Source organism: Diadema antillarum, unplaced genomic scaffold (genome assembly GCF_040938485.1).
Source record: "Diadema antillarum isolate AM-2024a unplaced genomic scaffold, OU_Dant_1.0 seq00000782_RagTag, whole genome shotgun sequence".
NCBI lineage: Eukaryota > Metazoa > Echinodermata > Echinoidea > Diadematoida > Diadematidae > Diadema > Diadema antillarum.
Genome location: NW_027271670.1, coordinates 283,671 through 427,849, shown reverse-complemented (window position 1 = coordinate 427,849; position 144,179 = coordinate 283,671). Strand labels below are relative to the sequence as shown.

The 144,179-nt window shown below is 39.1% G+C and overlaps 1 protein-coding gene across 2 annotated transcripts; it reads right to left on the bottom strand.

Moving 5' to 3' along the window:
* Window positions 1-23,087: 23,087 nt before the first annotated feature.
* LOC139739072 (coatomer subunit zeta-1-like) lies at window positions 23,088-142,148 on the bottom strand. 2 transcript variants are annotated; one of them, XM_071649683.1, is made up of 8 exons: window positions 142,072-142,148; window positions 120,193-120,261; window positions 118,992-119,073; window positions 105,741-105,888; window positions 43,148-43,225; window positions 40,588-40,678; window positions 35,427-35,447; window positions 23,088-26,586 (listed from the first exon to the last, which is right to left on the bottom strand). In XM_071649683.1, the coding sequence occupies exons 1-8, from the start codon at window positions 142,087-142,089 to the stop codon at window positions 26,539-26,541; spliced, it is 555 nt and encodes a 184-aa protein (XP_071505784.1). In that variant the 5' UTR covers window positions 142,090-142,148; the 3' UTR covers window positions 23,088-26,538. The 2 variants fall into 2 exon arrangements, with proteins under 2 accessions (XP_071505784.1, XP_071505785.1); XM_071649684.1 differs by lacking the exon at window positions 35,427-35,447.
* Between the last annotated feature and the right edge of the window lie 2,031 nt (window positions 142,149-144,179).

The window sequence follows — 144,179 nt, the reverse complement described above, 5'->3', positions numbered from 1 at the left end:
ATGTATGTTTTGCAATCAAATATAACGGATCTTAAAGGACAAGTCCACCTTCATGTACATGTGGATTGAGTGAAAGAAACAATATCAGTAGAGCACATCAGTGAAATTTTGGGAAAATCGGACAGTCCGTTCAAAAGTTGTGAATTTTTAAAGTATCTGCGCAGTCACTGCTGGATGAGAAGACTACTGCAGTATATGATGTCACATGCGTACAACGATATAAGGAAAATAAAAAGAGAATTTCACAAATCTTTACTTTTTGAATAAAGTACACATCTCTTAGACTTGTCACTGATATACGTTATGGGTAATATTATTCCGCCTGCCTTCTGAAAGAGAGAAGTTGAGTGTTCTTTTGTTATGGGAGAAAAGTGAAAATATGTTGAATTTTCTTTATTCTTTCTTTATATCGTTGTACTCATGTGACATCACAAGCTATAGTAGTCTTCTCATCCAGCCGTGACTGAGCAGAAACTTCAAAAATTTATAACTTTTTAACGGATTGTCCGATTTTCCTCAAACTCTCACTGATGTGTTCTACTAATATATCTGCATTCACTCAACCCACATGTCTATGAAGGTGAGCTTGTCCTTTAATTTGTTATTTACGTAATTTAGATTTTATTTTTGGGTAACATGTCAGTTACTGTTGAGTATATCCTTGTATTATGTAAAAGCATATTCAGATATCATTTGTTAACATATTTTTACGATACTGTGACACAAGTCTGTTATTCTTTTTTTTTTAATCTGTGCCTTGCGCCTCCTGCTTATTCCAGGCAACAGCCTACGGGTATTGCAAGTTACATTATTTAATTGACATAAAAAAGATTGTTGAATATTATGTATATATATATATATATATATATTCAAAAAAAGTATATAATATACACTCACTCCACTGACACCACATACAGCAGGTATACCCCCAACGCCTTAAATAAGTTCTTGAAAGAGACCGATAACTTGGTCGAAAGCTCGGAAGGATTAAAGGCAAAGTGAACGTAGCAACGTCTGCCAGCAGTCATTCCTCCGTCACACCTATATATATAAATAATGCAGCACCCATCACGTACGAGACCAAGCCCACTTCACCTTATATATATATATATATATATATATATATATGTATATATATATATATATATATATATATATATATATATATATATATACTAGTATATATATATACAATTATATAAATATATATATATATATATAACACTTCATGTGTGAGTGTACGTTTGACGTTAATATATGAATGATAATGATAATGTTGAGTGTTTGCAAAATGATGCATACCAATTCCATGACTAAGGATTCGTATTAAACGTCAATTGCCTTGAAATTTCATCAATTCCTTTAATCTTTAAGTTTATGTATTGTAATGTACTGTTAAGCAAAATTTCAGCGTCTCCTATTAAATCTACCTGACTGCTCATTTTATGTCAAGTTGATAAATGATAATGGATTGACTTGGATGAATTTAACAGAGAGGGGGATGCGACGGTAACATCTTGGGCTGAGTGCTGCAGGCAATTCGTCATCCGCGTTTGAATCACCAAATCGTCCCGTTTTGGTGGTGGTGGGGGGGGGGGGGGGGATCCGTGCCCCAAGCCTCCTCGACCCATGGCCCTCAGACTCCGTAGAGCGAAGTTCGCTTCACCCATCATCTTCACCGTGTATGACACTCGTGGTCGGCGACCGTGGTGCAGTGTTTTCGCAGACCCGTGGCGGAGTGTGGGCAAGGACGCTTCATGCGTTTCGCCGCAAACCAGGAGAGCTTTTGGAGTGTTTGCACGGGGCGACACCGCCGCGTCGCACCGTGTAATAGGCCATCGACGACACGCGCGAGGGGAACATTTTTGAAGTATTCAATTAAACGTCGAAGGGGATAAAATCAGATTGTAGTCCATTGGCATTTCAAAGTGCCTTCACAGCAAAGTACCCAGAAGCAGGGTCAGATCGAAAAGTAATTAATGTCATTTCATTATTAATATTAAGGTCGCAGAAAAGGGCTTTGGTCTGGTCTTAAATTACCCACTTGTTTGCGCGCACCAACTGTCGCTGACTATGACGCATTACTGCTGTTTTTGAACATCAAGCATCTACGGAATTTATCTAGACATCTATAAAGATATGTCTATTGAGCTATTTAGTTATCAATGAATGTTTCCATGTACAATATTCTTAACAACATAATGAAAAGGGAGTTCGACATCTGTAACTTGCCTTGCAGTGATTCGTAGGCAAGAATTTACCAGTTTGCAAGACTTCTTTTTTTTTTTTTGCTGTAATGTTTAAATCTGAAGAATAGATACATAGATAAAATTTAGTAATTTTCTAGGATCTGCACATCGATATGAATTCGAATGAAGAGGAAAATAGGAAGTTGTTGTTGTTGTTTTTATTTCCGTCTTCAGATAAGAATATACACAAGTTGTATATACATTGCATAAACGTACAGTATGAAGAAACTGGGGATTGCCCGTTCAGCCATATCTGCAAAAAAAATAAAGACTTTTCTTCCACAGGGTCCCGAAGTCATGTTTGCATGATTTGTAATTACTCTGAAAAAAAAAGGAGTTGCAAGAATGTTTTACACCTCAAATTACACCACAATGTGATGTTTATTATAAGATAACCAATAGTTTGCTTTATTGTATGTATGCATGACTAAATGCATTATAATTAAATCCTATAGTAGGGTGGGAATACCACTCGAGTATGTATGCCCACGATTTTGATGATCGGCATTACTCAAAACGCTGAACAATCGGAGTGTATTTACGTTGATGAAGGGCAAATGTCAATCAGTTGCGAAAAAAAAAAAAACAACCCTACGCAAGAACTTTTAATTTGAATCAATAGGCAGTGTCGGCTGCTGTAAGGGACTGGAATCATCACTGACTATCGAGCGGAAGCCCTGTGGACATGACGCCTGTGTAGCAATCATGAGGTCATGGGTTCGAATCCCACCCGAGTATGCATTCCCATGATTTTTATCATGACTATTACTCAAATGCTGTGATGTGTGTTTACGTCGATGAAGAGCAATTTGTCAATCAGCCGCACAAAAAAAAAATGAAAAAGAGAAGCTCGACGCAAGAATCATTCATGTATAAGCATGAAGTTCTCTGCATACTGATACGCCCTTTTCGATGGGCTTGATAATATAGGTTTTCCCGGCCAATCTCGCACTTTTGTCAGTCCATTTGATAAAAGGTTCGTTCAATTTAGCGAAAATCCTCGTCACTGCACATTCTGTCATTCAAAATTGCAAGTTGTTCGTTCAATTTAGCATTTCGATCAATAAAATTCGCACAATTCGTAAAACGGGCATTCAAATTGGCACGTGCTCTTCAGTCATTCAAATTCGCCAGCACTGGTGGAAAATGGCATTTCAGTCATTCAATTTCGCGTATGGGCATTTAAAAAAAAACATGTTCATTCAAATTGGCGTAATGTTATTTCTATTTTGAGAAGGTGAGAACCGTGATTTATACGTATTCAAATGTGAATTTTTGTTTCATCCACACACTATTAAGCATAATTTATAGTTAAGGTATCTTTGACCCTAAATACTCAAGTTTGTTGCTCTGTAACGCCCCTATTCTTTCATACATGTTATCAGAACTATACATGCACCAGTAACATAGATTCACTTCACTTTCTTATGTCATCATATGTCCAGTCATGGCAGCACAAGTTAGATACAGGCGTATCTCTCAAGAAGACAGGGAAAGAATCATAGAAGCATTTGAGGGTAATAGCCTTGACAAGTTGATGGCTAGAGCTGATCCAAGAACTTTATTCGTAATGATGATTGACGCAATACAGCACCCACCAAATGAAAATAATGAAACATGCAGATGAAAGAAATAATCACGATGTAAATTGAAACTTCCTTCTCCCAATTAATGTCAAAACAAATTTAGGATTAATGTACCTGTGAATGAAATAATGCTATCGATCATTATAAACACATGTACACATATTTTGCAAGTACTGGTGCAAAGATGATATCAGAATAAAGAATGAATACGAAAATATGAAATGTTATGATTCTTGCAAACAATACCTATGATGAACGAAAATGGAAAAAAAAAGAATAAGAGCATAAACGTGTCTGCTAAATTGACTGCAGTAAATGCGAAATTGGATGCCTAAGAATGAATTCGAATGAACGAGCGCAACGTATACGTGATCACGTGACTATATCATACTAAATTGAATGAACGATTTACGAAAAGGTGCTTGTCTTACGAATTTGAACGGAAAAAGTGCTGATTCGAATGAGGTTAAAGGTAATTTGAATGCTCCGAAATGAATTTGAATGAAAAGATTATAAAATTGAAATACCGAACATGCCATGTAGGCTAAATTGTGCTATATGAATGAAGCAATTAGGAATTGGACTGAAAAAAGTGCGAAATTGGCCGGGAAAATAAATTTACCTTGTGTTCACATTTCCATCATTGTTTCTGAGAAGTAATAATAAGCAGAGTATGATTTAGGGACATGCGTCATATCACACGCTCACACACACACACACACACACACACACACACACACACACAGACACTCGCAGTGGGCGATATCCTCTTCATGATTGTGAAATTATCTGAATGTGTTTGATCCACGACGCGAGTGTGGACAAGCGTTTAACACTGTAGATGCCAGATCTCCCACGTCCTCATCTCATACCTATACATGAAAAGTTTGGTTTTCATCTACTTGCGTGGCGCCCTACACCTAGATCACGTGTTACTTGGAGTGAATACATAATATGGCATCCCTCACACCTATACTTTCTACCTGTATAAGATTGACGGGAGGAGGAAAGAAGAAACGGTCACTTACACGCTACTAAGTTATTATTTACTACTACTACTACTACTACATAATACACACACCTAGTAGGTGTTTCAAAAAACATTTTCCACTTTTGATCATTAATAGTTCAAAAACTATTCATCCAATAAAACTATCATTGATATGAGTGATAGCTGAATAGTGTACAATTTTGTTAGAGGTGATTTGAATGTGAAAGCATAAATCAGTTTCATTAAATCTAAGATTGATTTTGAAGTAATGTTTCAGATTTTGGTCAAATTTTAACCCTCTGTACAAAAATTGAACTTTACACAGGAACCAATGATGTGTATGTGAATGTGTGCTGACAATGGCCCTGAACAATGGACATGCCTGAACCACCTGTTGACTAGTCTCGTGCTCCCAGGCACATGAATGCTTAATCAATAATTCATGTGGCTTGCCCTGGGCACTGCTAGTCTGAATTCATGCACGGTAAAGGGTAATACACTGTATGCATGTACATGGAAAAAGTAAGCACATGTTTCCATGTGCTTGCAAACACCACATTTCATTCCAGCTGGTAGAGTAAAATATCCCGTTTGCGGCAGTTTAAGCATTGTTAAGGGTTTTTCCAACTTGTAAACAAATCAGGCAAATTATTTTCAACCATTTCATATATCATAGACAATATTATTCATTAACGCAATTGTTTTCATGAAAGAAATTTACCATTGACCGACGCAGTTTTCATGATTTACCAGGGCAAAACCCGGCACAATTTTCGCCGATAAGGGCGATATGCGACGTAGTATTTCTGCTTGCGGCACGATGTACAATCCCTATGCAATGCGCGCGTGCTCCGCGATCTTCAGCTGAATGCCTTCACATGTCTCGCGAACATTGCGTAAGCGCTAATACCCATTGCGAAAGCACGTGAAAATAGCGGGCGCACATGCATTGGCCGCAAACAAGATCGCAATTCTGGCGGTGTTGTTGATGTCTTTCTCGTGTTTTTCTGAATTTTTTCGATGGTAACATCCACTTTCCGAACAAAAATGGCGGCCCACATCAGCTCGCGAAAGTTCTATTTTATGTGAGGATATGTTTTCAAAATCCATGAGCATCGGGAAAACGACAAAAAATCAAGTTTCTTGGACCATTATTTCTTAATTGTTATGTTAAGAAGTACCGAAAATTTTATTTTTGGTGCGATATGTTGTCATTTAGGTGAGAAAATTTCACTTTCGTCAGAGATCGTGCCCATTTTACCGGTTGGTTTTTGTTGATTGCTAGTGTGTTAGTATATGTGTAGTGTGCATGTAACAGTGCAATGCTGTGTTTAGCTGTATATTACCGTGTATGTTGTACCTGCCGCGCACGGCTGCACGGCCGCTTACTGACGCAGTTACTCTAATCATTTTCAAATTTTGCTTCACATATTACTAAATTTGGGATATGAATAAGCATAAATGATCTAAGGTTCTTCATTTTAATACAACTGTCTACTAATAGTCTGACAAATTTGTCGCTTTTTCGATAAAAAGAGATCATTTTTGGTAAAGAGTAAAGTAGCATTTTTCATTGGGGCGATTTGTTTCACAGTAGATTTATTCAAGGTTTCATATACACAAGTTTATACTTTAATTGATTTCCTTTGCTTCCTGTCACCATGTTTACGACAGAACAGAAGGTATTCATTGTAATTTCGTTTTTCAGAGGTAGGGAGAGAACTGTCGCGACTCAACGACAGTATCGGCAGGCGTTTGGCCAATACCCCTCACGAAGGAGCATCAGAAACATCATCAACAAATTTACACAACATGAGACTATTCTGAACAGGTGGAAAAATTATTCGGGTCGCAACAGGACAGCACGGAACAATGATACACAGAGACAAATTCAGACAATTTTGGATGAAGGCAGAGTATCCTCTCTTAGGGATATGGTATATCAATTGTGTGATATTTCATAAAGCTCAGTTAGGAGAATCCTTAAGCAGGATATTCATGCCAGGCCCTATCATCTTCAGTTCCTCCATCATCTAACACCAGATGATTTGCTTAGAAGGGTTGCATTATGCCGTCAGCTTTTAGCGTTTGTTATACTCCTGGTAATCTGCCTCATTTCACCATGTCTGATGAAAGTCGATTCCATCTGGATGGGCATGTTGCGACCCATAATGCCATCATCTGGGCAACACCCGACAACAAACCACAACACCATCATACTAACCGGAGGGCCAAACCCCAAAAAGTCGCTTACTTAACGAGTGAGTTGCACTCTCTCTACAAACTAAGTAGACCATGCTTATTTTCAAGTTTTTATTGTAGCAAACAACATTCCACTGGTCTACCTCAAAAAATTTGTTGCGAAAGCCTCCAAATCCAAGATGGCGTCCAAGATGGCCGCCATATTTACTGAATTTGTTATTTGAAAGATAGAATTTGATTGAAAAATCAGATTTCAAAAAATTTGATGTCATGTGAAAGAGAATAAAATTTTCTACAAGTTGATACCATTTTTGTGGGTTATTGTGATAATTGGATTGAGATCTTAAGGAAAAAAACATTCATTTTTGATATTTTTCTGAAAAAAGGAAAATCATGAAAATGCTTGATTCAGCATAAATCAAAGAAAGACTGAAGGATTATCTTGAAACGTTTCAAGAATTTTGTTTGACATATGATTAATATTTGAAGAAAATTAGGAGTCAGTGCCGTTTTCGGTTCAGGAGTTATAATGTCTCAAACTTGAAAACTCACTATGTAAAAATGGCCACTTTAGTTGTGACAAGACCTTGTTGGTCGTAAAAAAAGCCTGCGCGCGCCAAGACTACTACACGCACCACTGACACTGGCGCTTGTAGCAGTGCCAGTGGTGCGTGTAGTAGTCTTGGCAAACGCAGACTTTTTCTTTGACAAACAAGGGTTTGTGCCTGCAAACTAACTTTTCATACCAAGTGGTAGCTCAGGTGACGCTGATTGCTATTATTTCAAGTAGATTGTTCTGAATCAGATGAGATGAAGCAAAACATATCTTTCAAATAGAGGTAGAAGCTTGAAACAACCTTGCTGTAGAAAGTTTAAAACAAAAGTTGGATCAATCACTCAAAAAATTCAAGATTGCAGGCCATCAAAGCTGACATAGTGTATTGCGCCAAAGTAAATATATCATTTCGATTTTGATACAATTTTGTCTGTTTTGCTGTCTATTCATATGGTTTTTATATATTCTGAACATTTTAATGCCATTCCATTCCGTTCAGTTCTGCTGACAGCCAGCAGACCTGCTTTTCAAGGAAGCCCTGTATACGATAATACAATGCATACATAAACTTACAGGTAAAAACAAACAGTAGGTGACCTACCCAAAAACAAACAAACAAACAAACGAATTATATACAGTATTTAGAAGTACATTCACAAGTACATTTTTTATGTCAACAGTTATCATGGTTATGGTTTCTTGAAAAGAAATGGTGATATCTCCGTATGTTTTAGGCTTTATTATATTTTTTTTACATGGTAGAATGTTTTGGTAATACAACTAACCTGCACATATAAATCGAATGTGATATCTCTCCCAATGGTAAACAATACCTTTAGTGTGTTGCGGCAAAGTTATCTCAACTTATAACTTATAATTTGATATGTTTTTTTAATCTTCTTATATTGCTGTCTATTACATGTTTCTGTACATCCGAACGATATAATAATTGTACTAGTGTAAACCATATTGAGGGTCTTTTTTTTTTGGGGGGGGGGGGTGGAGCTCATTCCAGTGTTTGGGTAAGGCCCAATCTTTGATAAAAAAGAAATGCTTCTGTATCAAAGATATGCTTCTTTACTTGTATGTTACTCTGCTGTTGTAGAAACGCCTGAATGATGATGGTATATGTCTAATAATGTCTGATCCGTAGATGTCCTTGAAAGCCCTTCTGATCCGGTCCCCCCCCCCCCCCCCCAAAAAAAAAAAAAAAAAATCCAACATGGCGGCAATTTCTCAACTTTGCTCTTAAATGTGTTGTGCGAAATTACTTTTCAGTATATTGTTCGAATAAAATTGTCCAAATTGATTATTCGTGCTGTATATTCACATGTACAAATAATCATGCTGAAACTGTATTTTCCGTTATCAGATTTTTCTTACATTGTTTTTAGGCTGATTTCATGTGGGTTATAGCGTCACAATTGATCTGAACTTATGCCATTGGTAGATGCTTTCCTATATTAGATATCAGGATCACTCGAGAGTGAAAATGTTCATTTTCATTCATTTTAGAGTGACCTCGGGGATCACTCGAAGAGTGACGAGTGATCCCTAAGGACGGGCTCGACACTAACGGTGGTCCGGTGGCCCGGGGCCACAAAAAACGCACGTCGGGCCACCAAAATGTCAGAAATGAAGAATTTGGTGGCCTGATTGGGCCACCAAAAAAGGTCGGGTATTTGCCTTTGGGCCACCAAAAATAAAAGTTAGTGTGGAGCTCTGCGTAAGGTCACTCTAAAATGAGTGAAAAAGAACATTTTCACTCAAAAGTCACTCCAATTTCACTCTAAATTCACCGTTTTCTGTTATTCACTCCTCACATCAAAAGTAAAAACTTCCACTCGATTTGTTTTTTCTTTTTCGGAGAGTAGAATATCACTGGTTTAAAAAATGTGTCCATAAAAACTTAAGACGGTTTAAGATAGCTAAACAGACAAATTTGTATCAAAAACGAAATAATACATTTAATTTGGCGCAATACACTATGTCAACTTTGATGGCTGTCATCTTGATTTTTTTTTTTTTTTTTTTAGCGGTTGATCTAATTTCTGTCTTAAACTATCTATAACAAGATTGGTGCCAAGTTTCAAGCTACTACATCTATTTGAATTTTTTTTTTTTGCTTCATCTCATTTGCTTCAGAACAATCTACTTTGAAATAATAGCGATCAGTATCACCTGAACTACCACTTGGTATGAAAAGTTAGTTTGCAGGCACAAACCCTTGTTTGCCAAAGAAAAAGTCTGCATTTATCAAGACTACTACACGCACCACTGGCACTGCTACAAGCGCCAGTGTCAGTGGTGCGTGTAGTAGTCTTGGCGCGCGCAGACTTTTTTACGACCAACAAGGTCTTGGTCACAACTAAAGTGGCCATTTTTACGTAGTGAGTTTTCAAGTTTGAGACATTATAACTCCTGAACCGAAAATGGTATCCTGACCCTTAATTTTCTCCAAATATTAATTATATGTCAAACAAAATTCTTGAAACGTTTCAAGATAATCCTTCGGTCTTTCACTGATTTATGCTGAATCAAGCATTTTCATGATTTTCCTTTTTTCAAAAAAATATCAAAAAATGAGTGTTTTTTCCATAAAATCTCAATCTAATTATCACAATAACCCACAAAAATGGTATTAACTAGTAGAAAATTTTATTCTCTTTCATATGACATCACATTTGTTGAAATATGATGTTTCTATCGAATTCTATCATTTAGATAACAAATTCAGTAAATATGGCGGCCATTTTGGACGCCATCTTGGATTTGGAGGCTTTCGCAACAAATTTTTTTGAGGTAGACCAGTGGAATGTTGTTTGTTACAATAAAAACTTGAAAATAAGCATGGTCTACTTAGTTTGTAGAGAGAGTGCAACTCGACCTCTGTTTTTAGCTTTTGGCCCCCCGGTTATACTCAGACAATGTTAAATCCTCCCTCAGTAGTTGTGTGGTGTGCAATATCTGCCTCTATGCTGATAGGTCCGTCTTTCTTTGACGGGAATGTGAATGGAGAAACATATCTCCAAATGCTGCAAGACCAATTTCTCCCAGAACTCCAAGCTTTGATGGGAGAAGATATCGCGCATGCTGTTTTCATGCAAGATGGAGCAACACCACACCGTACTCGCGCAGTTAGGGCTTGGTTGCAGGAGACATTCCCGGAGAGAACTGTTGGTCTCCAGCTCCATAGAGAATGGCCCCCAAGAAGTGCAGACCTCACAGTTGGTGACTTCTTCTAGTAGGGATATCTAAAGGAGTTGTTGTATGTTCGACGGCCATTCCAGGACCTTGATGAATTGCGTCAAGCAATTGTTGATGTTTGTGATGGTTGTCCTGACTTCATGCAGAAGTCTTCCTCTGCTTTCAGAGCATTTCGCCACAGACTTCAATAGTGTATTGATATTGGGGGAAGACAAGTGGAGAGTGGGAGGTTTTAGATGTTAGTGCACTTAAACCAGTTCATAGCAAATTTATTTTTACCATTTTGAATTTTGTTTCAGTTGCATATTAGCGTTATAAAGCCACTTAGTTCCAAGATAGGAAGATATATGTAGGCCTGCTATACCCGTAACCTGTAAATTCTTTAATCTAATTCCAAGATAGGAAAATGTAAATACACAATCAACTGTCAATTCTTTAAATTAATTCCAAGAAGGGAAAATGTAAATACAGTTAATTTATTTTCTAATTCATAATACTGAGATAGGAAAGAGTAGATACAGTAACGTTGTTTAATTGTCATTTCTTCATTACAAAGCAAATAGCCTGAGGATATTGTGGTTATCTTAAGAATGCCAGTGAGTTTAAATATTCATAAAAAATTTTCATTGATTTCATTTAATGCCTTTTTCCCACTGCAACATACTGGGGCAACATCATCATTATCATCACTGCCAATATCAACATCGGCGTTGTTATCATTATTATCATCATCATCGTCACTGTCACTGTCATGATTATCATTATCATTAGCAGCAGCAGCATTATCTCACCGTCTTTATTTCTCATCATCAACATCATTGTTATAATTATCATTATTATCGTTATCATCATAATCATTACTATCATTTACATCATCATTATCACTATCATTGTCATTATCATCATAATCAAGGACAACATCAATATTCCTATCCCTTGAATGACTTAAATCACTTCGCGATACTTTGATTGCTTCAAAATCCATTAGAATGACAGCTCAGTGAAGTGACTTTACACAGATACTGCCAGAGGCTGAATAAAGACTAGGTGTGATAGTGGAATTTCTTAAGAATAAATAATGAAGCATTCAAACCCTGGCCATTGTTCAGGGCAATTGTCAGGGTGTTAACCACACACTCCCATACACACCCATTGACCTCTGTGCAAAGTGATAGTTGTGTACAGAGGGTTGAATATAGAGCAAAATCTGGAACCTAACTATGAAATTAAGCATGAATTTCATGAAACTGATTTATGCTTTCATATTTAAACCACCTTCAACAAAATTGTACACTATTCAGCTATTACTCATATTAATGACAGTTTTATCAGATGAATAGTTTTTGAACTATTAATGATTAAAAGTGGGAAATGTTTTTTGAAACACCTAGTACAACTCGATGGTGTCAGCAGATTTAGAAGTGCTAATTGTGTTTTGCGTATATTTTTGGGGTTCTACTTTCTCTATCAAAGGGAGGTAATGGTGAACAATATTCCCGAAATTCTCTTCAGTATTTATTTCTTTTTGTGTGTGTAATCTAACACCAATCAATTCATGTCTGATCTGTTTGTGTAGAGGTCATTTTACTGGAAACCATTATAGTGAGAGTCGTGTGCGAGCGTCGTCGTGTGCCGGTCGTGACATGAGTTGCGTGACATCACGAAAAGCCAGCATTTCTGCAAAGCACCTTCAGATTTCAGCGTCCCACCACAGACGTTGAAATCCTTGAAATGTCTACCAATGTTCACATGATTTCTCGAAACAAAAGAATAAGGATTTGTGCGCGCACACACCCAAACACTTCAAGAGTGATCCAAGGAGCGTTGCTATCCACCGTAGTAACACTTTCTGGGTTTGGACTGTTCTCTGTTTGAACCATTTTGTCTCCCTCTTCCTCTCTTCATATTTCCCATTTGATATAAGGATCCCCTTTTATCGTTTCTATCACGATATTCTTCCCACTCCCTGCCTTCTTCTTTTAGTTTCTGTATATTTCAGGACAAATAGAGAAAACCTCGGGGAAGGACAGACTCGCTATATTTGATCTATTTACTCCGCTCCATCCATTATGTGATGAAAGATTTAGAACTGACCGTGCGAGGGCGGGAGAAATCAAATCTGGATGTTCGCGACGAGGAAGGCAAAAAACGCCACCTCATGTTGGGCAGCAAATCAAGCACAATCAGGCTTTCAGAATCGATGAATAATTGGTACACTCGGCCCCTCTCCTGGGCTGATTAATTATTGCAATAATTCGGCGAGAAAACATCAAATTTAAACATCGTCTCATTCATTTCCCGTGCCTCTTCTATATTCTTCTTGTCACCGGCGGTGAAAAGGTCCCGAATGAGCCATTTCACGCCCTGACGGGTTTCTGATCAACTTTAGATGTAACTGTTGTGCAGTGCTGGGTTTTTAACCCCACCCCCTCTTTCCTCCATCCAGTGAATGCATATAGCAAGGGTGTTTCATCTTTTCGATGAAGAATGGAAAATTTCGTCGAACTTTTGCGAACTATAAGACGGTAGCAGAGATTCGTAATGATTTGTCGCTTTGGCGGCTGTAAGAGCAACCATCCCTTGGTAAATTGAGAAAATGTTACATACATGAACAAAGTATGTTGTTGATATAATGATATATATATATAAATATATATATATATATATATATATATATATATATATATATATGCATAAGTGAGAAAAAAAGACATAAGACCCATATAAGGGGTGGCAGACAGCTTGTTAAGCAGTAACAAAACGTTACGTTACCCGAGTGTAAGGAGAGATGAAGCCTAGGCCTTCAGAGGCTTTTTGAAGCTGGACATTTTCCATGCATTCATCTCGGACAACCTTCGCAGCATCATCGGCAAGAACGGCAACATGATATCATAGCGAGGTTAGTGTTACAAAAGAGATACTATGGGCGGGACGTACCTCCTTGCGTGGTGTTGCGTCATAGATTTAGACGCAGGATGCCATTTTTCAATACAATATGTTCATATCGAAGCACAAAATAACTTTCGAAATAAAGAGTACAAGAGCACCTAACATTAAAAGAAAAGAGTGAGAGAACCAGGAAAAATAACGCCGGATTTTACCGACAGGAGAGTTTAGTTGTAGCTTCTTATGCCCCGGGGAGCAATTATACAAACATTAAAAAAGCAAATAAATATACAAATGTAAATCATACATGAACGAATGAGTCACTTTCGACTATTGATAACGTATGTTTTGTTAAAGGTCGTAATCTGAGGTTTCAATGTGTGATTAATATAATTGATAATCTGTGCGATGAGTGAAATCTGTATGACCACCAGCTCACAGCCAAAGTACTAGTACTTGTCACGCACAAGAAACAACTGGAGCCATAAATCTGTGAGTATACTTTGGAATATATTCAGGACTACACATACGAAACACAATGACAAATACAACAATAAATTAGAAAATATGTCGCTATGGCGACTGGTATGCATCCGCCATGTCAAATTATTCTCCCAATGGGTTTGCAGTATAGGCCTATTATACATATTGCCCATGTGAGATGACAATTTAAGTTGATAAATTATTGAAAAATCATCATCTAATGTATACACCAATTTTCATGACAATACTTGAGCCAATTGATGCAATTTTAGCGTTGATTTTTTTTTTTTGCGACATCATGGTCCAAAACTTTCCCTCCATAATTCACTGTGCAGTAATGCATTTACTGTATATATTTACCAGGCTTAATTACACTGTTTCTGTATGCATACATTCAGTCATTTCAGGGGTACGGAGAAAAGAGTGCAATTTCAGCAAAATACAATAGTGAAACTTCAGCATTTTAACCTGACCTTTGACCATTGACCTTTGACCTCTTCATCCAAGATTTCCAAAGCGAATCAATGTCAGGCAATATATGCATATCCAGGTCTATAAATTCATGGACCTTGAGCCATTTCCGAGATAATGATAGAGGAAAAATTAAAATTTCATTTCATTTCATTTCATTTCATTTATTAGGTTTCCACACAAATCATACAGTGTTGTGTTTACAACATCCGTCCATGACAATGTAAAGTGACACATAGATCAAGTTATAAGTTCAGTATCATGTACAAAAGCATTTACATAGTACAAAATAAATTGAAATTATTCTCAAGGGTACATTCATGACGGATAAATAAAAGTGTGTTTGGAGGGAACCTACATACAAGCAGATGCTTGTAGGAGTAGGTTCCCCGAAAGAAAATCAACACAGCACTCACACACACACACACTGCACGCACGCAAGTACACCTGGACAAGCGTGCGTGCACTCACACGCACACACTCACGCAAATCTTGTGCATTTTCACTTGACCCTTGATCTTATGACCCAAAACCTCTTCCAGAGAAACTTAATCTATTAATAGACGTATACACTAAGTTTTATGAAATTACATTCAGACATTGCAAAGATATGGGGAAAATGCTGATATTTTAGCATTATATTGATCTTGACCTTTGACCTTGAGTCAGTGCGGTCAAAGGTTGATAGGCACAGTTTCGTCCACTGATACATACATATGCCCAGTTTCATTGGGATACTATAGATGGTTCCGTTTGATTAAGATTGGTTGCGGACGGACGAACCGACGGACAACCCGAAAACATAATGCCTCCGGCGGCACTTCGTTACGGAGGCATAGAAAAATCTTTGTTGTTGTTGTTGCTGTTGTTGTTGTTGTTGGTCATTCTTGAAATTCAACAGAACTATCATGTGCGTGTGATAAAGTGATTTTATGTCTGATTCTAAGCTTCACATCATTGCTAGCTTAGTACAGTATCTCATTTAAGGAAGGAAAATGCAGTAGAATTAAGTATCATGAACCGCATCAAAATCTGCCGAGAGGAGTATTGAAAATCACCAGGTGAGCCTAAATAAGCTGAAGATGAAATTTGGGGGAAGATTTATTCATCCTGGTATGGCAATGTCCGTGTTTACTGTCTCGAGATTAATCTCAAGATAATAAACATTACGATAACTGCCTAACGTCGAGAATGAAAGCTTCTAAATAATGCAAAAGGGATAAGGCGCAATACCGTGAAATCAACTGATGCCGCCGTAAATTGATCTCAGGATTTACGGCTGGAAAAAGTTGCTGGCCTAAAATAACCAACGAGACGGTGCCCATCCTCATAGTGCTGTCAACTCAGGACAAATAGCATTTGAACGCAAAGATATGACGATGGAAGATAATCAGCAATGGGACAAAATTGTCCCCGATTTGCATTTTTAAACCACGCATTCTGGTTTTGTGTCTGCTCCGCGTAATCATTGGTCCCACATGCCTGCGAAAAACCAGGAATTGTTACGATTACTTACGTACATAGCGCATCGCTTTACACGCACCAACCCAAGCGTGCATCATTATAGAAGTAAAAATATGGCGAAAAAAAGACCCCCCCAAAAAAAAAAAAAAAAAAAAATGAGCCTGATTTCCTGTAGCTCATCACACGGTTCCCTGATGATGGAGATGAAATGTTGGCTCTTCCCCTGTAAAGACATGATTTGTGGCGTCTATTTCGGACTTTATGATACACACTTGGGAAGATTAAATAATAATTGCTTATACTCCATATAGCGTTGTAATTGAACGGAACTTCAATAATGATTTTATGATAAAGGCAGGATGTTAACAATACAGATGCCATGCTCTGTCTCCCTTTTTGTCTCTCCGACCATTGTACGAAGACATATTGCTTTTCTTTTTACATTTCTACCGTTAATCATGTGATTTAAAGGAAACCAAAGCGCATTAAGTAATGACGTCATGTACTGCAGCAGTCTCCTTTAATATCCCACGGCACCGATAAAATTCATAACTTTTGAATCGATCCTCAAATTTTCTTCAAACTTCCGCTCATGTGCTCTGCTAACATTGCCGCTTTTACTCAATCCACGTTTAAATATTAGGGCTTTGGCATCCTTATTAGCAAATGTGTGAATTCGTCATTATTATGTGAGGAATCTGTGTCGTATTTCACACTTTCTCACGTGATCAGCAAAATGTTTGATTAGATCAGAATAATTTTGCCGACAGTTAATGGTTCAGTCTGGGAAGCGTGTAAAGTTTGTCTACAAACTAAACGTTTAACAAATATTAATATATATCAAAGGTAAGTCGGACATAACGTATAGCACACTAGGTAAAATGATTTATCAAATCCTTCGTGTATAATATATTCAGGCGCGGTTCTCAATAGAGCCTGAATTTTGTAGCATCCACTCAAAACCGCTTGTGATATGCCAACCAAAGACAATTAAATTTTTGTCTGGGTCAAGGTTGAAGATTGCATTAGCGAGTTTATTTTCTCCCTCGTATGTGTAAAATCAGCCTTCCCCGATTAAATTATTCATGGACTTGTTCCCAGTATACTTAGATTGCGACTAAAGGTGTATACTTGCGGCATAACGAAATCAAATCTTTGATGGGAGGAGATGAGATTTTGTTCGTTTGTTTGTTTGTTTGTTTGTTTGCTTTTGTGGGGGTGGGGTGGGGTGGTGGGAATGGGGATAAAGTCTATAGGGTGTAAAGCTGGCATTACCCAGGAACTGCAACCAGTAACGCCTGAAATACATACTGGAATCGGATGTACAATGTACATGACTAGTAGACATCTTGCAAATTTAACTGGTCCCTTTTATGCATATAGTTTTTTATTTAATCTATCCATTCAATGACTCATTCATCTGCATAATTGTCATTCTATTCATGAATTACCCTTTCGCATAGGCCTATACCAATAAAGGTAAACAGTCAGAACAACATTTCAGAGAAAACGTACATGTTGTTCCGTCACTGTCCAGTACAATATGTAGTTAAGAACATTAGAAAGAGTGAGATAGATAGATAGACAGATAGATAGATAGACGGATAGATTGGGAGAGAAGAAAAGGATTAATGCGTACTTTCAATCTTCTTCATGCCTTAGCACTGTATAAATGCACATTCTTAAACTGTTATTCCACATCACATAGAAACACCACCAAAAAACAAACAAACAAACAAACAAACACAAAACCCGAAAGTGCAGAAACTGTTCGACAGAGCCTCGCCTCTCCCTGCGCTGTCTGTTAAAGCGAGTTAAGACTCTCGCTAGTCGACATCACCCCCTCCCCATATTTAGGGAAGACAAACCCTACGAGAAACGTCTGCACGTCAATCTTTCGTTGAGGACATCACGATACATTCAATGCATACACTTCCGAACGCCCTAGGAACCAGTAAACCTTGCTACGGTGATAATAATTGATAACTTCCTTGCATTGGCCATGTTATTTTGACCCATTTCGTTCATCGGTAATGTCATTACGTTTGCAATGAAAAAAAAAGTGAAAAAGGCACTGTTGCTATCGCCATAGTTTAATAACCCCTCGAATTCTGCACGTGCAAAGTTATTGCAAACCCTTACTTCTCGACCATAAAGTGTGGCGTCACATCTCTGACTAACACGAGTCCCTACAGACCCACATAAAAAAGCTTTACATATACAAATACATAATAATATGTATATAATCACACACACACAAACACACACACACACACACACACACACACACACACACACACACACACATATATATATATATATATATATATATATATATATATATATATCTTAAACATGAAGTATGATGATTACAGTCATAATATAGCCAATTTAATGCTATCTAGGTCAGCATAATATAATTACTCGGATACTACTAGTAACAATTGAATATAATATTCTATACAACTTCAGAATAATTATGCCTACGTTAGGATCAGGTACTCGTGGTAACAATGTTGATATTGTGTGAAATTACCTGGGGCATAGTGGCTGCGCTGTTGGATATCTTGCATCACAGCAGTGTGCACATAATGTACAACTCATAATCTGTCAACAAAAAATGTTTACAATGTAATGCTGAATCGTCATTACTGTTGTTCTTTATACAATCGAACATAATCCTCAAAATCATATTACATTATTTGGTTTTCAATTAGCAGTAAAACAATGTTCATAATCAATCATTAGTCATGAACATGATAACGATCATATAATCAGATTGAATCATAACTCATCAATAATGACGTTTTGATTACCTATGCCTGTATGGTCATACAGTAGTAAATCAGTAGAACAGCTGAGGTCTCGTCTTATCAAACGGTTGCAATGTATCTTAACTATAAACTTGAGTGTGTTTACCTGCATTCGGCTACCTCTCTTGTGTAGTCAAGGGGCTCTGTGTCTCTCTACAAGTCTGGAGTCAAAGTGAAGAGGATTTTCTTTCTTTTTTTTTCTTTCTTTGTTTTGAATGGGGGTCTACCAACTGGCAATTTTCCCCACTAAAGGCGTATTCTTCTTAGTAACTATGTATTGTTGTCAATAATTATGGATTATTAATGAGGATGGGTGGATTGTTTAATGGAATGGGGGATGTTGTGAAATAAGTAAAATGTTGAGATCATATCATAATATATTCGTATTCTGAAAATCACTGGCTTTCTTTGTAAATAGAATTGGCACCAAAGCCATGAAGAGGATTTGGGAAGCGACCGTGTTGTTATAGGGTTCATTAGTCAACATTGATATCATTGGGGGTCAGTGTTTTCAGGTTCTTTATCCAGAAGAATTTTCAGTGCAGCTAGGGTCTCTGTGGAGGATCATTTAACGAGATTTCGTCCCGATTGTCTCGATGCCGGTAATCTTTACATTGTCAATTGAGTGGTCGGGCTGGTTGAAATGCACTGTGTAGGGGAGCGTTTTCCGCTTGTTGGGTGTATTGTTATTGAGTATCTCTGATCAAGTGTTGCTGAATCGGGTATACAGAGATATTCCGGTCTTCCCAAAGTACTGTTTGTTGCATTTTGTTCAGGATATCACATAAATGAGCATATCTGATTTGCAGTGTATTTTGGATGTAAGTGGGAATTCTTCCCTCGTGACACTGCTCTTGATCTTTTTGCCTTCTTTTACACAAAGCCATGAAGCACGCAGCGTTTGGCTTCACATTTTGACAAAGCCAATTGTGTTGGATTCGTTTCAGCTGGTCAGCTTTGGGACGGAGAGTGCGAGGGTGTCGGTATGCAACCAAGGGGAGGGGAGGGGGGTCCGAAAGTATCTTGGATGTTGAGTCTGATTCGTCCAAGTTTTTTTTTTTTTTTTTGTAATTGTTTTTTTTTTTTTTGTCCCTGTTTGAGAATTTTCGGTGGCGAAGGTAAAAGTCAAGGAGTCTTGAAATTTGCACCGTGGGGCATGCACAGCCTGAGACGATAGGGCGTCCTGGGTTGTTGGGTTTGTGGATTATAGGGAGAAGTACATATTGGTGTGTCGCGAGTCCTGAGCATTACTACTCTCTAAAAAAAAATCGAGTGAAAATATTCACTCTTGAAGAAGTGAATACAAAAAAGAGTGAATTTAGAGTGAAATTGGAGTGAATTTTGAGCGAAAATGTTCATTTTCACTCGTTTTAGAGTGACCGCAGGGATCACTCTAAAATCTTCGAGTGATCCCTGAGGTCACTCCAAAATGAGTGAAAATGAAAATTTTCACTCAAAACTCACTCCAATTCACTCTAAATTCACTCTTTTTTGTATTCACTCCTTCAAGAGTGAATATTTTCACTCGATTTTTTTTTAGAGATTAGGTTTTTTTTTTTCTTTAATTCGGAGTTCACATTGAGTTTTTTTTTTTACAGCTGCTTTTACCTTTTGTAGGTATTGGGGTAGGGTCATGATCCAGAGGTTTGCAAGTCTTTGTGTCTTTTAGTTGTCATTAGTTAGACTTGTAGAGAGGCACACAGTCCTTGACTACACGAGAAAAATAACTGAATGCAGGTAAACACACTCGTTTATACAAATAGTTCAGATACACTGCACCCGTTTTATTAGATGAGACACATTATACCATCTAGACAATTATTGTAATGTGTTTTCTCTTGGTAAATCCTGATGAAGGCCATGACAGGCCGAAAGCTTGATAAAAGGGAAAATTAGTGAGCCATGTCCGCCTCAAATTTGATTTCTTCCACATATATGCTTCACAATGAGACAACACGTACAAAGCACGTTTCAGTCAGGATCAATCTCTCGCATATTAAGCACACTTGCAAATTTACGTACATGACAAGTGGTCAATTTTAACCAAAGGACCCTAGTGCACGTAAGTCATTTCAGTTGATTAGGAGTCATTTCATTCATTTCACACATGCATGTTCACATGCATGTTTTTTTATTTTCATTTCCAATCAAACACAGGTAATACACTTTGACATGATTACATATAATGGAACATAATAATACATATTGGTTCTTAAAAGAACTTCATGGAAATGGAAATTGAGGGGCTGCTAAAAAGCGAACTTGTAGATTGCAGTCCCCTCACTTACGTTACATTACTACAATACATTAATTATATATGACTTTATAACACAATACAACGATACATGTACCGTACAAGCTAATCATTGAAAGTATACAGTTTTCATTCAATCAAATCGGATGGTTACATGAAGTACAGTGTATACGCTTTCACATGTATACACATACACATAGACATAGACATACACATATACATACACATACACACACACATACACATACACATACACACAAGCACACACACGTACCCACATACACATACGCACACACACGCACGTACACACACATGTATGCATCCACATACATTGTGCACACACAGAAGAGAGTAGGGAAAGAGAGGGCGGGAGGGGGAGAGGGGGAGAGGGGGAGTAGAGAGAGCGAAGGGCAGGTCAACATTCTCGATACAGGGTGAAGAAAAAAGAACAACAATTCCAAACAGTCAAACTAATCATGGGGTACATATGAGCTAATCAAATATTTCTTTAAATTACTAGAGAATGATTTCAAACTAATGGAATCTTTTTATATTTTTCTCAAGGGAATTCCAAAATTTTGGGCCACTGTAGATAAACGTGGATTTTGTAAATAGAGTTCGGGTAAGGGGCAAATGATATTCATCTGTTTGACGAGTGGGGTATTTATGAATATTTTCATTCTTATTAAACATATTTTCAAAAACTGAAGGAAGTGACTTATTATACAAACTGTACATAAATTGACCAAGGTAATAATAATACAAATCCCTTACTTTTAAAACCTTATTCTCCACAAATGATCCGTCAGTATGGGAATATTTGGAGGTATTACATATTACTCGAAGTGCTTTTTTTTGTAACAAAAATAATCTATCCAAATAAGTTGAATGTGTATTTCCCCATACTATAATTCCATACGTTAAATAAGGTAAAATTAACGTTGAATATAACATTAGCAACTTTTTAACAGAAAAACAAAACTTTACTTTATTAATTACACCTATGTTACTGGAAATAGTGCGGCATATACAATCTATATGCTGTTTCCAAGTCATGGGCTTGCAGCAAAAGCTCTTACAATCTGTAAATCTGTTTATTGTCTATCTAACTAAGATGTGAAAATGTTGTACAGCATGCAGTGTATATAGTAGAGAAAACATATGTATACATATAAATGCCATTTCCAGCCATAAGGGGAAATGCGGAATAAATGATATTTTTGGAGAATTTTTGATAAAAAGCATGAAAATATTCAGAAAAATGCAAATATTGCCCTTTTTGAAAAATTATGAATTAATAAGGGTTAAATGCAGAATTGAACTGACAAGAGCACAAAATGCATCTTATACCACTAAATTCTGTATGTTAATGAGAAAATACAACTCTTTTGTTAGAAAAAGCAGATATATCTAAATTCCCTCATGACCTGTTTCTATGCACATCCAATATATACATCCATTTTTTTGCATCCCTGCCAATCTCCCCTAAATTGTACTGATGGTACAGTCCTCAATCTATACACACTATGTCATCTGTGCCCTACTGTGGAGTAGTCCTGAGGCCCTAGATCAATGATAAGGCTTTGAAAAACATTGTCAAAAGCTTAAGGGGAATCAAAAATTTCCCCTTTGGAATGAATTCCCCTTAAGATACCTAATTTTCAGACGTATATTCCTCCTATAGGCGCTTTTATACTTATATTATATATATATATATATATATATATATATATATACACATATATATATATATATATATTATATATATAAATTATATGTATATATAACTTATACCGAGTCACACATCTGTCATAACCATGCATGTGCAAGTGGGGAAACCGAGAAACACACACATCCACCTGAACTCATTCACAACATACAGAATACCCATGGTATTGAAAGAAAAACAAATATGCTTTGTGACATCGATGCCATAAGACTAGCTCTCCTTAGTACTGCCACAATCATCGTAATACATTGCTATGATGTCATCATAAAATAGGAAGAGGGAAAACTCTCACACTACGTCACATCGTCTTTCACCTGTAAACTTTCACTATTCATGACCATTGTGACTATAATGAAATTTTGGCTGGATCGGCACAATTTCTTGGATAGAACAAGTATGTATTTACACTTCTAATGACATTACTTTTCAAATGATCACACACTAAGCTTTCATATAGAACAATCTAAAGAATAATAATAGTCACACACACACACACACACACACACACGCATACACACAAACAAACAGAAACAAACATGTCGACATCACAGCATTTATCATGATGCAGACTCAAATTTATGATTACTCAAAATTATTTTTCTCCGTTTGTTTTACTATCACTGAAAGGGCAATTATCACAAATGTTAGTTTACACAAACCAACATGATTGTGAAAGACCAGGGACCACTGTAAGCATACAAGCAAAGTACATATGAACACACAAAGCAGACCCACGAGCAATTATATTCCAATTTCAAGAGCCTGTATAACAGATAACACAAAGGCAGAAAAATAAACAAACAAAAGAGATCATTACAGCTGTTCGGTCATAATGTTAGAATGGTCCTCTTTTATTTCAATATCAACCTTTAAATACTATAGTACAGCATCCGTCATCCAAGAGCCTTTTATTAAGACTATAATGTTCTTTACAGATGTCTTGACTGATGAGCATATACTTATAACTTCCTCTATGAAACAAACAAACAAACATTTCTGGATGTTCATTTGTACCACTACAAAACAAATTCTGATAAAAACAGAAAAGTTCATACTTCACATACAAAAAGGACAAGAATGTTGAGTGTGGTGAATCGTTCAAAAGATAAGAGGAATGCACTTTATTGATTTTGAATCCACAGGTATGGAGGCATCAAGAAAATGGGTATCTGTGGATTTAAAAAAAAAAAAAGATAGTTGGTTTGATGAGAAAACCTGTATTTATGTCTAGCCTTGTCATGATACAATGGAAACATGCTTTACATTTAACTTTCATTCCGGCAATAAAAAAAAAGAAAAAAAAAGAGATACACATCCGAAACATTGTGAGAAAATTATTCAATAGAATGTACCAGCATATGGTGATTAAAAGTCAACTTCAGGTTGACTCTTAACGAGAGAATGAAAGCCTCAACAAAACAACAATAAGGACTACACTGCACATCCTTCATTTGCTCCCTAACTGAGACCAGATGTTGCCAGAGGGAGGTGTTGGTAACTAGGTGAAGACCTCACCTACATGTATCCTGGTAACCGATAGACAATAGTATCTCTAAAGACAGCCGAATGACGTACCAAACCACGTTTGTATTCTTCCTCCATCTTTGTAAATTGACACTTTCTGCCTGACGGTTCACTTTCTCTCACACACCTACATTGTAGTATGTAACATGACTAGAATATGACTTTTCTTTCAAGAGCAAATTGGATACCTAGCATTTGAAAGGAATCGACTACAAATTTTCGTCTCGCATGAACTTGCTCGTAGGAATGAAACCGGGGTAACCCGGGCATATTGTATAGAACAAAAGACGTGCCCCATAAAGGAAATGGTTCAGAGTGATTTGTGTCGTACTGTATCTACACCTTTACGTCATTTCACTCTTCAATAACACGATCAATAATTTCCCAGGCGAGATACGTTGATGATGTAGAGTTGCTGGCCTGACCAATAGGTATATATGAGCGCCATGCTGGTCAAGCAATCAAAGAAAATATCAGATAAAAATAGATATGCATGGAATTAATCTCCAAAAGCCAAAGTTGTGTGGGTTTTGGTGCCAAGGGAAGGCTCATTGTTTGCTACCAATGCGTCAATACAAGTGATCATCGCTCCAATTCCAATGGCTCTACTACGGAGAATGGGCAGGGAGGGGTGGGGGAGTTTTAGGGGGTGTTGGAACTATGTCTGCAGTTCTCTGCTTTCGCATTCAGTCCACAGCTATGAATATCGTCATCACCTTTCATGGGATTCATAGAGCCATCTTTGCACTGCAGAATTACTGTGAGACACAAGGGGCTTGTGACTACATCCCATCAATCACATAAAATGAATACATGATGCAAACAAAATGGGGGTCTGTAAAGAATATGAATAATATAGACATTATTGTCAGAAAGAGGGTAAACTCTACACCATACAAATAAAAAGCTCACGATCCATTTCTTTTTCTACATCAATAGGGGTCAATGGGATATGAATACAATCGTCATGTAATCACAATTGCAAATCTAGTGGCAATAGATGGATGACATCAAACTTCATTTGAAAAAAAAATCATTTTATGCTCCATTCACAATCTTAATATCTGGCTGTAGATTTCCTCTTCGGGTGAGAAACATTCTGAAAAGAAATCACTTGAAGGGTGACAAAAAGAAAAAGAAATACCTGAAAAGAGACTTTTCTGACCAGTATCAGTTCTTGGGAAAACATTAAAAGAAAATGATTCAGCATTTTCAGAGCATAATAGAATATCATGAATTTGTCATACACATAGCCTAGTTCTTTTCAGATAATATCAGAAGAGGTCAATGGCAAACAGAGAGAAATCTACTGGAATCAAGCACTTACAAAAAACAAAAAACAAAACAAATCATGTTTAAATTTGAATTCCTTTTTCAATGCAGTCATAATGGCTCATGAATGAAACATGTGCTGAGGAGGTACACATGCAGAACATAAGAGTTACTGATGGCTGGTCATTTCAGAACTTGCTACGACCTCCTTAAGTAATATATCAAACCAACAGAAAATTACTGGAAATGCCATTTGACTCAAAAGTGATCTATTTTCATTTTCACACTAAATGTTCAGTGTAGTCAGGGTTTTAATAATAACTTTCTCATTTAGCAACTTTTCAGAGGAAATCGTAAACTGCTATAACCTGAATTTCATGACTGATTTTCAGGCACTGGATCCATGAAAGTTTAGACAAAACTCCTTTTTTTTTTAAACAAAAACAAACAAACAAACAAACAAACCCCAAAACATAAACATATGCACAGCTTTTTCATTCAAAATCTATAATTATTATGCTCTCACTATTATGTTCCTGACATTGGAAAATAATGAGAATCCAATTCCATTGTAAAGGTTTCACTCTCTGGGACAATTACAATAGGACAGTCAAAGAAGGAAAAGTGAAGCAAAGGTTTGATGTAAATGTAGTATAAAATATGGGGATTCTCACAAAAGGTCCCTTCTAATGTGTGATTAAACTCCTCTAGACACTGACATAAACATTAAAATTTACATTTGTACAGTTCCTTTCTCTTTCTAGTCAACCTGATCGTACATGATACAAAAACAAGCATCTGTACAATGCTAATGTATGCGTCGCCGGACATCACGTTTGGCCAGCTGACCCCTACTTGAGTAGTGACCACTTCAGCTGGTCTCGCGCTGACTGGAGAACCTGGATAGAGAGGGATAGGAATGGGGAAGAACGGAAACAGGAAATAGAGATTGATCTATGAAGGCACATTTTGAGTTATTAACATTATATAGAGGGTGCCATCGTAAAGCAGTTAGTAAAGTCATGGACCTACTACACATGGACTTTCATCACTCGTTAATTAATTTGTGCACCTGTTTCTGTCATAAGTGGCACAAAAGCATTTTAAACATGCTTTCCTGCTTTGATCTTATCATCACCGCCAACAGGCAGCCTGGATAAAAACATGACGACGCTTTGAGAAATGTAAAAACTACATGCGTAGAAGACAGTAATTCTCTTAAATCAAGAAAAATGCATGTGCAGTTGTACTGTACATTGGGAAATTATAGCTCAAGTAATTTCACTTGCGAAATGCACGTACTTTACAAGAGAAAGCAATTATTTTGGTAGGTTGATTGTGATTTGTAATTTAATTTTTCCCATTTCTCACACACTGTTCCAGAGTAAACATGGACAGTAACCGTAGATGGCATGTATGTCCTATCATTAAGCCATGTTACATGCTTGTCCACAAGGTGTCCACTTCAGTAATTTGAAATTTTGTGACAGGAAAACTGTCATGTTTCGGGTTTGCTGCTCCCTTTCATTGGTGTTTATACAAAGGCAGTTGAGTCTGAAAAGGCACCTCAGCAAAATAAGACTGCAATGAGGGAAACGATTCTTTTGTCAGTGTGATGCACGGTTGCACAATCGTCATATTGTCTGAACATCTGAATGTACTCATTAACCCATTCTATACGGGAACCTCGTGACCTGTGTATTACGTCTATGGGGATTTCAGAATTTAGTATGGAACGGGTTAAGATGCACATAATCAGGTGGCGGTGGTGATGATGGGATCAAAGAAAGACCCTTGTTTTGTTTCTAGTCCATGTGTAGTAGTAGGTCCATGGAAAGTGAATGTGCTTACCCTGTATATTTATCTTTAAAAAAAAAAAAAAAATAGATAAATAAATATACATATCCAAGGAAAGTCTACTCACTTTACCAACCCAACATGAGAAAATTAAGAAGACAAATTCAAAATTATCTTTGGCTCCAACTGATTGGAAAGTACAAGTGTAAAACTGAATTTCTGTCAAGGTCTTAGAAACAAAATTAACATGATGACACACATACTTTTCTCAATTTCTTATTTTTTAACATAATCTCCCACATTGTCATCTGTGAAAGTCTTGTTTTACCAAACATCAAAAATTGGTACTTTCTATATTTACAAATAATCATTACAAAAGTGTACAGATAATAAGAGAAAACATTTTCTCCTCAGATGATCATAGATATTTCCTAGCAGACAGATAAACTTGTATGCAGTCTAAAAAGTTGATTTTAGTACAAAACTTTATGCCTCTGACACCCTTCAGGGCAACGACATGGACAGGTGAGTGTGAGGATGGTCAGAAGGTTATGCATTGCTTTCTGTGACACAGCAGGAGTCATGCATAACCCTCAAGAATGGCAAAGCTGTTAAGGAAAAGTTTGATGGTTAGACAAGCAGTACAGCATATCATTCTAGCATTTTACTGGTGCAGCATACTTTTTCATCAAACCAGACAGACAGTGGAACCCAGAACTAAGCAGTATCTCAGTAGCACACTTTTTCCCCTACAGGTACACAGCACACCCCTTTACTAGACAAAGTGAATCTCACTGATAAGGCATTATGGAGGATGAAAGACAGTTCAAAATTTTGGATATTTTGTTAGCTTAAAGAAAAAAATAAACAATCTTTCAATCAAAGGTATAAAGGGATATATACATTCATATGAATTTATTTAAAAAATACTTCTGTTTTCTTATATCAGCAATGAAAGAAATGTGAGATTAATCATTATCCTGAATAGACATTTTGGTTCTAAGTTTGTTTTCATCAACGTTTTGGTGCAAGGATATAACGCCAAGGTCTGGACAACATTCTGCAGCTATGCTTAATACTGAGTCACCATGAAAAATTGAATAATAATAATAACCATGATAATAATAATGATGATAATAATAATAATGCCTTATTTACCCAGGGTAGCGTCTTCAGTATTACCACTGCTCTACCAGAGGGCTCTGCAATTATTATTACCCTAGCGTTGCCAGGTACCCATTTATACACCTGGGTCGAGAGGGACATGGTAGGTAAAAGCATCTTGTCCAAGGACGTAAGCACTGGGCGGGATTCAAACTCGGGTCCTCCAATCGGGAGTCGGGAGTCTTATCCACTATGCCACAGCGCCCCCATCAAAATCAATCAAGAAATGGTCAAACTGAAAGTTCAAATCCCATATTCAGATTTGGCCTTACAATTGAGATGTTATTCCATCTTAAAAAATGATATCAATTTAAAGATGTTCAGTATCTACATGAGAATTTCTTAAAGAATGTCATCACCCTTGGGCAACTGGGAATCAGAAAACATATCAAGCAGTTGGTAAAGGCACAGTTCTTCTGTTGCAAGGCAGGACCACAGGCAAACACAAGCTAAGGGGTAGGATGGAGGGGGAGGGTGGGATGGAGGGAAGGGTGGGATGGAGGGGGAGGGTAGGATTGAGGGGGAGGGTGGGATGGAGGGGAAGGGTGAGCTGGAGGGGATGGGTGGGAATAAGAGGGGAGGGGTGGGAATAAGGGGGAGGGTGGGATGGAGGGGAGGGATGTGAATAAGAGTGGAGGGGTGGGAATAAGGGGGAGGGTGGGATGGAGGGGAAGGGTGAGATGGAGGGGATGGGTGGGAATAAGAGGGGAGGGGTGGGAATAAGGGGGAGGGTGAGATGGAGGGGAGGGGTGGGAATAAGAGGGGAGGGGTGGGAATAAGGGGGAGGGTGGGATGGAGGAGAGGGTGGGATGGAGGGGAAGGGTGAGATGGAGGGGAGGGGTGGGAATAAGAGGGGAGGGGTGGGAATAAGGGGGAGGGTGGGATGGAGGGGAGGGGTGGGATGGAGGGGAAGGGTGAGATGGAGGGGAGGGGTGGGAATAAGAGGGGAGGGGTGGGAATAAGGGGGAGGGTGGGATGGAGGGGAGGGGTGGGATGGAGGGGATGGGTGGGAATAAGAGGGGAGGGGTAGGAATAAGGGGGAGGGTGGGATGGAGGGGAAGGGTGAGATGGAGGGGATGGGTGGGAATAAGAGGGGAGGGGTGGGAATAAGGGGGAGGGTGGGATGGAGGGGAGGGGTGGAATGGAGGGGAAGGGTGAGATGGAGGGGAGGGGTGGGAATAAGGGGGAGGGTGGGATGGAGGGGAGGGGTGGGATGGAGGGGAAGGGTGAGATGGAGGGGAGGGGTGGGAATAAGGGGGAGGGTGGGATGGAGGGGAGGGGTGGGATGGAGGGGAAGGGTGAGATGGAGGGGAGGGGTGGGAATAAGAGGGATGGGGTAGGAATAAGGGGGAGGGTGGGATGGAGGGGAGGGGTGGGATGGAGGGGAAGGGTGAGATGGAGGGGAGGGGTGGGAATAAGAGGGGAGGGGTGGGAATAAGGGGGAGGGTGGGATGGAGGGGAGGGGTGGGAATAAGAGGGGAGGGGTGGGAATAAGGGGGAGGGTGGGATGGAGGAGAGGGGTGGGATGGAGGAGAAGGGTGAGATGGAGGGGAGGGATGGGAATAAGAGGGGAGGGGTGGGAATAAGGGGGAGGGTGGGATGGAGGGGAGGGGTGGGATGGAGGGGATGGGTGGGAATAAGAGGGGAGGGGTGGGAATAAGGGGGAGGGTGGGATGGAGGGGAAGGGTGGGAATAAGAGGGGAGGGGTGGGAATAAGGGGGAGGGTGGGATGGAGGGGAGGGGTGGGATGGAGGGGAAGGGTGAGACGGAGGGGAGGGGTGGGAATAAGAGGGGAGGGGTGGGAACGAGGGGGAGGGTGGGATGGAGGGGAAGGGTAAAGTTGAGGGAGGTGTGAGATGTGAGATGGAAGGGGGATAAAATGGAAAGGGAGGGGTGGTGGGTGGATAGAAGGGATTGTTGGTAAAGAGGAAGATTGGTGGAACGGAGGGGAGGGATGGAGAGGAAGGGGAGGGATGAGGGAGAGGGGTGAGATGAAGGGAGAGGGGTTATTGCTTGGGAAACATGTAGTGAATAGTAGTCGGGGATGGACTAGTTCCTCTTCAAAATATAATCAGAGCTAAGCGAGAATGGATTTGCTACTATGCTGTCACTTGATTAGGGAGAGACAACACAGATTGGCTGGCAGAAAAAACCTCAAGATTTTCCCATGATAACCAAGCATTGGACTTCTACTCAACAGCAAGACAGATAGCAAAACTTTGTAGATACATGTTATTCTTTTCTGTAAATATTCTTCATTTACATAATTATGACAAGGAAAGCAAAGCCAGGAATGAAGAGTAATAATAACCACAGCTGGATGATTTTTATTTGAATAGTCTGCATGGTTGCAGTGTTGTACGTTGATGTGCATACATATATAATATCTTGAGGTTAGGTATATTGATGTTAGTTTCAAATTCTCTAACATTATGATACAGCAGTACCCTTAACCCGTTGAGGTCGGTTTCATTATGCTACAACACCATTCCCCATAGACGCTTGCCCAAGTATACTCGGGACTCGTCCTCAGTGGGTTAAAGTCCAAATTGTATATAATTGATAGGCTGCATTTCATCCACATGTCTTCATTATTGTTACATCTCATAACCACAATGTTGCACACTAATTGTTACAGCACTGCCAGTTATAACTTGTTATCACTCATTTGCTAGCACAAGCATTAATTACACCATTTACTATTACAATCAACAGCAAAATCAACAGACACCTGCAGGGTAAGTAAAATGGTCACAATAATTTTTTGGATTGTTAAAATTACTGGACATTCCTGATGATAGTTACATATGGTTATCAGACCAATGAAAGTGATGGGTTTCTGATGAAATTCCTTACATAAGTAAGACAATAAAATAAAATCACACAATAAAACAAAATACAAACATTTAACAAGAGCAGGAAAATCAAACTGCTTCAGTAGCAGAAAGTTCAATGACAGCTAGACATAATGTAATGTGAAGAAAAAAGAATTGAAAGCAATTCGTAAGTCTTTCTGAAAGCTTAGTTTTTACCCTTTTTAGATAATCTGGGGCCTGTTACAGAAAATGTTTAACCCGAGAAAAACTCTGGTTGAAAGTGAAAACTCAGGTTAGTGTGATGCTGCCATTGACTTTAACACAGGAAAAAAATCTGTTAAGTATCAACCTGAGATTTTCACAGGTAAAAAGTTTTATGCAAAAGGCCCCACATTTTCACACCTGCTATCACACATAGTGGACCTCAAATATTGGAGAGGACTGTAAACCATTTTGACATTGTTATCAAATCTCAATTCTTATATTCTCCTCACCCAATAACCTTATTTGCCCATTTGCGCAGTTTTTGTAGGGTGTAACGCTCTTGAACATGGCAATCTGGGGACAGGTCACATATGATCTGTCCCTCACAATCTCATCGTGCGTTCATCATTCAATTCCAAATACACTCCAGTCACAGAGATCAATCAATAACCTGGGACATCTCAACTGGTGGGCAAATTCATGCAGCACTTCTCAGTAACTCTCTTTCTGGGATATGTCTTGAATTTTTATGAGGGAGGGACTACTGTAAAAGTGGATATTTTCATGCGAGTAATTTTTCACGCTCAGCCAGGTAACATGAATATCGTGTGTTTTTAATTCCGTGGAATCAGGACATTAACTACTGGAACATATGTCATACAAAAAAATTCATGTACTTTTATTTTCGCACTAGCTTCTGGTTACTCGAAATGTGCAAAAATTTCCACACTAAGAAAATTTCCACTTTTACAGTATAAGAAGTATTTCTACAACTGATAGTGTCATGAGTTTCTTCTATCTCCCTGACTCTGTTACTACCATCACTGTCCTAATCAAATGAATCCTCAACACCAAACTTCGTCTAATTGCACATCATTGTCAGAATTGGACATTTTAATGGTTTGCCAGAGAAAGCTGCAGCAAAGAAACACAGTGCAGATATCACACCTCTCACATAGTTATACAGGCGTAACGACCGACTGCGCTGCACTTGTGTAGAGATTTGAGCTCACAGAGTGATGTCACTATTTCCGGCTTGCCAAACATACTATGCTCGGGGCAAAAAAAATCTGCTAATAAAATCAGTCAGTTCTGACTTGTGATTCCTTCATGGCGTGAAAATTATATTCATAACCTGTCTTAGGAGACAATTCCCTTCGCTCTGATATTCAATTTCTTCTGATCTTTATCAGTTTTGTTTCTCGTTGCAATTCCTTTAAACGTTTGAAACATTGACAATGATGCTGTCCAAGCGATGAAGTCACGCTACATGCCTTCAATATTTAAGGCATGATCGTCAGCTCATCGTTTATTATGTGCCACTAAACGATTAGACACCCATCTTGCCTTAGTCACGTTCTGACACAGCACTGTAGTGACTGTCTTGACACTTTTTCAAGGGGCAACCTGAGAAATGCAGATATCATCGCAGAGAGTTCCAATGCATAATCAATGTCAGAATTATAGCTTTTTAAAAATATTCTTCTGAGAGATACTGGACAACATCGTTCTGTGTATGCAATTTCCCTCACACATTCTCCATGATGGAAATCATCATAACTGCCACATTATTGCAAAAAAAAAAAAGTGTTAAAGACTGTATGATAGAGTTTCAACAGGTACCTGTACCTACAGAGTTGTGAAGGGACTATTTAAAACGTTCTGAAACATCAAAATTACATTCACTGAACTAACATCATATCAAATCAATTTCAGCACTCAACTATTTTTTTTCTACTCTTCTTTGATGTAAGGAAGAAAGCAGTATCTAACTGCATTAGTATGCTGCTCTGTCTAATGGATTTTGAAAATCACACTTGTGCCGAAATACAGATTTGTAGGCACACCATTAGGCATCATCCTTGTCTGATATTTAAGTCTAGTGTGGAATGTTACTTTTACACAAGGCCCTTTTGGTGATAGAGATTGTGTTTGTTTTTAACTACATGGATGCCACTTAGAATTGATATGAAAGCCTGAGAAAAAAAGTCAACTAGAATGAGCCATTTTGTTTTAATCAAAAAAAAAAATGTTTTCTATGGCCTGAAAAACAAGTTAGACCTGTGTTCAGGCTTTAACCTGAACAATGACATCCCTGTAACTATGATGAGGATTTTAGTTATAGATCACCCTCTTACTCAAAGAACTTTACACTAGAGAACTTTATAGAGCTTGTCACAGACACAAAAAAAGAAAACATGAAAAGGTGAAAATACTACGCATCAAAAAACAAGGAATATTTTGAGATGTGAAAATGTCAGTGCATTTTTATGTGATCCAATACTAGAGCAATTACACAAACATATACAATGTAGATACTACACTTTCTTGAATTTGACCAAACAAATCTTCAAGATCACGACTTAAATATTGGCACCTGACAAAATAAAAAGCATGCCGACGTCTTCGTACTCTACCAGGCACATAAAACTGACTAGTGCTAAAATCTGTCTCAATACAGTACATCTATTGAGCACACACTTTATCACATTTGAAGAGAACGACATTTGAATGATGCAAGAGTGGCTGACAGATCAACTACAAAAGTAAAATACTCTGTGGTCATGCTTGATCTGGAATCAAATGAAAGACAATCAAGTTAACCCCTTGACAGCCGACAGAAAGACATGGCATGTTGAGACCTGACCTGTAGCTGCTATGTGTGTCTATAACATTTGATACAAAATGTCCGAAGTGGTTTAGATTTGTTACCAAGATGACATATATGCAGTATGATTAAATTGCAAAATGCAAGGGAACATGATGTTTCACCAAAGGAACAGATAGGAAGCCCATTATAGAAGAGAAAGTGCTATTACCTTAATAGACAGAAGATGGTAGGTTTGTGTATTCTGTAAAACAAAGAACTGTCTAGTTCTAACCTGGCACTACAGGCATTTTCATTTGATGAGAAGCGAAGGGGAAAGTTTCTGGAACAATAACAGTAGAATGGTGGCCAGTAGCATGAGGGGATAAAGTACAACAAATAGTGAAATTTTTTTAAAAATGATCTACATAAATCTTGTTCAGTGATTGATCACAAGGCGATCACATGACGAATGCAGCCAGGATCAAAATTGTGGTATTGCCTACAGTGACATCACATCAGGTAACATAATTGCAGAATTTGACTACAGGCTCCTGAAGGGGCTATAATGAAATGATATAAAGCAGACCATAGAATATAGCAAATATTGCCCTGTCTATTGTTGTAATATAATGCTTGACATGGGTACAGTCCCTTTGGAGTTATATTTTACCTTACTTCTATGCACTAAGGGAAAAATATAATCTCTTGGGGAAATATAACTCCAACAGGGGTGTCAGGTATTATATTACACCTCAGAACAGGCAACATCTATGTGATACTGCATCATTCTTGCACATTTACTGTCTATCAGTGACAAACCATTTCTTTGAATGCAGTGTTAGATCGTGCAATGTAACTTTTTTTTTCTCAATTAGGAAGACACAACTGAAGCATTCAAGTTAATGACAGTATTCTTTGAAACAATGAAAAATAATGATGAGAATTGAAACTAGAATGAAATGTGAGAAAGCTGTTACTGGTGAACATGCAAATCATTAATAGCATATTCAAGATGCAAATCTACAGGCTAAATAAAATCAGGTGCAGAGGGAGTGCATTACGAGTAAAGCAGGAAATCAAGAAAGCATAAAATTGCTTGAAATGATCAAATACCCCTGCACAAAAATAGAGCAGGCAAACTGAAACGACTTTAGGCTGGTCAACTTACATCCAACTTGCTGCTGATGACCTACACCATCGAGGGGGAGGGGTGTGCAAGGCAAACAAAACGAGGGGTTTTGATAACAAAAATTAAATATGGCCAATTCACGCATTACGCAATTAAAATGTCATGAGTCAACTTCACAATTTCCACAGCCTGCCAGTGACTCTCTCCAAAAATTTTATGAATGTCAATATCTTATATTTTGTTTTGCCTTAAAACACAAAATTTGTCTCCTCCTACTAAGTGTCTCTCAAAAAGGAAAGGAAGGGAAAGCTATGAGAAAAGCAAAAGAAAGAAACGTAGAGCAAATCTCACTGCAATTATGGATCTGGAAAATAATGCATTTCATATGACACCGGGGGGCGGGGGGGGGGGGGGGGGGGGGGGGGGGTTGAAGGTGAAGGCATTAAAAAAAATGCAAGATAAAGACAATATCGGCACTGGATTATTCCTTGATAGTCTCGTTTTTCCTGATGGTCTTCTTTCCAGTACTGGAAGCTTCTAGCTTTCCATGCTGAAGTTTGTGAAGAGTCAGACAATTCCAAAGAAAGTGATATGCTTTCAAATTAATCAAATAATATACATTTTCATGTATGTGTATAATCAAGTTATTATTGATATGAATTTTTACAATGAACTTGTGTTTATATCAAAATTCTACATTTTAAATTCCATCATCCAAGGAGAGTTTTGTTCAGGGAAGTCAATCTCTTTTTAATCTTTGAACACTCAACAGGTGAGAATATTACGGTTTCTTTTTTTTTTCTATCTCTCTTTCTCTCTCTCTCTTCTTTTTAGTGCATGGTACTAGAAAGAATAGATAAAATGTATATAAATGTGTCAACTTTTTTTTTTACAGTAAAGCTGCCCCTTTATTTCATATGATACAGACAAGTACGTTTGTGCTTTGAAATGCTTTGGATTCATGTTGCAGTGCTTACAAGCTATAATGTGTGAGTTAAAAAAAAATCACTGCAAGTAGGTAATCTACAATTTGGCAGGCAGAATAGCAAAAAAAAAAAAAAAAGGATTGAAACATTTGCTTCATCAGAGGAACTCTGATCTTACTAACTTATGTAAATATTAGTAAATAGAGCATGAAATGATATTAAACATTGTCTACCATAAACATCACATATTTCTGCACTATATTAGACTCCTTATTTTTATATATTTTTCTATAAGTAGGAATGCAGAGCAGGAACCCCAGGACAAATATAGCACAAAACAGAAAGGGAAGATAGACTCTAGAACTATTTAAGCAAACCCATGAAAAGGTAGAACAGTGCAAAATGAATCTTCAGCACTTGCATGGTTACCAAATTCTGCAGACCAAAAAAGCTCACTTATGCACACCAAAAAACAAACAATATGAGGGCTTAAGAACATGGGCTGTACACATAATACATTTTGGTTCAAACTGCGGAAAATTAGCTATATAAAGTATGGTAAATAACAGTTTAAGCTAAATAGATTTCAACACTGCATATTTTGTTCTTTTTTTCTGATGAAGAAAAAACATGCATAACAAAATTAAATCTATTAAACATGGTAAAAAAAAATAAATAAATGAGCAGTTCTGCATTTGTTATGATGACTGCATCAGGGCTTTTTTTTTTCTTCCAAAATAACAAGACCATCAATTTTGAGGAGATAATCCACTCCTGATTTGTCTATACATCTATGTTTTATCATAGCTAGTACTAGTGCTCCTAACTCCTCAAATAACTGTACTGCACGATGCATGATACACATACACTGTGGGAGCATCTCAGTATTTTAATAGAGATATCAAAAAGGATATATATATATATATATATATATATATATATATATATATATATACTAATTTATTTCTTTATTCCATAATTTTGATGTGCTAACAATGTTGGAGAATAACAAAGTATGGGTGTAGAATTGTAGACATTTTGAAGTAAATGCTGTCTTGTCAGAATGAATAGTATATGTTTATATTCTCTACTAGTATATATGTATATACAACTATGTGTAGTTACTAAATGATAACATTTCAAATACAATATTAATTGGCAAATGTGTGGTATGTGTCATCTCAAATTACAAAAGGTGTGGGATATTTTGATCTCTTTTTTATTCTATGTATAAAGAAAATATGTTGCTACAAGGAAGACAGTGTAAGATATATTGGTGAGCAAAACTTACAAGTTAAAGTTACAGGTCATAAGATATTTACTATCTATGTTAATGTCCCCACCAGCACGTGCATGTCTGAAGTATTAATGTCCAACTCTCAATGTTATAATACTTCAATGAAAAGAAGAGTCGAAAGGAAAAATGGTGCTATCTATGAACGTGAAAGAAAAAAATTACATATCAAAATTAAAGATCACAGCACACAAGTTGTGAACATGCATCCCATTTGTTTTCATGTCAGCCCCCAAAGATATTTGGATGTTGAATCCTGGTGTTACGGCAGATACATTTTTTAGTTTGCATATTGGGCTTTCTTTTCATTATCAAGTGATAAACAGAATCTTTTCTCTCATGCAATGAGCTTTTAATTTATTATATTTTTTTTTCTTTCCTTGAATTGAACACCAACTGAGTGAGTCAAAATTATAAAAAAAAATCAATGGCAATACTAATAAAGAGAGCTAAGTGAGGATAGGAAACATAGAATTCATATGCACTGAAACAAATACACGGATTTTTTCTTGTCATTTATTTATTGACTGATTCTCATTCATATTCATATTTCTATCTCCTTATTAGTTTATTTATATATTTATCTATTTAACTTACTTAAAGTATTAATGTAGTTGTGTTTGTTTGTTTGTTTGTTTTTTTAGAACAAAAATTCAAGCTACCCTCACAAGTAACATTAGGGTTTGTATCCACTGTGGAAAAGTTAATTCGTTTTCAAGATGCTGATTTCCAAACCTCATTTCAAGACAATTTCACACAGTGGTACATGGAAGTTGTATCCACACTCACAAACACACACATAAATAAAGTGAGCCTCCATTTCTTGGTAGGATTGTCTGATGTTATAAATTGAGGTGATGGTGGTGGTGGGGTTTGCAACAATTGTTTTTTTCTTTTCTTTTAACAATAGGCCTTTTTCTTTTCTTTGACAGACCTTCCAAATTCAGGAAAGGATATCCCATGATTTCACAAGCCTGAAATTATATGACAAAAGGCTTTAATACAAATCTACACTATCTATACTGTAGTACTGTGGACAGAGATCTTAGGTCTGAGATCTGTGTCATAAATTAACTGTCTCCAAGACAATGCAGCAAAAGTGTTGTGTGTGCAATGTTAGCTCCTATACTCTTCCTAAAGTTTAAAAAAAAAAATATCTCCAGACTTGATAAGCACTTTCTAATGTTTTCTGACCACAAAGATGCTATCATTCATGCAGACTATGTTGGGAGATAACAAGCTATTTGAAAGCATATAACATAATTCATCATGAATATGAATAAAAAGAATATTTCATAAGGAATGATTGTTAAAGAGAGGAATAAACGAAAATATTTGGGTGTGACCCTTGACGGCATGTGCAATATTCTTAGAAACTATATGATATCGTTATCTGCATGAATTTGCCAATCACATACAGCTGAAATCTGGATGCATAGTGAAGAATTTCCAAAGTGTTTTAGACACTCTTTTTGTGACAATATCATCAAAGCATGCAAAGTCACTTCAATATACCAAATAATAAATAAACACAGAAACAGATTGCTGCTGCATCGTGCATAATCCAACTGGTCAATAAACATGGCAAATTGGAGACTGCATGCCAGCTCATATATGTTTATGATCTTGTTTTAATGCACTCCTCAAAGTGCATATTTGGGAATACATTGAGAATGTTGATAGGAGATTATGATAATATTTACTCAGCAGTCTTTTACAAGTATGTCTTTATCATACAGAAATCTATTACATTGGAATTAGACCTGATGACTTAATAGGCAAACATAAAGAAACATAGTGTCTGCAGCATCAAGACTAGAAATACACAATCACCTAAAAAAAGTAACAAAATATTCTGCAACTTTCAGATTTCATTATCCCTTTCTTCTTTTGGTGAAGAGTGTGCGAGTTGTTAGTGTATTTGTGTATGTGTTTCAGAGAGAGAGAGAGAGAGAGAGAGAGAGAGAGAGAGTGAGAGAGGGAGAGAAAGTGTGTGTGTGTGTGTGTGTGTGAGAAAACTAATATTAATTGGATGTCTTGTATATTTGAAGGATTGTTTGTTTCACGATGTAACAATTCTGCCATTAATAGGATACTGTATAAGCCACATACTTAGCAAGTCAATCTCTTTTTTAGCAAATCGGGACTTCCCGCAAATCTTGCAAGTAGATGGATTCACGATCGTCGAGTTCAGTTATAAATGGAGAAATGTACAGGTGCATGTCCCATTTATATCAGCATCACAGTTAATATCTTTGTCTGTTGTTAGATTTGCAAATAGCATCCAATTCATGAAATTTGTGAAATAAAAACCCTGCAAAATAAATGTGGCCTATATACAGTAGTCAACAGAACCAACAAAGGAATATTGCACATTTGCATTCAAATGGGCACATGAAATTGCGTACATGCATGCAAGATTGTCGGTGAACTTTTAATCAAAATCAAACTCAATTCATCACAGTAATATTTTGAATATATATCTGAACAGAAAAGCCCCTCAACTTATTCAATCTTGAAAGTCATGCACAGAAACATGTTTCCAGATAGCTGGTCATACAACTTTCATGATGGCATTTAAAGAGTCATATCACCAATTTCCTTTAAAAAGAGACTCGGTTTTGATTTTGATATGGATGTTCACTTGTAGAATACAGAGAAAAGGAATCAAAATTAAATATATTTGTTACATGTTTGCTATGGTGACATGCTGATATTGTGTCATTTTCTGATGCAGCGAATTTAATTTCTTTATAGTCCTTTTTGTTTTTCCATTTCTCTACAACACAAAACATTGCTAACTCACAAAAAAAAAAATGATGATGAATTGATATCTGCATATCAAATTGATGGTGTGGAAATCGACAACTTAAATGCATTCCTTGGTCCATGCAAAGATAAATCTTGCTGGTGAGAGTGTGGACCAATAACGTGACAGTGGGAAAGGATGGATGTATATAAAATGAACCCTTAGCTCTACCTGTGTCATGGTCTGTTCACTGAGTGGTACATCATCCCCTCTCAAGGCCACCTTCTGCACCACAGAACTGGGATCCGCCTCCAAGATGATCCTACGAAAGGAGAACAGTACAGCATGAGTTTTGTCTGCAGAATCAAAGGCATTTGTCCATTGGTTCTGGTGTAAAATCTCCATCGCGAGTTTGATTTGTCATCTTCACATCATAATGTACAACCAGAAATTTTTTGCATGCATAAAACTTTCCTGAATTTTATATGGAGCCAAGATTCAAAAAAGTGAAATGAATGTAAAAGTTTTGGTCCACACTATTGCAGTGGCGAAGTTCGTGCTGGGTAAAAGTGCGTAGTACATTATTTCAAGTACATGTTTCAGGTATGCTCAGGAGAAATGAACAGTTTACCCCTTCCACGTAATGGAATTGATCCAGTTGATACATACTAGTATGCATGCACATATGCACAGTACAGTTCAGGTCATGCTGAATGCTTCCAAAGTCACCTACTGGTACTCAAACTATCAATACGCCTTTGTTTTGTTTTATTTTTTCATTTTAATCTTTTTAACTATGTGTGTGAATAGGTAGTGTGCATTAAATTTTGTTGTGTGTTTTATATTGACCAGCAGTGTATGACCAACAAATCGCTGCATTATCAATAAATGTAGTATACTCATATATTATATTTTTTTCATGGTCGGCAATTCACAGAAGTTTCATGCCACAAAAAAAGGACATCGGCTCTCTGCAAATGTTTATGATTTTACAGTATGTAAATGTTTCCTTGTTGGGGTATGACTTCTGATTGCACACACAAACAAGCAATTGGAAAAAAAAAAAAAACCTTCACAGACAATGTAATGCTCTCAAAATTGATATATGCCCTCAGTCGAGTGATACAAAATATTGTAGCACAGTCATATCTTACATATCAGGGTCTTGACATTTGCTACGTCAAGTAATAAGTCAGAAAAACCTTGCATTTTCTACCTATTCTTTTATCTGACATGCAAAAAAAAAAAAAAAAATCCATACCAACAGCCTCATCTGTCATTGCCAGTACAGCTAATGATCTTTCAGCATATAATGATGTGGTGAAGACAAAAGACAAGACAACATCAACAACCTTACAACAATACATCGGCTAGCTGAACAATGGTAACCAGATATTGCATCTGGCACACACGATCAAGGGCGAACATCCAGTTAGATAACAAACAATTATATGACTGCAGGAATGCTCATAATTAAGCTTGTCTGCTTTCTACAAAAGGTCACAACAAAGCCTTCTCTTGCCAAATTCAAAACCTTGCTTTGTTTTCCCCTAAAAAGGGTTAATCGGAAATACGTAAGACATAGGAAGGTCATTAACTGCCATCGCTCAAACCAGTCCCATTCATATAACAGGATATGATGCGGGGAACCAGCTTGCTCACTAACCGTTCTCTGAACAAGGTATGCTGTTATGAGGCCCTGCTAAATTTTAATATCTTCCATTAAGTCTCTGATATGAATATAGATTCACATCAAGAGAAATTTACTCCACAATGACAGATTAAATGTTTGCAAATAGAAGGATGAATTCTTCTTTTTTTCTTTGTTGTTGTTGTTAGTGAAAGGCTGCAGGCTGTGGAGCTAAAGGATATTGGTTCCATAGTTGAAACATCTCACTGGAAAAAAAAAAATCTACTTCCATTGTCTTCATATTAAATCTGTATCATGTTAATAACTTGATTCCAATAGTCCTTCTTTTCATTAGAATAGAGTGAAACATTGCTTGACAATCTATATTTGTCTATTTCCCACTCCTGTTTTGAAGCTGTTGATGTTGTTGTTTTCTTTGTTAATATATCACAGAAAATAGATCATAAAGATATACTGTTAAAGAGAAATATATTGCAAATGGAATGAATATGGAAGCAGCTGGCGATGGAAAAATTGTAGGAAATGAGCACAGTTTTGTGACCTTGTACGTCTGCAAGAATCGGGGTTGTATGGGCCATGCAAAATGGTAATCTGCATCATAAGATTGTGACATTATTGGCAAGGTATGCATTACTTTCATCAAACCATTTCTTTCAAAAGATTATTCAACGATGCACATTCATATCTTTAACAATGTACAGGTACATAGGTAGGGGTAATTTTTTGGAAAAAAGATATAAAAAAAAAACAAGTACCAAAGGTTCCCACATTCATCAGTTCTAAATTAAAATTGTCAACAAGATGCAGATCAATACAAGGAGAACTCATGCAGATTTTTTTTCCAAATGTATCAAAATTACCAGGTCAAAAAAACCCAACAACAATCACCTGTAATTGCTACTCCTGTATGTCAAGAAAAATATTTTTCTTTCTCTCTCTACTTTATTCAGTCGCTGAAACAAAAAAAGAAGCAAAGTAGAAAAATCCAGCAATCTACAGTAATTGTGGTAGCACATAAAGGAACACTGCAATGCAATATTTCACAGTAAACAAGGTAGTCACCGAACATACACTGATTTTGTTTCTCACTCGTCACTAGTATGAACTACACAATGTAATGTACAGCTGAAAAATACTCACCCTTCATCTATGATCTCATCTAGGGCAAGAATGATAGAGTCCAAATGGTCAAAAAGAGCCTTCTTTTCCACATTTTTCCTGCAGGAATGATAAAACAGAACAGATCCACACATGAGAGGTGCAGAAAACCACTAAGAATGAAATATCATATTTTCAGATAATGTCACATAATTATGAGAAAAACTAGAATATTTTAACTGCTACACATTTTAAGTGATGCTTCCATTTTTCACGTAACTACTATATCTGCAACAAGAACATGGCCCTTCATCTACATTTTGAGGAAATCAATTGATCTTGACCACAAGCCATGGGCTAACCTTCACCCCTCTCCACACAGAGGAAATATTGTTGTATCTATTCCTAACACGTACATCTAGTAGATATATTGTTGCCAGAAATGAAATTTTTGCAACATTTCGGTGAGCTTTGACTTTAATCTTTGACATTAAATCTTTGTCATTCACATAATCCATTATTGGAATATCTTACATGATCATATTACCAATAGACATTCCAAGCTGAATTTATGGCTTGAAAATGACATTTTTCACCAATGTATAGTGGCCTTTGACCTTGAACTACTTTACATTTGTATAAGCAAATGATTTTTCAGCTTAGTTGTTATTTTGCCCATCAAAGACATCACCATGACGCAAATCTCTCGTTTGAAGAGGCTACACCCCAGTAAATAATGCCAGTGCATATCTTGGCAATCAATGACTTAAAGTCAAAGATATAAAACACCTGTTTCTTGACCCTGGCCTAATCTAAGCATCAGTCATCGCCACAGCGCCACAGGAGGGGGTGGGGGGCACCGCGAGAGGAGGAGATTGTTTTGGTTTTGGCATGGGCCATGTAGCTCCATGGTGCGTGTGTGTGTGTACGTGTGTGTGTGTGAGTGTAGACATTCAGCGTATGCAGACAGAGCATGCCTGTACTGTAGTGACCGGAACTATTGTCATTCCATTTTGCTCTCCCCTTCTCCCTCCCCCATCTCTCCCCCCTCTCCCTCCCTCTCTCCCCCTCGCTCTCCCTCTCTCTATCTCTCTCTCTCTCCCTCTCTCTCTCTTTCTCAATGATCCAGTCAGCAGGCTGATTGTAACCAGGGAGGTAGTCTCACCTCCCCGTTGTAACTCACTGCCAAATAGCACATTGTCAGCACCGGCAAACTGGCAATGCTCTCCTTCTTATTCCTGTATTTTCGTTATTTAGGGGTCAATTTTTTTTTCGTTCGAAATGTAAAATGGATGACCATAGAATTTCTCAATAGAATATAAAATTGAAAACTTTAGAAAGGATAGAGAAAATTGAGTTCACTTTAGTTACGTTCAGACGGCAGGCCCTAACCTCGAGGTTAGGAAACCTCGAGGTTTAGCTCTTGCCCCCTAACTACGACGTGTGTCCACACGACGAATCTTAACCTCGAGGTTACGAAACCTCGAGGTTAAGCTTCTGCCCCCCCGTAACTACGAGTGGGTCCCACTCGATGTTAAAACCACAAAACCGGAAGTTTCAGCCCACACTGCAAACAAGGCATCTATTTATTCTATAGTCCAACCCTGTCGGACTCGCTTACACTGCAGAGATAGCACTGCACTGATGACTTTATGCCTTTATGAAGATATACGTCGAAAACATTTTTTTAGCGTCGGAGAAGAATATAGAATACAGTAGCGAGTTCGACGTGTTCAGTTTCAGAGATCAAGCGCATGGGAAGAAAAGATGATGTTGTTGTGTCGTGCGTCATAGGTTTTTCACGTGTAGTGTATTTGTGGTGTACGTTTGGGAGGTTGACCCGGAAGCAGAGGGAAATTGTGGGGGCTGGAGTTTACGGCGAGGTCACTCTTAACTTCGAGTTCGTTGTTTTTTGTGTCCACACGGTGCTTAACTACGAGTGGGGACCCCCCGCGGCTCGTGGTTAGAGCGCTAACCATAAGATTTCTCGTGGCTCGAAACATCGAGCAAACCTCGAGGTTTCCTAACTACGAGTGCGTCTTCACGGTCCCTAACTACAAGCTCTAACCTCGAAGTTTCCTAACTTCGAGGTTAAGGGCTCCCGTCTGAACGTAACTTTTGAATGGTCTGCCACAGGCAGATATCCTTATCATGCTCTTACGTAATACGACAGCTGCTTTCTCAACGATCCAGTCAGCAGGCTGATTGTAACCAGGGAGTAGTCTCACCTCCCCGTTGTAACTCACTGCCAAATAGCACCGGCAAACTGGCAATGCTCTCCTTCTTATTCCTGTATTTTCGTTATTTACGGGTCAATTTTTTTCGTTTGAAATGTAAAATGGATGACCATAGAATTTCTCAATAGAATATAAAATTGAAAACTTTAAAAAGGATAGAGAAAATTGAGTTCACCTTGAATGGTCTGCCACAGGCAGATATCCTTATCATGCTCTTACGTAATACGACAGCTGCTGGAGTCATCAAACCCTGGCTTGGCCTCCAGGTTTGTCACGCCTGAGCAGAAAGTTTATTTGCAATGAACAAGTACTTCGACTCCCAACTCCCAAACGACAAATATACGCACCCCACTTTGGGTATACCTCAGTTGGGGACTCGCCTCAAACGAGGGATTGACGGCATGACTGGGGGTTCTAGCTAAAGTAATGACTTGCAATGACTTCTCTGACAAAGTGGTGACATTTGACCTTGACTTTTGACCTTGACCATTACATTATTTCATTTCACTTCATTTACTTAATTTGAAACATAAATGCAATTGCAAGACAATACATAAAGCATTTCTTCTTAAATCACATTAATGAGATAACAGACAGACATACAGACAACCCCAAAACATAATGCCTCCGACATCTTTCAGAGTAAAGATTATAAAAATCAGCTTTAGACTGGACTTTGCAGTCATTACTATCAGGAGATATGTATTAAACTGCCCATAGGCCCCCACATTGGGGATAATAAAAGCTGATTTGCATGGTCATACATCCAAACATACACACACACACACTTATGGACAGAATCTTTCTTGATTTCCTCTTCATTCCTCAATTGATTATAATTCTTAATAAGAATGCAAGCTTCTTTCTGTTGTGTTCATCAATTGAGAAATAGCATACAGACATCAACCTGAAAACTCACAGTAGATAATAGAGGAATAATGAAAAGTTTTAGACAGAGAGCACCAAGGGTGCTGTGACTGACACCACTTTGTCAATAGAGGGCAGCATTGAATAACTCTTCACTGCTTTCATGGCCTGCAGTAATGTTCTTCACACTACTGCAGAGTGTCTTCTGTCCTATGGGCTGCCCTGTTAACCCATTGAGGATGAGTTGATTTTGCTACAACACGCATTTCCCATAGACACCTGCCCGAGTATACTCGGGATTTGTCCTCAACGGGTTAAACTCACTGTGCTTTATTTATTGATCGGCAGAGATGTTTGGAAACTAATTGTCAATGAATAGAGATTACTTAAAGGGAAGATAAACCCCAAGAGCAATGTGGATTGAGTGAAAGCAGCAACATTAGTAGAACACATCAGTGAAAGTTTGAAGAAAATCGGACAAACGATGCAAAAGTTATGAATTTTTAAAGTTTTGGTGTTGGAACCGCTGGATGAGGAGACTACTAGAGGTTATGACGTATGAGTGGAGAACAATACCAAGAAAATATAAAGAAAATAATACAAAAATCCATTTTTCATGAAAATTACAAATTCCATCAACTTGATATTGACTCATGTTAAGGGTAGCAATTATTCCCCCTGCTTTCTGAAAGCGGTTGGTCCATTGCTCTTTCATAATTCTAGAAAAGTGAATTTTTGTTGAATTTCCTTTATATTTTCTTTGTATTGTTGTCCACTCATACGTCATATCCTCTAGTAGTCTCCTCATCCAGCGGTTCCAACACCAAAACTTTAAAAATTCATAACTTTTGCATCGATTGTCCGATTTTCCTCAAACTTTCACTGATGTGTTCTACTAATGTTGCTGCTTTCACTCAATCCACATTGCTCTTTGGGTTTACCTTCCCTTTAATGCCCCTAATCCCAATTGTGTCTGTTCAATTCAATTCAATTCCTTTATTTCCATTGAACAAAAGGCAATACATACATGTAGTATAAAGTATACAAGCAAAAAGAAAAGAAACATACACACTAGAAGGACTAGAACTATAATGTAAATGCAAATGAATGCATAATAGTATAAAACAAACAATGCATACTTTGCAACAAAAAAAATGACACCATGGCCTTTCTCTTGAATTGAGGCACATTGCTACACCTGAGTAGGCTTGCTAATCTACAACCTTCTCAAGTTTGGATCGATTCCTAAATGCTGATGAAAAAGCTTGATATGGTTACATTGTAGTTCAGCTCAGTGTTCAGGCACATAAAGGGTTAAATAAAATGTGACAATATATAATTTCCCAAAAAACATTCATATCCTGGGATAATGACCAAGACAAAAGTGATCTCCTACGTCATATTGACCATGTCATTTTCCAAAATGATTCCCTAATTCAAAGAGACTTAAAGAGTAAAAGTGCTGTCATAGAAACGCTTCATTGTTAAACTTAAGTAAAACTCACAAAACAAAAATTGAGCATCATTAAAACATATAAAGTGCAGACCTACCAACCTTTCTGACTGAAAAATAAGGATGAATTGACTCAAAAATAGGAAAGAAAGAGCAGTTTCCATAGGAGTGTGTAGAAAAATTATGAGGAAAAATAGGAAACTCTTTTTGAAACAAGAGCTGGGAATGATCAAAATTCAGATGCTTTCCTCCAAATTCAAAATGATTGGCAGGTCTTGGCTTAGTCGGCACACAGTACCACGCAACTGCATGCAGGCCTAGTGCGAAAGCCCCTTTAATCACCAAGTTTACTTTGGCATGGATTCACTCTGTCTGTCACATGCACGCAGCCTTTGAGTTAATCACCGAACAGTTCAACAACCCATGAACGGAACCTTGACCATGGAAAGACAACATTCAGTGGGGTCCTCGGGGAGGGGGGAGGGGGAGGGGAAGGGGAGGGAGGATGAGGCACTCATGTTCCAAGGATGACAACTGATGATACAGATCACTATCATCCCATTTATCCTTCCTGCTGACAGAGGAAAAAAAAATATTGAAGATGGGCCACAAAATGTCAGGGCAGGTGGGGAGGGAGCTCCGCGATGGTGACATCACAAAAAAACATTACAGCCTAATTGCCGGCGAGTGGTGACGAGTCTCCGTGAAATAACAATGCCGGGGACGGCCGCGGGGAAGAAGAAGAACTGCCAGGGAGACGAAACGACAACGACAAAAAGGGGAAGAAGACACGACTGGAATCGGGATGGCCTGGGCAGGTCAATCAGCGCCTTTATTTGGGCGAGGGATCCCCCTCTCTTCCCACAGAAAACAGGATCTGTGCAATTGACTCTGTGACTAAATATTGCCACCCCAACGGGATTGGGGAATTCGAAACATGTTGCCACGGATACTCATCCCAAGGTTTGATTTTTAAAAAAAAATCTATGCCTGAAACCATGGAGGATCCTACAAAAGGGATGATACTCAACATCCACCTCAATTCAGCCCTAATCAGTGAAGGGGAATTAAGATAAAAGCGCATCGCTGGAATCAATTAAGGCACCTCATCGGAAAGAAAAAGCTGACAGAGACTAACCAGGCCCAGCAAGCCACCTGATTCTAATCTCCTATAGAGCAAGAGATGACAAATAAGAATTAGTAAGTATCAATTTGTGCTTTCTACAGATCCTTTGCATAAGGCATTAAAACAGATCCACCATAAGATTTGAATTACAGATTTTATTTTTCATGTTGTTCTTCCTAAGTAAAAAAATAAAATATTTATAAATAGTCCATTATCACACACTCTCTTTGCAAAAACAATCCTCTTGCATTACAAACTTCAATTACCATTAGGACCCTACACTAACATCTTTTTCACTGTACATTTTTTTTTTTTTTTTGGGGGGGGGGGTAAAATTCAATTTGACCTCCTTTTAACAGGACAAACTCTCCACTCTCATGTCAAGCTGATGATGATAAAAATCATTTCCTATTTGGCAAATGAAATCTAAGCATGACTGAATCAAAAACAACTTTTTCTCAATAGCCACTTGCTTCAAATGACAAGAGTGTCTTAACAAAACGTGATGATCACACGATACAAAGAAAGAAGGTCAAAATGATACACCTTCATAGTTTATAATCCACACATCAAAGAAATAAAGATAAAGCGTAGAATGTTCAATTCATTATGTTGTGTTTGTGCCCTTCCATTGAATTTATCAAACATTAAAACACCATAAAAAATATCATTAATGCAACATTGCACACTAACCCATTTTTTTTTCCTACTGGTCCACCCTGTCCCTGTTGGACCAGTAGATGCCAAGTTTTTCCATTTCTTACTGGTCTAAACCTCAAATTTATGGGTCCTGTTCTTTTTCGACTGGCCCGACAACATATTTTTTCCTTCAGTATTTACTGGTCATGTCGGACCAGTAAATTTGGCAATTCATGGTTACTTCAAGTTACTGGCCCAACAGTGATTTTTACAGATGAGTACCAGTGTTGAGCATTGATCAGTGCAAATGTAAAAATGGGTTCATCATTCATATTAAAGGGAGAGCTCACTAATGCTAAAGTTTCCTATTTATTGACCTACCAGGTTGATAGCCAATTAAATTACCTTTAATGTGGTATATAATCCTTTAATTCCTAGCCAAGTATTCTATGAGAAATACGAGTTTGAAAAAAGTTGTCACTTTCTGTTTTTTGCGGAGCATTATAAGTCAAATTGGAGGGGAGGAAGGAACAGAAGAATGCGAAGAGGGGGAGGGGGAGGGGAGCTTGGGGGAAGGGGTCCTGAGAAAGAGGAAGGATGGAGTGAATCGTATTGAACTGTCATCTTGTAGTCATAGTAACAGGAACTGTCATCACTTCATCTTAAATGGTTGCTTTGGAGCAGGTGGGTTGAATCTCAAGTCAGCATATAAACTAAAGACAGTCAAGTGGAGGTACGTAACACTATTACCATTGGTTCATTTCCCTTCTTTTCAATTAACTGTTTCCTAGACAGAGGAAGGGAATGGAAATCAAGAAATTAGACAATTGTGGGCAATTTAAGCAATATGCTAAAAACAGATTTTTTTTTTTTCTCCTCCACCTCAATAATCAGATGGTCTTTTGTTGTGCTGGGCATCAGATTTTTTCCTTTCACCTTCGTTTGAAGGAAATTTATCAGCTAAGAAGCATGGACCTACGTGACATTATCACAGTAAACTAGCATTAGAGATGGTTTCACAATTCCATAATGGTCACTTTGACACATGCTACGGAAATTTTCATAAGGGAAAAAACACACAGCTTCTGTAAAAAGAAGAAAAATGCACCACTATAACGGCAATTAGAATACAAATGCTCTATGTTGACAGTCAAAGTAACGAGAAATTATGAACATTTGGTGGTGAAAGGCCTAAATTGGAGGAATCCAAATTGAAAGTTTTCACAAAATGCAACAATCACGAAAATTCATGTGTCATATACATGACATACTTTTTAAAAAGACGTATTACAGTCTGATTGGTGATATCAAGTCTCTGCCTTCTGCTTGGAAGGTTTAACCCGTTGAGGATGAGTCCCGAGTATACTCGGGCATGTGTCTGTGGGAAATGCATGTTGTAGCAAAATCAGCCTGTCCTCAACGGGTTAAGAAATGACAGCAGGTAGTCGTATCACAGCGAGTGGAGACTGCTGCATGACAACATCAATCATCACGACAGCTTTATAGCGCTTGCCACTGTCTGGCCACCGCCGTGTCGCGCAGGAACCAAAACAACACAAGGACTGCCATTACGAGCGGATGACCTAAAATCGAAGGATCCGGCAAGATTTGAGCTCCTCCTGCGAGAAACAACCGCATCTCGCTGCCCTCCCATCTCGATGCAAAATCGTCCCCCCACGACGACTCCCCCGCTCCCAGCGTACGCGGCGGGTCAGCGGCGATGCCCCTGCCAGGTAAATTCCTGAGCGCATGGCTCCTCTTCTCCTCCCTCCCTCCCACCGGAGGACCCAGGAGACAAGAAGCGATGACAAATCCTGACTGGTAGTTGGCAAGGATGCCTTTGTGATGATGTACGGCCCAATTAGGGCAGCGGGGGCGAGATGGGAGCGAAGGGAGCGCAGGGGGACGGGGGCTCCAATTTGGAAGTAGGGCTCGCGGAAATCGTTGAATTTTGGCTATGCACGGGAATATGAAATTGAGGAGGCAGCCAAGCATACTGGCAACAAGATCACTGAAATGTTTGACCTCCTTTCTTTTATCTCTATTATTTAAAACGAATCTGTTAAAAGAAACTTCAAACAAAAAGGAAAAGCACAAAACAATATTTATGGCTTTAGACACAGCAACAACATTGAAAGACAGTCATCACAAAAGCAACCAGACACTACAAAAGATGATAAAATTTACATACAGAAAGACAGAAAGGTAATTCATTACAAACAAACATTAACTTGAGTAAAAGTGCTAAATAGGGCATATGAAAAGAAACTTGTAACTTTCTTGAAGAAGGTAATATCAATCATACTCTGTAATGCCTTTTTTAAAAACAGGAAACCACTAACCAATGACAAAAGAATAGTGATTGATACTAATACAAAATATGACAAGTTTGCTCACTCTGCAGTCTGTGTTTTCTCGTTCCAGCCCATTGATTTCAAGTGGACAAGAAAAGCTGCACATTGCTGATGACACACAACAAAACGAAACTGGGGTGAATTTGAACCATTCCACAAATAGGAAACCCTTACTTTACAAACCTCCCTCCCTCCCCCCATCACTCACCACCCCCCATCCGTTCTCTTCCCCTATATAAAACCAAAAAGGACAAAAGGAAATGACAGCAAAGTGAGTGGGGAGGATGTACGAAAAAGCTCAACAGACCAGCTTTGATACCATGTGATAACAACTCATGTGGATGGAGATAATTTTTGGGGGGATGTTAATGAACTCTTCAATGCAGGGAAGGATGACATTGCAAAAAATATGTGAATATACATAATGAATATATATATATATATATATATATATATATATATATATATATATATATATATATATATATATATATATATATGTGTGTGTGTGTGTGTGTGTGTGTGTGTGTGTATGTGTGTGTGTGTGTGTGTGTATGTGCATGTGTGCATATGGGAGGTATTTATGCACATAATGCTGCTACAAGTCTTTCATCTCTGTTCCATCACGCTACATCCCGTTAACATCCTGCAAAGATATCATCTATGAAAAATTTCATCAAATTGTACTGAGACCACTTTTAATACAGTAGATACATCATTACTCCTGGCTGTAAAAGTATAATTCTCTTATACCGGTACACATACAGCTGTAATGATAAACCTGGTAACACGACATTTGCTCCTGCGACAATTGCTCCAGTCTTATTTTCTCCAAGGACTTAGGGTCAGGGTCAGGGCTGTGATAGGGTTTAAGGTTTAGTTTGATGAGGGGATTAGGATTAGGGTTAGGTTTATGTTTGAGGGTAGGTTTTGTGTTTGGCTTAGCATGATTTATTTTATATTATGGGAGCAACTATCTTAGGAGCAATGTCATGGAAAAGATGAATATGTATCTGTATTGGATTGACCTTGTCTGGAGTGTGGTGGGGGGGGGGGGGCTCCATTTTGAATGAAGTAGAGAGAGAGAGAAGAGGTGGACAGAAAAGAAAGAGGACCTAAGTTGAGTAGGAGCAGAGGTCGTTGCTAGCAAGAGTAGTAGCAGTGCACAGGATGCTGCAAATTGGCCACGTCGGGCCAGGGGTGGACGATGACCAACCATCTTGTCTGAATGGGTCCAAATGGCTAAAGGAGCCACAGGAGGCCACTATAAGGTGATGTATGGACAGGAATGGACTGGACGGATTTTGTGCAAAGGGGAATCAGGCTTTGACCAGTGACCACGCAACAGAAGAAAATACAGATATTTGATACTGCAGTTGCTAGTGGCCTTCTATAAAAACATGCCAGCCTTTCTACCCTAGTATTTTATAATTTCCACAGAAAAGCTTATGGCAATAAGCATCAGAAAAGCATGAGGGATATGTCAGATAAAATTGCCCCTGAGGAACAGCCTTCCTTCCAGAAGCCACTGTGGCTCAGTGGTTTAGACTGTGGATTCCCAATCGTGAGGTCACTGGTTCAAGTCTCCTGGCAGCAGCTGCTGTGCCCTCGGGGAAAGGCACTTTATCCTCATTGGCTAGTCTTCCAAAGGGAATGCATAGCCGTCAGTCAGGCGATAACTTGATGATAGCATTTTAAAGCTTCTATTGTGCCAACTAGGAGTCAACACAGATACGTACACTATACCTTAACCCATTAAAGATGAGTCCCGAGTATATTTGAGTAGGTGTCTATGGGGAAATGAGCGTTGTAACAAAATTTAGCCCGTCCTCAATGGGTTAACCCGTTGACGAGTCCTGAGTATACTCAGGCAAGTGTCTATAGGATAATGTATGCATACTGCAAGCAAAATCAGCCTGTCCTCAACAGGGTCAATAGACAAAAATGTCATCAAGCTATTTCTCATTGAGCATCGTTCAACATTTCTCTGCAAACATATATTTTACCATCTCATAATACAATTTACAATGTGTTTAAAAATTCTTTACACAATAAATCTGCAACTGGTAGATATCGCGTAATTTACGGCAAGAATTGTCTGCCAATGAGATATTTTTTTACTCTACGCAAGTGCCACGGCTGATTGAAAAGGAAACACTATCCATTACTTTAGTGCATCTTTATGAAAAGTTCACTATTTGTTGGGCTAAATCGAACTGCCTCTCCCTCATTCTTCACAGGAAGGACGGTCACGTAAGCGCTTTAAGCCTAGAGTGCATGCCCGCTCCCGAAAGTATTCAATTTAGACCCTCTGAGGGCGCTAAACCAGGGTATCACTATCAGGCGTGATGTTTACCAGTTGGACCTCTGTACCGCACTGCGATCTGTCGGGTACGGAAAGGGATCAAAGGATCGGCCCCAACTTGACAGCGATGCGACATCCCTATTCCCAGCAGCCATCACCGCCAGAGAGGGCGGCCTCACCTCCGCAAATGGGACAACAACAACAACGACAATAAAAATCTGGGAGTGGTGTTAGGAAGGAAGCGCAGCTCCCTGGGAAGATTTGTGGCAGAAACACAATTCGGCTTAATCCCGACGATGGGCGACGAGTTTTAGGCAAACAACCGTATTCAGTTCAGCAAAAACAGTCAAATGATATTTCACTACTGTTCGCATCCTGTTTGTGAAACCACAAATGAGGGTCTTATCCTTTGCCTGTGTATAGTCTATTCTGAAGCCTTTCCAGTCTCAAATAAAGACATTAAAATTATAATTTTTCTTAGTTCTACTCTATCTGTTCTTTAAAACTGAGAATGCATCACAAACAACTGTTGCATTGCTAGAGGTAACAGGAGCATGTACAAAACAAAAAAAGATACAAAAATAGAATTGACTGTACCACATCAATTTCAGTAGTAAAGTTTGTAAATATTACGTTTGAAGACAAATTGGAACAAAACGGAGTCACCCTCATTTTGGTAGCTTATATTTTTTGATCTCCAAATACTGATTGATGGAACAGTGCAAGGTTATTGAACATAAACTCTTCCTGCTTTGGCTCAATTATTTTTCCAGGTCTGTATGAGGAGGGGAAGAGAAAGAAGATCAGATAAACACCAGGATACAGTTGAGTTTGGTCTACACCTACAATGCCTACAATCATATTTGTATAAGGTTCAAGGATTATTTGGTTTTTGAGTTTTGTTTCACTCTGATAATATGTCAAACATCGGTATTATTATCTGTCATCTTCGTGCAACAAAATGGATTTGTATACCATTCCAAATAAAGCCCTACTGCAAGAAACATTCTTGCAGTAAACTGCTTTCTAGGGCCCCTGAATGAATGATTATTTTGAGAAATCATTCGCTGAATAAAAGCAATTCATAGGTTGCACAAGCATTATCATCCCCATACCTCCTCACCAGAAAAGAAGAAGAAGAAGAAGAAGAAGAAGAAGAAGAAGAAGAGGAAGAGAATTTGTGTGTACCTGAACACATGGTTAGTGCTAAAAAAACATAACTTGTAAACGGGAAGATAGTTTACATACATCACATTCACGCCCATATAACTTGCTACCTTCAAGATATAACAATTCCAAATCAAACTCGCGCACGGCATACCCTGGCTCCCACAAGTAATGGGTCAAAAAAGGAAAACAGCTAATGAACACGCTGTCATCACCAACTATAGATATTTGGGAATACCTTCACAGGCGGTGATTGGCAAATCTTCGGCCAGTGACAAGTTCTCACAGTGATGAGGCATATTCCACGGCTGAACTGGCAGAAAGGTCAACTCGCAGCGACTGGACTGAAGAGATTTCAAACCTCATCCAAAGAATGACCGCCAAGAGAGTACAGGCCCTGGTCTCCGGAGTTTGAAGTTGGGAGGTTAGGGGGAAGGATGGGGGAGGAGGGGGAGGAGGGGGAGGAGGGGGAGGGGAGAGATAACTTTGATGGGAGCACAGAGAATATTCGTTCGGCCGCTAGACAAACAGAGTTGACAGACTTGAGGTCAAGCAAGGTGACTATGATATACATTTACCACTTTTTTTTTTTTTTTGGGGGGGGGGGGGCACAGGTTTTCCCAGCGAGAAAGGGTTAAAAAGACAAGATAGAAGGATGTGCGGATGATTCCGCGATGACACCGCGATTATTGATTGACATGCAAGGGGCCTTAAGAGACTGATATGGAATGGCACAAAAGAGCAAGAATAATGGAAGAAGAAAGCAGATAAACTTTACTAAGAAAAAACTAACACCCAAAATCCAAGTAGGGTGGCCCAGACCTGTATATTTCAAGTTGTGCTCTGAACACAACAGCCAATAATCTATTCATTCATCCTTTCCATTAATAAGGAAGTCTCTAAAACATAAAGTGGATTCACCACATGCAGAAAGATCAGTGAAACACACCGGAAAGTTTTCGTTATAGTTTTTAGGTAAACTGGACAATTTGTTCAAAAATATAAACTTGTTAACCCGTTGAGGACGGACTGACTTTGTTAAAACACGCATTTCCCATAGACACCTGCTCGAGTATACTCGGGACTCGTCCCCAACGGGTTAAGTTTGGATGAATTCCATCAGTAGTCTTCTACATGGAGGCTCTGCAACATGTTTTTCTTTTTGTTTTATATTGGTTTTTTTTTACCTGATAAGGAGAAGATGACAATATGAATCAATCATCAGGAACAGTCAGTCTGTTTACTTGACAGATAATTAGCAGTTACGGACTGATGTTAGTAACTGATAATTGATGATTGAAAACTGAACGATACAAAATGATGGAAAATAAACTGTCAAAACTAAACTGTTAGTTCATATCCACATACATGTATATTAAGCTGTTGTAATACAATTTCTAGTTTTGTGTGATGTTCATGTGTTTGGCAGTTTTTAGACAGACAACAAAAACTAACTGGCTGGTGTGGCTGAGTTCTGTTCCTGGAGAATATTATTCTGACCGGTACTGTCACGTCTTCAGACACTAGAGGGCAGTATTGCAAGAGCAACTGCAAATTCTTACACACACCCAGGGAGAAAAAAAAAATGTGTTGGGTTATTTGGGCTTGGAGCTTGTTATGTAATTTGTAGTTTCTCTACTTCAGGATGAATGATTAGATGCTGAGACTGACACTGGGCCCTAACAAACAAACAAACAAACAAACAAAAATCCAGCAAAGAGTGAAAATTATGAATATGAGACATAAAGCACCCTACACCACCCTACAAAATACTCATTCTGGACAGTTCTACCTACTCTTGAATAAAGATCCATTTGAACTAGTCTTAAAGTACAATCAAATATGTACAGCCTGAATTTTCCTTTTTCCTCTTTTGTCTTAGGTGTGATTGGAGGACACTTCACAGCAGTCAAAAGAAATATTACACATACAATTTTAAAGTCACACTGAAGGTGAAAAAAAAATAGGAGTAAAAATCCATTCATACCTGTTCTCAGATCAATGAAAGTTTTTTGGTATCACATCTTCCTTGGATACAATTTTTCATGTGAAGTGTGTAATGAAAAAACAAAATAAAAATTGGCAAACATGTGCCAACTTATTTTGCAGATGACACTTCAATAAGAAGACCATGCACACATACATGTATATATCTGCAAGATTTGATTTCCTACAGCCAAGACTTCACATAGCTGGACCTGTATGTATAAATCTCAAAGCTACAGAGACTTTTGGTTGTTGTTTCTGCTCTCATCTTGACTTTGAAGGTACAGTTGACGAATTTCTTCCACAAGTTTATAGTGCTTGTGCAGTGCATTTCGCACACGCGCGATATACCTTCCGTTGGATTACAAGTATTGAAAGCACAGCTTGCCCAGTTACTCAGTAAACCGTCTTCCATCAACTAAATTCATTGCGAAGGGTAGGCCACCAACCTCAATAAATGCCTCTTAAACTAGGGATGGCGTGTTATTGTGGCTTGGCGATGTCAAATTTGATGTTTATGTCTTTCATTGTTGTCTGATGTCGGAGATAAACTGCTGCCTGGGACATCAGGGTTTTTTCGGAAGACCACCGATGCATGGCGCTTGCCATTCGACCGTGACAGCGTTTGCGTTGCGGTCGCTCTTTATCACTTCCCGCTGGAAGTATCGGGTATCCCGAAACGTGGCAGTAATATCTAAATCAGTTTCGGCGTGAAATATGATACCTGGGCGAGTATGGAGAGAAAAAAAAATTGACAAATCTGTCACTGTCAGAAATTCTCATCAAACAGATGTAAGCACAGAAAATAGCAAAGAATAAAAGTGTGGGCACACTATGGAATTACTGCCCCCTCCCTTCTGCTTAGCTCCTTCTCCGGCTCCCTCAACACTGTGCACCCGTACTTGCATTGAGTCACATGTCATGTAGAACGGACGTTAATCGATGTTGGCAGGGCTATCGAGGTCATCTGGGTTCACTGAGCCCCGGCTTGCACACCCACACCGGCCAACCCCTTCGCCCCGCAGTGAGCCTGCGAGTCAGGGGGGAGCGAAAAAGACCGTCGTGCCACAGGAAAGGGAATACCAATACGAACTTCCCGGGAAGCTCTGATTAAGATGCTCTGCGAGCAAAGCTGCCGAGAATCAGCCACTGGCAGCAGCGGAGCGACGGAGCTAACGTCCATTATCTGCCCTGCATAGCATGCCCCGCGGAGAAGCAACCGTGATTCGGCATGAATTTGCTAAAAAAAAAAGTACAGGACTCTCGCTCTCCTCCGAAAGCGGTCAGATGCAACGAACTCCGCAGAAAGTGCTCGCTGCTATCGGTCAAGTCAACATTTATCAGACTCAAGCACAATCCCGCCTTCAGCAATCTTTGTGTTGTTGAACAGCAGATCTCTCTCACTCTTTTTTTCTTCTTCTTCTTTTGTTGTTGTTGTTCAGCGATCTGTTATCAGTGACAGCAGAAAGCAAAGAAAATTGTGGAACGAATGATTTCTGCCCGGGAGTGAAAATGGGAATCTTCTGGCAGTAGGTCACATGATCGCATGGGAGTGAGTCATGTTGATCAAGGCTGCATTACTAACAACCGTCTAACACCACGTCTTAAGAAAATATAGCCAATGGGAGGCATGTTGTAATCAGATTGAGTCAAACCTGCAATGCGAGAACTTTCAGAGGGAATTATGTTATGTCACTGCCGATCTGAAGTATTGTGGAGGTTTCGGCTTCTAACCTGATTTAAAGCGGGCTAATTGAAAGAGAACGGATACACGGGCGGGGTGTTTACTTTCAGCAGACTGACGAGCAAGGTTATGGTGTACAACAGGCTTGAAGTTGCTTTTATCATTGGTGACAACTTACGGCATCTCAGATGCCTTTTGAGGAAAATCAATGCTCCTTTGAATGACACACTGTAAAGATTTATTCATGATTAGTTGATAATCTTGTCATTTGTCATTACAATAAACCCACTTATTATTTTTTTTTTTTCTGGTTTGACTTTTCACTAGGAATAGCAAAGCTGAGGCTGAACATTGTGAAGAAATACTGCCTGTCATTCAGGACTGCCCAAACAACTGAGTTTGATTCTAACTAATTTGAGCTAATGAGAGAATCCCAACCTCCTGACACTGTTCATTCTTAGACCCCTGTACCAGGTAGGCTCTAGCCTTTTGTCAAGGCCCTCTCACTGTACTGATGGCTATAACAGGCCAGCGAAGCAAGCCCAGCCAAGCGCATGGGCCTTTTCAGATCTGCTTCACACATTATTATTCATGACCACAAGAACACCACTAAATAGTCACATCAACGGATTCAGGTCAACCGATGGAATGGCACGCTGCCGACATCCTCCTTCTTGGCATTCCGGCCCGTTTGCATGCATCACTGACAACCCGTGGAGGTCAGTCACACACATTCACCGTATACAAATCGGGCTTGGGAAGACAGACACGCACATTGGTTGATTTTTGCTCCCGAAATCCCAGAGCAAAATACAGTAATTCAAAGGGCTAACAGGGCGAATCAGATCTCAAAAGGCCCTTGCGCTTTTGTACTCAGCTGATGGGCTCGCTTCATTCGTTCCCATTTGCTCACCACCGTACAGCGAGAGGGCCTTGGCAAAAGGCTAGGCAGGCTCCAGATGGCAAGCTGAGACAAAGAAAGAATCCTGTGGGCGGGGCTGGACACGGGAAAGGCAAGTTCAGAAAAATGGACCACGGCTCATCTCTGTCACCATCAATGGCAATTTAAACTGTGTACAATTGTAAATGATGTTTGTCAAGAAGTCATGTTTATTGGAAGGAGAGTTGGATTGCCTCTCTGGAACAAAAAGTGCTTCATCCTTTTTAACTCAACACATATGTGATGTATCATCACAATACCATAATCTACCAGAGTCACAGACATTTGGGGCAAGAAATCTGTGAAATAAGGTATAAAGTTGCAAAAATCAATTTGACTTTTGTTGAATGAAACAAAATGTTTGCATCCAAATCTTAAAGTCCACAAATGTTTCGAACTCAGATCTTTAGGGTTTTTACTTAAGCATGTTTGATACTCTGGTGTTGTGAATTTTGAGTGGTAACTTTTTAAAGCAAGATCATTAAAAAACTGTTGCCTAGTAGCATGCTTTCTTACTTTCCCTTTTTTTTAACTTATTTCTATGGTTGCCTGTTTTCGAAATCAAGTGAGAGAAAATGCACATCATTTGAAAGAACAGAGTCTAAAGGATTTTAGAATAGCAAAATCAGGCTGTGGTTTGTGGGCCACACAAGATGACCAGAAAATTCATATGCGATGTACCCTTCTGCGGTTGGCTGGCAAGTATTAACCCGTTGAGGACGAGTCCCGAGTATACTCGGGCAGGGGTCTATGGGGAAATGTGTGTTTTAGCAATACAGGCTCATCCCCAACAGGTAAAGCTTAATCTGGTGACGCTTGTGATATAAGAGAAACCGCCATAACAGCACTTGAACATTAAGATTTAGGACACCTTAATCAATGTATAGCCTTCCAAACTAGGAGGGTATGGAGAAGAGGTGGGGTGGGGTGGGGCTCTTCACATTGTCATTTTTTCCCTTTCTGCATACTCCAGGAATTGAAACACAAGTTTCAATCATTACTCACCAGAAATAAAAACTTCTCATTCTAGCCCACCGTGATGGCGAGGGTAATCCAAACGTACTTTATCTTCCCTTTCTGAATCATCAGCTGCCTAAAGGCAAGGAAGGTTAGTCAAAAAGTTTATCACAGGTATACATCTTACCATTATCAACTGACATAGCAATTCCAGTAGCATTTATTACACCATAAACTGAACTTCAAAAGAAATATATCCATCACCTTCTCTCACTTCTGATATCAATGATTCTTGTATCTGCAGGCACAAACATGTTGAACCAATAATTGGCTGAAAACATTTTTTTTTTCGGTGATTTCTGAGCCCGCAGGGACTCGAACATCCTGCAAACGTGAACCTTGCCAGTGAACTGTACAAGGACGCTCCAGTTGAGCGCGTGCACACGAGAAACGAGAAAGAGAGAGAGCTTCAAATTGGGGGGAGATACAATTTCGAATCATGGGGGGTCTGGATAAAAGTGTGATAAATAAAGGGAAAACAAAATAAAAACTCTTGAAACAGATATATTTATAGAGGGAATGAAATGATGCATAATCCTGTAAGAGAAATTTGTCAAGTATTACAAAAGAAGAGAGGCCAAAAGGATGCTAAATGATTTTCTTTCAAATGCAAGGAATTAGCAGTACATAAGTTCACTTTCAACAGGAACTGAAAAAGAAGTATAAGCACGAAGAAAAGAGTGTTGATAAATGAATGGAATTTCTTTGTGAAAAAAAATCCTGTCTGATTACTACCTCCAATCACATTCTACATCATCTCATTGCCATAATTTCTGAGATGGACACAGAATTTGTTGTAACTTTTCTGTGTGTTGTGTTCGGCAAACTTCACACAATGTTTTCAATAGCTGAACCTTACTGAGTCATTGTTTTACACAGTGAGGCAATAATTAATGTAGCGGAACCAATGCCACAACTGCTCAAATCATCAGCATCAGGCCTGCATGGCTATGAATCTAGTTTAAGCACATCCCATAAATGCAAAACAATATTCTCAATTCACTCAAAAGATGGAATGATATCAATATTTCACATACCTCTCAGACATTGAAAGGTGAAGCTCGAGTCCATATTTAAAAATGGTTCAGGGACCAGCTGCAATGGATCCATGGAAAGTAACGTGCACAGCATCTTACACTTTGTGCGCACGATGACTCTTCAGAATTCGGCGTCGACCTTAAATAAACCTAGTCAGGGCAGCACAACCCCAACGGGCCATTTGTCCCCCTTCTGGCTGTGCTGTAATTTCTCCTGTGCTTTCTGAGAAAGTGTGAAAACGTTGGCTAATTGTGTAGCCGCCCGGGCAGGTACGGGGGAAAACTGACTGGGAACGTGACCGCCTCCGCTCCCTCGGGCCAGGGCGATGGAGGAATACTCACCTGCACGCGACTCAAGAAGAGAAAGAAATTTATACAAATCATCAACCATGGAGAGGTTGGCATTCATACCGATGAAGCCTATCATTTCAATGGGCAGACCAAAATGTCTACACTAATTAGCTTGCATTCGCTGCATCAAATCCTATCATTGCCTCAAACACCTACATCTACTTGCTTCAAGTTTTCATCATCGTCGTCGTCGTCGTCATCATCATCATCATCTCTTGCAAGTTATTATTCAGGCTTTTCTTCATGTTAACACAATTTTCTTGCTATATTTTAAAAAATTGTGAAATCCCTGCCTTGGTCACTCTTCTGAAGCACTAGAAAGAAGCCTGCACATTTTCATCAAATTCTCCTGTATGAAACGCAAACTGTTTCAGCCTGACATATGATTACATTATATGATATGCATTTGCTCATTACATGTTTATGTTTTTTGCTCAACTGCCTGTGTAGAGTGAGATATGTTTATATTTTCATTCCTTGTTCTCTCTGCTACTACCTACTTACTACTGATACCATATTTCTCCAAATCATGATTGGCTTTGTGATAGCTTACCAGGCACAAACTCCTTTGTTTCAAGGTCTCAGATATACTTTACATCCATGTCTCATACTTTTCAGTATAAAAGTATAAAAGTTACTGGTATTGAACATCTCTGGACGTTGAAGATAAGAATAAATTTCACTGGCTATGAACCACAGGGCAAAAGGTTTCTAACTTCCCTGATATAAAAATTACAAACTGCACTGGAAACAGACAAACTGCAATCACATCACGATTCGCTCTCATCAAAATCCCTTGGAAACATTATTCTTCCAAACCCACAAAACTCGGTGAATGTTGCTATGGTGACGCCATCCATCCCTCTTAATGCCAGGCGTCTTGCAAGGAGCTCCAACTCACTGGCGGAAGCAATCAAGCCCCCAATTCCTCCAGAAAAGCATTTGAGCGAGGGACAAACTTGATTAGGTTCAGACAAGTATTGGACTCACAGCGGAAATTGGGAGTTTCATCGCAGTCCGTAATCCCTTCAGGTTACTGGTAATTGGTGTACTTTCACTCACACTTTCTTACAGTTATCTTATGGGGTTGGCATTCTGACATCAAAATGAAACTTGGCAGTTCCATATTTTGCCTGCATCGTCAGGATGATGAACTCAGAAGCTCCTTTCAGTTGGTGATTTGGCTTTAGGGAGAACCACCCAATACACATACTTTCCAGGTTCACCTCATCAGTGAGGGACAAATAGTATTGTATTCTTTCCAAACTTTGGCTCATGATGGACCTTGCTGTCTTAATATGAAAAACCAAAATCTGAACCTTCCAAGACATCTACATGTAGGCCAAGGAGCTAGTGTACTTTCTTTTCTCCTGCCTCCTCATCCTCAGGAACCAGCTTCAGTCTTTGACCAAACCCCAGTCTTCATATAAATTTGCATCATCTGCACGATCAAGCTCAAAAGCTACACCAAAATGATGTGTGTCTCTGTTCCAGCTATCCCCAGCCGATCCCAGCGAACAACTAACACCTCGCTGCGCATATTATATTCTCCCTGTGATGCCCCAACATCCAGCTAGTATGGCGATGCAGTCAGGAGAAACTGTGGTGACCACACCCCTCAACATCCATTTATCCTGCTATCACTGGTGTTCTTCCGGAACACATAATGCCCATCATCTTATTAGTCATTACCCTGACTTTGCAGTGTTTCTTCCTCAAAAATTGTTGCTACTGGTAGTTGCAAAGTTAGTTCTTCTATCATATCTTTAGAGCTTCTAATGGTTCCTCAGACTACAAACTTCATTTTTTTTCAGATGGTTAGCAGCTGAATATTCTGTGCTCCTTCACCTAGAATGAAATTGAAATGATATGGAATGATTCTAAAAATCCCTTGTACTTTCAAGGAGTTTTGCAGGCATCAGCAATTCAAGTCAAAAATGAAATCTCCAAATTTTTTTTTTGTTGTTGGTCTTTTTACTGTGAATTAAATGGTGGGTGCAGAGTGGGTGGTCATGCTGACCTATACAATGTGGACCAACTTGGAACATGACCATCTGGAGCTAGAGTGGGCTAATACCTTTAAAAATGCCTTAGGATTGGGGGGGGGGGGGGGGTTACATAGCACAGGTCCAATTTGACTGGGCAAGTGCTTGTGGCATCAACCATTCTGCCAGGAGGGCCCACATAGCCCTCGTCGCCAACAAGGCTGGATTGATTACCAGTCTTTTAGCAGGGCTTCCTGACAACGACTTCAGCTGCTCACCCAATGCTGTGGCTGCATCCCCCTCCGGCATGGCTGCACTTCCTCCTCCTTTATCCCCCCAAAAAGAGGCTGCGATGGAATGGTGGAGTCACCCGCTTCGTCCGGGCGCTGCGGCAAGCTGCATCTAATCAAGCTATCCATCACTCCCGAGCTGCGTCGAAAGGCCTCAAAAACTTGGGGGCACCATAAACACCCGTCAGGTTTGCCTATAGGGGGGCATATCATCCTCGTATGACTGCTGTCCCCCAGAGACTGACTGGCCCTCTCTGGTTTCTAGGGGAACACCTCCTTCCGCACATTCAGTGACATAAGCACTGAAGCCCCCTTCCCCCCTCCTCCACAAACCTTCCAGTTGCACCCGACGCTCCACTCAAACAGAAGTCCTTAATCTCTCTCCATCTCCGTTGCGATTCCTGTTGAAAACTCACTCAATTTGGGGGGAGAAATTGAAATTGAAACATTACCCCCTTATTGCGGGCCACAGTGGGACTATTGCTGTGAGTTTACAATGTGTATAAAGGACGTAGAAACCTCTTCCAACATCCACTCAGAACGAATGTTTCTAAATGTTTTGCCATTAATGCTACACAAGTTTTACCTCACCCGGTGATATGGTTTAGTTTACCTTGTTCATTAGCATCACAATTAACATGGTTAAAGATATTACAAAGTTCACTACAGATTTGGGTTAAAATCATATGATACCAAGGCCAAAAAAACAACTGAAACTTTAGACGCAGAGAAGATAAACATGCACTAATGTTGCCAATCTTCAGGTGCTGGTCCCTACTCTTGATTTGTGTGGACAAAAAATGGGTGTGGTTCTCTGAGATACCCTGACCCACTTTTACCTGCAGCTGACAACATGAGACACATTTCCACTTGCAACTTGAAGAAGCTTTTATAAGGAGATGCTCACTTGATTCAATGAACTCAACACAGATGGAGAATTTGTCAGTGTATTCAAAACTAAGCATAGAAAAGCTAATAGCCATGAACAGTTCTTCACTAATTTCATGAGTCATTTATGACTTCATGCGATGAAACTGGACCTATCTTTAATGGGCCAACTGCTCTAGCGAGAGAACAACGGTGGCTATCACTGCCATGACAATTTCATGTTTAACCTGAGCAGGATAGAAACTGACTCAACAGTGACATTGGTGGTGATGATTTTAATGATGAAGGATGAATGCTACCATACTGATTGCCCTGGATGAACATTAGGGCAGAGATGAAACTAGGCAAAAAGATCATGCCCAAGCTCATGCCACTGGTTGCAACGATGAGGATGATGATAATGATGATGAAGGCAGCAGTGATGGTGATCATGGTAATGACTCTGGGTGAAATGGAGGTAGACAATAGCATACAAGTCTGTAGAAGAGAAGCAACAAAAAAAAAAATATGGAAGATGAAAATTAGGTAAAGCCAAAGGAGACAAGGAGGAAAAAGAGGCGGGACAAATGGAATGTCTCAAGGTGGGAGAACCAAACGTACAAACAACACCTGAAGTAGACGCTGAAGTAGACGAGGGCGACAAACAATCGAAAGGGGAGGAAAGTCAAAACAGGGCTGACCAGAGTAATTAGGCTAAACCCTGCTTTCTTGGGTCCTATCCAGGCAGCTGCCTCACTCTGGGATGGCAAACTCCCACGCCTGGTTACCCAGTCCGCTGCTCCCAAACAAATTGCCCCTCCAGCGGGATAGGACATGGGTTGGGCTGATAAGCGCCCTCAAGGGATGAATCTGGGAGATGGGGGTTAGCCTCGTACTTCACATTCTCCCTCTCCCTGTCTCTCTCTCTCTCTCTCTCTCTCTCTCCCTTTTCCTCTACTTCTATGATTCTTTTCTCTCATTCTCTCTCTCTGTTGCCCTAATTCTATCTGCCATACATGTAGCCCCTGCAAGGTGTGAAACAACATTTTCATTCTAACAACAGTCTGCAAGAAAGGCCTTGTACACTCTCTTCTTCTTTTCTGTTCTTGCTGTTGTTGTTGTTGTTTATTTGTTGTTTGTTTGTTTGTTTGTTTGTTTGTTTTGAGGGGGGGATCATCAAAGAAATCAGGCAAATCAATCATGGTCAATATGATTATGACGTGACAGCCCAAAAATGTATTCTCTGGAATAAAATCAGAGGCTAAAAGCTGTTACCTGCCTGGGTTTTGAAATTAACCCCCGCCTACCTGAGTGAAAGAGAAGAAATAAAAAGCAGCAAATCAGTCAGACCGCAGCACCCGATAATTCACTCGTATTTATTCAACTCGTATGCAAGCCCGCTCGAGGCTTGCATACTAATGAGCTGAGTAAGGGGATTTTGTCCTTTGGCTTTCGGCAACAAAAATATACCTTATTTTCACAAATTTGGTATCAAATTCAAGGAAAATATGTAAACTATCGTCATATGTTACCCAAATTAATTGTAAATGAAAAATATTATAGCGTAATTTGAGCTTGAAAAATGATGAAAAAAGTGATTCGTGCAGTACACGTTCAAGACGTCAAAAGAATACCAAATTCACTTTGCATCTCAATGAAAATGCATTATTTGGTAGTCTATCTCTTAATCTTTCTATCCATGTAAATATCTTGACAATTTGTTGCTTAAACCGGTCAGGAACCAGTAAAATATACATCGATGTCAGTGCTGATCAGCTTGAAACCGTGCAATCTCAAGAGTAAGCTCTCTCTCATTGGACAGCGCTTGCATTAGCGCTTGCATTACGTCATTACGCTGCTACATAACGGTTTGATGCCACTTGCGGTTTCTTGGCACGCGTGTAGTTCAAGCCAAGTTCAAGTGCTGGATGCAAGCGCTGTCCAATGAGAGAGCTCTTTCGCGCCACTGTACACTTTGTGTGGAGCATACTTCTGGCTAAGGAGTGAATTTTACAGACATTTCAAAACAGAAAAACTAGTATAAATCATGTTTGCATCTCCTTGACTCCAATATATGATGAGCATCTAAATTTCCTCTCTACGAAAAAGCCAAAATCAGAAACAACAGTTTCTTAAACCGGTCAGGAACCAAAAACGAACTTTAGACGACAAAATCTTCCATGAAAAGCAGGTAAAATTTACGCAAATTCAACTGATTATATCATCATGATAAGATCTGATATTATACGCAAATTTAGTATCAAAATGAAGATCAAAGTCTGCAGAACAATTTACCATGACTTGTAGCCATGACAAATGTATGCACAAGTCGCTACACTGTGAAAGCCATAGCCCTGTCAAACTCTCGCAAAATCTCGCACGATGAGACACCTTTCGAACGCAAAGATCGTCAACGAGAGTGCTGAATAAATTTTGCCGGATCGGCTCATTGGCATACATGCTGCGGTCTGACTGAAATACATCTGCAACGACAAACGATCATCTCCTCATGCTTACTCATTTCCAAAGTAAGTCTGGTACTAGGAACCTACTTTTCAGATTCTTTCACTCAACTTTTCGGTGAACTTGATCCATACCTTATTGTATTTCATGAACATCTACAAAAGAAACAACTGTGCACCATTAAAACACAACTAAGAGATTTTAAAATGCTCCAGCATGACTCTGGACCATAATCATAACTACAGTGAAGGGGGGGGGGGGGGGTCTTCAGAAGTTGATATGAAATATTGATTATCCAAGAGGTCGGCAAGTAGAACAATTATGTCCATCATTAGGGACAGGGCTCTTTAGTATTTCTTTCTTTTTTGAGATCCTGAAGATGGCGACATACATGGTTTTCAACCCCATTAAGGAAAACAGAAAAGATGAATTGGTTAAAAGGCATTTGACAACAATGTGCGTGTTTATCACAACAGGTGGTACGTACATCAGCCACACAGCAGGCGACTATCGGTGATTGCTTTTTTGCACGACAATGAGAATTGAAAGACACACTAGAGGGCAGCAGACACGCCCACGGACAACGGGAAGGATGAAGGAGGCGGGAGAGATCAGAAGTTGGGCTCGTATTATAAAAGGAAGCCCCGTCCACATCCTGGTATTATGTCAACGGCCCTAGCTTCCTTCCCGGCCTGAGCCGAGAGAGCGCTCAGGTTTGCTGGAAAGTCAATACAGCTGATCCTTCCTGTCCAAGATGTGGCACTGATAGACAACCCTCCGGACCAAACTATGGAAAGAGATCTCCTAACTTTTCCTCTCCTTTTAGTGTCATAACCCCCCCCCCCCCCCCAATCTAAAATACAAGCTACATGTAAGGCAAGGAAAATTAAAAAAACAAAACAAAACAAAAATAAAAACAATAGCCTGATTTGGACAAACTTTTGGCAGACCACTTGTTACAATTCAAGAGCATTTGTCCAAGTGCATTCATGACGCTCTCTCTACATCTACAGAATATTTACACAGACTAAAATACAGAGCAACAAGCTCAGAGGAAGAGGACATTCAAATGATAGTCTTTGTACAGCTCTTATGTCTTTCCAATTAGATCAAGCACAATTCGAGTTTCGTAATGTTACCTTCAATTGGCAATTGTAGGCACGTAACATTCATCTGCAGCAATGACATATCCAATAATGCTATCATCGCAAAAACAGAGAGCGATGTCCCACTTTCAAACCCACTGGAGAAAGACCGATTGTGGGCCAAAATGATAAATATTTCTGTACTTCTTTTTTTATAATGATAACAATAATGATGGCCATGATAATGATGATGATGATTATAAAAAATGACGATGATTATAAAAAATAATGATAATAATAACAATAATGATAAACACAATAAATACAAGTCAGAAATATTTCCAAGTGGCCTTCCTTTTTCTAAATCACTGATGATGAAAAAAAAGACAACAGCAATTTTTGATGCTGTCATGAATATGACATAAATGTGTTGCAGTTTTTCCAGTATGGACATTTCTGATGATCGTCTGACTATATCAAAAGCAAAGACTCTTTTTCATTTCTAACATGGGGCTGAAAACAACATCAAAAACTCTTGTTGTCTTATTTTTTCAGCAATAGTGATTTAGAAAGAAGGCAAGCTTCTTGGAAATATTTCTAACAACTTCAATCTGATGACGTCATCTGATGCTGTTTTAGCATAAATGCTTAACTCTTTATGTGCCATCATGTAAACCCCCTGTGTGCCACATTATTCTGAGAGAGCAAGGTAGCCATGCTTTGAGAAAATGTTCTGGTTTTCAAATCGATGTCAGTTTTATTGATTTTCGTTACCCTGGACAGGTAATGAGTAAAGTTTTAGAGAAAATGTCAAGCTTTGCTTAGATGTATATCGTACTACAAATCTATGCGACTATGATTGCTTTTCTTTCAAATGACCAGCAGCTACATTACTGTATAAAAGGCATGACTTTTGCACACAAAAGAGTGACATAAACTTAGAATTTACTCGCAAATCAAGTAAGAAACACCGCTTGATAGTCAATCACCACACAAAATGCAAGCTACATGTGACAAGAATGGAATCGCGAGAAACACTTTAAGTGTACTAGGGCATTTGGCGAAGTATCGATCATTTTGGGTGGGATTGTGCGTTTGAGTAGAATATGCGAAGTTGGCATGCCGTCGACTGAGTCGGGTGTGCGAACGTGGCACATAAAGAATTAATATTCAGGGGTGATAAAATCGGTGATGGAATGCTCAGTGCCTGAAAGAGCGAGTGTGTATACTTGTGTCTGTTTGTGTGTGTGTGTGTGTGTGTGTGGGGGGGGGGGGGGGTGTTGATTGTCATAAAACTATTAGAATTCATGACAATTACAAAGCACTTGCTACACATCATATAAAAGAAAATAAAAACCAAAACACCAGAGGTTATAGTTTTCATAGCACTCAATGCATACCATATTTGGCTAAGGTTACATCAGAGTGTTTTCTATTATAGATAAGCGCATACGAATATACATACTTAGTATGTATCTCTTTTTATGGTTACTATGGAGGCCATCAGGGTAGTTGGTGGATGATTGGATATAATGAGTGCACTGTGTTCAGAGGTGATAATTGGCATGGAGGTGACGCTCTGTCATTGGTCGCTTTCCTGCCTCTGTGGTTCACCTCGATGACCCACTACAAGCTGCGTACTTCTCCCCCGCGACACGATCGACAGGTATGATACACCCTTGGCAGCAGTGCAAAAAATCATGACTTCATGACGACAATGGCAAGCAGATAACAACAACAAAAACAGGCCGGGACCACATCCCATGCAAAAGGAACAAAGACAGGCTTGCAACGTAACTCTTTAAATGTGTAGAAAGCTGAGGGAGAGAGAAAAAAAGATGTGATGTAGAAAAATGCTGGAATCTCCATACTCTATATCCTCTAAAAAGTAACCGTACAATACCATTAACTCTCGAGGAAATTATTGTGACTTGTACAAAGAATTGCAGTCTGTGAGCAAAGATGATTGCACAGTTGAATATAATGTCTGTAATAAAGTGGTTATTAGTCTTACTTGACCAAACAAAACAGGTTAAAAAGCAGTATGAATATAAAGGAATATTCTAGTTTTATTTCTACACGAACGATCACTGACATTAAAAAGTAACTCAAACTGGCCTACATCTACCTCCTTTGTTTGCTGTCCCAGCATCTTAGTAAACAGTAAACTATGTTTCATCTACATAGGCACATTATCATGAAAACCCCCATCAATATTTGAAATGTTACATACCTGTTCAGTTTTAAGTCACATGTATGAAAGTGCACTAACACCTATTACATGTTACCTTTCCAGTGCCAACAGTAAAACCACAACACTACACAATGCAGATGGTGTTCAGATAAGTTTACACGAAAACAAAAACAGAAAAAAAACCTCTCCAGAGTTTTGTTTTTTATTCCTCAATGTCATATGATGTCAAATGGAACCATAGGGTTGGCAGGGTTTGAAAAGAACACCTCTCCAATTTCTCACAGATTTCAATTTGTTTATAATGGAACTTCAATCATTTGTGAAGGTCGTTTGAGTCACATTCGCACATCAACCCGATTTTCACGGGTGACGGGAAATTAGCTGACCCCAAAATGTGATTCTGAAAACACAAAGAGTGCAGGAGTAGTGACAACTCGCATTACCTTGCGACACGCGTTCACCAGGGAAGCATCGCAACAAGTACGAAATGAAATTCGGGTAAACGCCAACAGATGTGCGGAGTACCAAGAAGAAAGATCTATCTGATTTAAGTGGGATTTAATTGTGAGATTTGGGTTGATGCTAAGTGTCAATCATGATGCTTTTGGCCACCAACCCTACATGGGCGGGGCTGGCCTGTGCCCGGTCTCCGCGGACTATGACGAACTAATTGCAGAGGAAAACCCGATTTATCACAACACTCTATTGCCGGGGGAGTTTATTGACATCAACAAGCAAGCAGTGCTTTAGTAACATTCACACTGTCAAAGTATTCTTTTCTTTTTCTGTTTCCTTTTTTTTGTTTAAACAGAATACAAGTAGCTTCCTTATCAAACTTTGGAGGGTGGCAGATTTTCTGTAAAGAAAAATTCATCATTTGTGGTCTTTGTTTGTTTGTTTTTTTTAAATGATACTGTGAAGCAAGAAATATTCGCTGCATGAAATTTTCGTGAATTGGAGCCGACGGCCTTTTTCGCGGCATGAAATTTTCGTGAATTGCAAATGGCATCCAATGCATTATGGTGTAGACAAGAACTTTCACATGCATTTTAATTTCGCAAATCTTGGCTCTCGGGAAAATTCATGAAATTAAAATGCACACGAAAATTTCAGATTTTACCGCAGTCTGAAATTTCCTCATTGTGTTTTCAACAGACAGTGTGCACATCTACTGTAAAACGAGGAATTTTCGCATGCATTTTAATTTCGCGAATTTCGCGGCACCAAGATTCGCGAAATTAAAATGCACGCGAAACTTCTTGTCTACACTATATGCATTGAATGCCAGTGGCAGTTCGCGAAAATTTCATGCCGCAAAAAAGGCCGTCGGCTCCAATTCGCAAAAAATTCATGCCGCGAATATATCATGTTTTCCAGTATACTGTTATGCCAATAAAATCATATTGTCCAACACCAATCAGATATCATATTGCACAACCACCTTGATATAAGATTCAGGACAGAAATAAAACATATATAAAAGTTTTTTAATTCTTTGGTTCCTAGCCAACAGGAAGAAATGTTCAGTATTCAGATCCTGGTTTATCTTTTTTTTTCCAAAGTCAAACAGGAAGATTGACCTATTTTCCTCTTGTTTTCATATTTATTACACGTCAAACAGGTGATACGCACGCTTTTTTTTTTCTTTTGTTCACTGGATAATATAGACTGAAGAAATAGGCCTGTGCTTCTCCAATGCAAACAGAAAAGAAAAGGGGAAAAAAAAAAGCTTCATAGTGAACTAGTTTGTATGACAAGGAGACTAGGATAGATCCAAATTGACACAGGACCAGTCCAAAACAAAGGATGTCTTTGGAGATTTGACATGAAAAATCACATATAATATATAAATATGTTATCCTCGAAGAAGTGATGGTTTGCACAATTCTTCGATTGCAATTGTATGCAGATGTCATAAATGCACCACATAAGCTTGAAAAGCAAATTGGAAGTTGGGATAGTATTTTGTGTGAGTGATAAATCAAACTGCCTAATATTTGGGGCATGCAAAGTCAATACTAAGCGGCACAATGTGACTAGGGCTGTTGGACAGCACCTGAGGAACTCCGCTGCACGTGTGAATGCACCCATGGCCAATTACACTTCCATTCACCTTCAATTATGGGAAGGCGCATCAAGACAGGGACGGAGTAATCCATGAAACATGATACTTGTAACGATAACCGCAGCACTGAATGAGTGATACAGCACCGACACCTTTATCGCCAACAGATGACCCTCAACAAAAGTAATTGAACTGACATTTTGAAAATCTTTCTGGGACCGAGAGAAACAAAATAACACCACGATTACGAGTTAAGACCATGTTCCACTGGTTTAATCCCAAGTTTGTGATAAATCTCTTCCCGGCACACACACTAGAATTGAATCATACATGATGACCTTTATCTGAAGGTAGAGCAGTCCGTGATGGGGTGTGCACGTTGCCTACCCATCAGTATTGAGCAACTCGTACAGCTAGGAGTTATTCCATCACAGGGTGACATTTGCCAGCATACGGCACTATATGCTGAGGTTGTGAAACTGCTAATTGATAGCAGAGTACCATGTAAATGAAATATTAAACATGAAAAGTGACTAATTCATATTCAGCACAAACAAAACAAAATACAAATGGACTAAACTGAATTGAAAATGTAAATTCCCTGGCAAAGGACATATAAATCCTGAAAATTGGTCATCCACTTCACGGCAAGGCACTTCAAAAGGGATGGTCATTCACACTGTGACCACATAGTCGGAGCTTTCTTCAAAATAAGGTGGTAATCCACTATAAAGACAATGGGGAGGGAGTTGGTCTGCTGAGTTATAGGGTGCGTTTATCAATTTACTTCCGATGCAGAATTAAGGTTTCCAAACAACTTTCAGGGAGTTTTGGGCAGCTGATAAACGCAAAGCAGTTTTGATTACTGGGGTTAGAAACAAGTTTCTGAAACGGCGGAAAAAAGTGCAATCGTAAAAGCATTTGAGCCAGAAATGGGTTCTTGAGGGGTTGATAAAAGCAAAAGTCTTTTTGAAATGCGTTTATAGCTCGGACCAGCTCATGCCAACCACTGCCAAGTACTGCTACTCGGGTCAAACTGCACAATGGAGCTGTGCAGTGACAAGGCCTCCCAATTGACTCGCGACAGAGTTGATACGCGCAACAACTCGAGAAACACAATGTGAAAATCATTTGCAAATGCGTTTTTATAGTGGGTGTTGAAACGTGTTTCAAACATGGGAAAGTTAATAAACACATCCTCAGACAGTTATTGCTCCCTGCCTCATCTCGTAACCCTGCCTCATCAAATATCATCATCACAACCAACAGATTGCCACAGTGTGGTGAGAAGGTAATAAACCAAGTTTCTCCAACCTTAACGCACATTCCTCACATACTTAGAGGGGGAAAAAAAACACAACAGACAAACAAACAAACAAATAATACACGAGGAGCCCCTGCCTAGGATATTTTTCCACTCCCCTAATCCAAGGGGCCTATTTCAGGAAGAGATCTGCAATATTATTGTTCTAAGTTACCACATGTGCAATTATTGTGGCAACAACTCAAACCTGAATAGATCTGGCCTGGCTGCTGCAACAGCACCTACTGCACAACTACTGCCACTTTGATACAATATCTGCAAGCCCCTTGCATAACTACAAAATGGGCCTGAGGTCTGAAATATGAGATATACCACTTCAAAGCTGATTGCCTCTTAACATACATTTAAATTCTTGGGACTTTGAGAGTTCATAATTTCTACAACTTGACAGGTTTCCTACCTTTAAGGCCATTGTGCCTTTTGACTGGTGATAACCTTCAAAAGTTGGACCAAAATTGGGAGAAAGGGATCTCGTCTCGATTCCAGAGAGGCTGCCTGAGAGGAAGTCACTCTCGCTCCTGTAAACATCGCCGTAATTCTCGACGATGGATAGAATCAACGGCGGCTTCTGCTTTGTTTTGTTTCAGGGCATGAATGTTGCAGGCCATAATTGGAGTCACTTCACTTGAAGTTAGCACACACACACACTGAGACATGTTTTCATTAAATCTTTTTATGAGGAAATTACGGAAAGATGAGACAGAAGAAAAAAAAAGTCAAATATTCAAGCATTTACATTGTGTCCTGATTTGTTTACAGCAAATTACAGAATAGTGAGAGGGGGGAAAGTCAATTTTTCAACATTAGACAAAAACAAAAACATAAGTTGTAGTCTGAAGTCTTCACTACATGTATGTATCCAAATTTGATTTAAAAAACAAACCCAAAAAAAAAGAAAAAAAGAAAAAAAGAAATTTGATGTTTTCCCCACAAGAGAATACTGCCAGAAATTGCAGCCCTGCCACAGCACAATGAAAATGACAGGGTATTCAAACAAGACGGACAAAAAAAAAATGAGAAGAAATTAAAAAGCAAAAGCAGAATGCCCATTTTCCAGAAGTACTGTTGAATTGATAAGGCCAAGAGTAACTGCTTTGCACTCCTGAGCAAGCCTGGTATTATTTTGAATTTATTCTGATGAAACTTACAGAACAAAACAGCCATTCACTGAATTCTATTAGGGGAGAATCTAAGTTTAAATAGAAAACAAAAAGAAAACTCCTGTCTGATACTTCTGATATTGGTAGGAAAAAGGATGAGACACTAAAAAGGTTTTGACATTCCTCAACATGAAATTTAGATTTAAAGGGATGATACAGTATTGGTGGAGATGAGAATTCGGTTTTTGAATTTTTGCGAGATACCAAGAAAACACTTGTGTGATATAGTACAGAGCATACCATTTTATGAGGAATTCAAAGTTTATTTGATGAAAATCGGGTGTGGAATGACTGAAACATCCAAAAACAAAGTAAAACAAAGCGTTCATAATAAAGTGTGGGTCCCACACTTTATTACAATCGCTTCTTTTTTGGATATCTCAGCCATTTCAAAACCAATTTTCATCAAATAAACATTGAATTCCTCATAGAATTACATGCTCTTTCATATTTCATAAGAAGTTTCTCACTATTTTACCAAAAATCTCACTATTTTACCGAAATTAGGTCTCAACCAAAACTGTACGATCCCTTTTATTGCCAATGATGCTAGTCAATGTCTTCAGATATGACATCAAATCAATGAGGAAGTTCTTCCTTCACTTGGGAGCAACCAATGAGAAGCCAACCTGCCAGGGTGCTTGTTGATTGGCTGCTGGCAGAGCTAGCCACTCCATCTACAGGTGCAGGCGTGTGCACAAAAGTATGGAAAATATCAGGTGATTGGCAGCACCCACTTTGGCATAGCTAGAGTGGCATGTGGTATTGTGTATGCTCCACACACACCTGGTATTGGTCATTCCCCTGTGTACGTCCACATTAGGACATATGCCGCTGTTAAAATTTGAATGTGTGTGTTTGTATACATTTGTATATTGTGTGTGTGCATGTGTGTGTGTGTGTGTGTGTGTGTGTGTGTGTGTGTGTATGTATTCCATACCATGATATTCATCAAATGGATGTACACACTTTATAATGGCTAATGTCTGTGTGGACATATACCAACCACTGATAGGTGCATAAAAACATTGGATTTTCTTTTGGGATTGTATATACTACAATTTCCTTTGGTGTCTTGGAAGATAATAATCATTATTTCAATTTGATATGTTTGACTCAAACCTTTAATATTCATTTTTCACAACCACTTTATACCTTAGAATGAAACCTGCTTCATAAATTATGAGAGCTACATGTACTAGGTACATTAGAAACTGTTTTTTATCAAAGACAAAAGAGTAAAGAATACAATATGTGTTATTTCAGTCACATACATTGCAGGATGAAGAGAATATTGAATGGTCTTGATAGATGTACTCTGACTAAAAAAGGGAGTTCATCTAGGAATTTTGTTTTTCCACCTTGAAGCAGAACTAATTGGCCCTGAGACTGGGTGCCCAAGAGCCTCTATACTGTTCACCTGCACACAGTGGTCATGGTCATCCGTCTGAGTGGTCAGAGTCTAGAGGCCATGTGGCAGCAACGTGAGCCACAACAACTCACAAGTAGTAAGCCTCATGCGCCAAATATGCCCCTGGCAGGTGATGCACATGTACCTCCATCCCCCCCCCCCACCCCCTGTGATGACATTGTGTGGGCACATTCACATCTACGATTATCGCACTTATCTTGCTTGCATACCAGTGCGTGGATGAATGGGTGGGCATAATTAGATTACCTTTTTTTTGCCGCTTTTGGCTCATGAACTCCGATCATACAAATTATACAGTGATGTTTCATCTCCTGTAGTGAAACACTGCCAGAAGCTACATAGAGCCTTTGTTTTACGAAAAGATAATAGGGTAACTACCAATCAATTCATGGAGGAAAAAAATCCCCCAAAACCTGCAGTGACTCCTACATAAAGAATTTGAGTCAAAGATTTTTTTTCTTCTTTTAAAGTTCATCCTCACAAATGCTCTCATGTTTTTGTGTGTGTGCATGCGCTTGTGTGACCGAGTAGTTGGGTGTTGTGTGCGCGTGGGGAGGGGGATGTCAAGCTAACAACACCCATAGTTTTTTTTTTATATCCCTCTTGTGCTCAGAAGTGCAAAGATTTGAGTTTAATTATCCACCTCATATACATCAAAAAATTGTCCTTGGTTTAAAGAAGTTTGTAGCAAAAACCTTCCAGTGTCAGCTTTCTTTCTTTTTTTTTGTGAATAAATGAAGATGTTAAATCTCCTACAACAACAGATGAGACTACTTTCAATTATCACATTGGATACAAGCTCGGAATCAAAATAGATTCACCAAGGAATTGGTTTTAAAAAAAAAAGAGCTCTTTAACCCATTGGGAACAAGCTGCTTTTGTTAGATAACACACATTTTCACTAGACACCTGCCCAGGTATACTTGGGACTAGTCTGCAACAGGTAAAACGAACACTGAAGCATGTTATCATTGTATCATGATATATGATAACAACAGATTATTCTTGAAATGAAGCATTTGTTGTGATTGAGTGAAGTGGTGAATGGCTGCATATCTCCCTTCAAGGAGTATTGATAGGTAGTGAAATCTAACCCGCTCTCTTTCCTGATCTGCTTCAGCAGAAAGAGGGTGATAATATTTTTGAACAAACAAGCTGAATGCCGTCCAAAAGCGGCCCCAAAACTGCCAGGAAAATCAACCACCAATTTGCCGCGATCATTTTCCAGCCTGTTTGTTTTTCCACCGCCCCTGTGGCGTAATCGAGACGGGCAACAGGCGGCTAATTTTTTGCAGGTGCGCGGCGCTTCCATTTCTTCCAAAAGTGCAGGTGGGCGTCGCATGGCGTTATACCTGGCGCGGAGATGTCAAATTGTCAATATCCTCAACTTTCATGCAGTGCCTGTCAATACGTCAAGCGAGGGCAGGCAACACTCCCACAAAATGCCCTGCTGTGTTCAGAGCTTTCAGGGTCCTCAGTGCCGTAGTCTGGCTTTCAGGCTCCTGTACAACTTTTTAATGTGTCCCTCTGTACCATTCATAACTGTTTGCTTTGCATTTCAGCCATCTTGAATCAAGACTAGGAAAGTTCATCTAGAATGAGGTAAATTCATTCATCAGAGGTGAAGCTAGAGCAACTTTTTTTTTTTTTTTTGTGATGAGGATTTGGGTAAAGTGCCTGTATTAAGTAGTAATGGCAATTACCCTACCAGTGCCATAACTGCTTACAGTTTTTTTACCCCTTATGGATGAATGATCTAAGAATTCACAATAACATTTCTCATTCGTCTTATCAAAGCTAAGATTTCGGTGTGGATAACAGCAGTGCAGTGCAAAAATCACACATTTTTCACCACTGACACTAGATAGCAAGGAAGAAAGAAGGTACACCCACGTGTGATGAATAATGGATGTTACAATCTGTGGCAAGTATATAATTGATAATGCGCCCAGTGATGAACACTTTATCTTACATTTTACAGAAAAATGACTTAGACATAACCAGGTTACTTTTCAGCAAAATCTCCCGTTGAAAAAGTAATGTCTTATCTGTCGAAACAAAGATTTCACTGTTCTACTAACATTTTCTTTTCTTTTAAGTTTAGCACTGGAAGACCAAAAGACCAGTCATTCCTGTCTTAACTTGAGTAAAGAGTAAAGAGTAAAACTGAAACCTATTTTCCCCTCCTTTTTGAAGTTCATATTGAATTTTTGACCCTCCCCATCCCCTCCCCTCTCCTCCCCTCATCCTTCACCCTGACTTCGCGATCACTGTCTGCGCTTTGCTTGGCTGCGAGAGGCGCTGCGGGCCCTTGCTACAATCAACCCCGAGACGGCATAACAAGAGAGAACACTGCCAGCCCTCCCGAGAGACGGCGCATATCGCCATCGATGATCGCTGATTGGAGTCCCATCGCCATGGTAATGAGTCCCCGCTACTGGTACTGGCGACACATGTTGCGTTTCCCTCACGCCGGCTGACACCTCGCCTAGTCCAATCTGACATGTATGGTCCCCGAATGCTGGGTGTACAGTGGAGATATGGTACACAGAGAACAGCCCGATAAGAACTCGCAAAAACAGACACAAGAAACTTTGTGAGGCGCCCCCTCCGATTTCTGTTCTGTTCTTTTCCTGGTTTTGTTTTCCAATCCCCCGTCACATCTGTGGCACGTTTCTTAATCACCAGACAGTAATACTCCATGGAGACTTCTGTACAGGACTCATGACTAGGAATTCGGAGCTGGAGCAGACCAGGAGAAAAAAAATATACATATTCTTGTATTGGAAAATATTCTCCAATTCAAACTAAATGGCATCCAAAGATATCCTGAAAGATTAGAGATGAAAGGTGAGAAACGGGTCACTAATCAGTTTTGACATTTCTCAAACACTACAGAAACAATGTTTGAACACACCCACCTGGGCCTGTGTTACACTTATTCGTTACTTTTTTTTCCTCATAGTTTCTTTTCTTTCTGTAAATATTGTGCTACTTTTTTTTCTAAATTGTTTTCTTTTTGCATAAAATTGCATGTCACTTTGATATCACATGTTGCACAATAGACTGCACTCTGACTGGCATGGCAAAAAAAAAAAGGCTTTTTATGGAAAGTAAAGTTTTCGACTTTATATACACCTTACCTACAACATATCATAGAGAGTGACATACACATGTACCTATTGTGGTGATTGCAGAAACTGAAGTGAACTTTGCCCAATGTAAGCACACTTATTTCTAGGAGTGGAACTGTGTGTTCTATGGAGTGACTCCGAGGGGGTAATGATGATACTGTAAAATCTGTTGAATTTGCGGTCAGTAAGTGGTATAAAAGGGGTATGAAACCCAAAATGTGGATGGAGTGAATGCAGACATATTAGTGGAGGACATCAGTAAAGTGCGAGGAAAATCGGACGATCCCTTCAAAAGTTATGAAGTTTTGAATTTTTAGGACTGCCATGTCTGGATAAGAAGACTACAACAATAATATTTGTGATGTCAAAGTAGGACAATGTTGTACAGAAAATATAAAGAGAATTCAATATATCTTTATTTTTCTAGCATAATGAAAAATCACTTGGCTTGTATGGGAAAACCCCTTTCAGAGGGCAGAGGGAATAGTGTTACCCTCAACATATGTCAGTAACAAGTGGAAGGAATATGTACTTCTGATTTTTTTAAAAACTTTTGTGGAATATTTCTTTAAAAGGTTAGGCTAATCTCTCTCAATCGGTGTAATGAAAAGTGACCCAATGTAGTCACCAACAAGAGCAAAATTAACAAATGCGATATTCCGAGTGAAACTTTTAACAAGCATGACCTCATTCCATGCCAGACAATAAGACTTTGAAGGGCAACGTTCCGAGTATCGCTTGTGTCCTCGGAAACCGTTCATTTTGCGTGGATTGTTCAAGTGACAGCCTGCCCTGATGAGAATATGCAAATGCTTTGTACAAACTGGAATACCACAACAAAGCAATGATCCCTTTATCAAGAGGTGATTACAGACCTATAATTATATTTCTCTTTCTGAGAAAATGATAAATTCCATTCTCCTCCAGCGACCTTGAAAGCCACAGATATCCCGCGCAGGCATCAATGTCAGCTAACCAAATCACCACTGATATACGGCTGTCAAGGCAAGGAGACAGTGACTATCATCAATCCATCACCCGCGGGGGAAATTTGCGTTTCCTGCAAAATTCTGCCCGACAAATACTGGCAGTCTCAACCGACACATCTAGGAACAATGAACAGGTCTCATCTAATCTCATCTCCTCCACCGTTTTTTTTTTTTACACCAGACCACAGGAAAATCTTGACAACGAACAGGTTCCCCTTTCCCATTCATTCCCACGGCTCGACACACATACACACATGCAGCCGACACCACTTGCCAACCGCCACCGGTTAATTTCTGCGCATCCCGTTGGAAACCGATTTCTGTCGACGGTTTCCACGGTTTGGCCGAGTGCTTTGTGATCACCAGGGTTTCGAAATTGGGAAGTCACACCTGTGAACAAAGAGTCAACCACAACTAGACACTTGCAAGCACATGAAATTATGTACATCGTACAACATACAACCAGCATGACTGCAAAGTATGCATAATAACTACATAAGAAATATAAGTGAGTACTGTTTAAATTACTAATCATAACACAACAGCGTTCACATTACGCAAAAAAAAAAAAGTTGTATGGCATAACCGGCCATATGAAAATAGGGTAGGAAGGTCGATTCCTCTTTTCTTTTTTTTTTTACTGCCACACTTTGCAGTGAAGCGAACACTGTACGGCTCCATATGGTGAAGTAAAAAAAAAAAAAAAAACACTTGTGAAAGCACTCCAATGTTCTAAAAAAAAAATATGCTACTACACATGCAGATTGAATAAAAACAACTGGATAAATCGCAAAAAAAATGAAAGTTGTGAAACTCACTCGAAAAAAGATGGCGTCTGCGCTGAAGTGATAACAATTACACTGTCACTATCCAATTATTGTACTTTCGTTATCGCGATAGCAAAGAATTTTTAGGGGAAATCTCTAGGGTCGGTCATGTTATGCCAATACAACTTCTTCTTTTTTTCTTGGCCTTATTTTGAAATTGACTTTTCAATAAACAGACCATCCCAAACATGAAAATTATTCTATTTGTCTTCAGAAGAAAAACAAACACCAAATCAGCATAGAACAAAAGAGAGAGTTCACAGGAGGCTCATACTTTTCATGATTTACATTGTAACTAATTCTTAGCATCAGTATTTGGACCTAGTTTAAAGTTCAATGCATTATCTGAGAAAATATACCCACTATTATCAAAGTTATAACAGAAAATATATTAACCAGAAAAAAACTATTTACCTGGAAATATATTCCTAACAACAAAGAACACAGAAAGTTCATTTAACAGGAGGGTCACACTTCTCAAGATTTAACTTTAATGCTAGCATCCGATTCAGTGCTTTGGTCCTCACAGCTAAAGGTTCAATGCATCATCTGAGAAAATAAACTTTATACCACTTTGCATCACTTCCCAAAGCATCTCCACAATTCCCTGCTTCATGCCATGGTGGTTCAATTTTGTCACTGACACAAAACGACGCAGTAACTAAATGTTAAACCTTACAGGAATATAAAGTATGTGCGTGTGTGTGTACAGTTGAACCTCTATTATCCGGCCTCCCTTTATCCGGATCTCTCTATTATCCGGACGCAATCTCGCCGTGATTTTTTTAAAAATAATTACGGGAAGAAAGGGGGATTCCCAACTCCTTGAGAACTCCTACCCAAACACACATGAATTACATATTACTTCCAATATGATTAACATACATTGCATCAAATTTCCTTCCAAATTGCTTACCTTCAGACATTTCAACATCCCCAAACATCCCCAAATGTAACAATGAAAAGGTTGCAGTATACACATTACTACATGTGGTACTACAATGGGCTACATCAGTACATGTGTATGTATAATTACATGTATGTACTAAAGCATTGAGTCTCCCGTATCCGGCCAAATCCCTTATCCGGATGAGCCCCGGTCCCGACTTGTCCAGATACGAGAGGTTCAACTGTACTTACATAATATGTATGTATGTATGCAGGGGCGGATCCAGGAATTCCGTAAAGGGGAGGCGCCTTTACAAAATATATAGGGGGGCACATGCGCCACCCATTTTTTCTTTTTATTTCTTTTGTTTTAACAAAAAATAAAGAGGGGGCACATGCCCGGTGTGCCCCCCTCTGGATCCACCACTGGTATGGATGGATAGATGTATGGATTTAGGGAGCGTATACCTGTGCAATGCTCTGGGTAAGTTAGCTTATTGTATTCATCCTATGTTTTAACATTAGCTATTTTAAACATTACACAGGTGTCACTCCCATGAAAGCGACAAAGTTCTTTGGAGAATGACTCAGCCAGGTTTTTAAGGGAACAGAGAGCCGTCCTGGGCCCCAGGATGGTATCAAGGAGGCACTGGAGTGATATAATTGGTCCATCTCACCTGAGCCGGTAGATAAGGGTCTCTGCAGGTTTTCCTCGCAGAGGGACTTTGGGGTCGCAACTCCGCAAATGTGACAACATTCGTCCGACGTCCTCGCAAAAATTCATTACTATACAGTAGCCCCTCAAAGAAAACAACAACAACAAAGAAACCCTCGCACACATAAAGATGAGAGTGCAAATCCCCGCCTGCCCCGAGGCACAAAGTGCATCTGCGCGATCGCTTGTTGATCATCGACAACTGGGTCTTAACGCAATATTTTTGCGCAGATGGAGAGCATCTTGCACAATCATGCACTGACTGTTCACTAAAAGCATGTGACCACAATACAACATAATTGATTTAGATTGGTTTTGTCAAAATGGCTCAATGATACAATTCCTTCTCATCCTTCTACAATTTCCACAGATCCTCACAAAAATAGCAGTTGACAAAGATGTGAAGTTCCAGTGTGGAAAAACAAACAAACAAAAAGACTACAATAAAAGAAGTATGTAGGACACCAATGAGGCATAACATGTTGTGGTGTGTTATCTGGAATACTCCCAGGTCAATGATATTGAGGACACATTTGGTGTCTATTGATGACATACTTTGCCATTCTGAGCCGAGTGACCTAGTTGCAGGTCATTAAAAGTGATGTTATTTCCCGGCGAAGAGAACAACCCATCCTGCCATTGTTGCCAATCAGTTACGTGACTGTATCTTCCTTCTTAAGACTCTCTTTTAAATGAAACCCAGAACTTTGACCGTGTGAAGTTAAATGTCTCCCTCAGGGGTCCATGTATGAATACATCGCTCTCGTGGGCGAATCTCTGCCGTTGACACCTCTCCCTAATACGCAACTTCCATGCTCTTTCTGGGTCATAATACCTGACAACATTACACGCTTTATGACACTTAAAGACCTACTACGTAGCGTCGAGAAAAACATGGGTGCCAACCGGGGTACATTCATAAACCATGAATAATGCCATTCAGCGAATATATGCATCGAAGCATACACTTATCAGTACCATTCGACTCCGGTTGAGATTTTTCAGCTGTGTGTGTACTTGTATAGAAATGAGTGATAAAGCCATACACAATCCATTACTGGGATTCTTGAATATATCCCAGCAGGGCCAGCCTTCCAACTCCATGGAAAGCACATGCAAGCGGGTCTTTAATGGCCCGAATTCACAACTGTAATTTACGTCTAGTGTTCTAAGCTCGACTGTATGAATGCATGTGCACATCCCACACAACCACTGTTGCGTGCATGTGCAAATTATTCCTGTTTTGTGCATTTATTATTATTATTTTTTTTGGACTAACTTCAAACCATACCTTAAATCTTAACTACCACACAGTGAATTCTGGACAAGACATGTGATCAAATGCATTATGAAAATCCCTAAATACTGTGAATACTTTATGTTGCACAGACATTTTGATGCTTGATCGTCATGGCAACATATGAAAGTATAAACTGGAAGCACAACACAGCATCAATCAAACTTCACCTTAACAGAGTAGAATCGATTCAATTTCAAGTTCTGCCCTTCCTCATCGTGTAGAAAATCAATGTGCAAAATTTCATGCCACCAAAAAAGCCGCTGGCTCCAATTCTAGAAAATTTCTATATATAAATCTCTATATAAGAGCATTAAAAAAAAAAATCACGTTTACCTTTCCAGAGGGTCAGACAAACTCCAGCAGGGGGCACAATATGCCCCCCCCCCCCTCTCATCAACTGTCAACCAACCAGTTGCTGGCGTAATTGTCTGCGCGATTAATCTTTAAATTGGCAACAAGGCTGTCCACTAATTGAGGAGTCTGAATCGTCATCAGCAGACATCAGTACCTTGTCCAGGTCTTCTTCCACCATCCTCCTCCCTCCACTCCCCCCCACTCCCCCCCCCCCCCCCCCCCCACCTCCCCAACGGCATTCCTCTTTTACTCACGCTGCAAAAAATGTGTGAGTTTGCGGAAATTTTCGACAATACCTGCGACAGAATCATAATTTGATGGGCATTATCATCGTGTTCCTGTTTCGGTCACCAAAGTTATTTATAACCTTTGGACTGAAAAAAAAAAAAATCTGCATTTCCTCCTCTACAGCGACACACTCTTACCACCACCCAGCGGCTCTATCGATCTCTGACAACCTGCTGTTACCAAAGCAACACATGCTCCCATTCATCTCTTTGCGCTATAATATCTCAACTGGTATCTATGCATGTTCATCATCTTTATCGCAGAGGCAATGACTGAAAATATTAATAAGAAAGCTATCAAAAATTTGATATTCTTTCTCTTCCAGGACTACGACAGCGACTTGAACACTCTTAAGATTTCAAATCCAATCCTCTTTTCTCAAAAGAAAGAACAAAAACAAAAATGTACAACATCTTTTCTGCTACAACTAATCCTTCTTAGTTTGCTGATCAAGCACCAAAAAGTAACAATTCTAAGAAAAATGTTATACAACTGCAACAATTGATTAAAACAAAAGAATGTCATGCATGCATTCACATGCTAGAAAGTCACTTGACTTTGAACCAATCAGAACGCAGCATGTAGGATTCTTGGATAAATTTAAAGTTTACGATGTAACATTGTGAGCAGCATTGTCTATTACGTAGTGTTAACACTTAGCATTAGAGGGTTACCTCTCAACTTCAAAGGTGTAAGACCAAAAAAAAAAAAAAAAGGAAAAAGAATGTCTGAAGTCAATTATTCACAGCCCTGCCTCTTGCAATAAATTTCTGTTCTTTTGCAAGAGGAATTCCAGGTAGGATTCTGGCAAGTCACTGTCGGACCTTGGCACACCATTTAGTTCATTAGGACAATTACAGCTGGGGGAACGGCAGTTCAGGTCGGTTAGGAGGGGGGGGGGGGACGGACAGTGGTCTCCGTTCCTTTACCTGGCCGCGTGGGGCGAGACCTCTTCTTAATCCTCACCGTAATGGGTTGTGAGTCAGGACAGGAACCCAGGTACTGTGAAATAAGGATTTCAAGATGCAGACCTGACACGCCCACCTCTGCCATCTTCTTTTTCTGCCTCTGCCATTATTTTGGTGTTTTAGTTTTAATATATTATTTGTATTTGCTTTTGCTCTCTCTCTCTCTCTCTCTCTCTCTCTCTCTCTCTCTCTCTTCTCTCTCTCTCTCTTTTGGGGGGGGGGGGGTTCTATGATTCAGGGGACAGCCCCTTCTGGTTAATAACAGGAGTTATGTCTTTCTGGTATCATTACTGTTATTTTCCCCCTTTTTTTTGGGGGGGGGGGGGGTGGGGAGGATAGTGACGTATCCCTGGATGTAGATCTGGTCTAGTCTGCTGGACATATGCTAATTAAGAGAGATTATGTGCAGTGTAAAACACTTTAGTCTTGAAGCACAGATGGGTAATTGCCAATTGCCAAGTCTTTTGAAGTCAGTCTTAAGAAACTCTACCCAAACCTTTTGACTAAATGCTATGACATACAAGTATGACAGTATCCTGAGAATTTCTCGCAGTTAAGAAAAAAGAAAAAAACCCATTAAGGTTATACCCAGTTCCTTGAGACAAAAAAAGAAGAAGAAAAGAGATCGTATATGCAATAGATATCAAATTATGACTGAACTTCCCTACAGCATCATATTTACCACATCAGATATACTTTCAAACCTGAACATGCCCAATTAATTACAGCACCATATGATAAGCAAACGCCCAAGCAAACAAAACAAGAAAAATGTCACTATCACTGATATTGATTGTGAGATATACAAGCTTGTATGTCAAAGAAAGTCGTTTATAATCAATCTCTATAGGACTAATCTCATTTTTTTTTTAAATCGGGAACTCTCATTCACAAATGCATTCACACTCAAATTACCATGGTATTACCATAGTAATTTGATGGCACTGTTTTTATTGGTAAAATACCATGGTATTACACCTAGATACTGCAGTAATTCACGTGGTACCATTCTCATTTACAAAATATTGTGGCATTTCTGGTAAGAATTGCGCATACACATTCATTTATTTCCACACAATTCAAACTCGAATCTCGCATGCCTATTTCTTGCAAAAGTTGTACCGTCCCACATACCACTGTATTTTGTGATGTATTTCGCAGCATAGTTATGTTCACATTGTGAAGTGTCATGCAAAATATTGTGGTATTTCACCATCACTGTGAATGCGCCTAATGTGTCACATATCGTAATATCAATGCAAAGCTCTTTTTCCTGTCACAAAATCAAGATTAAGAAAAACATTTTTTTTTCAAAAGTCATACACAATTATAAACGAGCATGCGTGTGCACAGTGAACTTTTCTCCTGGTTCATATTCTGCAATTAAACCCTTGCTGTCTCTACAACGATTTGCACAATGTAGAGATCTGGAAGCAGAATATGTACTTTCCACAGTCAAGAGTGCACTTACGATCACATATATCTGCCATTCTCAACTCATCAGATAACGCAATTCCATCAACATCTGCACAACATACAGAAATTGGGGACTTGTGTTTGCAATTTTGGTTCTATATGAACTGCTAGCCAAGGGTTCACATACCTCCAACATTCCAAAGTCGGAGAACTCTCGTTACAGCGGGCACCCCGCAATTAACCAGTTGGGACACTTTTAGTACTTCCAGTTGGTTCCTACACCCCTTTCAGAATCCACCATTCTATGAACTCTCTCCCAACACACATACAACACATATGCTTCAATAACACAGGGGGACACTTTTAGTACTTCCAGTTGGTTTCTGGGATGTCAACCAACTCAAGAAAAGACATAAATGATCTCATTGTTGACACGTGATATTAGCATCGCCCTTTCAAAGCACCAAACACCACAATGATTTTTCGGGAGTAGCTATTTGTAGCCGATAATTGAAGCTTGACATAAATTTGAAACAGCCATTCCTAAGCACTTCAGGCCAAGCTGTCTACTGACTTGTAGGCAGGGCAATACTTCAGAGCTATTTTCTTTCTGTTTTTCCTGATTGCAGCAGACTGCATTCTTTTTCCATATGTTGACTTCTTTTAATTGCTTCTTAACCCGTTGAGGACGGACTGATTTTGCCACAACACGCCTTTCCTATAGACACCTGCCCGAGTACTGTAAACGTCAGTATTTTTCGCGCGATTAATTTTTCGCGCTGAGCGGCTCGAAAACGTATTCGCGGGTTCTTAAATTCGCGCTCCGCAGCAGGTTACTTTACTGTAGTACACATTCACTACTTTCATCCAAAGCCTCTGCTACATAGCTTGCTATGCCAGCGTACGACAAGCGACGTAGCGAGCGGCTCGACTGCGAGTACAAGCACTCAAATACGTAGTACAGCTGTGACTGTAGTACGCGTAGTCAAGGGGGAATGTAGCATTGGTGCGTGCGGTGCACACATGCATGCTACAGTACACAGCAATCTATCGTCTCTTCGCACAGTACTAGTAGCGTAAACATGCCTGTACATTGTACTACGTATATAGCAGTATCATCGATGAAGCGCACACAATTCATCCCGTTCAAAATGTGCATAGAAAATTGTGAAGATATATTCGCGCGTTTTTGAATTCGCGCTAGCCGAACGTAGCGCGAAATCCGCGAAAATTAATGTACCGCGAAAATTTCCACGTTTACAGTATACTCGGGACTCGTCCTCAACGGGTTAAATCTCTGTCCCTCTCTCCTCTAATGTCTATAACCTCATATTTGTTATTTCTCTTTGTGCTCTGACACCTTGCTCTACATTACATTTATGTGTTTGTGTATCACAACACTCTCATTCACACACAAAAACACACAAGCATACATACATTCATATCTAAAATTCATTCATGAACAAGCAGTATATATATTTATTATATACAAATATATATAATACATATAATATGTAATATATAATATACAGTATATGAAACATATTATATAATACATAATATGTAATATATAATATATAGTATAAGAAATATGATATAAGATATATGATACATATTATAAACACCTGTATCAGTTGTAGAAAAGAATAGTATGGCATATACTATGTATTTCTCTCAAACATATGCCATTGATTGTTTCTATTCCTTTTCCTCCAAGTCTCTCAGCTCTCTCTGTCTCTCTCTGTCTCTCTCACAAACTCACACCCACACTTTCTCGCTCTCTCACCTGCCTGCAGCCATTCTGAACTTGGCAGTGCCGAGTTGGGAGGCGCTGCAGTGGTAAGAGCAGCCAGCGGGCTTATCTCATCTGCCCAGGTAGCAGGCCCGAGCTGCACACCTGTGCTGCTCGCCAGACGGCCTGGGGTACACGCCGGGAGGGGGATGTTCCGATAAATGAGTGCTAAATGGCTGACTTGCCTACGACACGTGTGCCCCAAATATCCATGACAGACTGGCTCATTTAGAAGAAAAAAAATCACAAATTTTGTGCGAATTACACTATCAATGTAATTCAGATCGTCTTTGGCTAGTGATGCACATTTCAGAAACCATTGTATGAGGGGGGCGTTGATTGATTCAAATGATGCTTCATTACTCCTGTAATCTTAAGACACATATTTTTAGTAATATACTTTCATTTACGCAGCTTCCTCTAATATGGGTCAAACTTGATCTGGCAATGACCAAACCCTACAACATAAATTACAGGAATATGAATGTGTCTGATATTTGAAAAGAAGAAACAGATTCTACTACATCATAGCCCACACTTGTAGCTATATGAATGTCTTGGTGAACTACCATATTTCATCCTTCTTTAGTCTTGCCTTTCACAATCTCTGGGAGTTTTTGTTCCTTATGATCTTCATTTTGGAACTGACTATGCTTCAAAATATCATAACTATCACAATTTTTATATCTTTCCATTACTGTAATAGAAAGATATTGCTTATAGAAACATATATAATTGATTACATACATATCTAATATATATAGATGTGTGTATGTGTCCATACTTACTAAAAAGAAATATAGTGGACTCCTGTTATAATGAAGTCTTCAAGACCCACAGTTTTCTTATAATAACCGAACAAATAAACAATAACAAATCACGGAGTGGATAACGTTGCGGCCCTAATTTCTACTTTGTTGTAACCGGAATTTCGTTATAACAATGTTCGTTATAGCGGGAGTACACTGTAGTTGCATACCTGCATGTTCTCAATCTTCCCATATTCCTCCATCATAACCTCTCATCCCTGCCCCCCACCACTCCCTGAAGCTGACTCCATCTCCTTTCCCCGAGTTTCTTTCCTCCAAGTCATCGCGACCGCTGCACACCTGTATTACTCATAATTCTCACCTGGTTTCCTGAGCCCCACTGGGGCGGTGCCGCGGACCCCTGTTCGCAGGACTTCAAAGGTGTTTGGCTAATCCGAATGACTTCTGCCTTGCCGTGAATGGCTTATCAGTCGCTGCCATCCAAAACCCCTTTTTTAAACGTCAAGGACTTCTTCCCTTGCACTTTTTTTCTTCCAGTGGAAATAGCAATGCCTCTTTTTTTTTTTCTTGGTTAAATCTTTATATTCTTTTTTATACCATGTCAAAAAAAGGATAAAAAGTGATAGTCACTTGGAGCTATTTCACAAACACACAAACACACACACACACAAACACACACATACACACACACTCTCTAACATAAATGAAGTGACGCCAAACAAACAACTCCAGCTCAGGCTTACTCGCGTCATGGTTCAACCGATTGACAAAAGTTTCAACCTGCCAGCCGGCTAATTAGACCTGAAGATCTAGGTTGTTCAGTCTACAGCTGTCTGACCATAGACACAACCTCAATTGACCCGATGACGGTACAGCTTTGAGCCACACGCGTTGCCGGAGGGGGTGACTGGGGGCACCTAGGACGAGGATGACTGATAGGATGTTACAAGCATTAAAGGTAGGATGTCTCATCTGCAAGAACATGATGGGATCATGGACCTTATGACTTTGTTTCAAGTTTACGACGACAGCTCATGCCGCAGACATGTAGCAGTACCCACCCAATTCATGGTTCCAAAACAACACTGACCTGGTAAAGCAGACTTTGTTCATCTTACCAAGATAGCTGAAGAACTAACCAACCAACCAACCAAACAAAGATACAAACAAACAAACAGACAAAGGGATAAGAGGAACACTTTGACATCTCAGAACATGTGACATAAAAAACAGTCAGGTGACTTCTCCTGCAACATGATTCATTTCATATGGATAACACACGCTCATTTCACATAGAGATGCACATTTATTGCAATAATCCTTATCACCATGGCGGCAGTACTAGAAAACAACCAATTACTTATAAGTATGCACGTTGTTGCCATGATAGTTAACTGCAACAATTGCAACTTTCATATCCACTTGCAAACCTCTTTATGACATGGTCCAAAGATGTCATCTGGCATTGAGACCATTGCACTAAAGCGGGGTTTGGTGCAAAATGGAACTGCTAACCGCAATCCCATTCACAAGTACAGTACATGAAACATCCTTGTTCATTAGGAGCAAGAACTACTTTTGCCCCATTATCCAAAGTGCACATTATCTTCAATTATGTAGATCCTTAGGTAGTCAGGAGTGAGAGTCTCCTCACAAACATACGTCTATTGCTTGCAAACTATGTTCTTGCTATTCTCTCTCTGCAAAGCCTTAAGACCAAGCATACTTAAATTTGTAATTCACAGGAAACAACCTACAAATCTTCCACCACACAGCAGTGTGGTCAACCCTGAATTACTGGCTTTTAGTTCAGTAACCCATATGTCCGGAGAACTTGCAAATCTGTCATTCTTCAAAGTGTCTACAAGTTGCACAGATGTCTCTTTACCACTAGGTTTGATTTCACTTCAGTAACACAAAGGCACAAAATATTCAAGGTGAAACACAGCAGACACGGATTGAGGTATGATACAATGTTTCTGAACAAAGAGTCATCAGCCGCAGACTTTTCATATTCTCCATATGGATTGCAGACAGTTGCGCCAAGTACAAAGACTGTTACAGTCATCTCAAACGTAACAATTATCAACACAATATAAAATTCTGTTTACATGTTTAAACACTACCCTTTTCTATTCACAATATATATATATACATATATATATATATATATAATTTTAATCATGGGAATTTTTTTTGGCTGAGTATTATTCACTATTCTTACTATGAAGAATGAATTAATAAACACATTAATGTGCACACCCTTCAATCAATAGTCTGATATTGGCATTGGTTACGAATGCTTGTTCTACTAAGTACCAAGAATTTTTTTATGATGAACCAAAAGAAAATACATAATATTACTATTTCTTATTTCATCTTTTTTCTATTTTTTTTAGGGGGGAGAGGTGGTGTGAATTTGTGTCATATTCAGAAAAAGAGCAGGCATGACCATAGCTAACACCTATTCACAAATCTGCAGGATTGTAGGGATTTCAAATCCCAACACAAAACTGGCAACTCAGTTACAGCCATAGAAGAGAAGGCTAAGAGGGTGCTTTGTAACGCAATCCAACTGCAAAGGAGGAAAAAAAAAAAGGTAAATGAGCTGAATGATATAATGATCCAGTTTGCCTTTCCTTGAGTAAACTAACACCATTCACCCCTTCATGAGTTTAGGACCCAACCCAAGACCAGCCCAAGCCCTTAGGATTTGCCCAATAAGACAGGGAGGGCACATTGGCCCAGTTCTCGTGTATTGGACACGACCCAATTCTCCTCCGTATTCGCAGCAGCCCTGATCGCTGGTGGAGGAAAATGCAGTTCGGTTTCACGGGCCAGGATATTGCAGCAACGTGTCTCAGAACAGAAAGTTTTGTGCTACGCGGCAAACTGTCACATGTTATCAAAATTCAAACAAATATGATGGGCATGATTTGTGGAGAAGCACAGAAGGCAATACCATTTTGAGGACAATGCCTACAACTTTCTGTACTTGGAACACAAAAAAGAACTAGAAATGTCGCTTTGGCGACTGGTATGCCTCCACCTTAATGCATGATTTTCCCAATAGGTCTAGATAATACATGTGGACAATGTGTGATTACATTTTCACAAAATTGGCAAAATATTGAAATGACAAGTTTGTCACAAATGTGTTGAATGTTTACCTTCCTTGACCTAGGTTTAATTGGATGAATAGGAGAGCATATATTTGGGGATTTAAGGACTTTAACTTGACTTTGACCCATTCATACATTTATGCACTGAGTAATTTTCAAGGTACCGGTATGGAGAAAAAGTACAATTTCTGAATTGAATAGTAAATTGTTACCATTTTCATCTGGCCTTTGACCCTAAAATTCATAAGATAATCACTTTCAGGTAGAACATGCATAATATGTACTAAGTTTCAAGATAACTTGAGCCACTTCTGAAATATGGAGGAAAAAGTTAGTTCAGCACTTTCACTTGATCTTTGACCTTTTGACTTTTGAGGCAAAAAAAAAGAAGAAAAAAAAACACTTTCCAGAGAATTTCTATTAGGTTATACATGCATGCACCAAGTGTAAAAAAAAAAAAATAACCCTGCTGGCAATGCATAAATATGAGGGAAATAGTAAAATTTTGAAGTGTTGCACTTGACCTTTGACCCCTGACCTTTGACCCTATGAACCCTACATTCTCTAGATAATCACTTCCAGTCAGTACATGTATAAACTATGTTCCATGAAGATACCTTGAGCAATTTTCCAAGGTACGGAGAAAAAAAAGAAGTTTTAATATTTTTACTTGACCTTTTGACCTTTGACCTCATGACCCAAACTTTCACCAGAGAATCTTAATTGGGTAATACATGTATACACTAAGTTTCAAGAAAATATCTTCAGGCATTCAATAGATATGGTGGAAATAGTGAAATTTTATGTATTTGACCCTGACCTTTTGACCTTTGACCTTTGACCTCATGACCCAAACTTTCACCAGAGAATCCTAATTGGGTAATACATGTATACACTAAGTTTCAAGAAAATATCTTCAGGCATTCAATAGATATGGTGGAAATAGTGAAATTTTATGTATTTGACCTTGACCTTTTGACCTTTGACCTTGAGCATGTGCACCCAAAAGTTGATAGGCACAACTTCACCCCCTAATACACATACATGCCAAGTTTCATTAGGATATCTCAACAGGTTTTGATAGTTACCTTGTCCACAAAATTCATTACGGACGGACGGAAGGACGGACGGACGGAAGGACGGACGGACGGACGGACGGACGGAAGGACGGACGGACGGACGGACGGAAGGACGGACGGACGGACGGACGGACGGACGGACGGACAACCCGAAAACATAATGCCTCCGGCACCACTTCGTGGCAGAGGCATAAAAATACATTAAGGTTACGATTTGTTAGGTGGAAATGATCTTTCTTTTTTTTTTTTTAAGTGTGTCTCCTCATTGTGTTTTTGTGGGCGGATGAACATGAAAATTTATGCATAACAGAGTTCATTTCTCTCTCCTGTGGATTCATGTGTTGGTTTCACTATACATAATGGATTCTGCATGCTTCCTATTGGGGAAAAAAAAATGCAGAAAAATCTTGGTAACAACCACTTGACACAGATTAACTTCATAAGCAGCCCAATCAGAAGACCAACTTGGTTTGTTCCATTCTTTTAATTAAAGTAAGTCTCTAGCAACAAGCACAATCCTTGTGATTTCTTCATCGTGCAGTCACTTCTTTAAGATTCTTCAGAAGATTCTTGTTGTTGGTTTTTTTTTAATTGAAAGACTTCACAGAAATACGCTAAGATTCCTATTGCAGGTCAATGCATGACGCGTGGTGTCATCAAGGATGCAAGAGATCTGAGCTTCTCCGGCCATTGACTCTTGTCAAACCCAATTGTGTCTGGGCGAGAACCGAGGACGACGGGGCTAACGCGATGATTGGCACAAGAAGGGCGACATCGCGCTCCCGATAATTGCCGCAAGACAAGAACGGGGCAATCGAACTAAGCCCCCAAGTTCTCTCTCTCCCGATTGAGAGCTAAAGAGTGATTAGGCTGACTTGTGGGCGAAATCACGGCGTTAAGGGATCAGACGCAGAATTATGCCCCCTGAACGTGTCATCATAATCAACGAAAGGACGAGAGAGAAATACAAAGATAGCAACAGAGATAAATGGATAGATAGTGGTATGGATGTAGCAAGGAGGCAGAGAGTAAGAGAATGAGAGAGAGAGAGAGAGAGAGAGAAAGAGAGTGATCAATACAAAGTGAAATAGAGGAATGAGAAGGTAGGAGATATATATTGAGGAAAAGAGAAGAATACCAGCTTCTATTATGTTTCTTTTGTTACTTAAAGAGAACCACGGAAGTAAAATCCTTTAATAACAGTCTCGCAATCTTTGTTTTTCCCTTCCTTCGGTCTAATTTATCTCCTTCCTGTTTTACTATCCAGGCACAGTTTTGAAGAAATTAGAACAAGGGCATACAATAGATCCTACATCCCCCCCCCCCGAAAAAAGCTTAAAGATGCATCCCTCTCCAATACTCTCAAAGACAAACCTGACATTCAGCAATGGAACGTTGCAGTTGAAATACTGACAAATAGTCTGAGCATTCAATGAAACAAAATTCTAATAAACTTCATGCAAACTTACCTCACTACAAACTTCACTGTAGGCTACAATGAAGCATTCTTACTTGTTAGGGAAATTCTTTTTCAAATCATTACTATAATTGCTTTTTTTTAATGGAGAGGATACCAAAACAAGAACAAGATCACTTCATTGCATAGTGGCCATACTTTTTCTAAGGTGAGGACATGACAGACTTTTGGAAATTCATCAAAATTTAACATGTTAGGCAAATCATTTCTGTAAAGGATAGCAATTTCACAACAAACCTTTTTGAACCTTGTGGTACATAACTCATAGTTCCAAATTGCAATCGCTTTAACAAGACAGTAGAGTTTTTGTGTAATGCAAGTACTTCACTATTCCCTCCTTGCCAAACAAGAGTACAGGAATATTCATAATCACAACAGTCTGTGCAGAGTGAACTACTTAACCTTATGAATATTCAGAGACATAAAGCCCACTTATTGGTCATTTGCTTTATATGCATTGGTGAGGCTAAACTTCATTGAAGGTTTTCATTTTTTTTTCTTTTCTTGTACCCATCTCACGAGCCCGACGATAGTTCGGTCTGCCCGGTGCTGCATCTGCTCTGTGGTAGGAAAAGACGCTGTGTATGCCACAGAGTTTGCTAATTAAAGGACTTGCAGGACACTTTTACAACTGGTTTACCCATTGACGACAAGCTGATTTTGCTAAGACACACATTTCTCATAGACATCTGCCAGAGTACAACTCAAAACTAGTCCTCAAGGGGTTAATTTTAGATCTAGAGCCACAGTGACAAAATGTTACATTTACGTAGAAATCCCTTTTCTCAAGAAGTTAAGTTAGCAATATCCTGCCTTGGAGAAATACACATTGACTTCGTGTAGAGGGCGACAAATATTTTGGCATGTTGCTGATCTCACAAATACATCAGGCAACTTGAAGAATTTGATGTATACGGCACGATATAATCCAGGGTAGAGTCATACCTTGGGTTTCAGCAGTGTATAGCACCATTTCATGTTCGCATGATTTACAGAAACACACTGCTACCATTGTGGCTAAATTTTAGAAATTGACAATTAACGATCCAAATGCCAATTAATCCCAGTTATGACCTGTTAACCGTAATTACAATATTGATTATGATGATTTTGAATTTTACATAATCTTTTCCCAAATAAAATTGCTCTAATTTTCCACAGTACTATGTAATTCAGAAAGGGATGATTTTAATCCACAAACTCAGCCCATATCTGGTTATTTTGTTTGAGAACTGTTCATAATGCCACCATCATAGGGGCAGGACCATAGCATTATGTTGGTGCCATAATGAAACAGAGAAATAGAATTGATTTCATCATGGGACTTATCTAAATGTATTAGCATTCATTTATTGTTCTGTTAACATCACTATAAACACAACAGAATTTTCTTGCACAAAGCACCAAAAATTACCTTCACCCTGTTTATGGTACCCAGGGTACAGTGCAAAAAAAAAATTAAAAAATGAATGAATATTTCTACATAATGTCGGATTCTTTGTTTGGTACCCAAGCGCACCAAATACTGCATTATTTGTCAGACACTAATACAACCATAGAATATATGGCATATATGGTAGTCTGGCAATGACTATGTTGACTTCACCACATCTGGTGGAAAGGGTAGCATACTTATTAAAAGTAAAGTGGGCCAGGGGGCTGTTGTGTATCATCGTCGGGACTATGAGAGCTGTTAGCCCCACCTTTTTGCGGAGCCAATCACATGGAGGAACCAGGCAATCGAAAAGCGGTGAGCCACTTCTGTTTGCTGACAAATAATCCACATTGTCTTTGCCATGGGTGGGCACCTGTGAAATTCTCAAGGACAGGAGTCGTCAAAAATTCTCAAACACGCATATTTCGACTGAAATGATGAACAAAGCTGATTGAAGATGACACCAAGCACTGTGTGTACATGATTCATCACTCATTCTCAATCACCGCAAAAACTGCTTAACTCCTTCCGTGCTTCACAAACAGTTATTTCGCACCGAAAGTGAGTAATTTCGTGGAGCAGAAAACAAAACTTTAGCAGGTTTGGGGAAAGCCTGCTGAATGAGAAGTTGGGGAACCTTTGCGTTACACTATTAAAGATGCATACATGGTGATTTCAAGAAACCACTGTGCAAAGCAAATATCATAATCCTTTCTTTAAAGACAAAAGACACCTCAGAAATTCTCAGGCTATTCTCAGCTTTGTTTTAAATCATACTGTATGGACTCATTATAATACAGTAGGATGCTCCTAACCCACTGAAACAAAGAGTGGAAAATCTCAGATAAACCTGTTCCTTTTGATAAGGGGAGTTTGAAATAAGGGTATAATATTTAAATGCACTGAGTCATTCTAATAAAATGCTATGCACTAGATTTCATGCTGCCAAACATGAAATTCAGATGTAAAAAAAAATGGGGCACCAGTAAATCTTCATGAAAACATAGAAAAGACCGACTGTAAAAGTGGAAATTTTCACACATTTTGCGCAACCAAACGCTAGCGTGAAAATAAAAGCATGCAAATATTTTTGCATGCCATATGTTCCAGTAGTTAACCCGTTGAGGACGAGTCCCGAGTCTAGTCACTCGGGCAGGTGTCTATGGGAAATGCGTGTTGTAGCAAAATCAGTCCGTTCTCAACGGGTTAATGCCCTGATTCCGCGGAATTAAAAACACTCGAAATCCATCTTACCCAGCCAAACGCAAAAAATTACTCACGCGAAAATATCCACTTTTACAGTATTCTAAAATTCGTAAAGTTGACACCAAAATGCATATTTTTATGCCAGCTGGAAATCAATCCATGTGACAGTTTGGTGGGTTATGTGGCAGTGTCACAACCATTCACTCCTTATTTCGAGTCAATGATATTCACTATCAGAAAACTGAAAGCGATCAGGTATTAGCTCCTACAGCTTAAACTCATAACAAACGGATGTGAATGGATAGTGTGCCACATACACCATATCTTAGTCAATAATGTGACCGCCCAGCACAAAACCCACAAAAAGTACTAGTAGGCCAAAATGAATTTCCACTTTTCTACATAGACTGAAAGAGTAAGCTCTACGCTTTAAAATGATTCATAATTTTTGAACCATCCTAACCCACTCAAAAAGTGGTTGAAATAAAAGGGAGTCACAAGGTGCAGTTTCATTGAAAAGGAGGAAAAGAGGACTTAAAGATTAGGGTCACTCAGGTGAACTGTGCAGAGGTATCAATGAAAGCATGTCCTATTACGTGTCTGAAAAATTCTTGATTTCGGTTTCATTTTAGCCGCCAAGTTTTGAAGGTAAGCAGAGAAAAGTTTACTCTTCCACATAAGACAAACTTTAAAAATTTGAGTCAGTCAACTCAAACGACATATTTTGGCCAATTACAGATAATCTTAACCTGAAACTTTTTGTGGCTTTTGAGCTGGGTGGTCACATATAAAGAAATACAGAAATATTCTTGAGAAGTATTCTTCTTCTTTTTCTCTCTCTAGATCTCCTGCTTCTTCTACTACAACAGAGATTTCACTAGAAACTTTACTGTGAAAGTATTGCTCTTTAGTCCAACTGGTTTTTAGAAGAAGCAAACAGACCAACAAAGAAAATGTGCTAGATTCTGTGAGAGTGCACGTTCAGCCGACTTTAAAAAGCAAAATTCACAGCACCCGTTCTCCCAGCCTTTTTCTAGAGCCACTCACAAAGAGGCAGAACCTCCTGGGCAATTTCTGCAAATTTCCTCCTACAAATTAACCATTTCTCGCCGCCACAACTCAGGCTAGTAGTTGGGAAAGTGGAGTGGGGAAGGTGGGGGGGGGGAGGGGGAGTTGTTGGAAAGCAGAGAGGCATACAATATGACAGCATCCATCACATCCCTCAACATTGTATGAGTGGGACTATGACATACTACCGACATTGAATCGCTGTAAATGCACAATGATCATATCCGTAAATTCACTATTTTCCTTCACCAATGTTTGCATTCAAGTTAAACCTCTTGCACAGAGTATCTGAGAAGCTCTTAAAGTTTAGAAAAATTCAATATCATACTCAAATCAAGTTCACTCTGCCACTAAAATGAATGGTGTAAAACCACGAATGTTTGCGTGCATTTTGATTTCGCAAATTTTGTGGGAGCCAAGAATTGCAAAATTAAAATGCACACAAAAGTTCTTTTCTACACTACATGCATTGAATGCCAGTGACAATTCATGAAAATTTCATGCCGCGAAAAAGACCGTTATTGTTGCCTGTAATTACGGGCTCTTCAATTGAGGCTAAAATATGATACTCCAGTATTAAAATTGTCATAGAGTTTGTTCCATTGCTCATCAGAGGCAAGACATCAGCACCATGACGTCTTCAGATATGCCTACATCCATACATTCTGGTATTACAATGGTCAGTACTATGTATAAAAGTGCAATTGCTTTAAAATATCATAAGCTGCATTCACAATGCAAAACTCATTTACTTACCGCCATACACATCACTGTGCAGGACGAATTATGGCAAAAATTTCAACAAAATAAATCAAAAGTCATCTGAGCGTGACCTCGCTAACTCAAATGCGACCTCGGGCATTTGAGTTAGCAGACCTACTGTGGGGAGTTGCATTACGAGATTATAAAGATTGACAATGTCTCCGTAGATATTAATACACACTGTGCAGGGCAAATTATTGCGAGAATTTAAAAAAAAAGTCATGCAGGATTGATTTTCGCAGGAACGCAAAAAAAAACACACAATTCTTTTTTTGTCCATGCACACACGAATTAGGGTTTTCACGTCACATTGCAATAATCAAATTTCAAAAACCATTAATTTCAGAAGGAAGCTCAGTCTCTATAGATGCGTATGCTGCAAGGAATACCCCTGTACAAATCAGCTTTAAATGTAAAATCAGCAAGCACAACTTGGGGGGCGGGATAGGCAATTCAAGAATCAGAATTCAAGAATCTCTCTCGTATCGGCAATGCATCTGTCAGCCCACGGCAGACACTAATCCAATAATCTCGTCCATCAAAAAATCAGGACGGTTTCAGTTGTTTGTTTTTCCTCACTGACTCACCCATCACAAACAAACACTCAAGATCTAGAACACGGTTTCACTCCTTTAAACAAATAACTTGTGAAAGCGATTGCCCGAAAAGCTATACAACTTAAACGTGGCAGTAGCTATGGGTGAGAGGTGGAGGGGTAGAAATGGGGGGGGGGGTGGGAAACAGGCAGAGAGAGAAAAAGAGGCAAAAATAAAAGAGGGAGAGAGAAAGAAATGCCTCTCTATTCTCTTACATTTCAATCTAGAAACTGGGACTTGTTGACAAATGATATAATTAGTCCCACGTATTGGAACTGCACGGCGTATCTTAATTAGGAGCATTCTATGTCATCGTTGGCTCTGGGAGAGAATTCTTAATGGTATGAGAAAGGAGTAATTAACGATTTCCTTTCCACGGGAGATTACAGGAGAGCGATTTGTCGCGGAGAGCGATTCGCTGGTGCAAGCCCCCCGGAGAAAGACGTCAAACCTACAGAGAGTGCTAGGGTGTGCCGTCCTTGTTTTGAAAAAAAAAAAAGGTTTGCCGAAACTTTTTATTGCATTAAGGTCACCATGGTTTGTTTGGTTCTTATGAGCATTCTCCCAGTAACTTTACACAAGTGGGTCATCAAAAGTTCATACAATGTTTTTCAACAGAGTTCTACAATGTTAGTATCAGATACTAGTAAGCATTTGGTCACATGGTCGAGGCACTGGACAGCTGATATAAAACGGAAAACAACTTTTATGTTAAGTGCTGAACTGGGACACAAACCTTGTCTGGAGCAAGACGCATTTTCACAGGTTAGTTAATTCGGCAGTGACTGTTTACTACGTATCAACATTTTGGGGGCTTACCTCTATTATAATCTCAGACAACCTATTTGTATATACTGACAATAACTGGATTCCACCTTACCTAAGTTATCACTATTATTACAATTGTGATTAGAAAATCAACATTCTTTGACAGTGGGAACAGACAAAAATACAGCAAATAACTTGATCAGGATCACATTGTGAATTTCACTCCCAGTAAGATTTTTTTTTTTTCAAAAAAAATAAATACTTTTCATACAGTCCTGTATAAGCATGATTATTTGGAGGCACTTGTGCAGTGCAGACAAGAGCTGGATTTGATCAAGATTGATTCTTTAGGGATTCCATCAATACCTGTATATCACCAAATTTCCAGTAACTTCACTGAGTCAAGAAACATGTCATGTTTCATCAGCACACCACAAGGGACTAAGGACAACTATTGCAACTAAATAACTAGTACACATCACCATGTGTTCACATGGGAAAAGCTGCTCGTACATCATAATCAAAAAGATTATCACTCTGTGTCTGGGGATCGGGATTTCAGCAGGTCAGCAGGTCAAGGGACTAAGAGCATTTTCACAGGGTCACTTGGCAAATTGGACAGGACTGGTCAAGGGAAGAAGATGTCCAGGACACAGCGGCCTGCTAAGCTTGAAAGATTCAACGCTTTCCTGACCAAGTGACGACTGTCGCTGCTAGTGCTAGCACTGCCGCACCACTAGGCAGATCACCGTCTGCCGCAGGGAGAATTTGGGCAGGAAGCATCAGCGATGTACCTGGGAATCCACGCATCACCATCACCGGGGGGTTACAGCACGGCGATAATCAAGAAGAGGTGTTGATGTTGGAGGTGGGGAGAGGGGGTGGTGGCATTCACATGAGCCGCAGCACAATACTCATCACTATCATAATGCTAATGACTAGTTGTTCAGCCTTTTCAGATCTATTGCTGCGATATACAATTTGTACTGTACATCCAAGATTGATCTTTATGAGAGGATCTTTGTCAAGCAGATACAACACAATTTTTGCACCATCCTTACTTTTAGGAAAGAATTCTAAGAGTTTAGAGAACTAGTATTACTTTCAACTTGCAGTATTAGTGTCTTCTTTATTCGTCCTCCTCTCCTGGGGTTATGACACCAGGAAGGCGGATTAAAAACGTGCATTACAGAAATTTCTGTTGCCTAGCAACATGCCGACTTAACAAGATCTGAATCTGCATACAATAACCAGCCTACTTATTGAAAATCAACTGGAACTCAATGTAGCACCTGGCCTCGTTGCAACCCCGGTGAATCTGTCGTTTGATATTCACGAAGCTGTATGCGGATGCCTGCGAGAGTCTGTCCTGTCTCGGTGTGTCTGGACCCGTCTGTCTTTCGTTGCGACTGGCAAACTCGGGAGGGCAAGGAACTCTTTGCTCTGTCTGTTGTCATTTGTAATTGGCGGAAAAGCAGTACAGGGATTGGAGCACGAAATCCGATACGAAAGGTATCATCGTGTCCTCCGTAGGGGGACAGAGGGGGAAGGGGGAAAGGTGGGTGGGAGGGAACGGAGGGCTTTTTGATTTAAATGGTCAGACCAAAGATACAATGAGCATCTACTAGAAGTTGTATCTAAGAAAGAATCTAAGGGGGGAAAAGAGCAAAAAGGAAGGGGGGAAGGGGGGGGGGGAGTGTCAGAGGTCCCACTCGTGTAAGGCCAGCTCTTCTTCGGGGCTATCAATGCCTCTTGCTGATGGCCTGGTCTAATGGGCAAGATGTTTCCTCTCTCTTCTGTCGTTCTGCTATTAAAATGTTGTAGAAGAAAGGAACTGATATAAAAGGGGTACTGTATCTGGGATACTCTATGAGAATCTTTTTATGTAGTGGCAAATCTTAGACCTGCAAGGGGGGGGGGGGGGGGGGAGAGGAGGTTCAATTAAGACCTTGGATTATATTCCACATGATGCAAATGTCTTTGAAGAAGGAAGTGGACTGTTATTTCTTACATATGCAAACACACACACACACACACACACACACAACAACTGTCATACACACGTACAACATACATATAGACTCACAAACAGACAGACATAAACACACAAAATGCTACCCCAACAAGATCTTCTGAACACATCTATATTAAAGATATGGTTGCAAAATGATGGCAGCACATGCAGCGCTTTAAATGAGGCGATATTGTCGCAGCCAAAGAACAACCACCTTTCCCTGGACTGGGGATGTCTCTCAAATATTACAAGAGCAGGACATGCCTTTGTCAGAAGTAAGAAATAGATCAGAGCCAGAGATGCGTTTTGCCAGTCCCAGACAGGCTTTTTCTGGGCCCCTCTGCGTGGACCCGGGGAGTCGGAGCGGCTCAAAATCACATTTGCCACTGAGAGGATGTCAATTACAGAGGGCCGTGTAGTCTGGAAATGGAACCATGTGCGGCGGCAAATCACCTGTGAAACCAGACCCCCTTTGCTCACTACCTGTCTGCGGTCTATAAAAAGCAGGCACGGTTGCACACGTGGGACCGGTCGGCAGGGCGGACGGATCGAGAGGGGAATGGGGTGCAAAAGTGAACCCCTGGTGCAGAGACTTGGGAAAGGAATGGCACAGAATATTTTGGAGCATGAAGTATAAAGAATGGCTGTATGTGTCATCCATCATTCCTTGATCTTCCTTTTCATCTCCTCTCACTCTCTCTTCCTCCTTCTTTCTTTCCTCCCTCTTACTCTCTGTCTGTCTGTCTGTCTGTCTGTCTGTCTGTCTGTCTGTTTGTCTATCCATCTGTCTGTCTGTCTCTCCATATATCTATCAATCTATCTACCTATTTGTTCTATATCATTCCATTATGATTTTATCTACCTCATAGCTATTAATCCCGAGATTCAAGGACAAAGATTGAACTCGATGAAAATTGCACATTTAGGAATATTCATCTCCCATATATCACACTTGCCAGGCGTTCATAAAAACATATGAACAAAATTGAATAGAGCTTCTAATTTTCCTACCCCCCTCCCCCTCCCCCAAGATATGATAGCTGGCAGACATGCTCACTATTTATCTATCTACACATACCTATCTTTGTTATTGATCTTTCTATCTATGTTTTTCCTCATCTCTTTCTATACCTATCCATATTTCTATGTCTATCTATCATTTATCTATCTATCTATCTATCTATCTATCTATCTATTTATCTATTTATCTATCTATCTATCTATCTATCTATCTATTTACATCCTGTGAGCTTTACATTTTGTCACAGTACCTAAAACAAGGTAAAGTTTTCAGCTATGAGCACAGGTAGGTTTACTACAATCAGGTTGGTGATTGCTATGATAGCACACAGCATCTCTTGAAGCAGGATACTGTTCTCTATAAACTCTCTTAGACTAGTGCTATAAATCCAACTGATCAGGACTATATCTAAGATAGCATTCTGAGAGGTCCCTTTCATATTTTCATTCATTAATTCTTTTCTGGCAGAAGATTCTGAGCTTGGTGATCTTGGTTCCCTTCGTCCGGTCCTTTTTATACTATTAAAGTGATGTCGACATCCAGGAATGTTTGCGAAAAGTCAACCGTCACCAAGCTGCACTGTGATTGAAGCACAGCGATGTGTTGACAGATACCGACCTTAGGATCTGGCTGACGGTGTCGTAGAGACAGTTCAGCACACTGACGAGGATGAGCTCGTTTTCCGTCGACCCGCCAATCACGTAGAAGTAGAGATCGACGTTGCTTCTGTAGACGATGGTCATCCCGTCCAGCATGATAATTTCAGCTGCAGAGAAGAAAATTGAGATAAGAATTGAGTATCTGAATATAAGAACGACCCAAGTCCATGGAAGGCCATTTCGAGTAAACTTAAAAAAACTTCATATCTTTTTTGTTTGTCCAATAATATTCTATTTAACTGTGATGGGAAGGCAACATTGTATATACAAATTAGAACATATATTATTATGACAATTAACATTTACATTAATTGTGGAGAGGCCATTTTGTGTGATGGACTTGGGTCGTTCTTTGAATCATATGGACTTGGGTCGTTCTTTGAATCATATACAATATAGGCTGCTATATGAGATGAGAGAAGCGATGAGAGAGGGCGCTATAATATGAATGTAAAAATTTGGGTCATTCTTACATTCATATAAGATTTCACTCATTAATTTCAGGCACTTCCGGGGGTAATTAGGATTTATCATTTATACACAAGACGAGTCCATGCATAAGCTACAATTTCCCATGTCAAACTGAATTTGGCCAAAAATTGGACTTGGGTCGTTCTTATATTCAGGTCTTCAATTATCTTCACTAAAATGAATCAAGTATACAAGAGGCATATGATGCATATGAATGATATTATCGACATGGTCAAAACTGTTTGATTTGCATGAAATGAACTTGGCAGTGAAAGGATGCATGTTGCATATCACTGCATCCTAAAACTGTGATGTAGCTCTTGCCTTCCACTTCTCAAACCTTACCAGCGATGAAAATATGATCAGTGACAGAAATAAGAGAGGTTTTCATTATAATTTATGAAATACAATGAATTGTAGAAATCAAATTAATGACATACAATTGTACAGCACAAAACCATAGAACTGAGTGATGAAATATCCTAATTCTAACAAAGCGCACTCAATCCTCTATTGTAAAGAGGTGTAATAGTATGGTGTACGCATTTCAGTAATCATGATTATGTACTTGTGTCAATAATAGAAAAAAAAAAACATCCACATTCTGATTGGCTGTTACCGTATATCCACAAAGTCTAACAAAATGCTTACTGACCTATTGTATAAGCTGCTATTTTTCAGAGCTTAATTTTCATTAATTTCGCAAATCACTGTTGGACCACGAAAATAACAATATGCGAAAATGTTGCATTGCGCTAGGGTAATAGTGCACTTACGATAGCCTTGGTGTCAATTCATGAAAACAACATCTTGCGGAAATGTCCCTGACCGCTTCATTTACGAAAATATCTGTACACGAAAATAACAGCTTATACAGTATAACATATCTTATTGTGGAGATTTTTCATTCAAACTTAGTACAGCCGTGAGATTAACCCTAAAAAGACTAAAAGGCCCCACCTCGACGTTTCGCGCGATTACTCTGCAACGCGCATTGTTCTCGCCGCGATGCTCTATGACTTTTTTCTTTCGAGTTTCTTTTGACACCAAATTTGTGACTAAAGTTACATAACTTTTTGTACATGCACGTGAGGCCGAAAATTCAAAAATGTGATTTTGTGTACAAAGTCAATGCAAATTGAGTTTTTTTCACATGGTTCAATAAATATGCTTATTTTTACTCTCAATGGCTAAAATTAATTTGACCATGTATTGTGCTTCATGTCTCCACAAATGTTTACCTCCAAAAAAAAGAAATACATAAGAAATTCATAAAACAATAAAATGAATAAGAAATTAATTTTGATACCGATTTTTTTTTTCAAGTGCATTTGCTAAGAATGCCACAAAGAATAATTAGACAAAAATGAGCACTTTTGGAGCTTTATTTACTGATTTAGATCAAAGAAATTTCTCGCATAAATTAGCATAATTCATCAAAATTGAATAAAAGAAGACTATTTTGTAAAATTCAAATATACGATTTTGTAGATTACATAGCAGTGCAAATTTCATCGCGCGATCCAAGATTTCTTTCGAGCTACCAAAATAGCCCAGTCTTTTTAGGGTTAAATGATAAAAAGACGACTAACAAAATGTAAAATGTAACTGGAACAGTTGCGCGAGGAAAGTTTCATGGAGACCAATCATTCGTGACCTAATATTTCACAAAACTGCCTGCAATAAAGGTCAGCACATACCGGGTACCTACACCTATTTTTAAAAAGAATACGGTTTCCTGGGAATGGAAGTATGCAAATATTTTTCGTAAAAGGAGGAGAAGAGGGCAGAGATTGGATGACAAAGGGAGAATGAGGAGAAAGAAAGAAGTAGATATTATAGGGGAAGATGGACTGAAGAGAGAAGCTCAAACTAAACTCAGCATCCTCATCACCGCAAACGGGGGACATATTTAGATGCCACCGTTGTCTGGCCCCGAAGCTCCCTCATTACACCCCGCTACATATACCGTCCTGGGTTTTCCTAAGGTGTCCGGAGACCAGGGGTGCCTTTCCATGGTTTGCTCTTATCGCTAAACCCCATCCTGTCTTGCCCAGAACCAATTTGGCGACTGCTGACAGACGTCCCCCTGACATTTTCATGCCGATTTTCTCCTCTCTTCGGAACGGCCCCGATATTAGGCCGCTCATTACACACCTGCCGCGTCGAAGTCGTCACTGCTTTTGCCTTTTTTTTACACACTTGACAGATTATATTGAAAGATTACATACAGTCACAATCAGATGTCTGAAACAAGATGAGACTTTTTTTCCCTCTCTCTTTCTCATAAAGAAAAACCAGCAACGATTAAATCTTTGCATTCTGACTTAAACATAATTTGAATTTCACTCAGTTTCCTCCATGCCTAACCCTTATTGAATACTAAATTAACCCATTGCCCATGGGAATCAGGTGCTTTATGTGCAAAGTCTACAGAGATTTTAAGAATCTTAGAGGGAATGGCTTAAGCACTACGCAGAGGTGCACTATAGCCTATGGTCAAGTCTTTGTCTTAAAATGTCCACTTGCATTCTGCTGTTTCATTATGGCCTTCACAAAGACTAATGACACATACACACCTGTACAAATAGTTCAATGATGCTTTAAAATCAGATTATAATAACAGGAATCCTTAGTTTGTGTGTTTTTATTTGGTTGTTCTTTTTTTTTGGGGGGGGGGGGGTTTGAGGTGGGAGGAAGGTGTATTAGAGCCTCAGCTCATGCAAGATCTTAATCTTGAAATGAACTTCCAACACAAATTTGAAATATTTCATCTGTGCAATCTTCAAAGATCTGCATGAAGGCATACTGGTAAATTCTGCAACCTTACCACTGCACAGATTCATTCTTTATTTATTTATTTATTTATTTATTTATTTATTTATTTATCTATCTATCTATTTATTTATCTATCTATTCATATGTTCATTCATTAATTTTCATCTAATTTATTCATTTCTAATAGTGTAGCTGAGTGTAGATAATTTCTTGGTAAGCCTTGTTCATCTTAACCAGCAGAGTTGATGTGTTTTAAGTTCTCACTATTTTCATCGTTACTAGAGTAACTGCGTCAGTAAGCGGCCGTGCAGCCGTTCGCAGCAGGTACAACATACACGGTAATATACAGCTAAACACAGCATTGCACTGTTACATACACACTGCACATATACTAACACACTAGCAATCAACAAAAACCAACCGATAAAATGGGCACGATCTCTGACGAAAGTGAAATTTTTTCACCTAAATGACAACATATCGCATCCAAAATGAAATTTTCGGTACTTCTTAACATAACAGTTAAGAAACAATGGTCCAAGAAACTGGATTTTTTGTCGTTTTCTCGATGTTCATGGATTTTGAAAACATATCCTCACGTAAAATAGAATTTTCGCGAGCCGATGTGGGCCGCCATTTTTTTCGGAAAGTAGATGTTACAATCGAAAAAAAATGAGAAAAACACGAGAAAGGCATCAACAACACCGCCAGAATTGCGATCTTGTTTGCGGCCAATGCATGTGCGCACGCTATTTTCACGTGCTTTCGCAATGGGAATTGGCGCTTACGCAATGTTCGCGAGACATGTGAAGGCGTTCAGCTAAAGATCGCGGAGCACGCGCGTATTGCATAGGGATTGTACATCGTGCCGCAAGCAGAAATACTACGTCGCATATCGCCCTTATCGGCGAAAATTGTGCCGGGTTTTGCCCTCATAAATCATGAAAACTGCATTGGTCAATGGTAAATTTCTTTCATGAAAACAATTGCGTTAATGAATAATCTTGTCTATGATATATGAAATGGTTGAAAATAATTTGCCTGATCTGTTTACAAGTTGGAAAAACCCTTAACAATGCTTAAACTGCCGCAAACGGGATATTTTACTCTATATGAAGTATAAAAGTAGGAGGCGGAACGAGAAAGAAGCGGTTAATGAGCAGCTAGGCAACATCCCCTGATATGATTTATGCGCTTCTCAGAGAGGCAAATGCAAGGTGTAATGTTACCTTTCCCCTCCAAGTGTTTGTGGTTTCCTGAAAACAGAAATTCTAGCCCTGAAGCCGGCCATTTCTTTTCCCTGTACAACTCCTATTACATGTGTGCAGTCAATTGCTTCTCACTGACCGAGGTAAGTTGGTTAAGGTCACCATTTCTTTCATCAAATTTTGCACTCCACTAACTTTTCACCAATTATTATGAACTCTTAGAGGGTATATTGTGCACAATTATCATATCTCACATTACATATTGTCATATTTACTTCTTAAAAGAACATAATTCATTTGCTCTTTTTTTTTTTAACGAGGCATAAAAATGACGTTTACTGAACTCTACTAAGTACTGATGTACGGAAGTTTCCTATTGGGTTAAAGGCATAAATGCTTTCAACAATGTTGTACTCCAGTGACTGGCTATTAGGAAATGAAGTATATTGTGCACACTCACTATATCTCATCTTACTTTTTTTTTTTTTTTTTTTGTATTCAGGAGTTGTCAAGTAAACTTCATATGCCTGAAAAACACTTGAAAACAAAAACAAGGCAATGAACAGCTTTCACTGATTTCAACTGAATACTCTATAACACATGAAAGTTTCCTATTTGGGTTAACAGGTCAAAATACTTCATAGGATATGGAAGCTTGGCGTTAGAGTTTGTAAAGTTATATGGGAAACTTATCTTTCGATATTGTATAGGCCTCAGGACCTTCACATTCTAAAATTCCCTTTATTTCTCTTGGTATCAGTGCAGTCCCACACATTCAAAATGCTATTTGAGAGAAAAAAAAATCATCCCTGAAAATCCAGGGTCCATATCATCCTCTTCTTCTTTATTAACCCTCCCACTCAATCTGTTGGGTTAGTAAAGACCAAAACAAAAATACAATCATGCATACAACAAGGTCAAAAAAAGTCTTTATGAGGAAATTTTTCTTTTGGTTGAATTTTCAGGGGTTATTTTTACATTTTGGTTCCTCTGGGAGCTGAGGTACCTATTGGATTTCATTTTGCTAGTAAAAACTTTCTTTTAAAGCATTAGTTATCACCACAGACCACACGATATCCGCCTAAATTTTTGAGTGCTCACGCGGTGATGACATTTCCCAACACAAACATGGGTGTAGTAAAGTGAAGTAGCAACAATTTGAAGTCAAGAGAAGTGTCTGTAAATCCAACGATTCCTTCTAGATTCTGGTCATATCGCACCTAAACTGACTCTACCTGTTTGATCTGGGATCTTCATAATTTACCTGTGTGTCACGCGGCCCCTGAGGAGGAAAAAAAAATCTCTACTTGTGTTTTGGGTTTCTGATTGGGGGGAGGGGGGCATGTGAGTACAAAAAGGGTTTGAATACATTACATATATATATATATGTAAGTTTAATTTCGGTTTGATGTCGCGAATCCGGAGTGATAACCAGAGGCGGGGGACTCTGTCAGACTATTCCCTTTCAAGAAGTCAAGTTTAAAACTTATCTTGGAGGAAGGAGACATGGCTGACTGGGGAACAGCCAGGCTGGGATCGGGGGAAAAAGAACCCTGGAAAAAAGGGCGGGAAATGAATTCATTCCTCTCTTTTGCCCCCCTCTCAACCAGCCCCCCCCCCCCCCCCTCCTCCCCTCTCCTACTCCCCAAGAGCATGCCTAGCTACACAGCATCATCATGTTTGAAATAAACACTCAACAAGTATATATGGTAACTGGCAATCACAATAAATCCCAGGCCCTTTACACACAAGCATTTTTCTCCCCTTTCATCGACAGTGTTTGTTTTCTGTGATTTTCAGCAATGTTGAGGCTCCTAGTGCAACCAAATATCCTGTTGGGATCATCTATTAAAGCATGTAAGTCTAAATTCAGTGCATTAATCACTACAACAATGATCTGACCTTTAAATTTTGTCAGGATATAATATTGGAAGCAGAAACCAGACCTGGTAAAACAAGGCCCTTGATGCACAGCACCAAATGATGCTACCCTTCCCCTCCTCCCCCCCCCCCCCCCCCCCCCCCCAATGGTGCTACATCTCTGCGGTTTCTAGGAAAGTCTAAAGCACACAGGGTGACATTAATCCACCCACTCAGAATTAAAGGGGCGGGTTTTCAAAGATAACATCAATATTGCAATTTGTCTCAAGCTCTAAATTTCACATTTTCTTTTCCCATTATTCCAAGACAGTCAAAATCTACACGTACACACAAGTGTCTTTGATTATCTTTGATGCATATAATGTGCATGCATTTAAGACTAGCTGGACGAATTGTTCTACAAGTGATGTCATGCATTTCAAACGTTCTCCTTCCCAGGATTGTCTAATCCACAGCTCTCTAAACAAGCCTGATAAAAATCTCTTAAAAACCACATCATCTGTAAACCTAGTCAGTAATGTAAGATTTTTGACATCAACTGTGCCTGACCTGAAGTGCTTGGAGTACTGCACAGACATAACCAAGTGCAAGGAAATGTATTCATCAAAGACATTGAAACATTCAACGAAAAATGAGCAAATATTGCCAACCCTTTGTGGTTTGCTAGGTGACTAGCAATAGTCAGCAAATGGTATCAACAGGCACATTGTGCCGCACAATGTTAGACAAAGAAACATTCGACATCGTGACTCAATCATGTGTGTTGTATTCATCAAGTCCAGTGGCGATTAATAAAACATGATATATGATACTGTATAAACTGTGTACATAAAACATACATCCAGTTTGGGGATTTATGAGAGCAATTACTCAATTTTGTAGACTGATATACCTCATTGTACAACAAGGAGTATAGTTGTTGTTTTGCACTTATCCATTACATAATGTGAGCAGCTGTGACAGTTCTAGAATTGAGTCAGTCATATATGGGTCATCCTTTGCAATGTTTGTGGTCAATACATGTTACACGAATTCCGAGTAATCATGGGTGTATGCAAGGGGGGGTCGGGAGGGTCGTACGACCCCCCCCCAAATTTTCAAGAGGTCCACTTTTTGTAAAAGACATTTTTTTTTTTGAGGGCTTTTTACTCTATATAGGCCTACAACAGGAAAAAAAAAATGTGACCAGGTGGTGTTCCAGCAAATTGTCAAAAACCTCGTAAATTTCGTAACTTAGTTTTAGTATGCCATAATTTACCTTATTTCTAAGCTGCACTGCCATGCCGAAAAAGTCACTTTTGTATGCACCAAATTGCCCCATTTTAAGATATAGAATTCAAAAACTCCCTACCGTGGAAGGGGGGACACCCCCCTCCCACACCCTCCCCCCGCTCGGTCGCTCCGCTCCCTCGCAAAGGTAAAGGTCCAAAAATTTTGGTTACGACCCCCCCAGAAAAAATCCTGGATACACCCCTGGTAATATTCTGCTTGGAATAGAGCAGATACTTATGGTAATGTGTACCAGTGGGCCACTAGATGACATTGCCTAACACTGCAAACTGGCACTGGTCCGACAGTCCCTGGCCAGTAAAATTCACTGTTGGACCAGTAACTTTTTCAGGAATGGACCAGTCAAAAATGGAAAAAACTGGATACCTACTGGTCGAAGAGGCAGTTTGGACCAGTAGAAAAAATGGGTTAGTGTGCAGCCCTGCATTACCAATATATTGCATGTTACCTGTAAACTAATAAACTCTCACATTACCACTATCTCTGTCCCTATCACTTCCCTGACAAGGTCATTCATGATTCATAACTGTTAATGCAGTTCTGTCATAAGTTTCCCAAAGGAGAGCAAATGGTGTCATATTTTAAAGCTCTCCTATTAAAACTGTGAACCTTACCCTTCAACGGAGAGTTGGTCCAGACAAACATGTCCACAATAATTGGCTACAAATTACTACTTGCTCCTATGATACACAAAATGCCCTTTTCAAATCACATTATCAAGAATATTTGGTAAGTTTCACTGAATAAGTTATCAAGTGCTAAATTGGGTAAGTTTGAAAGAAAAAGTTTTTAGCAATTGTTGAGTAAAAGTTGATATTTCAGTTGCAGAAGTAGAAGCCATGAGAGAGGTCAAAAATTTGCCAAGACCTGAAGGTCATTAATGGCACAAAACAGGGCACAAACCAGCGCACGTAAAGGAAACTACTGGAACCGAATCATGATAAGGCTCACCGCCAAAACAGAGTCTTGTTTGTTTTACCACATTGGACCTAGCCCGAAAACGTCATCCAAATTCGGTTGTAACTCTCTTGAAGTGCTATCGCTGTCCAGATAAACAAATGAACAAATGCCAGTAAAAACACAGCCACACATGGCAGAGGTAACAACAAATTTCCTGTCAACTGAAAAGTGTTTTGAGAAGTTGTGTGCATTGTACTATAGCATTTCCATGAAATCCTAGGTCGGCTAGTTTGAGTTCCAGAAAGGTTTTAACCCATTGAGGACGAGTCCTGAGTATACTCGGGCAGGTGTCTATGGGAAATGTGTGTTGTAGCAAAATCAGTCCGTCCTCAACGAGTTAAATGGGAACAGCTTTCTACAGTCAATTACAAAGGCAATTATAAAGCATTTGATTTGAAGTTACATCCTCAAGGCTTATAAATAGATTTTGGTATATCAATTGACAACAGTCCCACACACACACACACACACACACACACACACACAAAAAGCAGCCAACTAACTCCAACCTATTTCCAACTTTTCAAAGGCTTATGGTGGCATATTGATTGACAGCAGTCTACCTGAAAAATAACGGCCAACTAGATTGTCATTGAAATTGCAGCTCCAACTTATTTCCACATTTGCAATTTGTGCAATGCTAATTTGTGCCAAAATGCTGAATAAATAATATCACAATCTGAAAATTAACGACATACGTTTGAAGTAATTCTTTTCACTGTTACTGACACAAAAATGACAGCTTGGTTCTATTGCTGAAGCACCCTCTAACCCATAACTATGCTCGCCCTGTAAAGGAGGAGGAGGAGAGGGTGACTCACAAGTTTGACCGGGGGACCCTGGAGCGGAGGAGTGCAAGCTTCGTTGGCGTCCCCGAGACACTCGCCCGGGGATCGCCTCTAGCGACCGTTTCGGCAGAATTTAGCTCCCGGGGAACCATAAATAGGGATTCCGTTCTATTGAAACATCTCTCTATAAGCGAGTGATGAGTGAGGAACACTTGGTTCTATTAAGGCACGTGTGGGGTTTGGGGCATTTGAAACTACAGAATTCGATTCCAAGCATTCCAATTTCATGTCTACAAAGTTCCACGGGTACAAAATGGGGTAATGGTCTAAAAATACTGAACTGTTCCATCAAAAGAAATTAAAAACTAATCCTGCAAATACATAAGGTTTGTAAGAAATCTTCAAAGCATCATTCAAAGTGACTATACAACCAATGCAAGGTACTAATATCTAACATTTGCCATTAAAAAAAAAGATGATACATATTCAGCTTGGGTCATTTTTTTTTTCTTTCTTATGTGAACTTCTGCTGTTTCCTTTCTCCTATACAAATAGTCATTCAATTAATTTTGTTTCAGTCAGACTTTAAAGAATGACCTGCTCTTCTTGATGAGGATTTTTTTTTCTTAATTCCCATCAACCATCTCTAAAAGCTAGGTTTCTTTGCCCCAAAATACATCTACATAATTATTCTGGAGTTGTTTTGTTGTTGTTGTTTTTTACCAGTAAAACATATCTTGTGAGAGACAGACACAATTGTTGTTGTTGTTTTTTACCAGTAAAACATATCTTGTGAGAGACGGACACAATTGCTATAATGATGCTTCATCATAAAAGTTTTCATCGTTCAATGGATGATGTAGCCCACCCAAATGAAACATTAAGAATAAAAAAATTCCCCCCCCCCCCAAAAAAAGAAAGAAATTGAGTACAGCTTTATATGTAGTACATACACATTTGAAGAGTGTCAGTATGCATTTAACATCACTGATAAGACTACGCTTCAGTGCACATACATTTTGTATTTGCTGACGGGAAATTTTATTCTGGAAGGCCTGCTCTCCTTGTAGTTTTCGAATGTACCCCTGTGGGCAGCGAATGGAAATCAATACAATCGGGTTAACCTTTCCATCAAATAGTCTTCCCACACCACTGGGTCTTTAACCCTTTCTGTGCCAGTGAGTTTAAATGCTCACAAATTTCACACTCATACCTATGAAAAGGACATAAACGTGGTACACAGAGGATTGAAGACAACGCTTGATGTCGGCAACAATATAATTCACAGATTCACGAATACAAGATAGGTAGTCCATGCTTCCAAAAGCTGTCCAGATATCACATTATATCGCATTTATTAGCATAACTTGACTAGTGATGCCTAAGGCCTACTGTATAAGCTGTCATTTTCGCGAATTCTGCGAATCACTGTTGGACCGCGAATTTAACAACAAGCGAAAATATCTTAAACTATTACCAGGCATTAGTGCACTTATGATAACGTCGATGTCAAAATCGCGAAAACGTCTTGCGAAAATGTCTGTGACCCCCTCATTCGCGAAAACATCTGTACGCGAAAATAACAGCTTGTATAATAATTTATTTCTCAGAAAGAAAGCACAGCATTGCATGCTGGGGGCTTGAACCTCGAAGTCATGAAGTGCCATTTTCATGGTCTGAGAACTAGGCCGGGGCACAGTTATTTGTGATATCTGGAAATATGGCATTCTACACCTGACCAGCTGGATAATGAGCTCCACATGCAGTGGGAGGAACCCACGAGAGTGAAACGGGCGTGACAACATGTTCAACTTATCTCAGAGTCATTGTGCTGGATCAAACAAGAAAGAAAGGGAAAGAAAGAAAGATGGTGAAATGGTGGGGCTCTGAGGTGGAAATCTGCTCTTTTTGAGAATGAGAGGATGTGATCCACTACACAAGACTATATCAAATGGGGTGAGAACCCCTCCCCCTCTCCCCTTTGGAGCTCCAGTAGCAGGAAGGAAGAGGGGGAAATCAAAAACATGTCATGCATCCAATCCCCCCCGGAAGCCCAAATGAACTCTGCCTTTTCACACTCGACTGCCCGTCCCTTGGACTGTACCAAACCGGGGGAATAGGGGACTGGCAAAACCACACCAGGGGTCTCCCTTCTTTAAAGAGGAAGTAAAGGGGGAGAGTGGGGGAAAGCAACAGACACCAAACACAATGAGAGAAGGACACAGCTAGAGTGCAATAATGACAGACATGTAAAGACAAGGAGAGAGAATGGGGAGGGAGGAAAAAGGTAGAAGAAAAAAGAATATGAATTTGAAGATGCAAAAGATGACCAAAAACTACTGAAGCACACTAAACAGCAGAAAGCAAAAGAAAGAGTGAGACAAAGAAAGGGAAAGAAAACTTGGAGAATATGGAGTGATTTGTCAATACGAGAGAAATACTAATAAAGTGAGAAATAAAATTAGAAAAAATGAGGGCAAGAGAGGGAAGGGTTAAAGGGGAATGAAATACAAATATATCTTTTGATAGAGTGAATGTGGCGATATCATTAGAACACATCAGATAAGTTTGAGGAAAATCAAACAATCCATTCAAAAGTTATGAAGTTTCGGTGCTGCCATCGCTGGATGAGAAGACTAAGATAGTTTGTGACGTCCCCCACGGACAAAAACATAGAGAAACACATGAAGAGAATTCTATAAAATTTCATTTTTCATGAAAGGTACACATTCCCTCCTCTTGATATCAAAATATGTCAAATCAGGGCTTGACACTTACTTTTACCTCTGGTGTCCCGTTTTGGCCACTAAAATGTTTGAATCTTACATCTTGGTGGCCTGAAAAAGAAAGATGGTGGCCCAAATTAAAGAAAATATAGAAATGTATTTTGAATATAATTAGCTGCCTGATTGGGCTACATAAAGATAGCCTTTTTGGAATTTTCGTGAAAAAACATTAATTTTTGGTGGCCACGGGTCATCGTATCACTGCTAATGTTTAACCCTTGTTAAGGGTAATATAATTCCCCCCTGTTTTCTGAAAAAAGATAAGTCAAACACTTTTTAATTATGCATATATATATATATATATATATATATATATATATATATATATATATATATATTATATATATATATATATATATATATATATATATATATATATATATATATATATATATATATATATATATATATATATATATTTATATATAAATATATATATATATTGAATTCTCTTTATTCATATTTTCTTTATACCACTGTCCATGTGTGATGTCACAAACTGTTGTAGTCTTCTCATCCAGTGATGGCAGCGCCAAAACTGTACAAATTCATAGATTTTGAATGGAGTGCCTGATTTTCCTCAAACTCCACAGTGTATGTGTTCTACTTATATTGCTGCATTCACTCAATGCACACATGTACTTGAGTTTCATTCTCCTTTACAACCACAGAATAGGAGAATTAAAGGTTTGGGTAGTGATCATAAAAGTGTGTGTCAGTGTGTGTGTGTGTGTGTGTGTGTGTGTGTGTGTGCAAGAGAGGGAGACAGACAGACAGAAAGACAGAGAGGTAGAAACAGAACTAATGAGAAGTTTACTCCACGTATGCAAGATATTGCACTTGAGAATTAACCCGTTGAGGACGAGTCCCGAGTATACTCGGGTAGATGTCTATGGGAAATGTGTGTTGTAGCAAAATCAGCCCGCCCTTAACAGGTTAATACAATTTCTGAGGCAGAGTCAGGCATTTTTCCCTATCAAGGATGACCACTTGTGGGACTAACTCATTGAGTGTTGAACTCAAGCCAACTCTCATCCTCGTCATTTACCATTGGCTCTGTGCGTCTTGTTGAAGAGGTTCTTCTCGAAGGCCTTCTGCTCCTTGGTCGTCGCGAATGTGTCATCGTAGTACTGCAAACGAGAGGAGACAAAAGTTGTGAAAGCGAAGAGAGCAACGGGAAAGTTTAATCACGATCCTATTCATCCACCTGGTGACTGAGTAGCAGGTAAGGTGGATGTTGTGAAAAATACCAAACATTTAGTAAAGATTTTTAAAAAAAGACAAAGAAAAGGTAGGAAAGCAGATGAAGGCGCCAGTTTCTGGTTGTATGAGATCACGTGCAACATGGAATTGAAAATGACGCAGTCATGCACCAGGGCTTTGGTGAACACCGTTTGGCAAGAAATTGGGTCAAAAACAAAATGCAGACTAATCAAGACGATGACAGATTCTGAGGACTAAATTTGCTACAGCATGAAAAAGATGTAATTGCACAGAACAGTGAATTACTGGTAACTGTTTCTAACATATTCTCCTTTATTTCATGATAGACTGAAATTTCTTCTTTCACTTCTTCCACCATACCACGGTCTCCAAATTTTGATGCTTGGATAAAAGATGGCATACTGGTCATAGTCTAAATACTGCATCCCACCTATCTACTGTAAAACGAGAAATTTTCGCGTGCATTTTAATTTCGCGAATTTCGCGAGCGCCAAAATTCGCGAAATTAAAATGCACACGAAAGTTCTTGTCTACACTACATGCATTGAACGCCAGTGGCAATTCACGAAAATTTCATGCCGCGAAAAAGGCTGTCAGCTCCAATTCGCGAAAATTTCATGCCGCGAATATATCATGTTTTACAGTATATCCATGTTGGTAGCTTGTCTGTGATGAATATGATCAAACATTGCATTTTTATTAGTGGTGTGACATTTATCCGACTTTTCATGAACAACTTACACAGAAATATTTTAAACCTCTTTCATCTCATCCCCATTCAAGAGGAAATACACAAGGACTGGATAACATCCTATACTTGGTGATATGGATGTAATATGTGCACAATTATGTAACACAAAATGATTCATCACAAAGACTTTAAATTACATTGAAAAAAAAAAAACACCAAACAAACAAAATATCTTAACCCATTGTCCACAAGGAGCGGGTGGGTAATGTGTTAAGTCTATGGGGATTCCAGCCTCTGACAAGGAGAGGGGTAAATGACGAATTTGGAGCTTTACCTTTGCTAGTAACCTCTCGCCGTCATTGTCTAGGATGGCAACAGCCTTGACTGTATAGAGACTCGCCAGCTGTATAGAGGAGAAGAGGGGAAACAAAAACAACAAAAGATACATCGTACAGAAATTATTAAATCATCTTTACTACAGTCAACAGGAAGAACTTTATCATTTTAACCTCTTTAGTGATTTTCTTGACATAATTAGCAGAAGCAGAATCCATGATGAGTACATGCTAGCACCATTCATTATAATATCCACTCTGGTATTCTTTCCTTTTAGTGATTACATGCCGGGATGTTGCTGCTATCACCTCACACAACTTTATCCATATCTTCCCTATAGTGTAATCATTTCGAATATCTTCCATTCTGTCTATAAGTGAGTACCTACAGAGTCATTCAACAACTTAATGTTTTTGTGTTATACTGAAGGAAATTCCAGCCAAGAAGGGGCAATATTATTTTTCCCATTACCAAGTTACACAAAATGCTTCAAATGACGATTAAGGAGGGGAAAAAAGGGACAAAACAAACACTCAAAAATATACACACACATACACATTTCAAACGTGCTTATGAGAAACATATCGATCAATTCATTAGAGTTTTACTGTGAGAGCCACTGTTTCTTTTCATCTGTCAGCTGGAATAAAACACAGCAATTCAAGATTCAGAGCCTGAAAATAAGGTCAGAGAAATCTGACCACTGACATCACAGCCGCTACCCATGAAAGTTGACCATGGTCAACCTTGAGCTATGAAGGGCATCCTTTTCCAGATCTGATAAGAAATCACCTTGAAACTTGAGTTTCCCCTCTCTTTCCATCACCCTGCTTGGCAGGATCTGGGGAGAGGGAGGAAAACCCCTAAGGTTGGGAGTCAACCCCTGCAGGGACGGGAAAGGGAGGAGGTTGGGGGGGGGGGGGAGGGGGGAGAAGGGGATGAGATTGACCCTGAATCGGCAAACCTTATTCTCCTTCCTATACTTCTTTTTCTTTTTCTTCTTCTTCTTCTTCTTCTCCTCCTCCTTCTCCAATTCCTTTTTCCTCCTCTCCTTGCCTTTCCTTCTCATTTTCCTTTTCCTTCTTCTTTTTCTGCTTCCTCTCCCCTTTATATATCTTTTGTTTTTTTCCTTTTCCTTCTCTTGTTTTTCATCATTTCCATCCTCCCAGTCTTCTTTTTCATCTTCTCATTTTTCCTTTGCTTCTCTTCTTCCTTCACCCTTTTTTTCTTCCTTCTTCTTCTCTATCCATTCCTTTGTATTTACTTTCTTTATTCTTTACTTTCAGATGATGATTGCACTGCAATGCTAGCAGGGAGTATCAACTCTCAAGAAACTTGATCACGTTTTAATCAGAGACATACAACTCTGCTCATCCCATACAAGATTTCATGAAGGGTTTGAAAATGATGTATTGAAGAGTCCTGTTATCTACAAGGGAGCAGTCATTTTCACAACACTAAAGACTACTTTTATTCTCTTCATGGACTGCTCTCTATTGCAACTGATTGACAAACTGCCCTTCATCGATGTAAATTAAGACCAACTATTCAGTGTCCTAATAAGTAATAATGATAAAAATCATGGGCATACATACTTGGATGGGAATCAGCAACAACAATGAAGGGATCATCAGATTAGGCTGAAATCAAGCATGCTCTAACAAAACATTCTGTCCATGATTAATGCCAATTTTGAAGGCAGTAGCACTATCATTTCAAAAGTTATTAGAGTTGAAAGTGAAGGGTGTGCATAGGATTTTAAAGAAATGGAGGTACGTAATTGCACTACTCTACAAAAAAGGGTTGTAGAAAAACTGCTGAAAACACACTTTCCAATTCATTTCATGACCCTAAACTTAAGAATAATGTAGACGAAGAATAGCTTTTACAGAAAGTATGAAAAACTCAAGATTGACTTGGTTGACCTGTTTCACCTTTTTGCACATAAAATCAAGGGGTGCAACTTTTTGTTGGTTTTGTGTTGCACGGTCAAATATGCCTCATCATCATCACCATCATGAGATGACTACAGCTGCACAGAATTTGCAAAGTGCAACACAATGTGTGAAAAATCATCATTTGCTCATTTTCCTCTATATTACTGATGTGGTTGTTGCTACGGTTGCATTTATCCTGTCACATCTTCAGCTCACCGCCCCTTCCCCTCCCCTGCCCCTCCCCCCCCCCCCCCAAAAAAAAAAAAAAAACAGAAAGAAAGAAAAGTAAACACTTTGTCACTAGGATAATTGGGCCTTCGAGATTCGACAGGGAGTCACAGCGGGCGAGTCTGGGGGCTGATGTCTTGGTGATCTGGCTGAGGAAGTTGTATAGGAATCCTCCACAAAATCTTGCTGGGACTGAAAGCACGAAAGACATTCCCCAGGAAGTAACGGACAGTTCAGTTTAATAGAAAGGAGGGGGAAACTCCCAACACTCTCAGTCTATTCATCTTCTCCCTTCCCTTTCATCGGTTTCTCTTCTTATTTGTCTGTCACTAGTTTCAGTCTTCTTTCTTTTCTACGTCTTCATTTTTTTTTTTTTTTTTTTTGGGGGGGGGGGGGTAGCTTGTTTGATTTTGGGTTTCTTGAGTATATGTTTCAAATGTGCCAATGATTCCTGGTCCTAATTTGATCCAATATGAACAGGAACCAAAAAGCTGAGTACTTTCTCCAAATCTGTGTTATCTTGTGGAAGCAGGAGATGTGAGCTCACAATACAGTCACTGGCCTCTAATTGGTTCATAGCCCCCAACCACCTCTAGATGGCCCTCTCTCGGTCTCTCTAGCCCCTTTTCTCAAAACCATCCTTCTCTCGCATCCATGCAATGTCAGCACTGTCAATGTTAATGTAAAACAGCCACCACTTTCATGAGAGGGCTTCAAATATACCCCATTTATACTAAGCTGAGTCTAAGTTCTGAAGAATCCTCAAGCAGCCTTGAGCAGCCTTTCAGCTCAGTATAAACAGACAGAATACAAAAAAACAACAACTAGAGAAGCACTCAGAGAGCGCAGAACTCTGCCAATCAGCTAATTTCAACAAATGATCTTGTTCTTCCATAGATATCTGTGATTTCCACCCATACATATGATGTACGCAGCTGAAAATCGCCCGATTTTCCAATATAGAAGCCTTTTGTTACGTCATCAACTTTCAGCTGTGCAGCGCACCTCACTCTAGCAGAAACTAGAGCATGCACTTTAAATTAGTGCACGGATGAAAACCTCAAAAATGCACAGCTTGAACTCCCAAGTTCATTGACCCTACCTGCCAAAATATTGAAAATTCTTCATCAAATCCACAAAGATTTCCTGATCACTACCAAAATTTAATCATCTGTTCCTTGTGTCATTCTCAACCTTTCCTGCAAGTTTCATCCAAATCCGTTCACCACTTTTTGAGTTATTTTGCTCACGGACAAACAAACAATTGATAATGAAAACATAGTTAACCTCCTCCCTCGGCGAAGGTGAAAAAAGGAGACCCGATCCGATCAGGCACTGACACCACCTACAAAGGGTGGTTTGAGAGCCTCCTATAGCAGCCTCGAAGTGCCTACAGTATGGCTACAGTATGGGTTTTCTGAGAAGTGTGGGTTTTTTTTTTTGTCTTTCGGGAAGTTGCTGGTTAACGTAAACAAACCAGCCGTTATGACAGATTGCCGCTGATAAACGCCGCACAACTTGCACACTTTCGCGCTCAGTCATGTTTGCGATTATAAAGGAAATTCAAAAGCTCGTGCCGTTTATTGGAGGGCGGGAGGGGCTCGGTTACCATGAAATCAGAGCCAGTCAGAGCCTGCTTTGGGCGAGCAGCCCGAACAATATAAATGGACTGAAGAGATCTGTTTTTCTGAATGGGTTTTCAAAATGGTTTGAGGAGATTCAAAATTTGGCCTCAGTGTAAATTGGGAATTGGTTAACATCAATACTACTACTACTACTACTAAACTTCTAATGATAAGGGATAAATTTCAGCTACATTTGTTCTGTACCCACGGTATGTACAACTTGTGGGACTTAGCGGCTCAAGAGAGACGTTCCCTACATGTTGCTGCTGTTATTTTTGTTGTCACTTTTGTTGTAAGACTGCAGATACAGTACAGTGCACACAACAGCTTTTTGGTTGTTGTTGTTGTTATTATTCTTATTCTTATTGTTATTGTTGTTGTTGTTGGGGGAGGGGGCAGCTCTGCTGCTTCTTGTACCCCCAAAGAATTTACACTTGTGCATACTTTGGGGGTGAAGTATGAGCAATATTCACATATTAGAGAAAGGCTGAAGAACTCTGAAGAGACAGCAAAGATGGTTTGTCATTTGACCCATTAAGGATGGGCTGATTTTGCTATAATATGCATTTCTCATAGACACCTGCCTGAGTTTATTCAGGACTAGTGTTCAACGGGTTAAGGATCCTGTAGCGTGGCAGGGGATTCATGAAGTAGGAAGGTTCATCCAATTAAGATATATTCAAGAATTCCTGTAATGAATTGTGTACAGTTCTATCACTGATTCCTCTTGTAGTCGTACGTATACACGCAGCTGCAGAATCTTGACTGGAATCGACCGTAACTGATGAGCGTGCATTTCGATGCATGTATTTGCCGACAAGAACTGTTGGCGGTTTTCGTAATGTACCTTGGTGGGCAGCAGATAAATTGGACCACCCATGAGTCTCCATGCTAAAATGGATGGTTGGTCATCTAACATTTGGTAAGAATCAGTAAAGGAAATCACCAGGGGGAGTTTCATCAACGTTTGTCAGCGCTGACAATTTCAGCAAAATCCTTGGTTTTGATTGGCTGAGATGCTCTGGTCACTGACTGTTACTATGGTGATTCAAGTTGTCAGCGCTGACAAACGTTGATGAAACACCCCCCCCCCCCCCCCCCAGGGCCACATAAATGACCATCTGATTTATTTTTTTCCATTATGCTGGCATCATAGTCGTGATTACTGTGCACATAAAAATGTCATAGAGCTTTCCCTTTCACTTAATTTCATTTTATCTCCACTGAGGTCATTCTCAATATCATGAATATTATACTGTTAGGCATCCACTTGTATGGAAGAAGTTGATTTCCTTGTACATAGGGCCATTTGAGAAAACTCAAATTTCAATCATTTTGTGGACACCAAAAGTTTATCTCCATTGAAGTCATTCTCAATATCATGAATATATAAATACGGTTAGGCATCCCTTTGTTGGAAGAAGTTGACTTAATTGTACATAGTTGAGAAAACTCAAATTTCAATCATTTTGTATTACGTCAAAAGTGATGTATTTTACTGAAGCAAAATTTGTCAGTCATGTGACAGGCAGCTCCCTCGTGGGCTCATTCCATGACGAAAATGTTTCCATAAAATGTTGTACATTGCAATAATTGCAGTTGCTACTGAAACAGTTAAAAGCCCAAATCTAATTGATTGCTTCCTGGCTGTTGCCATGGCAACTGCAATAGTGCTGCTTACAGTAATTGCAAACCTCTCCATGATACACGTGCTATGTCCCACCCCCCTCCCCCCCCCCCCCCCCCCCCCCCGAATGCTACAAAAGATGACCATCTGACCTCTGAAGTATAGATACCACTTTTATCTAATTTCATTGCACTTGAAACTTTTAGTGATATCTTAAAAACCATCTCCTTGACACATACTTCTCTTTACATCTAGAGCAAGGAGACATGAAGCCAAGAATACCGCACTACTGATTAATGGAGGCAGAAAGCTGTATCTCCTTCACACCACGGTCTTGGTATTCATCGGCTTTGTTCTCACCTCTGCTGCCTGCAATCGAGAATTTTGAGCGAGAAGAGGAAGTTGGTTTGGACAGGGAGGGGGAAGTGGGCGGGGAAAGTGACTGTCTCACTGTCACTCCTCGATTGCTGCATTTTCATACACCGTCAGGTTATCCCACGTTGCCTGCATATGCTTCAAATTAAAACATTTTCATAGCTGCTGAATTGCGAGAAATGATTTAATGGAGCAGATGTCAAAAATTATTGCCCATGCTTGGCTTGAAAGCAGTGCTGTTATACTTATCTGCAGTTTAAAGTGTATCAATAGCCTGAAAATATTTTTTGTGACATGGAAGAGCATTGTTCTTACAATGTTTTCTAAATAATACATAATCATTGTGCAGCATAAACAAGTTTAATAAAGTGTAAACATTGTGTCATATCTAAGGTACATCTCAGCATAACATGTACAAAATAGTGTAATTTCACCATTAAGTAGTGTAACTTTTGCAATTAACCTCACCTTTGACCTTGACATTTGACCTCATGATCTAAAACTTACCAAGGGAATAATTGTCAGGTGGGACATATATGTGCAGTGCACTTATGTCAAAACGAATACTGTTATAACAAAATTTCAGTTACATCAGAGTAAATATTCAGATCCCAACAGTATCAGCTCTATGTTTTTTATTATCTTTTTGTTCATTTATAATGAAATTTCAAAAATACAAACAAACAAACAAACAAAACTGCTGGTCCTAAGGACTTTGTTGTATCGGGAGTCGACTGTACTAAGTTTCATGAAGATACCTCAAGCATTTCCAAAATATGAGAAAAAGAGAGAAATTTTAGCATTTTCATTTGACTATTGACCCTAAGATGGCTTTATAATTTCTCTAGAAAATCTAACTAGTAATGACACAAAGTTTCATGAAACTACCTTCAGGCATCGCAGAGATACATATCGTCGCTGGGGTGACAAGACCTTGTATCTGAAATTTTGGTGAAAATGACTTTTTTGGATTAATGGTCAAATAATCCATTAAGTGATGTCCTGTCCAAATCCTAACTGTCTTACCCCAAAAATGAAGCCACCACGGCATGTCCAAAGAAAGGTTATCTCATTCGCTACAGTGCTTTGGTCGCCATGTTGTTTGGCTCTCCTGATCATTTGACATTTTGTAGATCAATACGAGGTCTTGTCGCCCCAGTGACGATATGTATATGGAGGAAATAATGTTGCTGTTGTTTTAATTTGAACGTGACCTATGACCTATGACCTTACACATGTACATCCACAAGCTGATAGGTGCAGCTTCGTCCACTCATACATACATATGCCAAGTTTCATTCTGATACCTAACAGTCAAGCTATCCTAAAAATTGATTATGGACAGATGAACAGAAAACCTGCAAAAACAATAACTCCAACGACACTTCTTACAGGAGGCATAAAAATAACACAAACATTCAGAAGAAAGTGTGACTTCTGAAACAAACTACTAAAAACAAACTATTTTGTCTAAAACATTGCTTGAAATGAGAGCAAATCTTTCAATAAAATGTACTAGTATTCTGAGGATTTCAGCAGGGGTTCCATTAATTAGCATGGCATCAGGGTTCTACTAGTAGTATAGTCACTTGATATTGCAACATAAGTGTGTTTGATTGAGGGGCAAATTTTCATTTCCATTATAGTCAATATTTTTGCTCATCATTATATTTGCAATCTAGAGCCTTTATGAAATTTGTGAAGAAAAAAAAAACACCACAAAATTTCAGCACAAACAGTAAATTAACCCATGCACTCATCTTCTCAATTATCATCAATGTGCAAATTGCATTGAACAATGATAACTAGCAATTTTTTTGTCATTCTGCCTTGTAACCAAGCATATTACCAGATCTACATGTATATCTCTTTAAACCCAGCAAGTCTGAATATTCAGGACAATTGAAAATTCATGTACTGGCTCAATAGAGCCATTGAAATTTGACGACTGGGTAGCGCCCCAAAAGATGCTTTATATGACTGTTTAAGAATGATTTCAATCATCACCAGGCCCAACATTCCTGACTCTGCAACACTCGCCTTTGGGGATATGGAAAGGTTTCTCAAATTCAAACGTGCTGCAATGTGCTGTTAAAGACTTTCTACCTGATAAAATGGATTCTATTAGGACAAGCTCACAGTAAAAGTACAAGCATTCAAAGTTTTTGGTGGTTGATATATGAGAAATTTTCTGCATTATGAGTAAGATTCTTCCCAAATGAAGATAAAAAAGAAAAGTGAATTACTTCTAGAAATGGAAGAAAAGGAATGAACATTTATAAAAGGCATTGGTATTAAAGGTAAGCCTAAAAGTAATTTTAGTCTGTATAAACTACATAATAACTCAAAATATCAAAACATGCTTAAGTGATGCAAGCACACCTGTATCTACTCACAGAAAGAGCTTCCTATGCACAAGATTGGATCATGCGGTTAATGACAACACTAAGCAGCATTTTCAGGGATACCTTTTAAATTTTGAAATCACTCTCTTCTTCCCCGAGATTATCTGCGTGCCACAGACTGTGCAATGTTCCGTGCAGAGGAGCGCGGCCCAACTCACCTGAGTCCCGCATGTCTGTCAGTGATTATTGTACCGGAAGAATTCTCACCGACTTCTGAGTAATGTTTGACTGTCAACATCAGAATACACATGGTGCCCCGGTACCTCAAGTTCTCCTCCTGTGACACAGCCATCCCTAAAAGCTTTACAACTTCCTTTCTGGTTCCTCGTTTCTTTGCCTCTGCATTTCTTTCATGCTCTTTCTTTCCCTTTTTTTTTCATCATTGCATCTCATCTTCGTCCTAATTCCTGTTCTACTCTTCTTGATCTTTCCTCTTTTCTTCTTTTTCCTCTTTTCTTCTTTTTCCTCTTCCTCTTCTTCTTCTTCTTCTGCTGCTGCTACGATTTGTTTGTTTTTTTCCTTCTGTATCCATTCTGTTTCCTCTTGAGCACTCCTCTTCATTTTCTTTCAATATTTTTCCTTTCCCTACTGATTCATACTTTCTCCTAACCCTCTCTCACATTCATCTGGGTCACTGGAATGGTTATATTAGAATATGAACTTAAATCAGCACCCACAATTAGGGAGGGGGAAGACTTTACCATTCAAACGATTTGGCACAGCTTTTAGACATAGCAATAGCCAGCTTTGAATGCACCTATGCCTGCAATAATGAAACAGGGGCTGGGCTTCACAATTTAAAGCAATTTCAGTAAATATGGAGAGTGGAAGGGGGGGGGGGCTTGTTGAAGACACCTGCTGTCTTTGAGAGAGGAGCAATGGAATATGTCACCTTGCGTATGAGACAAAAACAAGATAATCCAAAGTGAAACCTGGCTGCTGAAAGTTGCCACATCCACCTGCAAAGACTGGGCAGGAGAGGAGGTGTACAGTAGGACCCCCCTAGAACAATGAATCATGTGAGATAGCCATCGTGCGCCTTCCTCTTTCCCTCTGACAGTCTCGGAACGCGCACGTGTCATAATCGAACGCACAACTCACTCTCCACTTTCAGTGCTCACCGTCTGTGGCTCATGTATTCTGGGGGGGGGGGCAAGCATGCACGCCTCGCACAGAGTGCCGTTCGAGGAAGGAATATTGTGGACGAGGAGGTCGAAGTTGCGTGGGAGGCAACAGCATCAAAATTATGATGTATAACTTCTTCAAGCTCTTCATTTATATCAGAGCTACAAAACGAATGCATCACTTAAAAAGCTTTCTCAAGGACACTTTTTGTTGTTGTTGTTGTTGTTGTTGTGTGTTTGTTTTTTTCCTGCCTATGCGTATTGGTAAAAAGTGAACAAAAGCACAGCCAGCAAATGACTGGATTGTAGGCAGAAAAGACAGTGGACTAATGTCAAATTCTGCTTAAAACTTACTGTCCTATCCAGCAGGATAACAGCTGGACAGAATAGCTTCAAGAATATATATAATGCATGCTAAGGTAAAAAACAAAAGGAAAAAGGGTAAGTAAGGTTCAACTAAATAATTGCAAGCTATGAAGTTTGCTTTTCAGATTTCCTTTACCTTTAGTTTTAATCACGGATGACTGCTTTTATACCTAAAATACCAAAACACTACAAGGGGACCCACTGAGGAATCAGAGACCATCTAAAGAGATCCTCTGTTCTCTTTACTTTTCTTTTCTTACTGTTGGTAAAAATAAATTAGCATGTTTTCCAACAAAAACTGTGTACTGAAAGCTCATTTAATATTTTCTATTTATAATGGACTTAATGTGGTTATTCACAAAGTATTGCAAGCATTTGTTACCGTACCTTTATCTCTGTCATAATAAAGTACATTATTAGCAATTTCTATTGGTTAGACTTGGCAAACAGACTGCAGATAAATGCAAGCATACAAACCTACTTATAATCTACATATGAGAACTGATATCATTCAATTGAGGAAAATAAGCCTTTAGCAAAACATCAAATTCAAAACTACTGGGTACAACATCACACCTTTCATTATTATCATCACTAGTATTATTATAAATATAATCATCATAAACTTCATTTGTAACATTATTATTATTATTATTATTGCCATTATCATTATAACATATTTCTATCATTATTACTATCTTTCAACACAGGATACTGTCTATCATATTTGTGTATGTATTTGCAGAACTTTCTTTCTCTTGTAACATGCATGCTAAATATGATAAACTTTCATGGGCATTATGCTCACTGTACTAGACACACAGATCAGAATTCTTAAACAGCACACACACACAAAAAGAATAAAGGAAGTTATTTCATAGGAGCAGATCAGCAGGAAAGAGAGAGAGAAAAAAAAGGAAGAGAAAGAAAATCTGAGTGAAATACATCTGAATATTAAATTTAATTCATCAACTGGTAAACTCGTGCAAGTGTAGCATCTATTGTAATATTCCATAGGCCATTCAGAGTTGTTCCTCAGCTGTGATGTCTGACGTCTAATAACCCAATTTAGTGTCCTTTACGACAAGTACCTAACAGGCACATTTACACAAATTCTTGTCTTTCGGCGCACTGTTATCCTTTAATCCTGCACGAACAAAACGTTTTCTTTTCCCAAACGTCAAGCGCGCACATTTTTGCACAAATCTGAGTCTCAAGAGATTTCTCCTTTCCAAACTTATGTTTGTCTAGACACGCCTCATCCCCCAGTTTCCTTCCTCTGCATTTCTTTTTCTTTTTTTCCCATTTTTTTTTTAAATCACAGGAACTTGTAATAAAAACTTGAGTGGGTTACGCTTACTTGCTGGAGTTTCCTCTTCTCCTCACATACCCTCTCCCCCTTCTCCTTTCCCTTTCCCCTGGCAGTTCTTGATGAGGGGGAAAAAATCCAACATTCTCTATTAAACACAATTGGCATCACTCTTTGTTTTGGAATCTTAAAGCGCATCTTTGGTCGGAAAGCTAAAATTTGAATATGAAAAGAAGGTATGAGAAATGAGATCACAACTTTTCCTCACATTCTCTACCAATGTTTGTTTAATATTTTATATTGTATCAAAACGTCAATGCAAAACACCTTGCTGTTACGTTTACAATCCTAGCTCTGAAAAGCGTCCACATTTTGCACCAGGTGCAATTTTATACACATGTTTGGAGAATTGGTGCAAAATCATCAAGTGGGCCTACTTTAGAATTGTGCATTCACAACTTGTGCAGTTTGCTTGAGTTCTTGCATGCAGTACTTCTTGTACATGTATACCTATTAGTTTCAAATTAAGACATTGTGGCAGAGTTTTATTATTTATTTTTTATTAGTCTTGTTTTCACACGGTGGCTCCATCAGTGAGTTGAACACTATTGTTCATGGAGGCCCTGCACAGTATGGACAAGACACACATGTATTCATAAACATCAAACATCAAACAGTTGTTATTGTGACTATTCATTCAGTTGATAGAAAGCTCAACAGCTTTAAGACATGGTGTGTTCTTTGAAGTCAATGTAAATTGTATTTTTGAATGGGTGGTATTGTGGTGCTATTGTATAGACATTGCTCAAAGTGAAAAATATAGCCCACTGCTTCACTCACAAAGTCCTTGGGTAATTTTTTTTCCCGAGAAATTATCAGCTTGTCATAATCAAGTTAGCAACTCTGAATTTTACTGCATGTTCTATAATGGAGGAAGATATCAAAGTACTCTTACAGTATTAGTGAATTTAAGTGACATGCTGTAGTTCTGAGATATACCCCTACCACGGAGGGTATGTTTTTGTCGGTGTTGGTTTGTCTATCTGTTTGTAAAATAATTCAAAAATTATGTACAGATTTGGAGAAAGCTTACAGGAAAAGTTGATAATGACACAAGGAATAAATGATTAAATTTCGGTAAAGAACCGGGAATCTTTATGAAATTTTTGAAGGATTTTTTATCTTTTGGCAAGTAGGGTCAATGAACTTGGGAGTTTCAGCTATGCGTATTTGAGGTTTGCATATGTTTATATGCACACTAAAGCATGTGCTCTGCTCGAGGCACAGCGCAGAGCATGCAGGAAGCTGATGAGGTACTTGGTCAGTACCTATCACTATAAACACGAGGCTTCTTTATCACTGGGAAATTGGGCAATTATCAGCATGCATGTATGGGTGGTAATAAGCTGCTTGGCGGAGGTAAAAAAAAAAATCATAAGTCTCTACATAAATGTATGTATAATGTCACTATGTTGATGTCATCTCACTTCATGGCAAGAATTGTATAATTGATTTACCATGTCTCAACCACTTTTTTTCCCCATTTTTTAGATAAATGTAATAATGTACAGGTGGCATTTTCATCCACAGAGCTGCATACTGAAATGTTTCTTACACACAATATAAAGAAATAGTCAAAGTTCGATGTAATCTACAGTCATTTCAAATTGTGACTGGACGGTAAAAATACGCACAAATGTTAGATCATTGAATCTGTAAATGAATACGCGCCATGCAACTCCAGGGGATCTTCTTGAGGCATTTCTTTTTTGTAATAACTTTGCCAATATCTAAATATTTCTTAAAGCTGAATTCAATAGTTCTTCTTTTTTCTGCACTTAACCAGAATACAAAATGCTAATTTTTCATCACCCATTGAATAAAATTCCATTATACATGAACTGAGTTCTTTGATAATCATTTTAAAATGCAAAATATGAATTCATTTTCAAAAGATTCATATCATCAAACAGAAAACTGCTATTAACATGCTCTGAACAATGTCCATGTCAGTTATGCCATCCAAATGCAAACTTATTTGTTCTTTCTCTCTTTGTCCAATCAGTATGGTGAAAAATAACTCAATTTATGTTTTGTTTCACTGCACAAGCAATATTTTATTTTTGTTTCTTGGTCTTCAACACAATCTAATGTACCCATTTAAAAAGTGATTCAGTTTGTTTTGTGAACAGCACTGCCTCATTTTGTTACTAAATTGTCATTATCACTGTCAGTAGTACTGTAATATCATGATCATTGATATACAGCATAAACATAATAAATATAGTGATGATGATGATGACAACGATGATGATATTATCATTATCATCATCATCATCATCAGTGTGATGCTTATAATTGGCATAACCATATCACTATTCTAAGAAACTCAATCCTGAATTGAAAAAAAAAAAAATAATGATTCCACACTTGAAGAGAAACTCCAAATTATTAGACTAAGCAGTTGCTTGTTTTTGTTTTTAGTAATGCAAATGAAAGTATCTAATCTAGCCGAGTACTAGCCTCAGAGTAAAGATAGATGCTCACAATGTAACACTGCTGTTTAAACTCTCATACTTAGCTGATAGGCCTACTGCTCCAACATGGCTGTGTTAACCTACAGGGATGTACCATTGGATTTTTTTAATAGTGATTGTATTTGTTTGGTTTATAATCTGAATAAATTCCCATGATAACACCTGCCATGACCTGTAAACAGAGCTTGTAAAATGATGAAACTTTTGGTGACCTTTCTTTCTGCCACAGATTCCTCCCTACTCCTTGAAGGTTGCAGTGAATTCTAAAGACAAAGAAGGATTATGCTAGAAGTTTATAGTGTGTTTGTAGCAGGTCTCAGTGAAAATTTGTATATAGTTGATGCATCACATTCATAGGTTTTCTACAGGGAATTATTTCCCCTTCCTTCTACTGCTAAACCCATGCAATACACTAGGGTTCCATAACATTTGCTCCCAAGAAATATCTGCATGCTAATCTCCATTCAACAAACTCGCTAAAATTACAGGTACCTCGAATCAAGCATAATTGGGGGGATCGGGCTTTTTCATATATGGGCCCAAAACTATGGAATGGCCAACTAAAATCTCTTAGAGAAGCATCTTCCATTGATAGTTTCAAAAAGAATCTCAAAACCTATATTTTCAATTTAAATTGACAATGTTGTATACCTGTATGTACAGTATAGTATGTGTACATACATGCGATAGGCCTGTTGTTTGTTGATTTATTGTCTTATTATTTTCTGTGATACACATGTACTGTTGTAACGTGACACAATATGTACTCTGTACTATAGCGCCTTGAGTATCTTTTTTAGGTAGAAATGAGCGCTTTATAAGAGTCTCACTATTATTATTATTATTATCATTATTATTATTATTATTATTATTATTATTATTATTATTATTATTATCATTATTATTATTATTATTATTATTATTATCTCTATCTTCACAAGATATCTCTTGGAGATTAATATCACGTCAAGTTCCATCCTGGAACCTTAGACTTCCAGTACTTTTCTCAGGATTCGTGCCGTCCCCAGCAATGCTGCTTTTTGGAGCGTTTGCACTCGATCTGGCACACCAACGTCGTCCAAGTGCCGTCGCAGCTGCTTTGGCGTTGTTCCGAGTGCTCCAATGACAATAGGGATTACCTTCATTCTCATATTCCACAGGCGGCGAAGCTCTCTGGCAAGGTCTTGGTACTTCTCTATCTTTTCCTTCTCCTTCTCGGCTACTCTGCTGTCTCCCGGTACCGCGACATCGACGATTGTGCACATCTGTCGAGCCCTTTCTACGACGATGATATCCGGACGCCTGTGCTGGATGACATTGTCAGTTTGAACATTGAAATCCCACAGGATTTTAACTTGATCATTTTCAGAAACTTTCTGTGGTTCGTGCATATACCATTTGCTCTCACATGGTATTTCATGTTTTCTGCAAAGCTCCCAGTGAAGGACTTGTGCCAGTTTGTCATGTCGTCTTTTGTACTCCTTTTGCGCCAATTTACCACAGCCACATACGATATGTTGCACTGTCTCGTCTCTTTCTCGGCATATCCTGCATGTGGCATCCACATCTCTCTTCTGTATCTTGGCTTTTAGAGCATTTGTTGACAGTGCTTGCTCTTGGGCAGCGATGATCAGTCCTTCTGTCTCCTTCTTCAGTTCTCCTTTCTTCAGCCACAACCATGTGTCATTACTGCTGATGTTCTCCGTCTCTCTGCAAAACTGCCCGTGCAGCTGCTTTTCTCTCCACTTTGCAGATCTTTCTGTTCGTTTCTGGCTTTTGAAAGTAAGTGGATCAATGGCGTTTACATTATTTCCACTTTCAACCAGAACGGCTCGAAGGAGTTTTTCCTCACTGCTGTTTATGTAATTGTTGAGGCTGATTTGCTCCATTTCAACGCAATCTGACGCACTCACGAGCCCTCGGCCTCCTTCTTTCCTTGGCAGGTACAACCTGTCGACATCAGCACTCATTTGGTGGGTTTTGTAGATCGAGAGCATCTTTCTTGTCTTCCGATCCATACCAGTCAGTTCCGCCTTCGTCCATTCGACCACTCCTCCTGTGTATCTCAAAACTGCTACCGCCCAGGTGTTTAGAGCTGTGATCACGTGTCCGCCATTTAAGTGTGATTTTAGTACACTTTTTACACGTGAGAAGTACTCCTTCGTCACAGACACTTTGATAGCATTGTTCGAGACATCATCAGATTCCAACACTCCGAGGTATTTGTAATTCTCTCCTTCCTCCAAACTCTGTAGTATTCTTCCATCAGGGAGTGGTATTCCTGCACTCTTCACTCGTCTCCCTCTCTTCATAACCAGGGTAGCGCACTTGTTGATGCCGAAGTCCATGCCGATGTCTTTGCTGACCAGACGAACCGTTTGAACTAGCTTGTCGCACTGCTTCTCGTCTTTACAAAAGAGCTTAAGGGCAATTCCGCGGTTAGTAACGTTACATTTGAACAAATTCAGATATTTGTTTTTACTACTAAAATTACCATTTATTCATTTCAAGTCAAAATTATGTCAAAAACATGTTCATCCTTCCCAGGTTTATGATACAGAAAAGAATGAATACAATCCATGAAATATTAGAATTGCTATGGCAACTTAAAGGGCTGGTTAGTAACGTTACGAAAAAAGGACATGACAAAAAAATCAATGTCTTGTAACAAAAAGTGTGCAAAAATTCAAGTTACTTCAAACAAAGTGTTGCATTAATTTTAATTATTGCATCATGACAAATGTTCACACACATTTTTTGAGCAGTTCGACCAATTATTTTTTAGCTAGACCCCCAAAAGCATGGTTAGTAACGTTACGGTTAGTAACGTTACATTTGTCCGGAGTAATTCCGCAGGTCATTTCACCCTTTTGTAATTGACAAAATGTCACATGACTTCTGGAGTATTTAAATGTATTCATCTTTTACCCATTAGCAAAACTTTGAGGAAAAAATTTCAAAGGAACCCACTGTAATTTGCATTTAAGTGAATTTCAGCATCCCCAGTCCCACATGTACATTTTAAATGATGGTTTTAGATCTCGCGAAAACAATAAATACGAAAAATAAAATCTACTGAATTTGAAAGACCTTAATGATTGGTGAACATCCATGGCATTAGTTGGTACCTAAATTGAAGAGTAAGATAAAGAGGCACATTTCTTTTATCCATGTCATGTCCACCTAACTGCGGAATTGCCCTTAAGGTCGTCCATGAACAGCAGATGATTGAGGGAGCCATGATTTCCTCCGAGGTCGTAACCGGCCGATACATTTCGCAGAACGCTTGTAAGTGGAATGAGTGATATAACGAAGAGGAGAGGTGACAGTGAGTCCCCTTGGAATATTCCTCGTTGTATTCTCACCTGACCAAGATCTTTGCCATTCGATGTGAGGGTTGTGCACCATGCCTTCATAGAATTTGTCAGTAAAGTTCGGATGTTATCTGCAAGTCCGAACATTTGCAAGCATTCATCGATCCACGAATGAGGCACCATATCATAAGCCTTCTTATAATCGATCCAGGCTACACACAGGTTGGTCCTCCTTCTCTTGGAATTTCTCATCACCATTTTGTCAATTAGTAGTTGGTCTTTAGTTCCTCTGCACCCTCGCCGCCCACCTTTTTGTTCGACAGGGAATAAGTCCTTCCCTTCAATGAAGCAATACATCTCATTCGCTATGATGCCAGTCATTAACTTCCATACCATGTTTAAACAAGTTATGGGTCTGTAATTTGAGGCAACATTACCTTTGGATTTGTCCTTAATGATGAGGACCGTCCTGCCTGTGGTCATCCAGTGGGGAACCTCCCCGCTCTCTAGAGCAAGCTGTAGTTGCTTTGCTATTCTCTCATGGACTGCCGTGAAATGTTTGATCCAAAATCCATGCACTGCGTCTGGTCCTGCTGCTTTCCAGTTCGGCATATTGCTCAGTTGTTTCTTCACTTTGTGTATCAATGAAGATGTTTTCTTGTTTCTCGACATGCTTGAGCTGTCTCTTGACATCTTTTAGCCATTGTGCATCCTTGTTGTGTTCAACTGGATTACCCCAAATCTTACCCCAGAATTGTTGACATTCGACTGGGTCTGGATGTTCCTCCTGGTGGTTTCTAGTGCCACTCAATTCCTCATATAATCTCTTCTGGTTCGTCTTGAAGAGTTTGTTCTGTCTGAATTGCGTTACACGTTGCTGGTATCGTTTTTACCTTGGCAGCCTTCGCTGTCACACGCTGCTTGAGCTCTTCAATGACGACAGTCCTCCCTTTTTCTTTTATGTTGTACCTTTTCTCAATTTGAGATAGTCCTCTGATTTTCTTACAGTGCCTCTTTTTGCTCTCAGTCAGTTTACTTATAGCAGCCCTCATCTCCGTTATTTGTCCCTCCAGCCGTCTTTTCCACCATGGCTCAGTTTTATTAACTTTCTGCTTAGAATGCACTTTAAATCCAAGATCTTCAGTTACAACTTTGGCTGCAGCATAAAGTAGAGCGTTTGTGTCTGTTATGCATGTGGTATCGATGGTGTCCAATACTTCGATAACGTCCCTAACATGTCCCATCAGCTTGCGTTTGTCTACTGAATTGAGAGCTGGTAGCTTTCTTCTTTGAGAATCTGTCATATATTCCAAGATTCTCGACCTTATTGTTGTTTTTTCTTCAGAGAGTTCGAATTCAATTCGTGATGCTTCCGTATCTGCCCCCATCTGTTCATTGTCCTCATCACTAGCGTGGAGCGTGGTATTTGGAGCACAGTTATCATTTATGGGTCTATTATTCTGCAATGTATCGTTATTTGTATCTCTCTGCTCCACCTCTCTCTTTATCTCCTCCAACTCGACTTCAGAGAACCATCGATTTACTCTTATAGCTCTGACTTGATCAGCTAATCTCTGCTCTGATATTGCAAAGAGTTCTTCCTCCTCCCAAAAGCGCTTCATGCGCTGTCGATAACCTCTCTTCCTTGGCTCATTATTATTATTATTATTATTATTATTATCATTATTATTATTATTATTATTATTATTATTATTATTATTATTATTATTATTATTAAGCCAAACATGAATTCTATCCACAAACATAAACCTAACTCTAATCCTTTTCCTCACATCAAACTAAACCTAAGAACCCCATCACAACCCTAACCCTATCCCTAAGTCCTTAGGAAACGTCAGACCAGAGTAATTTTTGAGGAGCAAATGTCGTGTTAATACACTATAGTGGCCCTGGATGTGGAGTATCAGATGGCTCTGGCAAATTGCTATGATTCATTTCATCTCATTTCATCGTTACAGTTTCAAGTCATACATTGTACTTTTGTAGTATGAACATATTCATTGTGGGGGACCAATAAGAGCCTTTCAGGATTGATGGGAAATGGCCCCAAAGTAAATACAAGACTTTCACAACTTAAAAAATACGGGTACAAAATATATAGAACACAAATGGTATACAATCGATTTTGGTCAGTTTAAATTATAAAGAGATAATGATGTTCGCTCAACTTGTCCTGTGAATGAAAATGCGATGTAGTTTGTGTTTGTGTGTGATGATGAGATATTTGTGACTATCTGTTTATATCTTGCGAGTACAGCGCTCGATCAAAGTACAATGTAGGACTATGATGGGGACCAAGGCCCTCGAAACTGTTGTTATCATTTTGCATGCAGTACAGTTCTTATCAATGCAAACTGTATGCACCCTTCTCTCACTTTGCAGCACAAGTACAGTGGGATTGGAGACACTGTCAATCCACAACAGTATAAGGTAGACAAATTCCTTCCATCCTGCCCTATATAGATCTATGATGGTACATCATGTAATGTTTAATGATTAACTGCAATTAGCCGGAACGCAAAGCGTTCTGGCTCTGTATGTGACAGTTTGGGTTTAAAATCTCTGCATCCGGGTGGTAGTTTGGCATTCTGAGCTTTAGAAACTGGATTATTACAATCTGAGTATATGTAAAGATGTAGGTAAATCATTTAAAACTCACCACAGGTAAAATTTGGACAATCTATTACAATGTAAACCGACATGAGATTGCTACACTTCGATTGCATAAAATAAGCAATTTGGAAATTATGTGCATGACTAGCCAATCTATCGCCTGTGCATAAGCATCAAAGACATTAATTAGCCCAGGGCGCTCTGTTGTGATTCATGGAAAGAAGATGAACTAAGTAAAACCTCTTTACAAGACCATAGGGAACAGTCTGGGCAGGATATGTGCAAGTTTACCAAAAGGTAGTAAAGTTAACATTTATGTCGTATATGCAAGCCTATTGCTGGTGAAATAGGCACTTTAGTATTAGAGGAGCCTGAACTTATGTTGCTACTCAACAGTGCAAATACCTTGCTATTCATTCAGGGCACTGATCCCACAGACAGTGTCAACAGTGGAGCGCCGCGCGCCCCAGGGTTGGTTCAATGAAGAGTAATATTAAGCTGTTTTCATTTTCTTAATATTATAATGGACCAATTTCTTCAGAATGACAATTGATCACAAGCTTAGATAAATGTGTGATCTACACAGCAGAACACGTTTCTTGTAGTGTAGAGGAAAATGCTCATAATCACTCTGGCCTCACCGGCCTTGCTGGCTGTCACTTAACTATATACAGCGTAGTCGTGCTTCGCACGGCGTCTGGTCAGGCGAGGTTTCACTTGAATAAAATTAAAGGTTAAAGTTTACACAGAAAAATCCGTCAGTCCGGAGGAGTTTTATGAATTTTTTTCTTTATTTCAACGGTCCTCCTCCGGAAAGGAGGGGATTCCATGAAGCCAGACGTAGTCTCTCCGACGACAAGATACAGACGGTGAGTTGGCTCAGTCAGTAGCGTGTCTGCCTCACGATCACGCGGCGGCCCGGGTTCGAACCCAAGTCTGGACTGAGCAATGTTGTGTGTAAGCATACCACCTCCTCTAGCAAGAGGCAAAACACTCTGTACCTCGGATAGGACATTCCGCCGTTTGGGCGCTTTTTCTGGAATCATCCCGCGACGCGACGTACGTCGCATCACATCACGCATCCAGCACATACTAAGTACCAGACTGGTATGTGCTGGATGCGTGATGTGATGCGACGTACGTCGCGTCGCGGGATGATTCCAGAGAAAGCGCCCAAACGGTAAGCGGGCGGCGGAATCGTGGGCGGAATTGACGAAGAAAGTGAACTCGTCATACCTACAAAGTGATTATTTTGCTAACAAACTGGAGTATGTCATCTACCCACCTACTCTATCAGTGTGGAATAGTAATTTTTTATTTATTTTATTTATTTCACATATTTAAAAAGGGTAGCCCAAGTCAGCACTTGCTGGTTTTCATCGGGGCCCTTTAAAAACACAACACATAAACATTCCAGAATTACATTTACTAACAGGCATAGAAAAAAAAAAATTATATACATTCAATACAATCAAAATCAAACATATAGCGCTTATAGAACAATTTCAAAGACATGTAAATACTACAACGTTTCTAAATGAACAGTACCAATTTTGGAATTTGGAATATATGGACAAGATCAGGTTAGTACTGATTTAATTTTTCTCGTTACGAATTTGTGTAAAAAGATGTCAGACTTCAGCTTCACGAGGCTAATTCGTGCGCGGAGAGGTGAGAGCCGCAGAAAAAAGCATTGAAAATATTTAGTCGGATCAGGCCGCTAGGTGCGGCAGTCTTGCATTGTGCGAACGCGCTGGCGCCCGTGTTTTGATGGGCGCTCTGCATCGGGTGATTAAAACTCGATTTAAAAAAAAAAAAACAGACAGAATTTTTTCTTCTTTTCATCATGGATAGTGGACATGTGTGTGTAACAAAAAATCACCGTGCAAAGTTGCGACAATTTATACGTCAGATGTGAGATGAATAAGAAGTGAATGGGGGGCCTCATGAGGCGGGGGGAGGTCCTCATGAGGAGGGACCATCCTCGTACGCGGGGGCGGTCCTCATGAGCGGGTTTCCCGGACTGCTCCAACTGGACCCCATGGAAGACCAGCTTAACGTAGCTGAATATGGGCTATCCAACCATCTTTTCAGATGGAAATGAAAAAAAACAACAACAAACAAACAAACAAATACAGACTGATCTTTCGGTCAATCATTTGAACTAGACCTAATTTACTGAAGCAAACGCAAAGTAAATTTAGACCTACACTGTAGGCTAACACCAAATTCAGCGTATGGGACCACGTACTAAGACAAGTGGCATTTACTGACGTTTGTCCTTTGAAAACTGCTCAGAAAAGCGAAACGTTCGCCTACTTATCATGAAAAATTACATTCAATGTGTACTTTGTTAGTATGATAAAATGCAGAAAATATCTAGTACTAGTTCTTACCGCTGATGATGAATCCATGTTTACGTATGCCAACGTGTAGTCTCGAGATTCACGATAAATGACGTGTCTACGTCTCGCTCTACAATATACTCGAGAGATAAGTTCCGATGATGCGAAGCGCGAGAAGTTATTCATTTTCTATAGAGGGCGTCTTTTATGACGGTGGTACAGTGTCGTACGGCACTGCGGTGGTACACCACAGAACTCTTCTGTTTGGTACACACTGTTGACTGCTGCGGCGCGGTATACACCTGTCTATAAACAATCATCATACTGCTGTTAGTTATAATAATATGTACATTGTATCAATGGCTATATATCGGCGTAACATAGGTCCTATAAATGCAGTTGTACAACTCTTCGCAAAACATGTTTAAAAGTTTTGTTGCAGTCACAATCACGGCATAGCTAGTCAAGTGCAAGTAAATAGCTGCTGTCAGAAAATGATATTTGATAATATCAAATTATATAGAATAGCGCCTGTAGATGCATTTAAATGTACAGTTTGCATATTGGTATTGGTATGTTATTATTGTTAGGCCGCTTGTATGCAATCGTTTCCTTTTTTTGCAATTTGCTTGTTAATGATTAACATATTAGACGATTGAATTGATGACGTCCTGATTATTTTCAAATCTTTCGGTATACTGACGGTCATAACAGAATAATGATATCGCACATACAGTGCAGAGTGCGTGAACATATTAAAGTAATCGCATCAACTAAGATTCACCTTCAAAAACGTTCAGCATTCTATTAAATAAGGCTTCCCCTCTTCTAGAGAGCTTTACCTATCTCTGCTTATTCAATCATTAAGTGGTTTTTCTACCTGACATTTCCAGGTAATTATTTCACGTGCAATTTCCTCATCTAGCTGTTATTCTATCCATCTTTCTCCCTTACACCTATCAAAACAATTATCATTAAATCCAATGATCAAGCAACTATCAATATTAACATACAATCTTATAAGCGTATCATTTTCTGCTTCTTTTTGTCTGTATTATTTTCATTCGTTCTTTCTTTCTTTTTTTTCTTTCTTCCTCCCGTCCTTCTATCTATCTCTTCCATTCACAGTTTATTTCTCCTGTCGGAAGTACGTCAGTCGATAGTCAGTCAACCGCGGAAGTCCAATACGTGGGAGGTTTGTATAAAATTGCGAGGGCGAGAGAGCGGAAAACCATGCAGAGTACAGTAAGCTGAGTCTGGCTCGTCCGACAGCCTGATGCTGCACGTGCATGCTTACAGAAAAGAAAGGCTCGTTACTCATACTCTTCCAAGCCGAGTCGGAGATCGATGCCTTAATGTGTTCAATGTATAAATGCCATATTATACTGCACTATTATAGACCAGACTAAACTTGGTGCCCCCCGGGAACATTTTGCCACATTAACCTCACTCTTCATCTTCATGATGTGAGTTGCTGTTACAAGCACTCGTAGATAGTTACAATACCTGGCCTACAGTATCGTGATTTCATGAAGGATTTTGTGGTGCTGCTTTTGGCTGAATTTACAGCGAGGCTTGCTGTCGAAGCGAACATTAATACGTAATCAAAAGTCTCAACATTTATTCTATTTCATTTTCACATTTTCTTTCAAGACAGCATAATGATTATTATTTTCATTGCAAAAAAGCCCCCCCCCCCCCCACCAAAGGAAAAAAGAAATAGTAAGAAGGTAGGAACCGTCGTGTGAAAATTATTGTTTATTTATTTTACATTGCAGGGATGGCCTGTTCAGTTTTGCAAAACTGCTTTCGAAGAGGCCTCAATGTCAAGACCTTTCCAAACTCGAAACTTCGTTCGCTTCGTGGCCACGATATGTGTATATACATGAAATATTTCACCGAGAAACCATTGGTGTATGTACAGTAAATGATAAGGCCGTTGACTCTTTGACGAAGCAGGAAGAGTTTTAATCCTCTTTGAGCAAAAAGTTTTACCCAATGTGAAAATGGGCAATTGTCATTCCTGGGATTCCCAGGAATGACAATTGCCCATTTTCAGGCTGGGATATAATAAGGATAACTTCAGGGCCCTCTGGTATGAAGCAGAATCTAAATTTTGAAGAGGGTTGCCCAGGTAGATAAGATCATAATATCATTTT

What these genes read in the sequence shown, in the direction of transcription:
- LOC139739072 (XM_071649683.1), bottom strand. An exon ending in ACCGTCAGCCAGATCCTAAG is followed by an intron (nt 43,226 to 105,740) that starts GTCGGTATCTGT and finishes TCATTCCTGCAG; the next exon opens with GAAAAATGTGGAAAAGAAGG. An exon ending in GTGAACAGACCATGACACAG is followed by an intron (nt 35,448 to 40,587) that starts GTAGAGCTAAGG and finishes TCGATGGTGTAG; the next exon opens with GTCATCAGCAGCAAGTTGGA.